We start from the raw sequence: 144,179 nt of genomic DNA, 5'->3' as shown, positions 1-144,179 counted from the left end.
TTCTGACTGTAGAAGAGGTGAGACAGCGAGAGGGTGAAAATGCTACCCTGGAAACAGTTGACGGCAACACAAATTACCAGAATACAAAGACAAAGAGGCAACATAAAGTCTTAACGTGCTCAGCCTTGGGCCAAACTAATAACGCCACAATTGAATCAGCTCTAAATAAATGATGGTGCTGCAGTTTAATAACATATCACATGCTTCTGTGACAGCATTAGATCTGGCATGACATTAAATAATCATCCAGCAAGTTCAAACTAAAGGGCATTTGTGAGAAGTAAAGAGAGATCAAGTCTATCTTTATTTGTTTTGTTTGGGAGCCTCAGTCAAACACCAAGCACGCCCCGTGAATGTCATGAGAAGTGTAGATGTGAAGCTCAATAAATCAACTACAGTTACCATAAAAAAAATAAAAAAAAAAGGATTTCATCAACAGTTTTTATGTTGTACAGTTGTATTGCATTAATAAATCATTGTCACCACTTAGACCCCCAAGAAAGAACCGATTTTATTGGTATAAAGGGAAAAATCTATTAAAGGATATAATTATTCCCATGAATTTCAATAAAAAATACATTACCGCAACACTTTTAGACATTGTTATTATTTCAGGTTTAAAAAATGCTTTGCTCCATGACAGCCTCCCTACTTGAACCATGTCATAAGTAAGATAATAAGGCACAAAAATGCTCATCTCTTACATAAGATTATTTTATTAATTCTATATCATGTTCCAGAAACATTATTTTACAATATCTCCTTTGCCCTGGTGTGTCAGGCTGGGACCCCTGACCTGATCAAAATGTCTCTGACTTCTTACTGGCAGTTGTCAAGCAGGTATGAAGCACCTTCAGGTACGTAATGATAGTACAAAACATCCCATGGTAGACGGCACCATGCTGCATGCTGCAGGATTGATCAAAACCAAATGTCTAGCACCCAAAAAGGCTAATTCAAAGTTGAGACGTGCATCTCAAATCAGTGTATAATGTCTACTGCATGTATTAGATATTACAGCATAGCAGGAGTACTTTGTAGCCTCCAGGCACCAAAGATAATACAGTCCGAGTCCCACAATTCATTTTAAAGCAGCTTTACGTCTCCCTGTTTAGTCACCTAATATAATCCCTTATCCTCCGGTGTGACACTATGAATCCTCAATTCGACTGAATCACTTTATCTGTCAAAGATAACTTGGTCTTCAACAGCTTTTCCCCTTGTTTAATTGCATTTTAAAACGATTGTCAAGACACCACGGTCCATTAATGCTATTTTAAACAATTTATATGGAAAACTTTTTTTTTCTTTTTGAAGTGGAGTTCTGCTGTTATTATGAGCACCAAGTTTTCTAAATATTTTAAAGATCTTTCTGTACAAACTGGGTGACAGGACAAGAAGTAAATATAGGTTGAGGTAACAGCCATTCGATTTATCTCAAAAGTTTTATCCCAGTTAAAATGAAGACATATTGATGAGACATTTTCAGACATGGACTTGTTTAAATGTGACTTTGGACATCTCCTTAGTGTGGATAGCAGCTTACTGGTGAGCTATGCTATTCCTTTTTACACCAAACTCCCTGGTTCATTAAAGGGTTAGCTGAACACGTAATACTTGTTGCATTGACCATTGTTGTTTGATATAAAGCAATATACATGACAAACTCCAGACGTTCCTTAACATACATAGGCCACCCATAACTTTTCATATAACCATCTAATATAAAGCACTTTTCACATTAACTGTAATTACAAATTAGTTGGTGTAGCTGTGAAATGGTAGCCTGGGTGCCATTCCGAACTTAGTCCCGCCCACAAGGTTTGAGGTCGGGAAGTTCGGTCTGGCATTGCTCAAAAGTAGCGCGAGTATGCTAGCACAATATCTGGCGGGCCAATCAAATTGTCAGGGCGGGCTTTATACGATGATGGACAGATGATCAACAGTAACGTAATCAACCACGTGACCAAAGCGCGCTTGGGTGACAACAACAATGGCTGCCGCCGGAGAGTTGGGGTGAGTAGATTCTGCTATTAGGTCTGTTCTAGAAGATATCGACAGCAAATTAATTTTAAAAGAGGAACAAAGAAACGCGATCAAGGCTCATCTTCTTATTATAGGCGTGCAACTGCACGCTTTGATTTTTGTTGACAACAACTATGCGTCGCTTAACATACGTCACGCACTCCGTTGCTCTTATTGGTTGTAGGTCTATCCAATTGAGTGCAGAGGCTTTTTTTTCCTGGTTCGTTCGAAACACGCCCCATAATCACAGCTCTATGGAGCAGTATCAGACTCATATTCTGACTAGAATTGAGTAGGACTACGTCAGGCTAGTGAAATGGCTCAATATCGCGTGAAAATACATTAAGTCTTTTTCTTGAAAGTTTTTTCTCTTTAAATCCTTTTTTTTATATTAAGGAATATATATTTTGTCAAAAAATAGCAAGAATTTCCGCTTTAAAAGAAAATATTCTGGAAAAAAGCACAAAATTCTTTAAATGGCTCTGTACAGTATAAAGCTAAAGCCAGACAGCTTGCCTGATACTACAGACAGAATTTGTTGCCATTTGTTTGAAATTAAATTAAATATCAAATTTACTGCTAGTTTAGTTTATAGTTTGATATGTGCCAAATTATAAACTGCACTCATTAGCATTGGAAAAACAGATGCATTTGTTGGGAGCTGGAGATATTCCACCTTTCTCCAGCAGAGTCCGCCGTGGATCCTCTGAGGGAGCCTCCTGCACAGCTGCAGCTCGTCAAGATCATCAGAGGATCCACTACTTAAGCTGTCTTCAGACCTTGCCTCAACGCCCCAGTGTTGTTCCAGTTGGTCAGCGCTTAAGCCTAGATCCTCAGAGTAATTCGATGACTTTTGAATCCAGCTTGGACTCTAATCCTTGTTTCTGTTTTCCAGGAAACCTGTGCCTCCTCTGTGTAAGCTCAGGAAGAGCTAACCTGCCGAGCCGACCCTCAGAGCCAAACCTGAAGATTCACAGTGAACCTCCAAGCAGCTCTGGACTAGAGCTGGGAAACCCAAAGCCAAGGTCTGTTCAAATAAGACGTGAGACGCTGAAGCAGCAAACGGACTCCACTGATGAATTCATCTCCAGAACCAACAGAGACTCTCCCAAAGCTAACCTCAAGAACCCTCAAGGTACAACCAGTAAACTTCAGGAAATCAAACCTCTGTTGGCAACGCTAACTGAACTGTCTCTCACGCAGACTCCGGTGAACCAGAATCCAGGCCCCGAACCTGAACCAGTGTAGACTGTGTGCTTGTGCATAAATAAACTGTTAAACTTTCATCCTTGTGTCCGTCAGTGGTGTTCTGCATTCTTGGGTCGCTTTTAGTGAACCCATCATGACAGCATTACCAACAGACTACATATTAGGGTTGTTTTATTTTTACATTTTTTTTCTGCAGTGGAGAATTTGTTACCCTAGATTACTTGTATTATGCAGGACTCTACTGTATAATATTTTCTGTATTTTATTTGCATGAAGGGAGACAAAGAGGAGCACATCCAGGGTCACATCAGTCAGAGAGCCAGTATCGACTGCTTGGAACTTTTTAACTGAACCCAACTAAAAAATGTATTTAAATTAATAAAAAATAAATAAATAAAAACTGAAATACCGCCTTCTGTTTGTTTGGTTTTTAATATACAGTATATTCATGAAAAATCCTTTATGTTCATATTAAAACTTTTAAAAAGGCATGAAATAGGCAGACACTGAACATTACGTTAACATTAACATTACAGTTGGTCCAAATAAATAAAACTAACGCTTCAGGAAGCTTTAGAAGTACACTATAATATTGCACATGATATTGTTATCTATAAATGAAGACGCTTGGTTAAGTGCTTGTTTTAAGTATTCCAGACCTGTTTAAAAAAAAAAAAAGCAAACTGCCTCATGGCTTTGTCACTAAAGTTAAAGACGGTATAAAAGTGCAGCTGTGAAGGACCATATGTGACACAAATGAATACAGTACAGAGTAGATTCATTTGCAAGTGAGCCGATTTACTTTGAGAGGGCGAATGAGCAATACTTATCATTCATACAAAACGTGTATTACTTCGGAGGAATGTGCAAACAAAGCTTTAATAGAGGATGCCTTCCCATGCTCTCTGATGCAGGCATTTAAAGAACTCTACAGTAACAAAGAAAACTCACATCCAAGAGTAGCACTTCTACATACTCAGTGAATCTGCTTGCATAGTTGGGTGCATGCATAAGCAATATATCATGCAACAACTGCCGTACACTTCGAGAACTATGAACTCTTCTCAGCGTGTCAACACGTTGGGGGCTGATCTACTCTCAATCTATAAATGTGCACAAGCTGTAATGTCAAATGTGAAGACAGAGGATGTGCTGACTCAAACACACCATAGCGCTGTATCTACAAGTATGGTGTTCAGCAGAGACATCCCAGCTGTCTTTGAAGGTGTTGTTCAGCAGCGGGTGAGTTTTTTTTTTTTTTTTATGTTCTTTTTATTCTTTACATTGACCCTGTGTTGATCTGAGAGGAATGTTCGGAGATGTCTGGCAGTCTGAAGAGGCCGATGCCCATGACATAACATGGACATCTCTAGACAGCTTTCAGCAGCTAGCAGAGGTGGCAACAGGTGGGGAGATGTCTGAACATTTCACAGGTTATTACCAGTAAATGTTGCATTAAGAGCCACTGCGAACCAAAGTTTCTCCTCAGTTAACGCCGGCGACACCTTTTCTCAGCCTCTCAACACATTTGTTTTTGGCTGAACAAGAAAAAAAAAACATATTTTAAAGGATGCTGCAGAGTTTCTACACAACGCAGCATATGTAAACAGTTTCAGGTTAAATAGGCTTAATTGTGTTTTACCTAAAGTTACAGGTTCAATGCTTAGTAAATATTGTATTTCAATTACAAATTTGTCAAGACCTGCAAGTTAAACAATTTCGGTTAAATATTTCTAATGATTATCTGAGGCACTGATTTTTTGTTGTTGACGTATGGCTCTCAATTTTGAAGGAGAGCAGTACAAAGTGATTTCAGAAAATTATTCACTGCATCAGCATGTTGAAAATCTCCATAAACATCCTTAGGTGGCTGAGCTGTCCATATTTGATCTATCTCAGCCATGGGATCTGCTTTCCATCTTGTGCAAAGTCACTTTTTTTTACTTTCAGCACCGACTGAGCCGCTCCTCTCCCAACAGTGCTACAGACAGAGCAAGGCAATACTTTGTGTCCATGCGTAAATATTTACAATACAGTATAATATTCTTTCAACTCAATGCAAACCAATACAAAGTGCTTTGTTTAAAATCCATTCCGTAATTAATGTTTAGGTAAGTGTCCTCTATGGCAGCTGGTGTTCAGAGAGCACTGGAAATTGATGGGTGTTTTAAAAATGTCTGTCAGATGGCAAAAAAAGGAAAACACCTCAGAGCTGCACAAGAAAGACTCTCATTAGACCCTTCGGGTAAAATCACTTGGATCTCTGGCTAGTTTGTGAAGAACCGATAGGGATCTTCCTGGACTGCAGTGTCTTTTTAGCCGGCTCTTTCTTCGAAGGATCCTTTGTGACGGCCGAAGACTGCTTTTGTGCTTCAGGGGGCTTGGATTTAGTGGTGGGCAGCAGCGAATTTTTAGCTGCACCTGATACTTTAGAGGATTCCTTATCTTTGGCTGTACAATGCAGTTCTGAACCCGCATTTTGAACTTTTTTGCTCGCTGCGCGCTTGATTACATCCCCGTTGCTTTCCTCTGGAATAGCTTTCGCCTCTCCTGTCCCTGATTTACCGCTCTCGCCAGGTTTACGGTTCTCCTTAGGCCTCAAAGCGGTTTTGAAGAAGGACAGAGCTTTGTCTTCTGTCTTGCTGGTCCCTCGAGGTCCCCTTGAAGATGGAGCTGAACTAGTAGAGGAAACCCCCACACTTGAGGATCGGAGACTAGTGATAGAAGAGCTACTGCTTGAGCTGCGGCCTGCTGTCCTGTCCTCCGGAGCTCTGCCGGATCGTCCTTCAGCTCTATTCGCAGCACTCAGCCTGCAGGAAGGAGCCCCCTGGCTGACTTTCCTATCTGCCACACCGCTCGCCCTCGAGGATTCTCGACTAGTGCTCCTATCTGCTACTCTAGTCCTTTCTCCAGTGGAGTGTTTCTCACTGCCTTCTTTTTTCGATGTCTTCTTCTGAGTGTGCGAGCTCTGTAACCCCATAGAACCGCTCTTCCGCTGCTGCGTGTCAGGATGCAATGCCTCGGTGTTCTGGGACGATGTTTTTCTGGACGGGGTTGCCGTTCTTGAAGAAACTCCCTTGCTTGTTTTAGGTGGTCCAGTGCTTTTGTCTTTGGGGTTTGATGCGGATGCTCCACTCTTGGACTGTGTTCGAGACGGTGACTTGTCGATGGCTGGAGACGCAGGGGACAGGGAGCTGGAGGATGTTGAGGATGTGGGAGGGCGTTTCCTGGGACTTCTTTCTGCTTCCAACCCAGTCTTGCCTGAGGTCCTTTTGCCACCAATACTTTCTGTGCTCCCATTTCTTTGCTTCATCTCCTTTAAGGCTATTCCATGTCGAGGACTAATGTCCTCAGCATTGTTGTTTTCCCCTGTTGGGTTTGAGCTCCTCTGTTCTGTCTGTACCACCGACTTAAAGCGCCCCTGTTCAATTAGCCTCTTCGTTCCCACATTAGTGTCCAAAGCAGCGAGGGCTGACTTCCCTCCTGACATTTTATCTGGCTTAGGTGAACCAGAAAAACACGGGATTGTTGGCTGAATGTCAACTACCTCTCCTATCCTCTCCAGAGTCGGGGAGGAATGGGACTCTATGGAGAAGCGTGAGGGAGAGTTGGAACGAAGCTGGAGCTTAGCTGAGTGAGACCAGGAAGGTTTTGTGCCATTTTCACTCAGAGCAAGAGGGCTGGCAATGGATGATCTTGAGGAGTATGTTTGCCTCTGCATTCCTCTGACTGCTGGTCGTGTAGAAAGGCCTGCATTTTGGAAAGATACACATTAATGCTCAGCTTACTGAGAAATATGATGTACTTTAGAGGCAACGGAAAATAAAGTCTGTGCTTTTAAGGGATTGCTCTTCACCATCATCTTCACTCCTTTCACCAGCAAACTCAGCAGACTCGGAGAGAGAAGCCAGAGAGGTGCGTCTTGAGGAACCGGACGAGGCCTGGCTGGGAGGACGGCTTCCCATCAGCCGACTTATCCAGTGCTCACACAGAGAGGAACTGGTGGAACCTTATGGGGCCCAAGCAGAGAGCGGTTAAAAAAAACATACAAAAAATACTCTTAAACAAAAACTCCCCTCCTATCAAATGGGATTTTCTTCTATTTATCTGTTGGAGAAGTATCGTTAAAAAGGTAAACTGAATAAAGACAAGCAAGATGCATTTATCAATCAATTTAATGAGAGTTTTGGGGTCAGAAATTTTACATTTTCACCCAAGTTATCGGTAAATGAATTTTAAATCAGTCGTTAAATGAGAAAGTGCACATGTGCAGTTGTATCAAATTTATTAACATTTATCAAAATGAATCAAGTAATATTTGAGATTCAGGTGGTTCTTCTAGGTTTTCATACATTTTTCTCCTTACTTAGGAGATTTTAGGACAAATTTCAACAGGAATTAGAACTTAATTATTCAACTTGAGTTATATATATTTTTTTAGTTAGTTAAGTTTACTCAATCAAGGACTTAAGACAATGTTGTCTTATAAAACAATGCAACAAATGTTTAGTATAAATGCTAACCAGCGGCAAATTTGGAAACCATTTCTGTGCTTGGACTTCTATATCAAGATAAAACTAATGACTTCAACAACACAGACACACATATTTTCATATTTCTAGCCATATTAGGACTTTACATGTACCCTTATCCTATTTAATCCTAAATTTAATTCCCACTGTACCTCTAAACCAACCCCTAACATAAAAAAGGGAGTCCGGTCCACTGGGACCAGACTTTGGTCTCCATTACACCAGCTGAACCTCAGAAATTTAAAGTACAGACACACACACAGCATAAAAAATGTTTCAAAGGTTAAATAAAATATTTCTGATTTATGTCTGTGATGCAATTTTTACTCTTTGCTCACAATAAACAACTTCTTTAGCAGTGAATCCAAATGTTTTTTATCCATCATTTGCATGAAAAAACAAAGTAATAGCTGTGTACCGGGGGAACGTTTCATGAATGTTTACTGTAAACTCACATTTTTCACCAAACTTCTTAGATTTATGTCATTTTATCTCAATACAAATTTCAATTTACTTTTATACATAATGATAACCAAAAACCTATTAAATAAACCTTACAAAAAAAAAAATAGCTTATTCATCAAAGACACTACAATTATTATTGGAATTGCATAATAATCAGGTTACATTTATGTAATTTAAACAATAATGTATTTGAAACAAATACACTCATTAGTAATAATTTTGGGTGAGTATATTTTATTAATACTAATAATTAAGTATGGCGATTCTGTAGTTCAGATAGAGGTTTTATTCTAAAAATAAATTGAATTATATAAGGTTTATAGTAGGTTTGTGTTAAAATTATCTTTAAAAAAAAGTCAGTGGGAATTTAAAATAAAAATGAAAAATATTTATCTGTATCATAAAGATGTTTTAGGGGTGGTAAATCTACTGCTGGAACGATCAAGATCCTGTTAGCAATTACCTCCGACAGAGCTGTTGGCAGACCAGGACGGGATTGTTGCTCGTCTTTGATAAAACAGGATGTAACCAGTCTGCTTGCAGACCTCATCTTCAGATATTGGATGAACGTCACTATCATCGAAGCAATACCACTGTCCATCAATGGAGTTCTTGCAGTAAGCTGTAAAGGAATAAGATCATGTAAATATCATGGAGGGCTCTTATCAAAAAGACCTCAATAAAACCATCACTTTATCAAGTCTACCTGTGTAATGCCCCCCCTGCATGGTCCCATGATGGTTGCAAACTGCGTACAGGTCGTACAGGTAGTCCTCAGGATCTCGGCCCATCCCATAAGGCCTCCTCCACGGCGACCAGTGGGAGGGAAGACTCCAGCTGCTCTGGCTTCTCTTCACCATGTGTGGGGCCATGTCCATGCCTGTGAGTGGAAACCTCACCATGTTCTGCATCTTAACGCGGCGATCTCCATCCTGAGGCGGGGGGTGGATGAACGTTATCCAGATATATTCGGGAACCAGACGATCAAATGACACCAGTCGTTCATCCAGACATGTCTGTACCTGTCGGAAGCGCTTGAGGTGAAGAATGAGGATGTCTGGCAGAGTCCAAAGACTCAGTTTGATGCTGCCCTGCTGAAGCTGCTTACAGTGGGGACATCTCCATGCATCATCGGGAGCCAGCTGGAAATGATGTCAAATCTTAAATAAATGACACACTTTTATAAACAACCTTTCATGTAAACTGCCTCGACAAACCATCCATACCTTTTAAAGTTTTATATATAACCACCACATTCACTGAATTATATTGTGACTTTATGTCCAACAACAGCAATGTATTATGATCTAAAAAAAATATGTATTGATTTCTATACCTTTAAACCTTGATCACCTTTCCAAACTGTGTCAAATAAAATCCTCCCTCAGCATGACACTGCCACTACAACCATCTCCTCTTCCTTTATTATTATGTTTGGTCAATATATTGCCTCATCATTAAGTGACTTAGGAAGGTATTTTTTATAACAGACACTACCGTTCAAAAGTTTGGGGTCACATTGAAATTTCCTTATTTTTGAAGGAAAAGCACTGTACTTTTCAATGAAGATAACTTTAAACTGGTCTTAACTTTAAAGAAATACACTCTATACATTGCTAATGTGATAAATGACTATTCTAGCTGCAAATGTCTGGTTTTTGGTGCACTATCTACATAGGTGTATAGAGGCCCATTTCCAGCAACTATCACTCCAGTGTTCTAATGGTACAATGTGTTTGCTCATTGGCTCAGAAGGCTCATTGATGATTAGAAAACCCTTGTGCAATCCTGTTCACACACCTGAAAACAGTTTAGCCCGTTACAGAAGCTACAAAACTGACTTTCCTTTGAGCAGATTGAGTTTCTGGAGCATCACATCTGTGGGGTCAATTAAACGCTCAAAATGGCCAGAAAAAGAGAATGTTCATCTGAAACTCGACAGTCTATTCTTGTTCTTAGAAATTAAGGCTATTCCATGCGAGAAATTGCTAAGAAATTGAAGATTTCCTACAACGGTGTGTACACCTCCCTTCAGAGGACAGCACAAACAGGCTACTGCGGTTACTATTTAATGAAGATGTCAGGTGGGGACCTTTGAGGCGTCTGTTTCTCAAACTAGAGACTAATGTACCTCTTGCTCAGTTGTGCAACGCGGCCTCCCTCTTCTTTTTCTACTCTGGTTAGAGCCTGTTTGTTCTCTCCTCTGAAGGGAGTAGTACACACTGTTGTAGGAAATCTTCAATTTCTTAGCAATTTCTCGCATGGAATAGCCTAAATTTCTAAGAACAAGAATAGACTGTCGAGTTTCAGATGAAAGTTCTCTTTTGCTGGTCATTCTGAGTGTTTAATTGACCCCACAGATGTGATGCTCCATAAACTCAATCTGCTCAAAGGAAGGTCGGTTTTGTAGCTTCTGTAATGAGCTAAACTGTTTTCAGATGTGTGAACATGATTGCACAAGGGTTTTCTAATCATCAATTAGCCTTCTGAGCCAATGAGCAAACACATTGTACCATTAGAACACTGGAGTGATAGTCGCTGGAAATGGGCCTCTATACACCTGTGTGGATATTGCACCAAAAACCAGACCATTTGCAGCTAGAATAGTCATTTACCACATTAGTAATGTATAGAGTGTATTTCTTTAAAGTTAAGACTAGTTTAAAGTTATCTTCATTGAAAAGTACAGTGCTTTTCCTTCAAAAATAAGGACATTTCAATGTGAGCCCAAACTTTTGAACGGTAGTGAATGCATGCTGCAATTACTTCTACCTGTTTCCTTTCCCTTCAATTACCCAAATATGTCCAACTTTTTTTTCTGTTACGTAAAATCCTAAAAATGCATTGAATACTGCGGCTATAAGGTTGTAAAATGGGAAAAGGTTCCAGAGCTAACAATTCTTTAGCGAGGCACCGTTTGTAGGCAGCGGGATCAACCAAAAGAAGTGGGCCAGCATCAGCCTACCTGCTCCTCTTTGGTGTATAGCTGTAAGCACTGGGCCAGCGTGCAGGTCTGAGGCTGCAGATGCTGCTCCTTAACCTGACGTACGCTCTCTGCATCGGGGATGTACTCATCCTCGGTTCTCTTGAACAGACTGTGGGCGTGGCACAACACACAAGTCACAGAGGGACCACACAGATCAGTCGCTGGAGCTGACAGGAGGCGGTAAGCCACACACACACATCTGCTCGGAGCCTAATGAGGACTGTGTTGATACTTACCAGTCTTTTGTCTCCTTGTCCCATTCAACAACAATTTTGACATGAGGTGGGCCACCCTGTCCGCAGGATTTAAAAGCCCTGGTGGAACAGAATCAAAAATATAGTTTTGTGTTTTAAAACCTCTTAATACCTAAATTTACTTAAAACCATTAATTGTGTTTGTTTTTTTCTAATATGTACTCACATACTTTTAATTTGGCTCTCACCTGACATTTGAACTACTCTACAAATAAAAGGATTAATCTATTAGACAAAACATAAAGTGGATAGAATTTAGGTTCGATGAATGCTGGAAAAACTGGTTGGAGTTGCAGCAAACAAGCCTGAACAAAAACACACAACAACTTATGCAAAGTCAGGACAATCGGAAAGCAGGTTGATAAAAATCTCCCTGTTATATAACAAAAGCAAAGAGCGGCATCTTGGGTTCATTAAGTCTTGTAAACATCCTTTGGATTAGGGCAGAAACAATCGGATTGATCGTGATTAATCGATTATTGAAATAATCGTCAACTAATTTAGTAATTGATTAATCATTTAACTGGAGTATAGAGACTGTAGAATATGCATTTAGCTGACAGAGCAGTAATTATACCATAATTGTGGGAAAAAAATATTTAGCATTTAAAATAAAGAAAATCTTTGCGTCTGTCAATATGCTCTATCCAGAACTCCACAAGTCGAAAAGTTTAACTTTCACCTGGTTTAATTCTGTATAAAAATCTTCTTTAAAGGATATTTTGCTATCTGATTATTTATCGATTATCAAAAATATTATCGACAGATTAATCGATTTGCTAAATAATTGTTAGTTGGAGCCTTACTTTGGACTCTCTACATGTCAAAGAGTTTTCCTACCATTCCAAATGTAAACACAGCTGTTTGCTAAACTGAGCTCTCAGGTAACAAAGAATCAACAGGTAAAAAAACAACAGCAATAATTAAGTGTGGTGAAGACTCTGTAATAAGGAAGGACTTTTCAACATCACTGTAACGCATGACATCACTGATCCCTTAAAAAAAAAAGGGGGATCTAAAACTGAAAAACTGATGTTTTCAGTCAGAAATTTAGAATGGTCATTTTGGTCTTTTACCAGGATAACGATCCAGAATATATGAGTGAATTAACAAGGAAATTGTTCAGCTGGCACAAAATTGGCAGAATTTGTTAAAATTATGTTTCTGACCCCATTTTCCCTGCTGATCATGTTTACTGAAACTATAGGTAGGATCATCTAAAATAAATATTTCTGTTAAACTGCAAATGGGCTTAAAACTTTCCGTTTTGATAAAGCTTAGTAGATAGTTAGAGGTGCTCAGGTTATCCTGAGCTATCTCTGAAGTTATGCTGCTATAAGCTTAGACTTCTGGAGGACATAGGGACCCCTTTTTCATAATTTTGCTTCATTCTATCTCTATTCTTTGACTCTGCAGAATTTGTTAGTTCAATCTCTAACGTTATGCTCTCTCTGCCTTTTCTCACAGTAGCTTCGCCTCGTCTGTTCCTGTTTGGCTGCGACTCCATTCTGGAGAGCAATAGCATCTGTGCTGCTGCCATCAACACCTTTGTTTATAGATGTTGGAGAATAGCCTGTTTTCCAGTGTAGTCCTGTTTCTCTGACTGTGACTGGCTGGATGTGCTCTCTTCATCCTCTGACATGGGAGCTGGCTCAGAGCGCGTCTGCCTGGCTGTGTGTTTCCTGGATGGGGCCGCCTTTTACAGCTGCTTTTTGTATCTCTGCTTCTGTCTCCTGGAACCCCAGCCGCCTCAGCAGATGGCCGCTCACACTGAACCTGGTTCTGCTGGAAGTTTCTTCCTGTTAAAAGGGAGTTTTTCTTCTCCACTGTTGCTACAAGCATGCTTAGTGTGAGGGATTGTATTTAAGTCAATGAGTTGATCCAATCAACTGGTTTTCCTCAGATAGAAAACTTTAAATCAAATTGACTGTATGATCTGGTGAACTGTAAAGTGCCTTAAGATGACGTGTGTTGTGAACAATGTTACATACAGGACAGGTAAATAAAATTGAATGAAATTTGAATTAACAGTGATGTACCAAATATTCAGGTCCTCACCAGTCTGACTCTGTTTTAAGATTTCAGTTCATCTTGATTAAAAGTTGTTTCCAGTCTTGCTGCTCTAACTTTTACTCAGTACAAACCGAAGCTCTATTTGCACTGGACAGTTCCTTCAAACAGAGTTTGACTTTATTTGTGTAACATTTGAACTTCAAATTTCTCTTATTTTTGTATTTTAAAACATATCCATGAAACATGCTCAAAGGTGAACATTATATTAAAGGAAATCCTGTAAAAACCAACATCTCAGGAGACTTAAAGCTCCTTTGTCTTTTCCAAGTAATGCGCCATTTGAGAACAGTAATGCTGCCCCCCTGTGGTGATGTATGGCACTACCGTTCCACAGAGGGATGGCAGAGCGGTTGCTCCTCTTGAGGCAGTAGGTATGTGATTCCCACCACTCCCACCACACGCAAAGTGAAGGGCCCCACCTAGAGGCAATCCAAAATATTGCAACATTAATGCAACAAACACCAAGCAGTGAAATGATTACTGTGCATGTTAAAGAGATGTACCTGCACAATAGCACCAGGACGCAAAAGATGCCTCATCTTCTCCAGTATCTCAGTTTGCAGAGTGTCCCATGTTACTGTACGCTCCAAATAGAGAATAAAGGGATTCCCGAACCTGCAGACACCATAACAATGTCAAGCTTTTAACTGGATGACATGTTTTATGCACAGCTGAGCAGTAAAGTACCTGCGTCCCTGCTGTCCAGCGCAGGCTCTGTTGCAGACTAACAGCACAATCTTCTCAGCCTGCCCACTGTTCTTATTGGGACTCAGAGGCGGTGTTGTGGCCTCTTGTATTTGCGCGTTGATCCTGCTGTTATCTGTACCGTACTTCAGGTTGTTTTGATTGAGGTTTGCATGCGGGCTCCCTGAAAGAAGCACACAAGACTGCAAGGTATGATGGCATGAACAGTACTTCGTGATAACCCAAAACTTTCGTTTCAGAAAAGCTTTAGCTTCCTTCTCAACACCTTTATCTCTAATTTCATCTCAACACTTTGAACTATAATTAAATTTAAAAAGTGCTGCACCTTTCCTAAATGTTCCATATTTTTTTCAATTAACCACAAATGGGATTTTACAAGAGCCAAATGTAATATGTAAAATCTCCAGGCTGTATTTTCTTTAGCAGGTATATGACATTTGGAAATTTAAAGTTAAACACCTGTAGAGGAATAACGTCCTAAATAGATGAAAGCCGGATTTCTTTTAAGTCAAGTTAAAAAAACAATTTGTTTAGAACTGTTTTTGACTGTTAAACTGTTAACTCAGATATCATTAATTTAAGTTTATGCTCCAACTGTTTTATTCGCTTTATTACCCACTAGGGGTGTCCTAATCCGATATTAATATCAGATAACAGTCCGATATTAGCCAAAAAACGAATATCCGATTTTATCGCCCAGCATTTAAAATCTAGGAAATGTTAACGCTAATAGAAACACCGCTTCAGTTAAAAGTTTATGTAACTCAACAGCTAATTTTACATTTACATTTTACACTTTTCTTCCCTAGTTTTTATATAAGATTACTTAATCAAGCCTTTTCTAACATTCTACAATATTAAATAAGTGATGAAAGCTGGTATGATTTGTGCTAATATTGAATTAGATCGATACCAATTCTCAAAGCTGCAATATTGGTATCGTATCGGAAATAAAAACACGCCTACTTATCCTCTTTTTATCTTTACTTGCGTTTATTCTTCTTTAATTTTACTTCTATTTTGCTGGTTAATCCATGTAAATCACTTTAAAATGTCTTTTTACTGAATTGTGTTGTATAAATAAACGTTGCTTGCCTGTTAGAGGCTGTGAAAGACTTAAGACTAGGCTGTGGTTCAACTTCCTGGACAAAAACCCTAAATGTGCAGCCAGAACTACAATGGAATGATTTTGTTTAAAAACTAAATCATTTATTAGAATGGCCCAATCATCCTGAACTAAATTCAATAAATAACCATGGTAAGACTGAAAACCAACATAAACTCTCTATCCAACTTGACTGAATCTAAACTATTTTTCAAAGACAAAAAAGCAGAAATGTTACTGTTATGAAAAAGTTGAGGACATGCTGCTGGAGTTCTACCTATAATTGCAGAGAAATGTGGTTCTATAGTATTGACTTTAAAATGCCACGCTTTTCAGATTTATGCTTGTAGGAAAAAAAAAAAATGATGTATCACTGTTACAAAAAAACACCATAAAAAGATCAAAACTTGTGAAGTGAGAATATTTTTTTTAAAGGAACTATGAAGTAAGCCCAGACAAAGGCCCCATATTTGATGTCGTACCGACTCGTTTGGACCGGATCTGCTCCGGTCTGAATAGCTCAGGCGTCTCGAATGCAAAGATGGAGTCGCTCTCCTGAATGATATCAAGGTCCTCGTCGTCGTCACAGAAGGAGCGATGAAAGCCATCGAAGTACATCTCAGTGAGGACAATCTGCACGGAGACAGGAGACAAAAACAGTGAGTGGGCTGATCAGAAATTAGTCATGCACAAAGTATGAAAGCTGGCAGAAGAGGTGCAGTCACCATAATACATCAGACACCACAGGACGTCTAATAATAATATCTAATCCTCTACATAACACACTTCTCACCACGAAGCGCTCCTTCAGAAGAACATATTTCTGTAATCCTCTTATTTTTGACCGAATAATGTCTCTAAAAGGGGCGGTACCTGTTGGGCGGGGATTTTGGTCTCCTGTGCCACCGCTTGCCTCAATCTGGACATGGTACCAGAGAGAGGCACAGCCACTCCGACTCTCATGCAGTGCGAACACTTCCCTTGGTACACCACCGTCACATACAGAGGTCTGCCAAAAAAAACACACTGATTTGTTTTTGGGGCTGTTTTTTTTTTTTAGGACTCAACTAATGTTTCAAGAACGGGGCTAATTTTGGCCTTTGTCCTGCCACACGTCAGCTTGGTTTGACAAATTCTTTCAAGGTGAAGATCAATGTTATTGTCTTACTCTGACGCTAAATGCAGAGTCACCTTACCGTGTGTGAGGTACTGGGATTGGCAGTGAGATGCAGAGGAAAGGATCAAACGTGTTACTCTGTTTCTGGCAGTGAGGACAAGTCAGGGAGGACCTAAAAAATAAAGAAGAAACAAGAAATATTCAATGGATTGAGTGAAAATGTAAGAGTATTGCTTTAAAAATGGATGACATTCTTGAAAATAATAACTTTTAATATTTAATTTAGTGTATTTTTTAAAAGAAATGATTTAGAACGCTTGCAGGTTATTGGTTAATGTCTTTTTTTTTGTTGGACCAACATGTCTGACTGAAAGCCTGGATAAGGATTCTTCAAAACTGAGACTTGGAGCTCATCACCTAAGACAATCATCCAAACGCCAGGGAAAACATAGAAAACGCTTCCCAGCCTTTATAGGAGGGGTTTTGATTGTTTTCCCTTGATTATAAAAAAAGAGTAAAAAATAAATAAATATGTGGGAGTTCCCCAGGCCCAAGTCTCAGAGATCCTCTAAAATACTTAAAGGTATAGTGGATGATATTCACAAATTTCTGAAAAGACCAGCCCTCTCCACTTAAAAAAAAATGCATATGCACAACCCTGTACCCGCTCCTGAGAGGGAACGCTTATTAAAAGCGTACAACTGTTTAAAAGTTTCTGTTTGCATCGCTCATGCAAGCTTACTTTCCAAAAGAAGATTTGCAAATTTTCCACTATGTCAGACTAACCGCCGGTAAGTGAAATGGGGAAGAGCAAGTATGACGGTCGTTTGTAAACATATCACCAGAATGACTGACAATTAGGAGGACCACTTATTTTGATGATCCACCTGGACAAAGAATATCCTCCCCTATACCATTAATTGTTGACATAAGCAAGTTTTCAAGGCAAGGCAAATATATTTTTTATAGCACAATTCAGTACAAAGACAATGCAAAGTGCTTTACATGATTAAAATATAGGAAAATAAAACAGAATCAAAGCAAGTAGGAAAATAAAATAAAACAGAAAATGCAGAAACAAAAAAGAATATTAAAAACAGTTGGACTAAAGAAAATTAAAAAAGTTGAACAAATGATGTTTCAGTTGAACTGTTTAACTAGAACAGTCGAAGGCAATCCTAAACAAATGTGTTTTTAGTCTTGCTTTAAAGGAACTCAGGCTTTCCACACTGGAAGTTTGTTCCAGTTAAGTGGAGCATAGGAACTAAATGCTGCTTCTCCATGTTTAGTTCTGGTTCTAAGTATGCAGAGCAGGCTGGAGCCAGAAGACCTGAGTGATCTGTTTTTTTTCAACCAAAAATTACATTGTTTTTGCTGAAAAGTTCATATTTAGTCTTACCTGCCTTTAGCTGCATCAGAGGCAATCCTGATATATTCAGCTCATAATTTTTTATGCTCAATTAAAAGATAAAAAATACATCTTAATATTTCATAAAATCTTCAATAATAAAATCGGTGTTAATTTTCAGTGAGTTCAAAATCATGTATTTTATTTATGTTGGTTAAGAATACAAAGAAACATGGTGGGAACCGACATGTGTTACACTTCAAGAGCCACACGAAGCGCTGTACTGTTTTTACTGAGAGACGTTGCAAAGGTGTTTCAAGAAGAAGAAAAGGTTCTCTGCAGGAAGAAGCTGTGGAAGTTGGATTTCCCAATCCCTTTAAATTAATGCAGCCAATGATGTACCATTATTTACTTGTTTCAATGTAGTTAATATATCACAAAAGCCAGTTAAAACTTTACGTTTATATTTATGCAATGTTTTATCATTTTATGTCTCCTGTAAATATCAGTTTTATTTTATTTATGAGTCTGTTTTTACGAGGTTTATCTTGGTTTTGTATTTCTTTTCTAAGTCCGGGCAGCGTATTTAAGACTTGATTGAACTCTGGTGAGTAAAAACTGACAAAAGCAGAGGGATCCTATCAGAGCTGCCCTCCAAGCAGCTTGCTGAATTGTATCTAGTGGTTACCATGGAGATTTGATAACAGCCCCCTCCAAAATTTCATGAGGAGTACATCTTAACCTAAAGTTTCTTCCCTACATCCAAATATCAATGCATGTTCTGCTGTCTCTCTTTTTTGTCACTAATCAAAGATCCATGACATGGTGATCAATTTCCCAAAGCACAGCATGAATCAAACAAATAGTTAGGTTGTTCAATAGAAATTAGTGAGGTTCTGATCATTTTTTTATTGGAGATCTAGTAATTTCTACTTATTCATGGTATTTTTATTTCTCTTTTTCCAAAATTAGGGTTTGGATAGATCAAAAATTTTCTTATTAAGCAATACAATGCGATATTTTTGAGTAATTTATAATATTAGGAATTTCATTGGTGGGGGGAGCCAGAGTGATTTGTAATAAATAATAAGATTTCACCTGTATTGCGCCTGAAACAGCTCCTGTACAAAAGAGCCAGGTGCTGGCAGCGGAGATCCTTCAGGGGCCGGTTCTTCCTCCACTGGGGGCTGAGGAGACAAGGCGGAAAACGTTAGTATAGTTCATTGTAACAGTAAAAATCAATAGTCCAAATTTCTGTTCACCTTCCTGGGAGGTCTGCTGTCAGGGTGGACGATCTGGTTGAGGTCTTCGTGAACTCTGTCTAGCAGCCAGAGGAGGAACTCCTGGGCATCATGTTGGGAGTTTCCTTTGAACTGAAGGGCGCTCTTGGACACCACATTCTGCAGACAGCATTGGAGGAAACAATGTGGCATTTGGAGAAACTGATTTTCCCGCTTGCGATCCTTTGACTGTCATGAAATATTCAGTGTGTGTGAACAGGTCGTCTATCAGCTCCACCTCAAAGGTCAGCAGAGCTACAACCTGGAGCTAAGAAGAAACATTCTAAGTGGAGGATAGTGGATTGAAGCCTTGGGGCCTCTCAGGGGCCGCTCAGGCTTACAGCTGCCCATGAAATGTCAGAAATATGAGAAGCAAGCACATTTCTCCTCTGGGATATTCCTCCTCATTTTTTTAGGCAATAGAAACTAATAAAGCCTCAACAGAAAAGGCTGTGGCTCCTCCACACAGGCTGGCATTAAGGAAAAGGTCTATGGTTGAGGGTGGTTTTATTTTTTGAAATAATGATTCATGAGCAGTTGCATAAAGTGCAAAACAAAAAATCTATTTTAAAAGCAATCATTAATCATAGCAGGCGGTAGGGGTGTAAATAATTTTTTTGTATTGATGCATCAACCCAACAGGAGACGGTCCGATGCATCGACACGTCCGCAAGAGTATCGATTCATGTTTGTTTTTTTCCTCCGGTCTGTTTTTATTCATTTGCTCCTGGATGTAATTCTGACTCCCGGCTGCGGTGGCGCTAAACCTATTTTTCCCTCCTACCTCACTTCCTTTAGCCACTATCCTCTTTCCGCTTGCACGCACACGCTCACCTAAACACAGGGGCATTCTTATTTTTCAGTTAGTGAGGTTTTCATAGGCTTAGGTGGAGTACAACTTTGCTACTTGTGTTATTTGCAGTTGTTTCTCAAATAAAATGCATAATGATATTACAGCTTTTATTTATTGATTTCAAATTTGAAACACTGTCTAGCCTGTAAGGTGAAAAAAAAAAAAATTAACCAATTAATTGCATCGAATAGTATTTTGGAGTAGCGTTGGGTCAGGAAATTGATACTGAATGGAATCACTCTGATGGGTGTGATTTACACCTTTAGCAGCCAGTCCTTAAAAAGTATTCATACCCTAAAATTTTCCCATCTAGTCGCATTACAACCATAAACCCCAAAGTTGTCGTAATTTCGAGGGCGTATCTTATGATACGTATTCATATATCTTATGAACAGAAATTTGAAAAATTGCATTAGTATCCTGACCCCTATACTCTGACACCCCTAAATAAAACTCAGCCCAATCATTTTACTTTTAAAACTTGTTTATTTGCAGCCCCCAGCTTTGTGACTCTTGGTTTAAATGCAGCTGTTCTGTTTCTGTTCTTAGAGAATTTTATTAGAGAACATGAGAGAACAACCACCAACATGTAGACTTAGAGCAAACAGGGCAGGTAGAAAGTTGAAGCGGTGGTGGATATAAATAAATAAAAAAACAGTCATAGAGGTGTTAAAACCTTTTCAAGGCATTGTGTTTAAGGTTGCATCAAGAAGTTTAAATAACTGTATTTTCCAGACTATAAGCCGCTACTTTTTCCTAACCGTCAGAGGGCGGAGTCAAAGTTTGAAAGAATAAGGGGCTAATTTTCATTTTGCACAAAAAAATGCTAGCAGCAGGCACGACAGAGAACAAATTTCCGCATTAACACATTTTGAAATTTATTTGCCGTATTAAAGCTGCCGAACCAATGAAGAGACTGGGCTCGACTCCTGCAGAGCTGAAATAAATAGCCGACGAAGCTCCATCTTTCAGTAGAACTAGCATTCATCTTCATCCCTATTCCAGGGGTAATATGCAGAGCTCCCCCTACAGGTTTGGTGGGAGACATTTCAGTACATATCAGCAGATTATACCCCGTTGCGGCTTATATATGTAAGTTTTTTCAAAATATTTACTGGTCGCAGCTTATAATGAGGTGCACTTTATAGTCTGGAAAATACGGTAATAACAAATCCCACCAAGAGCAGATTCTAACGTTGCTTACATCCTACAGGTTTATAAGCTTAGTTCAAGAAAAAACATGCAGAATATTTGAAAAGCGTCCTCAAACAGTGATTGGGGGATTTTAGGAGATTAAGGTAAAACTCATTGTTTTCTCCCTTGAGAAAAATTGTGTTTTACTAGCATACATGGCAGAGAGGCATTTATTTGCCCTGCGTGCTCTTTAGAGATAATGGGCTCAGTTAACATCTCACCTGGACTGAGCGTGGACTCCACAAGGTCCATTTAGATGTTGATTGCATCTTCATTAAGTGGGGGGGCAAAAAGGCCTGGATTGTTGAATATTGGTGTCCTGAGCTTATCATTAAATGTGCAACAAAAAATGGCTTCCCTCACTGACTACAGCTTTTCAAAGGTTTCTTTTTGCCCAGGACTCAGACTAATGACCTTATAATTTGCTGTTCATATTAGGTTAAACCTTTTTTTAACAGTGTTTGACCGGTTAAAAGGATAATTTACAATATAATCTTAAAACCCCAGTTTGGCGGTGAATGTTTGGACAGATCTCCACTCTCAACAATAAAGATGTCTTTTAAAATAGATTGGATTTACTAAAGATCACCCATTTAAGGTTTTTATAAGCATTTTGGAGAAAAGAATACAATTACTGTGCAACTAATGGGACTATTTTCCGTCATTTCAATCTATGAGAGACATTATTTACTCCTAGTACTTAGAAGGTATTGCTAGCTTAGTTTCAAAGCAGTATTAATCATTTTTCTTTTAACTTCTCCTATTTAGAGCCTCTCGCTTTAACAAAAAAGATCAATAACCAATCAGACTGTTTATGCTCTGGCTGCTAACAGAGGTACAAAAAAGGGCCAAAAATAGTTACGCTGCCAAGAATAAAGCTGATGCTCAATGACCCTTTTCAGTTTAGCTTCACTTCTGGGCTTTTTTTGGGACTTTTGAAAGAAAATAGGCTGAAAGATTGAAAGAAAGTGTTTATGATGTGCAGGCTTTTGTTAATGTGACAGGCAGTTTTCAGTGATTCCAGCTGCAGCTCATAGAAAAAGAACCTTGTCTTCTTAAGGAACATAAGTCAGGCTTTATCTTCATCAGATCCACATTATGCCCCAAACAATTCCCGTCTATCAGGGCTGCTCAGAAAAACAATCAGATAACAATTTTTGCAAGATGAAATCAGTCAAATTGTTGCTTTGTAGACTTCTCATTTAAGCATTTTAACAAGAAGTTCAGAGGAAGGAAAAAACTGTTCAGGTGCAAAAGCAGCTAAAGTAACTGAAGCCACCAGAGAGGATTGGAAAGCAAATTTCTTTCAAGACTTAGGATGAAATTCCCAGGATAGAGACTAGCTGCAGTCAGAGCTTCAGAAGACCCACTGAAGGACAAGACCTCCAACTGTGAAATTCAATACGGTAAGATAGAAACTGGGATGATGTCAGAGGGGTCTTCTATGAGCTGAGGAAAAAAGTAACGGACCGTATTGACCGATGTGTTGGTCTGTTTAATTTGGAAATTAAAGTTCTTAGAGTCTGGAGAAAGAGTAAGGAGGAACAGAACCCAAGTAGTAGTTGATGGATACGTTAGAAAAAGACAATGTCCTTAAACAGGAGCATCATCAGCATCACAAACTGATTAATCCAGGTGTATCAGGCCAATCTCATCATGGTTACTGACATCAGACACACCTGGGTTCATCAAATTGTCCAGTAATCAAAGACAGAAAAAAAAGAAGCTGGTTGCAGTTTAGGAAGTAGAGCAGTTGGGCATATAAGCCAATTTTTACCATCTAGCTTTCTGGTAGTTCTGCAGTAATACCAGCAGATGGCGCCAAGTCTGTTTATGTTTGCTCAGGGTGCCTGGAGCATGAGTTCTATTTAGGATAAAAACTGACCCATCAGGACTGAAACTTGGTGTATATAACCTTATTTTGTCATGAAAAAATGGTTTTTGGTCTTTTATGTAGAGGCATATACAGAGACTATTCCCCTTTAAATTTAGGACTATTATTGGCTTAAACTAGAACCATCACTATTAACAGAAATACAAGCTTGATCTGAATGTAAGTATATATAGAATATATAATTTTTCCTTTTGGACCATATTGTTAGATAGTGAAATCATGCACAGCTCCAAGTGCGTAGAAAATATTTTTCTTGTCTTTGGACTTAATTATATAAATAATTAAATTCTTGCAGAGAGAGACCAAGGTCTTAGCTGAAGTTCCCCAAGCTAATGGGGCTTAAACATATCTGTATGTAATCGCTGTTAGTGGTGGTGAGGTGTTATACAGGAAAAAGGGCCTCAAACCAAATTCTTTTAGGACTCAAACAACCTTGGCTCAGCCCTACAGCAGAGTATTAGGGCCAGCACAGAGATTTTTTTTATTCTGAGAATAAAGTCGTAATGTTATGAGAATAAAGTCATAAAATTACGAGAATAGTCTTAAATTACGAGAATAAAGTAAAATTACGATAATAAAGTCATAAAATTAAGAGAATGAAGTCGTAATATTATGAGAATAAAGTAATAAAATTACGAGAGTAAAGTCGAAATGAGAATAAAGTCGTAACATTTTGAGAATAAAGTCATAAATTATGAAAATAAAAATTATGACAATAGTCGTAATATTATGAGTATAGTCATATAATTATGAGAATAATGTTGCAATGAGAATAAAGTCGTAAAATTATGAGAATAAGGTCATAACATTTTAAATATAAAGTCATAAAACTATGAAAATAAAGTCGCAATGAGAATAAAGTCATAAAATTACGAGAATAAAGTCGTAAAATCACGAGAATAAAGTCGTAACATTTTGAGAATAAAGTCATAAAATTATGAGAATAAAGTCGCAATGAGAATAAAGTCATAAAATTATGAGAATAAAGTCGCAATGAGAATAAAGTCGTAAAATAATGAGAATAAGGTCGTAACATTTTGAGAATAGTCATAAAATTAAGAGAATAAAGTCGCAATGAGAATAAAGTCATAAAATTACGAGAATAAAGTCGTAAAATCACGAGAATAAAGTCGTAACATTTTGAGAATAAAGTCATAAAATTATGAGAATAAAGTCGCAATGAGAATAAAGTCATAAAATTATGAGAATAAAGTCGCAATGAGAATAAAGTCATAAAATTATGAGAATAAAGTCGTAACATTACGAGAATAAAGTCATAAAATTCTGAGAAAAAAGTCGTAAAATCACGAGAATAAAGTTGTAACATTTTGAGAATAAAGTCATAAAATTATGAGAATAAAGTCGCAATGTCACAAGTTGAAACATTATGACAATAGTCGTAATATTATGAGTATAAAGTCATATAATTACGAGAATAAAGTCCAAGGAGAATAAAGTCGTGAAAATATGAGAATAAAGTCGTAAACTTACGAGAATAAAGTCATAAAATTCTGAGAATAAAGACGTAAAATCACGAGAATAAAGTTGTAACATTTTGAGAATAAAGTCATAAAATTATGAGAATAAAGTCGCAATGTCACAAGTTGTAACATCATGACAATAGTCGTAATATTATGAGTATAAAGTCATATAATTACGAGAATAAAGTCGCAATGAGAATAAAGTTGTAAAAATACAGGAATAAAGTCGTAAACTTACGAGAATAAAGTCGTAACATTTTAAAAATAAAGTCATAAAACTACGAGAATGAAGTTGGAAAATAACGAGAATAAGGTCATAAAAGTCAGACAATTAAGTCGCGATGAGAATAAAGTCATAAAATTACGAGAATAAAGTCGTAAAATCACGAGAATAAAGTCATAACATTTTGAGAATAAAGTCATAAAATTACGAGAACAAAGTCATAAAATTACGAGAATAAAGTCGTAACATTTTGAGAGTAAAGTCATAAAAATACGAGAATAAAGTCGTAAAATTACAAGAACAAAAAATCGCAAAATTACGAGAATAAAGTCGTAACATTTTGAGAATAGTCATAAAATTACGAGAACAAAATAAAGTCGTAACGTTACAACAATTAAGCTGTAATATTGAGAATAAAGCTCCACCAATCAGCAACCTGAATCACTTTGACATTCTGCCCAATTTGAAGCTGGTGTTCTAGAAGATTTCCTTATTTGTCAAATCGATGCCAAAGCATAACTTCACATGATGCTCGACATTTTAGAGAAGAAAGTGCTTCTTGTAAGAGTTGTCATAAAATACAGCTTTATTCTCAAAATATTACAACTTTATTCTGGTAATTTTGTGACTTTATTCTCAAAATAAAAAAGTCTCCACACTAACACTCTATCATACAGTTCTGTGTTTTGGTCCATCTAAAGATATTTTTAATGATACCCTTTAGAAATAGTGGCCCCCATCAGATCATCCTATTTTAGAAACGGCCCTGCCCTTTGCCCCTGTGAGCTCCTCCAAAGTTTACCTTGAAGTCTCTGCTGTGCTGAGGAGTGTACTCAAAGGTCCAGAGAGCCCGGACCAGGCCGGACAGCTGCTCCGTCACCTCTCCGGTGTCCTGCTGCTGCTGCTGCTGGCTGACCCCCTTCCTCAGCACCGGACCCCCGTTAGGCTTCGCCTTGTCGCTGTTCCCGCTGCTCGCCTCACCCCCCTTGAACTGCTCCAGAGCCAGGTACTCTGCGAACAGCTCCGTGTTGCTCAGGCACTGCAGGATGGCGTTCATGAAGCAGGTGTTTCCGTGGTTCTTGAGTCCGGCGACCCCCGGCACCTTGTCCCCGAAAGGGAACCCCCCGCAGTCGCTGTCGTCGGACGGGACGGAGCCTCCGGCGATGCTCGGTAACAGAGACGCCTCATCCTTCTCGTCGTCGGCGGCCTGTTCTTCGGTGCCGAAGTGGGAGAGGGTGGACAGGGTCCGGAGGACTCTGTTCATGAAGCTCCCCACGGAGCGGACCGAGCTCCTCCGGAACAGCTTCTTGCTGAAGGATTTCTTCTCCTTGCTGCTGACCACTTTGGACATGATGGCTCTCCTTATGTTACGCCTTATTTCCAGAAAGGGTTCCCCGTGATATGCTCACAACATCTCGCCTCCATCACCGTGACAGCTTCCATCGCTCGGCATATTTCAGGGAAACTTAAAGGCCCCGCAGCTCTGGAGGATCCGACCGCACAGAAACGCAGCAGAACCGGATCAGCCCACCCGCAGCCAACTGTCGCTGTGGTCCACGTTAGGGCTCCTCCCGCACCAGAAAACAGCCATCAGCATCTCCAGCCGATACAGGAGCACATGTGCCATTGTTCAATTCCAGCATCAGGGAGGTGAGGCGGGCTGCTGGAGTTTCCGTCCGACATAAACATCTAAATCAGCCTCAATTAGGGCTGAGAGAGGCGCGCGGAACGCCTCATCATTTATTAAACCGCAGCTCCACCCTCTCAAATGCAAACTATATCATCCGTCTTTAGATCCATCATGATGTTAGGGGGGAAATGTTTACCCTAAATGTCCCGCGCATAGGAGTGGTGCCAAACTAGGGAAGCCCCGGAGCGGAGCGACACAGCCCGCCGCTCCCTGGCGCGCGGCCGCGGAGAGACATTACCGAGTTAGGGTCGGTGTCCTTTTATCCCCATCCGAAAGTTGTTCCCTTTTCGGTCCGTTATTTGTCTTTGATTGAATGCGCCTTATTTCCGCCTCCGGATGGGCTTCACTGCGAGGCCGCTGCTGCTCGTCTCCATCATCGGTTGGAGCCGCGGATACTGCAGGCTGGCAGGGCGGTAACGGCTGACGTCACGCCCAAACACTGGTCCATGTTGGAGGAGAGCGGGTCCAGCAGCATGTGATGCTGATGATGCTCCATCCTCATGGAGCCAAAACCTCAGAACATCCGGATCAGATGCAGTAAAGTCCATCTCTACCCCTCTGATGAAATAAAAACAATAACTGCATTTTAATCTAATTTCTTTTAAATATAAAACAGATAAATTAATAGTTTTTGTATTATTTTTGGTTGGTTGCATGGACCTTTCTATACAGGGGCCAACGGGGCCCCTCTAGATCATGTAAGTCAACGTTATATAATCTCATATTTTTCATCTAAAACTCTTTAATTCAAAGTTAATGAATTGTTTTTTTTTTTCAGATTTTTTCAAAGCAGGAAGAATATCTAATAAAAAAGATTGTGCTGTATTTTTAAGTTAGAACCACAAAGTTCAGTGATGCTCCTGACTGATGAACACAGTGCAGAGCATCATGTGGAAATGGGAGAAAACGATTGCTTTTATTTTTTTAATAAATAATACAAATCTAAAAATAAGCCATATAAAAAAATACTTTTAGTTCTCGCTGCAGTTTTAGAGGTTGTCTTCATATTTAAATGTGTTGAACAGATTCACTGTCTTTGCAAAGGAAAGCATTTATTAGGATGGTGCATTCAGGGGGATGGGAAAACGTACTTTTCCACTACATGTCATGTTTTGCTGATGAACCATTAAAAAACGCAAATAATTTTCTTAACTCATTAGAGCGGCTTTTTTTAAGCATGCTTGCAGTCACCCCCACATGGCTTGGAGCAGAGCTCAAGAAGGTTCTTCTCGTGTTTTTTTTTTTCTTGTCAGCCTAACATGGATGGTTCTAGACAGGGACCAACGGGGGCCAGTGCCCCTGTTATAGATTCAGTGGTATTGAGATAGGATCCCAGTTTTCTTCTGCTAAATGTTTTTTTTTAATGCTCTAATTTTTATGCCTGAATTTATCAGTATTTTCAGATTTTGTAGACAATAGCTACGTTTACATGCGCAAAATTTCCCCGATCCGATCCAAACCTTGGTTGATCGGAAATTCAAAATCTCCGTTTACATGGACACTAAATGAAATGATCCGATCATGACGTGTGTATACATGTACCAAGCGTTGGATCAGATTAAATCTTTTAAGCATGCGCAGAACTTCCTGCCAAATTTGGCAGTTCTGTCTGCGTCTGGTTTTTGGGAGGCCTGACAAACGATGCGCTCGGAGCGAGCGGAAAGAAAAAAGGAGAGAGGAGGAAAAAAGCGCTTGGCAGCGAAATGTACGTGAGAAATAGAGAATGAGCGTTTGAGCCGGCGTGGGAGAGCGAGTGGGCTGTGGAGAGAGAAAAGAGGAAGAGGAGGAGGATAAATTCCTGCTTCCTGCAGCTTTAAATGAACTTGAGTGTATAAGTCGGCGTTCCTAGACTCCCCCCGCCATGTTGTTCACAGCGAGAGCGACCGGTGGTTTCCTGTTGTTGACAAGGCGGAAAAACGTCACGCTGACGTCGCACACATGCGCAGTGAAGATTATTTTACTCTTCAGATCCGAATGGGTGTTTACATGGACGCCAATCGGAATGGCGATCGGCAAAAACCACCTCTCTCATTCGGAATTAAATTTAGATCCGATCGGACCGAATCGGATTAGAATCTTCAGTCTGACATGTTTACATGAAACATTTTTGATCTGATCAGGCCTTCAATCCGATTAGTTGTGTCCATGTAAACGTAGCCACTGGTCTTTCTAACTTAAATCAATCAAAAAACATGTTAAATTCCTAACTTATGAATGTATATTGACCTAATAAGACATATCATTTTAATTAAACCTTATTGAATAGAAATTTCACTTCATGCAGCTCTCTTAATATATTTGAATCCCCTGTCCTGTTTTTTATTTCATGCTTTTCTGGCCCCCTGGTACATTTGGTCTAGAACAAGCACTGGTTGGTTGTGCTGTTGTTTTTACATCTCTTTGCAAGTGATGAAGCAGACTGAAGATGTTTTATCATTATCTCCCTTTTATCAACTCTTTCTTTTATCTTTTCTCCTTTTTTCCCCCTCCCTGTTCTACTTACATTGTAGTGTCCATATAATCTGTATTACTCCCTGCATGAATCATGATAAATCTACAGTATTTATATGCATAAATCAAGTGGAACACTATGGCGATAGTCCTACTGCTCCACTTGAGAAAGTAAAATCTGTTGGGCTCTTTTTGGCATCAAGACAATTATTGTTAATGCCACATCGCCAGATGGGACACTGTTGAAAAAAAAATTAATTAATTAATTAATTAATTAGTAGATTTTATGTTATGATTCAAGTGTCGCATTTTTTATTATCTCATAAAAAAAATGTATTTCACATTAACGAGATAGCTAATTCAATAACAGGCATATTAAGCTGATTAAGTCGTATTGCTATAGGGCAAATCATTATATGATATAGTTTCATAATAGGAAGGTGATAATAATCACATAATTACCTCCTAATTATGTGAACATATCTATTAGTGTGAGGGTGTTTCTTATCAACACAAACTCAAAATCCAAAATATCTTCCATGCATTTTAAAGGAATGTGCACTGCAAAAAATCTGAATCTAGATAAGTCATTTTTTCTTAAAATAAGTGCATTTGTTCTTGGATTGAGGAGGTAAAAGAGACATTTTGCCAATGGAACAAGACAACTTACACTTAAAATAAGAAAACACAATTGCACTGTCTTATTTCAAGTGCATATTATCTAATTATCTTATTTTAAGAGTAAAATTACTCATTCCATTGGCAAACTTTCTCATTTACCTGCTCAAATTAAGGGTGAATACACTCAATTTAAGAAATTTTTTACTTATTTCTAGATCGTTTTTGCAGTGTGGATGTTTATAAAAAAAATGTTTTATTTCACCCTAGACGATTCATTTAAAAATAGTTCTGCTCAAGTATTACACAATCTCCCTTTGAAAATACAATAAGTGGAGAAATATATATATATATATTTTTTTTATTAAATTGTATTGATCTTAAATTGGAGAAATTTACCTCTGCATTTAACCCATCCCCTTGGGTAGCAGTGGGCTCCCATTGTGCGGTGCCCGGGGAGCAATGTGAGATTAAGGGACTTGCTCAGGGACCCAGAGAGGAGGCTGTGGGGATCAAACCGGGTGCTTTATTCCATGTTACTTTTTTCCATATCTTCATTCAATGTTGCTAAAAGAAAGTCCCTGAGATGATAAATTAAGTTGTGGTTTTCAAACATGAAACTGGACCATAGTGAAGTGTTTTTTGGAGGCAATATCCAGATTAATGTTCTAACTAGAGGCCTTAAGCCAGATGCTGGTGATCGACTTTGTACTTGCTTCTTCTGACTTTTAGCCAAATCTCTTGGGACACTCAGGTGAAGAGTGGGATGTAGCTGTCCACTGATCACCTGGTGATGGAAGAGAAGGAAGCTTGACAGATTCGGATTAACTAAGCCAGTATTGAGGGCCTGCTTGGAACATCAAGCAGAGCCCTTATTCAGGGACATATTGAACTCCCACCTCATGGAGAGCTTCTCTCAGATTAAAGGTAAAGCTGGGAACATCTAGTCTGAGTCGACCGTGTTCTTTGCCTCCATTGTTGATACAGCTGCCTGCTGTGGCTAGAAGTTCTGCAGTTCCCGTCCAGGCAGCAACCCCCAAATCCAGTGATGGCCCTGAGGGACACTGTTGATATATATAGGCTTTATATTTTATGTTCTTTGACAATCATACAAGTTTTGTATCACAAATGAAGCACTCTTATTACCTAGGCACTCTCATTATCTAAGTTTCTGTTTCCTTGAGAGCATGATATAATTTGTTTTTGTACTCACAACCTCTCGGTTCCATGCTCTGGGAATGATGTAATGTTTTTGGTTTCGGCTGTCCACGAGCCTTGGGTGGGTTCGGGGGGTGCCCGTTCCATATTCTGGTTTCTGTAATCATGCACTCAAGGCGTGAGAGGGAGCGATCACTTTTCCTGATTGGGTGAAAGATTTTATTTTGAAGGATGGCGGTTGGCACTGGCAGGGTCTGCTAGGGTTGCGTACGGACGCCTAGCTGCGCGGGTCGCTGCCCTGCCAGGATCGACCGGCCTGCCGATCCTTGTGTCACGGTAGGGGGACGATATAAATTGTATTGAGACAATATAATTTGTATTCAGCACCGTGCCTTGATTGATGTGCTTGCTTTGCTGTTTTCTGTGGCGGAATAAAACAACACATTTTAATTCTAGCAGAAACAGTTTGTGTGTTCAGTGTGGGTCATCTTTATTGCAGACTCCTCCCGATCCTGCCTTAATTTCATAATACAACTGTGAAGAAAGAAGGAACCAAATCTAAACAGGTTGGCCTGTTGGGTCCTTAAAGCTACGGAAGAGGATTAGGGCCACTGGGGAAAAAAAAAAAAAAAAAGTTAACTGATTTTTTTTATTTTATTTCAGTATAGTATGGGAAAAAAGTCAGAATTCTGACTTTTTTTTCCCATGTTAAATTGAAGTAAATTTTAAAAATCAGTTAACTTTTTTTTTTTTCTTTTCAGTGGCCCTAATCCTCTTCCATATAAAGCAGCAGCAGGTTCTGTGAGGCCAAACGTACAGCGGTGGACGCAAAAACTCAGGCTTGGGAGGAGTTTGGAGAAATTATGGAGAAATAACATGAGTTTGCCTCAAAGTGATTCTGGCAAATCAGTGGAGGGGGGGAACGGTGCTTTGCTTATACATATTTTAGTGGATGTGGGGAGCTGCTGAAGTTGACTGAGGACACTTATGGGTGAAAGGAATATTTTGAAGATAACCTCCTGCCAGATATCTTTTTTTCCCTTAATAAATTATAAAAAAAAAATAGCAAAACAGAAAAATCTGTAAGCAAATACCTATTTTTAGCTGCACTGTAGTCCCACATCACAGCACTGGTAAACAGTGTGGCTTCTATCAGAATTCACACATCCACCGCTGCATTCCTAAATTGCAAATATTGTTAAATTCATTTGAGTCTGTAATCGGCTAATAAAAACGTATGGAGGTGTCAATATAGTTTAATCAGATTTTTATTTGACAGATTTTCCAACATTACATAAAAAACCCTTGCGATCAAACATGGAGACAATCATATTAAGCCTTTCACGCCCTCCATCCAAAAAATAAAAAAATGACTCCCACAAATATATATATATTTTTAAACATAGTTAAACAAAAGACTTATTTGATAATAAACCCAAAAGGGGAAATTATACAGCAAACCAAAACTGTCCAGTTAAATAGGCCAGATCAATTACAGAAGCATGAAAGCGTTCAATAGGTATAAAGACTTAGTAGAGTTTGTGGTCTCATCAGCCCCCCTCCCCACACACACACACTTTATAAATTTAGTAAATAGGATCAAATCCATTTATATTGAAGATGCAGTTATTTATTTTTTGGCTTAAATTGAAGGCATCCTTACCGCAAACAGAACAGTTAAGTTAAACTTGGCTTAGGTAAGTATTTCAGCTGCTTCTGTGCCCATCTGAATAAAACCTTCCAAAATGCTACAAACTACAGAGAGAATCATCACCAATGAGAACAGTAACATGTAAAGCAACTGCTGTTGACATCTCTTTCTGTATTTTGCTCCCAATACACGTAGTACAGCCTAAATGGTCCTTCTCCGCCTTAACTGTGGTTAGTAGTCGATGGAGCGGAGCGCGGCGATGGTAGAGGCAAGGCGCCGAGGCAGGAGTTTGGCCGTCTGTCTGTACTCTTCAGGTTTAGCTTTCAGCAGAGTGACGATGTGTTGCAGGTTGCGGGATGGCTGCAGGCCCAGAGCATCCATAACGTTGCTCAGATACTCTGTGGGGCACAAAGAGGTCTGAACTCAAATGTTTTCACACGGAGCGGGACAGCGGGTTTTGCTTCCAAACAGAAATTAAACAAGTTTCTTCGTCACTGTACCAATATCTGTGATCAGCTGTTTTGTGGAATGAGGGGAAAGTTGAGGGATGAGCAAAATGGCATCGCAGTACGTCTGCATGGTTGCTCTAGCGATGGAGCCCAGCCAGTAGTCTGCTGTGTTGTCCAACTCAGGAAGGTCATCGCCTGGAATAACAAAGGTACGAGTTTATGCAGCGTTATAGCAGGCGAACACGTTAAGTAAAACCACAATCTACCTTCTTATCGAACAGTGATTATTTTTATTTAACCATCTCCATGTTGACTTGGTCATATTTTAGTTCTAATTCCTCTTTAACAAACTAGTGAGGATCCTAGTCTACCAGATTTATATTCAAAATATCCATCAGCCTTTGGAGAAGAAAGAGACTCATCACCACAGAGCCTCCACCGTACTTAACAATGGGCAGAACGTGCTTTTCTTCATATAGATTGTTTCCCACCAAAGACACCTCGATGGTCTTAATCTGTCTAGTTCAACTAGAGGCATTGAAATTGGACCGCGCTAATTTTAACAAGAGTAAGACAATAACTTTCTCATTTATCCCTTTAGCTGCTGGCAGGGGCGCCGTATTGAGGGGAAAGTTAGGACGATTCTAAGGGCCCTTGACTGGGGGGGGGTAACAAAGAAGATTTGTCCCGCTATATTTTTCAAATATAACAATAAAATCCAGCAGTAAACTAAATAAATAAATAATCTTCATGTCCTCCCTCATTTTTTAGCAGTAAACAGTGAAAAATAAATAAATAAATAGTGAAACCTAATTGGAATATATGTTCTCAATCCTAAACCTATTTTGTATTCATGTGTACATAGATACAGCTGTTTTTTTTGTTTTAAATAAGCTCTTATTATCTTGATAGGATGTAAATGTAAAGTTTAAAGTTAATGTTTATTTAACTTTTTCTCGTTCGGATCATTTTCCAGCAGCCCCCCTGGCTGTTGGTGATATGCTTGAGAAAGGAAGAAAAAGTAAGCAAATCCATGCATGAAAGTAGAATGAAGCACTTTGCAGAATAACATTAATCCTGATACAATGGTCTCTGGACACGGAAGCTTTCAAGGTCATGAAAACAATGAAAACTCAGAGTGAAACACCTACATGATTAAGTTAGTGCAAAGGAAAAGCAAAATAAACTCTCAATGATTCAGCTTAATCAAAATCTAATAGTAGAACAGAAAAGTTTGCAGCATACCTTCCTAATACAGTTGCCAGATAAGGTCTAAAGGTTTTGATTTTTCTTTTTACGTCAGGATGCACCATAATAACAGAAGAGCAGGAATGCATCAAATAAAAATGTGATGCATTCTTTCTCTGTTATTTTGATGCATTCAACTTTCTCTGCAACCTTCAGCATCGTGGGCTCAATCATTTCTGTTAGTTATCAGCATCTCCTGCAGAGAAACTCCATCCAACAGGCTGAATATATTTTTGGAATGTCACTTTTAGTGAAAAGCAGACAATTATTGCATCCCAGTTAGTCCTTTTTTAATATTGCACAAGGAGGAAAATACATTTTCAATATTTGTTTAATCCACACATCATAGGTTCTACCTAAGCAGCTTGTTCTTAGATTAGTCACCCTATTTGGCAAGAAATCAACCCTGTCTGAAACAGATAAATCAAAGCAGCCTCTGTATAATTTAGGAACCAAACTGAAACTGAGAAATTTAAAATCAAGATGAAACAGTGAAGGTAAAACAGGGCAGTAATGAGGTACCTTGCTCTGGAGGGAAAGGGAGCTTCCCAGCATGTAAGGCCATCTCTAGTGCAGGGTCCTCCTGTGTCACAAAAGGCTCCAGGTGAAGTGGCAGAGACATTAGGTACTGTCCAATCTGTTGAAAGAGGAAAAACAAAACAATTCAGATGTAACAAAAAAGTCACTACACCATTCCCCTAAAGGTTTTTCCATGTTTTACTACCGTATTTTCACGACTATAAGGCGCACTTAAACGTCTTTTTTTTTCCTCAAAATGTGCGGTGCGCCCTATGGTGCGGTGCGCCCTATGTGTGTTGTAACTGCGACTTTTGAGACCACCTCATTGAGGAGATGATGAAAGAGTGGCTGAATGTAAGGAGACCAGGTGTTTTTTTTCCACCCCTCACCATCGCTGTTAATATGTAACTTAATGCGTGCCCATCTCACAGCTGATGTGAAAAACATGGGGAAACAAATTAACGCTGTGCTCGCTGTTCAACCGCTCGACATCGGTGTGAACCGGACCCAGCAGGTGCAACAGAAGCAGCGAGTTTACATGCAAAGTCAATGGTTGACGCGCATATAGGTGCAGCAAAAGGTCCTGCAGCGCATTTTGGTGCAGCACGTCGGGAGCGTTTAAGCATCTGACGCACCGCCAACGCGCTGCTGCTGCTCAGATGGAAAAATTGAAGTTTTGCTGCTGGACGCGCCGCATCAACCAATCAGAGAAGCTGATCTGGGAGCTGACAGCGAGACACAGCGCTCTGATGATATTAACGCAAATGAAAAGGCTGGATGAATGAGGAGATGATGAAAGGCAGGTGTATGTGAGGAGACCAGGTGCTTTTTTCCACGCATCACCATCGCTGCGTGCCCATTTCACAGCCGATGTGAAAAAAAGATGAATCAAATGAACGCTGTGCTCGCCGTTATCCCGGGGGGTCTGACAAAGGAACTTCCACCGCTCGACATCGGTGTGGAGCGGCCGTTCACAGTAAGGCTGCGAGCGGCGTGGGAGCGATGGATGACAGACGGAGACCACAGTTTCAGGATAAATGGAAGGCAGCGCCGGGCAAGTTACGCCACAGTTTGCGGATGGATTGTAGATGGACTGTGTCTGCTCGCTCTGTTCTTCAAGCTTTCGCAAAAGCCGGCATTATTTCTGAGGAGCTGCGCTGCACGGAAAGTGACTCTTACAGCGAAGAAGGGGAAACTGGCATGTCTGATTTAGCGCAGCTGTTTTATTCAGAGGAATGCTGAGGATAACAGAGGATGATGACTTTGATGGGTTTGATTAATACTTTGTAATAAATACATGAATAAAGCACAATCATACTCAGGTTTGCTTCCGCTCTATTTTTCTACCTGAAAACTTAATTCAACAGCCGCGGGCACGTCTCCTCCTCCTCTTCAGCGCGGCGGCTGGTAGGTGTTTTTTCATCTAAATAATCTAAATCTTGCAGCTATATTTGCTGTGATCAGTGGGAATAAAGTAGTTTTAATATGTTTTTAAGTGAGAAAGGCCACCTGAAAACTTAATAATTGCAGTCAGTTCATCCAGATTATCTATTTCTGTCGGAGGCGCTCAGACCCCCACATACCAGCGGTGCACCGACAGGAGAAATCCTTTCGTTCACCGCGGCTGCTGGCAGGTGTTTTTCATCTAAATAATTTTAGCTGCAGGCACCAGGATACCGGTAATAAAAGCGAACATATTCCGTCGGCAGGTTTCAGGATTTTAAGTTAATTTAGGAGTGACCACAGCGCTGTGTCATCTGCGATGTGTCTGTCTCACGGCCAGCTGCCAGGTTTGATTAATACTTTGTAATAAATACATGAATAAAGCACAGTCATACTCAGTTTTGCCCCCGCTGTATTTTTAAATACGCAGTAGAGGTATTTAAAGGTAGTAGAGGACATGTACCTGTATATAAAAAACGCGACCTATAGTCCGGTGCGCCTTATGTGTGTGTTAAATACAGAAATGGGACACATAACTGAGAGTGCGCCTTTTAGTCCGGTGCGCCTTATGGTCGTGAAAATACGGTACATGAAAGCCACAAACGCGCCGCATTCTGTTTGGATTTTAAGCATTCATCATAAAGTTGTGCATAAAGCATCCATCATAAAGTTGTGCATAATTATGAAGTGGAATAAAGATGATAAATTATTTCTGTAACTAATACAAATCTGACGTGTGCAGCTCATTTGTACATCAGATCAGCCCTGTGGAGGGATAATAACTGTACACATATTTATACAGCCTAGTTTTTAATCTGAATACACGTCATACATTAGGAGGCAGCGACTCCCTGCTAACAAGGACCAGCAGTCCTTCAATCAGCTGCAGCCATGACACAGGAAGAAAGGACTAAATCAAAGATTTACATCAGTTTATTGCAACAGTAATAAGAAATGTAGCTCCATCTACTTTACTGGGAAAAAAAAAAGCATGAAATAAAAAAAAAACAGGGCAAGGGATTCAAATATATTAATAGAGCTGCATGAAGTGAAATATCCATTCAATTAGGTTTATTTAAAATGATATGTCTTATTAGGTCAATATACATTCATAATTTAGGAATTGAACATATTTTTGATAATTGATTGAAGTGAAAATTTCATTTTCTAGAAAATCTGAATTAGAACTGATAAATTCAGTCATAAAAATTAGAGCAATTTAGAAAACTGGGATCCTATCTCAATACCACTGAAGCTATCACCTTATTGTTTTAAATAATTAGTAAAACGGGATTTGTAAAGAAAAAAAAAGAAATAGACCCAAAGGAGCTATCAGTAACCATGTCTGTTCCAGTGCATCATCATTAGAATTTCTTTGAGTATTATGTCTTCAGTACAGGGGCCATAACAGGGGCCAGGATGTGATCTACAGGGGCACTGGGCACTGTCTAGATCTGTCCATGTTAGGCATGACTGACACAATATATGGTTTGGAAATTAGTGCATTAAAAACCCTCCTAGAAGAGTGGCAAGAAGGAAAAAAAAAAGAAAAAAAGAGAAGAACCTTCTTGAGCTCTGCTACAGGCCATGTAGGGGTGACAGCAAGCATGCTTAAGTTAAGAAAATAATTTGTGTTTTTTTAATGGTTCATAAGCAAAACATGACATGAAGTGGAAAAGTAAGACTTTCCACATCCCCCTGAATGCACCATCCTAATAGATGCTTTCCTTTGCAAAGACAGGGAATCTGTTCAACAGATTTAAATATAAAGACAACCTCTAAAACTGTAGCGATAACTAAAAGTATTTTTTCTATATTATTTATCAAAAAAATAAAAGCAATTGTTTTCTCCCTTTTCCACACAATGCTCTGCACTGTGTTCATCAGTCAGGAGCATCACTGAAGTGTGTGGTTCTAACTTAAAAACACAGCAGAATATTTTTTTATTGGAAATTCTTCCTGCTTTGAAAACATCTGAAAATAAGCAGTTCATCAAATGAACTTTGAATTAAAGATTTTTAGATGAAAAATATGAGAATATATAACCTTGACTTACATTGGCGATATATTCTTGTGGTGACAGGCTGAAAGTAGGCAGGTCTTCGGTGTAACTCTCTCCAATACCAGAAGCTTCCTGACTCGAAACAGGAGAAGTTTGAACAGCATGAGACCAGATTTAAATATTCAGAACAGCCCATCCAAATGCACAAAGTCAAGAGCAAAACCAGGGCATTAAAATTGTGCCTTATAATACTTCAATTTGAATTATCTAGAAACTTGACGCCTAATCACCTCCATCTTGGAAACAAGGCAGAGCTGGTGTTTGATCTGCAGGAAGACTGAGTCGAAGGCCAGCTGGTTGGCCTGCTGATTGAGTCTGGTTAGAGCCGTTCTGGGTTCAGCCAGCAGGCTGGAGTTGCCCGTGCCCTTTTCCTGCAAGACAACGGTTATTTAACAGAAGAACAGATGCAAGAACGTCTGTGATGACAAAATTCTGCGTTGTACCTTTAATGAGTATAGGATCTCCATCAGGTTGTTATATTCAGCTACATTTCCCCTCTGAAGGTAGTTGTACTCCTGCCATGGGTTTTTAATGGTGCTTTTCCTGTCTGCGGAGCTGGCCTCTTGGATGCCAGCCAGGCTGCGTGGGCTATAAGACTCCGATAAGTACTTACCTGCTGTGCCCAGGATCCTGTGGGAAGCATTGCTTATAAGCACACCATTTTTATATGTAAGGACTCAAAAGTTATGGATTTATCTCACTTGTTTGACAGCTGCTGCTCAAAAGCCCCGCACTGTCGCAGCAATTCTCCACACGTGGCAATGATCCTGCAAACATCCCCACAGTAAACACCAGTAAAAACTATTTGAAACTGGGAATATCTGTTTTAGAGCAAACTAACCGGACTGAGTTCTGGAAGGCTGTCCAGTCCTCCTGGAAAACAGAAGAACTCGGCGTCTCCTCAAGTTTGCACTTCTTCCTGATCGACTGGAGCGTCGTAGAGAAGTCGGACACATACCTGAACATTGAAAAGAAATGGGGTCGGCTTATTCTAGAAAGTAATCTGTCGGATATTCCGTTTGGGGATCTGTGAGAGAAGCATCTTTACTTGGTGAAGAGAGCTTTGAGAGCTCTAAGGAGCCCACACACGGCGAGTCCATCAGTCAGTCTGACACAGCGCTCCACGGCTGCACTCGCCAGGCCAAACAACTTGCCTACAGAGTGGCTGAGTTCTTCCACACAATCAATAACCTCCCCGTGTTCCTGAATACGAGAGCAAAAGCACAAAATGTTAGAGAGAAATAATAATTGATTATCTGATTTGTTACCGGTGGCTAAGAGTGTGATGTCTAACCAATGGAATGGCGCTGATCTGAATGAGGAGGTAATCTTCTTCCAGCTCTCCATACTGCAGCTGGTAGGACTTGTAGGGGTCGTAAAGCGCACTGACCAGCTCAGTTACCTTTAGCAGGTTATTGTCACCTGGATCAATAGAAAATAAGGATCTCACCTGATATACATGAAACGTCTCCAGTAAAACACAAAAAAATATATAATGCTGCTACATCCTTCACAAGAACTGAGACATTTGTTCTGAATCATCATCTTGTTCTCCTTCTCACTTGAAGCGTTTCCTGTATAAATGATTCTAGTAGGGCAGTCGCTGCCCCTCCTGCTCTTGATTGATTTTCAGCGACGTGTTTTATAGAGGAGAGAATCTCGGCAGCCAAGCTTCTGGAAAAGCATTAACATTTAAGCTACGTTCACACTGCAGCCTGACGTGACCCAAATCCGATTTATTTGGCCCACATGCGACCCAGGGGTTGACGTTAAAATCAGGCAAGTGGCTTTCACATTTCATTTGCCCAGAAACAATTTTTACTTGCCCAGTATAATGTTTGATAAATATAGTTCCTAATATTCATTTTTGTATATATATATATCAATGAAACATGTTTGTTTTTTAATTATTTTTTTTTTTTTTGTAATTCCGTAAGTTTACAGGTTCCTGGTGTGTATATGCATGCATCAGATAATGAACTCAAGCCTACATTACCATGTTAACATGCTTTTCAATCCTTCCTGCACATTCTTTTCAAACAAAAATTTGCTTTAAACTGTTGTGTGCTTGGAAAAATACAAATTGTAATGTAAAAAATCTAAAAACAAACTTAACAGGTTAAAAACTTACACTACTACTACTCACCAATTTAACATGTTTAGCTCTATAACATTTAAATGCACCACTCCAATGTCTAAGAGAAAAAAATTGAATGAACATTTTTTAATGTATGACCACTGTGCAGAAGACTGCCATATGATAGAAATATTTACATACAATTATTATTGTTATTTTCCTAATCCCTGACTGATCCCTGACTTAAAGTATAGATTAAATTCATCATCCAGCGGCTGCTCTGCAGAATTCTCTCCCCAAGGAGAGAAAAATCACACCATCTAGCGGAAAATCACGTGACTTTTTTAAATCACGAGAGAATGTGTACAAAAAAAAAAAATGGCAACGCTTGTGGGTCGTTTTCAGCAAATGTCAGTTATTTTAAAGTAATTTTGAAAGATAAATATTTTTTTTTTGCGATCGTTGCACTTGCCCGGCGGGCAAATGCAATGAAATTTGTACTCTCGCGACAATAAAAATGACTTGCCCCGGGCGATCGGGCAATGGTCAACATCGAGCCCTGCGACCTGTATCTGATCTTTTCATGACTGTCTGAACAACATAGATACGATTTTTTGCAATGCGACCCAGGCCACTTGGCTATGTGGTCATGAATCTGATATGAATCTGATCTTTTCAAATGCGACGTGTCTGAACGGCCATGTCACTTTCATCCAACCTGAACGCCATTGAACGCCATTGATACCCGACATAGGTCACTATTCTGGGTCTTGCTATGAAGAAGCGCAAGAAAATCAACCATGGCAGACGATGATGCGGAGAACAGTATTTATGTTTCACAATCTTGAAAAGAATGTGTTTTTATGATTGGGAAAGGTTGCTAGATGCGTTCCGGCACTACCATCAATGTTTACTTCCGTCAACATGGAGCATGCTGGCCTGTGACGTCATTGCATTCTCTACTTCGCATCCAGGACACTTAGGTTGTATGAATGCAGCTCACATGGGAGATCACATATAAGTCGCATATATTTGGAAATGTGAACAGCAACGCAAAAAAAAAAAATAAGGGATTTCACAAAAAAATTGGAATTGAGCACCAAGGCCTGCAGTGTGAACGTAGCTTTAGAGGCCAAACAAACTCTTTTCTTGTCCAAGAACAGATTTCTGGGTTCTTGTTGAGCGCGTAGGAAGCGTTGAATCCCCCCACCCCCTTCTGTCACACAAGAAAATCTTTATTTGATTATTAAAAATGCATGAGCCCCATTTGTGAGATTTTAATTCTAAATCAAATACTTAAATCATATACTATGCTTTATAATTATGGGTCTTTTTTTCTGGACACAAACAGCTCAAATTAAAACTTACACAGATTAAGAGGTTGTGTGTATGGCTGGGCTATATGACATAAATATCTAATCTCTGATTTTTTTCCCTACCAAACTCAATTGTTATTTTGTTTTTGTTTTTTATTATGCAAGTTTCACATTAAAAATACCAAATAAAACATTTCTGTTAAAATTCTAGCTTTGATTTCCATCATCCCCTCTGGGAGGTGTCTGTAATTTAAAAGGCAATAAAATCCAAACTGTGAAACCTGCTTGTAAGATAATCATGTTTCCCAACAAACAATGAAAATAGACTAAATGTTTGGAGCTTCTGGTATCACACAGTGAGCTAGTTTATCAGATTTGAGTACAAAATGTTCAGAGTGGTGAACTGATGTCATTCTGAGCTATGGAAGCCCAGAGTTGATTGGTGATAAATAAATAAATAAATCCAGATGTGACAGATTTTGTGAAGTTAATAAGGTGTGACAGCTTTCCCCCTAGCCCCTCTCTTTACAGACCTAGATGTGGAAGCATTGCAGCCTCCAAGCCGTGGCCAAAGGTGGATGTGGTTTGGTGGAGTTCCAGCAGAGTGTCCAGGCGCTGCTCCTGAGCCGCCCTCTCCACGGCTGTGCTCAGGCACACAGGGATGGACGGCACCATAGCCCCCAGCGTCTGGATCAGCAGAACCATCACCACTTCGTATGGATTCTTAAACACCTAGAGCCGTTTGACAGCACAGGTTAGAAACTAATCATGACTCAGGACTGATTGGTCTGGGTACTACAGCAAGTCTTACCTGGCTGCTCCACTGAACCTGTGCATGCCAAGTGGAAAGCAGAGTGTCGTAGAATTCAGACAGCTGCTGATTCAGACTGAGCTCGCTCTGAGAGAGATCCTGCCATATGCTCACTAACTGGCCCTGTAGACACAAAGCCACACATTATCCCACATGGTGTGATTTTTGGAAGCTAACCAGGATGGGGAACATACCTTATGACACTTATAGTAGTACGCCAGCAGCTGGGGCATTCTATCGATCTCTGTGAAGACTTTGACAAACAGCTTAGCCTGGTCTGAAGAAAGAGAAGATGTTATGTGTTGTTCACATTCAGGCAGGGGGGGTGGAATAATATCGATAAGTGTTTTTTTTCTTGGTTTGTTACCTAGAGACATGGAGTTAAAGGTTGCTACTATCTGTGGACTGGCCATGGCCTCCAGTCTGTTTTTCAGAGCCTCCAGGTGGACACACTTCTCAGAATAGTCTGGAGTGTCCACCAGCATAGCCAGGCTGTTCTGCATGCTGGTAAGCTTAGAAGAAATAACTCCCAGGTCCTGAAAATAAGGTGTTAATTGTATTAAAAATGAAATAAAGTGCTACTAGGATTAAATTCACCATTCTCCGTTGTTAATTCAATTCACTCAGGTGCAGCATTTTATTTTTCATTTTGAACCACAAAAGCAAATAAGCAATATGTCAAATATCATAAAATACACAGATTATATATATATTTAACACTATTAACAAACTACAAAGTTTTTTTTTTTTTACCTGAGTTTTAAAGGTCTCCTCTATGTCTGTGCTCAGGGTGCTCCATTTGTCTGCCTCCTGCAGGGCCTCAGCAGCCAGCTGCATTCGAGTCTTCACCTGATCTATTTCTACCAGGACCTATAGGGAGGAAAGATTCCTTTTTGTTTGGCTTTATTTTGGTTTAAAACAAAAAGCTCCTAACATTTAATGCATGAACATATCCTTAAAAAAGGAGCCCTCACACACCTGCATGGATTGGACAGTTTCTTGTTCAAACTTTTTTATATCCTCCTTCACCAGGACCATTTGCTCTTTTAGAAACGACGCCTCCTGCTTCAAGGCTTCGACGTCTCGTAGCACTCTGGGCATATTTTGGAGGGCCTGATTACTGGACTCTGTAGACAGATAGAAAAAATTAAACTCTTGGCTTTTCAGTCATTAACTATTAAAAGACCTTTTATTGTTACGATATTCATCATCCTGAGGTAAACCAACTTATTTCTGTGTATATTGTACTATGGTATTTATCTTACATATGTATAATTATATAATAAGCTATAATAACCTCCGTATATATATATATATACGCACACACATACACTACTCAAAAAATTTAAAGGAGCACTTTGTAATCAGAGTATAGCATCACATTAATTAAACTTTTGGGATATTGATTTGGTCTGGTAAGTAGCAGAGGGGGTTGTTAATCAGTTTCAGCTGCTTTGGTGTTAATGTTGTCAGGCATGCATACACGCACCTGGGGGCCGTACAAATTACTGAATACCATTTCGCAATGAAATTTCAGCAAAATGGACTAGACTGCCGCATCATTTTTCTACTGGAATTTTTGGGGTGTGTTTGAATTCAGCCCTCTGTAGGTTGATAATATTTATTTCCATAAAATGATGTGGCATCCTTTTGTTCCTAACAAATCACCCAGTCTATATCAGTATAAATAAACAGCATGATTTCCCCCCCCAGTTGAGATCTGATGTTTTCAAAGTGTTCCTTTAATTTTTTTGAGCAGTGTATAGACACACACACACACACACACACAACTACACACACACACAGCTTTGTTTTCATAACATATGGGGACATTTCATTGACTTGCAATCATTTTATGTCACCTTAGTCCTAAACCTAAACCCAACTCAAAGAACAGAACTTTACCATATAGGGACCAGTTGAATGTCCCTATATGTACCTCTAAGTCCTCGCATGTAGGATATTTTACAAAATACTTCCCTCATATTGTAGGTAAAACAAGATCACACACACACACGTTCTGCAATCGCAGTGAGGACCATGATTAGATTAGATTAGATTAGATGAGCTTTATTGATCTCACAGCAGAGAAATTCACTGGTCACATATTGGCATAGTACTTCAAGAAGGTGCAAACAAGGAGGAAAAGGTGCATTAGGAATAAAAATAAGTTAAAATAAAATTAAAATAAATAAAAAAAATTTAAATATTAAATAAAAAAAATCATGTGTTGACTCCCATGGATTTTCAGACATGTTCAACGCTTTCTATGCCCTAACCCTAAAACTATCCATTACCAACGCATACCTCATCCTAACCCTGACCAATTGATACCTTAGCCCTAAACCTAACCATGAGCAAAATAGAATGTGAGAAATCCACAAAATTTCCTCACTTTGCAACATCTGGTCTTCAATCTGATGGTGAAATTGGAAAATTAGTTCTCACTCTGAGAGCTAGACAGGTGTACACACACACACAGACAGACCCAGACATTTGCATATATAAACGTCTATCCATCTATCTATCCATTCAACACAAATTTACTGAAGTGTTAAATGGGAAGCAGTAATTCTGGGTGTTGGGTTCAGCATGGAAAATTCCTGCTACTGACCCTCGATGGCATTGTTGACCTCCTGGATGAAGAGCTGCAGCTTCATGACCAGTGTTGCTGCATGAGTGTCCGCTTTCCCTGGAGCCTCCTTCTGTACCACCTTGAAGGCGCCGTTCACCCAGTCCTTCACATCAAAGTCATCATCCAGGAACTTGGAGAAATCCATCTCTCTGGGTTCAGAGCGAGGCTAGCTTCTTGCTGCTTAGCCAAACTCTTCTACTCCCTTCTCTGTCATCGAGCCATCGGCTAACCTCTTGGCTAGCTAAGTCTTGCCAAGCAAAGGCTTCGACACGAAAATAAAATAGATTGCCCAGGAAAACGAAAGTACCATTACAACCAGATACAGCTCTAACAATGCGACGGCCTCCTCCAGAGTTATTTTTCAAAGTTTACTGTCTTTATCACTGAAAAGTAAACACATATTCCTAAATGGCTTATGCTTGCAGAGCTGATAACTGACAACAACTTCCTCCTGTGCTTGCTATTTACCTTCCCCGGAAACAGACGATACAGTATTAGGTCCTACTGAAAACCGTCCAACAGAAGGACATTAAAATCACAATCACCCCCATTTTATTTCCATTTTCTCTTGGATCATAAATCAACATCATACTGAGACCATATTAAAAACAAATCCTTCATGTCATCACACAAACACAATTTAGTTATTTTATTAAGACTATTTTATCAGGACTTCCTTCCTTCCTTCCTTCCTTCCTTCCTTCCTTCCTTCCTTCCTTCCTTCCTTCCTTCCTTCCTTCCTTCCTTCCTTCCTTCCTTCCTTCCTTCTTGTAAAAAGAATCCTAGAAGGCCTCTTTGATGTTATTTTATACTATATAAAAAAGGCCAAAAAAGATTAGTTACAATGGCAGTCTGTCAATAAGCATCAAGTATTGTTTGTGTTTTTGTTTGTCTGTGTAAATTAAACATTAATCTTAAGTAAATGACATCATGATTCATGAATGAAGACAAATCCTACTATTAACCTCCCTACACATCTGTTTGTACTAGGGCCGCTCTAAGCCTCCAATGGGCTCTAAACAAATTTTTATTACTTTGGGTCCCACTTTTTTTTCCAATACTATGGATTCCTACAATAAACACTCAGATGAGCAGATCTCTGACACACCTACTGCAAATCTGGTTTGTATGCATTGTACTTTCTTACTAAAAGTTATCCATTTAAGTTGTACAGGGTTTATTTAATGTCAAACTAACCTGAAATGCAAGAAAAACAAATAAATGGCTTTGATATATTATAGTTAGATCATACAGATCATACAGTTAGATTGGTTCAAAGTTTTCTTTGTAATGAAAACCAGGTGATTGCATTAACTCATTGACTCAACAGCAAACCCTAACACCAAGCTTAAAAAATAGATTAAAAATTCTGTATGTAATTATATTTAAAAAAATGTCTCTCTTCAATATCTTTGATATGGAAGATTTTTTGATGATCTGAAAGATTTAAGTGTGACAAAAAAAAATAAACAACCGAAAAAAATAAATACTTTTGCACAGCAAATCATAATTTATTATTCTGTTATTTTCTTTGTACTTCACTCTGTTGGATCCAGGTAGTCGATATACTAAAATCTAACCTGGGACTTTAAGATGGATGCTGCATATGGAACAACTGAGACAGGTTTCCACTGCACATTAGGATACCTTATTTAATTTTTTTTTTTATAGCAAGCAGATAACAGCCTCAAGCATTGATCAGGTAAAGTGCATTGTATTTAAAAAAAAATGAAAATAAAATGTTAGAGCCAAACAAAGGCAAAGACATCAGTCTGATACTACAGCACCTGTATATCAAGCTCCTTTTTGTGATGAGAGTTTCATTCTTATCAGCTGCAGCAGATATGCCTCATTATTCATAGTCGTCACCATGCATGCCATGCAAAGCAAAGCGACTATATGGAGAGTAGAGTTGGAACGGAAAGCCTGCAGGGAACACCTTTTAGACATATCTGTTCTAGTCGTCAGGACAAAGTCTTTGCAGCCGCTCTTTGAAGATGGGGATTATTGAAGATGTTAAGGACACACTGTCAAAGGCAGTGTTTAATCCATCAAGCTTGATGACCGGGCGCGGTGGGCTCCATATGGCTCAGATCATCCTGTGTCTGGTCACCTTTGTCCTGGGAATGTTCAGAGGAGGGAGCACTCATACCTACTGGAACTACGCCATGTTCACCTGGGCCTTCTGCCCCATCATGACTCTCGTCATCACTGTCATTGAGATGTTTGGACTCGATAAGATCCTTGATTTGTTCTGCATGGACTGGGGGGATTTCACCACAGGTATGGCCATGTCTTCCTCCCTCATGACCATCTCTGTTGCCATAACATATGCCAACTTCTATGCCTGCCTGAAATGCCTGTATGGCTGGATTGTGAGTGTGTTTGCCTTCCTGTGCGGCGTTCTCTACATACTTGAGGTGGTAAAGGACAAGTTTATGGATAAGAAAAAAGGAAGCTACCTGGCTGCATTACCTGGGTTCTGGAAAGTTCTGGAGGCCTTTGTGAGCTGCATGATTTTTGTATCACTCACAGGTTACAGAGACAAAACAGCTCTGATACTTTGTGTCATTGCGTACATCATTCCTTTTCCCATCCTCCCTCTGATCATAGCCACCAACATCTTAAAAAAACTCAAGAAATGTTTACCCTTTAACCTGGACAGGTTTGTCTTTATATTCCTTGTGATCTCAGTTGTGCTGTACATATTTACTGCTATCATGTGGCCCATTTTTACATTCAGAAACAATCCACGTCCCAATGATTGTCCCCCTAGCTTTTGTATTTGGGCTATTCAGTTCATGGTTACATTTTTTACCTATGTCAATCTCATCCTTTTTACAGTGGACCTAATTTTTACACTGCTTGGCATCTGTGGCTTTAAGAGAACATAAATGTTCCAAAGGCTTTTGTCTGCTTGCCTTAAATTGTATTACATTTTTTGTTCAAGATACAATATATTTAAACATGTAAACTTCACATTTGATTTTTTTTTTTTAAATGTTCTTCTGTTTATTTTGCTAAATTAAATCTAACCTGAGTAATATACGGATAGGCTCTATTTTTTTTTTTTTTTTTTTTTATTTTCTTTTTAGAATAGTGCAAATCCAGATGGGGAAAATGCAAATCAAGGCAAACTAAAATGTGAATGAAATCCCCAACTCCTTCCTCAAAGGAAAAAAAAAAAAAAGTACAAATAATATAAAAGTCTACAGAACATAAATTCAAAAATCAAAAATAAAGAAAGAAGTGAAAAATAAATAAGTGTGAAGTCTGCTCAAAAGTAATACAAGGCTTTGTAATTAATAGACAATGTGAAATACATGTACTTTGTATTTAATATTAATTACACACATCCAAATACTCAAGGGTTACAGTTTCGACAAGTATAATATAAAAGGCTGCCACGTTTTATAAAAGCAGGTTGCTATGTTCAACTCTCTCTAGATGCAATAAATTAGTCATTTCCATCAGCAATGTCTTAAAGGTTGGGACATTTTCATTTTTATCCAAAGCTAAGATGTTCATATTTGCAATGACCATGCTATATTGTATTGTTTTTGCTGATGGGGGGTTAGAGTAGTGCTGTATTGGAACTCGTCCAGTATATCATTGTATTTATACTGCCTGTTGTATTATCTTTAATAGCATCTTTCTTTAACTCTTTGTACTCTATATAAGCTACTGGAACCAGAATTTCCCTGAAGGAGGAATCCCAAGGGATAAATAAAGTTGAGTCTAAGTCTTAAACTGTCATTGTATGATTCTAGTGATAGCACAGCCATAGCAAGGCATATGAAAATATTTGACCAACATTTGTTTAATTTGGGGCAGGACCAGAAGAGATGAGTTCCCTCTGCTGCTTTACATTTGGACAAATTGGGAAGACAGAGGGATTGAAGGAGTGTAGATTACTGCTTGAACAGTGAAGCCTATGGATCAATTTTAACTGGATAAGTTAGCTGTTGATGGCAGGAATGAAGGTATTCCAGACATCATCACTGATACCAAGATCTTTCTCCCAGGCCTCCTTTGTCCAACGACAGCCTAACTTATGAATAACATATGGCAGCTTAATCCCCACAAAATGTCACAAGCCAGTGTCCCACTACACATTCGGACACTCATATAAAATTGCATAACCACTGTATAGTGCTCTATATAGGGGTTCGGAGACAGCCAAAAGGAAAAATGTCAGGCTTGGTTAGGGACAGATTCTCAGGTCAAACAATATGACTTTTGATGATTTTGATCATTTCATGTGTTTACCTATGAGTAAAGACAAAGCTAAAAAAAAATGGACGGCCGATTACAAGTCTGAGCTGTTGTTTATAAAGCTAAACAAGCTTCATTTCATTAAGATTTTAAACACTAATGTGTTCTAATGTTTTATATACCGGTATATATATATATATATATATATATATTTATATATATATATATATATATATATATTTATATATATATATATATATATATATATATATATATATATATATATATATATATATATATATATATATATATATATATATATATATATATATATATATATATATATATATATATATATATATATATCAATTAACTAAAGCTTATTGGTTCCTGATTAAGCAAATAATTTAATAAAATCTTATTTGGCTAAATAATGTTTTATCACCTCTTAGAGTTTATTTGGGAATTGATTTGAACACATTCAAATTACTCTAAATTAGTTCAAACCTGATTTGATCACATCCCTACTTCTTCAAAATATACTTTGGTTCTAAAACACTATCATCCTATCATCTCATTGACTATGGTTTTTAATCATGTTTTTCTTTCCTCTTTGTACATAGTAGCTTAATTGAGATGAGTTTCACTACTTTTTAGTCAAGAGTGTTTAACTGAAATATGTTTTACTTGGAGCTGAACGATTTTTGTTAATAAACTCTTATATTTTGAACTGAAGTGGAGAATTTATTCCATGTACAGGCAGAATTATCTGTTCGACCATGAACTGAGCTTGTTTCATACTTTTATTTGTCGTTTTAAAAGACAGCCAGTAGGGCGTGTTCATAAACAATATATGACAGTCTGAATAATATCTGATTAAATAAGATACTTACTGGGGTGAACAATAAATATATTAAAGTTGCACAACAAGTGCTTGTAAGACAAAATTGAAACAACTTTTTAAATCCACTTTAAATCCTCTAAAAGCATTCCCACTTCATCCTTTGGCAACATTATTTTCTCTATCCTCCCTTTTTAGTTATAAAAAAGCTTTTCTCCGCTGCGTTCCTTCCCTGTAGCTCACAGCCACATTTAGTCCCTGAGTGGATTTTGCAAAGCAAATTTTTCAACTTTATTTGCAGGCGAGGAGGCGATCAAATGTTACCAACTTCACCAAACTTGTGCCATTCGCCTCCTTAAATTTGCCACCGCTGATCTTGATTGCTTGATCAGCTTCTCTCTCCTTTGCTTCACTCCAGATCCGCGAGCTTGCTTTGCTGGTGCTGGTGGTAGCATCTATGAAAAGCTCAGCTTGGTTACCAGCACCGTCCTCTTCCTCAACAAGTGAAGTTGTTGTATCGATTTCTTCAGCAAGATAATCTGGGTTCAGTTTTCCCTCTAGCTTTAGGGTTGCCCATGGTTGTATTTTAGAGAAGCAAGTGTCATGATTACTGGCACTAGAGCTGGTTTGATCATCATTCAACACACCTACATCAGATTCACCTGATCCTAAACCAGCTCTTGGACTAGTCACTAGTGCCAGATTATTACGAGCCATCTGTGAGTTTAGTCTGGCATTCCTGTTGCCTTTCTTTCTGCCTGCCTGATTTTGACCTGATTCCGCCTCCTGATTCTTTGAGTCTGTCATATACCCTTTTCCCAAAGGCTGAAAAACCTGTTTGAACCTGGTAACATTCAGTCCGGGGGTGCCCAACCTGTTTGGGCCAGGAATTTTCAGCGGCGTTTATTCTGTGCACAGCTCGAGGAGGAAGGTGCAGACCACGCTGCTGCACACCGACGTCAGGTGGCTGATTCGTGGCAGATTCTTCAAAAGATTTTTGGAACTTTTGCCTGAAATTAAAGAGTTTCTGAAACAGTCAGCAACCTATTCTGCTGTATGTTACATCTTCACATCCACATAGTTTGTACTTAGTATTTTCCTATTTTTATCTGTTTTCCTGTTGAATTTTAATCTATCTGCCAGTATCTCTGCCAATGCCAATGCCCAGTGAAGTTTATCATTCTGAAATAGTGGACTTCTCTTCTCCTTCTTCCTACTGTGACGTGATCTGGAAGTGACAGATTTTATTTCTCATTTTGTTTACACAAGTTTAAAACAAAAAGAAATGTAGTTTGGAACAGCTCTCTGGACAATTTCATCTTTTTTTAAAAGAATAGCCTTGAAAAGTACTAAATATATATATATATATATATATATATATATATATATATATATATATATATATATATATATATATATATATATATATATATATATATATATATATATATATATATATATATATATATACACTATATTGCCAAAAGTATTTGCTCACCTGCCTTGACTCACATATGAGCTTAAGTGACATCCCGTTCCTAATCCATAGGGTTCAATATGACATCGGTCCACCCTTTGCAGCTAGAACAGCTTCAACTCTTCTGGGAAGGCTGTCCACAAGGTTTAGGAGTGTGTTTATGGGAATTTTTGACCATTCTTCCAGAAGCGCATTTGTGAGGTTGCACACTGATGTTGGACGAGAAGGCCTGGCTCTCAGTCTCCGCTCTAATTCATCCCAAAGGTGTTCTATCGGGTTGAGGTCAGGACTCTGTGCAGGCCAGTCAAGTTCATCCACACCAGACTCTGTCATCCATGTCTTTATGGACCTTGCTTTGTGCACTGGTGCACAGTCATGTTGGAAGAGGAAGGGGCCAGCTCCAAACTGTTCCCACAAAGTTGGGAGCATGGAATTGTCCAAAATGTCTTGGTATGCTGAAGCATTCAGAGTTCCTTTCACTGGAACTAAGGGGCCAAGCCCAGCTCCTGAAAAACAACCCCACACCATAATCCCCCCTCCACCAAACTTTACACTTGGCACAATGCAGTCAGACAAGTACCGTTCTCCTGGCAACCGCCAAACCCAGACCCGTCCATCAGATTGCCAGATGGAGAAGCGCGATTCGTCACTCCAGAGAACGCGTCTCCACTGCTCTAGAGTCCAGTGGCGGCGTGCTTTACACCACCGCATCCGACGCTTTGCATTGCACTTGGTGATGTATGGCTTGGATGCAGCTGCTCGACCATGGAAACCCATTCCATGAAGCTCTCTGCGCACTGTTCTTGAGCTAATCTGAAGGCCACATTAAGTTTGGAGGTCTGTAGTGATTGACTCTGCAGAAAGTTGGCGACCTCTTCGCACTATGCGCGTCAGCATCCGCTGACCCCGCTCCGTCAGTTTACGTGGCCTACCACTTCGTGGCTGAGTTGCTGTCGTTCCCAAACACTTCCATTTTCTTATAATACAGCTGACAGTTGACTGTGGAATATTTAGGAGCGAGGAAATTTCACGACTGGATTTGTTGCACAGGTGGCATCCTATCACAGTTCCACGCTGGAATTCACTGAGCTCCTGAGAGCGACCCATTCTTTCACAAATGTTTGTAAAAACAGTCTGCATGCCTAGGTGCTTGAATTTATACACCTGTGGCCATGGAAGTGATTGGAACACCTGATTCCAATAATTTGGATGGGTGAGCAAATACTTTTGGCAATATAGTGTATATATATATATATATATATATATATATATATATATATATATATATATATATATATATATAAACAGTGATTTAAATATATGACTGTAAATTTACAGTTCTAACGTTTTTTTGGTTTTTATTTGTCATCTCCACTGGACTGTGTGTGTATCAATTGGTTTATTTAGATTTTTTTGACTGCACAGTCTTTGTCTGGAGATCTTGACTGCTCTTTTCTGTAGTTTTGGTGTGTCTGATGAGTGAGTGAGTGAGTGAGTGAGTGAGTGAGTGAGTGAGTGAGTGAGTGAGTGAGTGAGTGAGTGAGTGAGTGAGTGAGTGAGTGAGTGAGTGAGTGAGTGAGTGAGTGAGTGAGTGAGTGAGTGAGTGAGTGAGTGAAGTTCTTATGAGATTGTTAAGTTCTGTTTTTGCAACCTATTTTTTTTACACAATTGATAATTTCCCCATTTGTTGGACTTACTGTTTATTCTCCACCTGTGCAAATAAAAAACAAATACTGCCCATCCCTTGTGTTTGGCTTGGTAGATCTCGGCATGCCATCAACTTCAAAAGTAGATCTTGGTTTAAAAAAGGTTGGGCACCCCTGGACTAATCCATGTAATGCTCACTAGTGCCCCCCATTGTTTATTGTCAATGAATATTTCTAAAGATTTTTTGTTATTGTAACTTCAGGATGAAGTAAATCCAAGTTAATTCAACATGGTTTGAATACTAGATTGCATGTAAATGAGCCCGGGACTGCTCCCATAGCACTACTGTATATAAAAAAAAACAGTTACAAGAGATAACCTAATGTAAGATACCTTTGTCTTTGTTTCTTACAGTGATGATTAAAATGTGGGATTGTTGATAAGATTGTTGCAGAACTAGGCCAGGGATTCTTTTATGTGAAGCAAGAGTAAATTGTAAAAGTGCTAAACGGGAGAAGTCAGGATTATTTTCTTTAAGAGAGAAAGTTAATTAAAGAAAGTAAAAGAAAATTGTTAATTTAGTAGAATTGTTTCCTTTTTCCATAAAAAACAAAGGGAAGGTGAGGTAATCCACTGTGTGGAATGGAAACCCGCTGCATCATAAATATGAAGAAAGTAGGAAATTAAAACACAAATGGAGGAAAGGAGTTATACTGAGTAAAGTTTGATGCAGATTGATTAAAGGTGAAAATCGAATGAAAAAATGTCAAACGAGGTCAAATGCTATCTGGTCTGCAGGTGCTTTGCGTCCATTAAAAATGAGGGTCATATCTCAGTTTCCAGACATCTATGGACTCTTTTTACAACAATGGTCAGGGCCTGTTTGGTCATTTTCATAAATACACACTGGGAACTAACTTTGAAAATTTGAATACTAAGCAGATGAAGCTGGGGTGTTGGAGTGTGGTGACTTTTATTGTATATGGTGAACTTAGTTGTCCAGCTGCAGTCCGAGCAGAAACAGAATAACTGCAGCATCCCCAAGCTTTCCGGATCTGAGAACCCTAATCCAAGCAGCATGTGGGGCCCATTCTCAGGCTCTCAGGGAATTTTACGCCTCCTGGAAATAATTTTCAGCGCTGTGGCTTTCATCATTGTCATCTGCAAAGGGAGGATGGTCGTCCCATGGGGCGTTTGGTGCGAGTTTGTCTGGGTGTTCTGCATTATTGTGCCCCTGGTCCTGGCCGTGGTGGAGAGCAAAAAGTTGCACATCCTTCTGGCTGCCTTCCTTCCGAACTGGGCTGATCTTACCTTTGGGCTGACCGGGGTGTGTAGCATCATGATCGTCTCCGCCACGGTGGCCTTTCTCTGTGTTTTCGTCTGCCTCACCTGTATCGCAGACATTCTGTGCCTCATCTTCTCATTCGCTGCTACTGTGTGCTTTCTGATTGACGCTATCATGCAGAAGATGAAGCTCCCCAGCGGTTACATGACCAGCCTGAGAGGAACTCTACGCATATCGGAGGCTTTTGTCGCGTGCATAATTCTCACTGCTGCCACGGACCACTTTGTGAGAGGAGAGTGGTTCTATAAGCCATTTGGGATGACTTTATGCACCATTATTTTTGGAGTTTGCCTTCTGGTCACTGTAGTCATCTTAGTTCTCAATCTGCTCAAGCTTTTGCAGTGTCTGCTCACATTCAAGCTGAGCTTGGTTGAATTTGTGTTTAACATTGTGGCAGTGGTGTTGTATCTGCTTGCTGTTATTCTTTGGACAGTTTTTGGGTACAAACGCTCCAAGCACAACCCTTACACCTGTATCAAATGTGCATATGCAGATATGAATACTGTTACGGTTGGAAGCATTTTGAATCTCATTCTTTACATTATAGATGTGTTTTTTTCCTTAAAATCCCTGTAGAAATGTAAAACCGTAAATGTACCAATGCTACATGTCTTTATTATACTAGATTCACTCATTTGCAGCACCTTCTAGCAGAAATTTCTCTGATATTTTCATATCATTAGATGATGAATAAAAGCAAAAACCACTGTGGAGTTCTAATTTGACTGATTTTACTGGTGCCTTAAATATCAGTTAACATTTGACAACAGCATAATTTCATGTGTCTCTCCCAACTAGGCTGTGGTTTAGACACGTTATATTCAAATTTGACAAAGCCTCTCTTACATGATATAAAGGAGATTATAAATGCAAATTTCTTTCACTTTACTCCAGGAACTACAGGTTTAAACAGGTATAAACTCTCCAAAAACAAACGACATAAAAGTGTTTTAGTTATAGAAAACTTTAATAGGAAATCCATTTGAAAAATGACCAATGTTACTCAGGAAGGCCTCCTTTAGGTCTACTCTGGCTCCTCAAAGTCTGCAGTCTCTAGCAAACCCTGAAAGCTGAAATAGTGTGAGTTGCAGTAGATAGGAGGCTTGTTGGGAGTTGAACCCACTACTTCTGGCTTCAAAGAGGAAAACGGGTTGGCTCCACTTCCTTCATGTCCATCTCCAGCTCTAACAGGATTTGCAGAGAGTATGTCATCTCTGTCTCACTGCAGAAAGATTATATTTATTAGCAGCTGTGACACAAAAGCTATTTAAAAAAACATTGCAAAAAAATAATTCTCTTTAAACCTTGTTACATGTCACATTACAACAGACAAAACAACAGGAAATAGAGCATAACTGTCGACTAGAAAGAAGAGGAAGCATGGATTTCTAGATCTTTTCTTTGGCCTTCATTTATATTAGTAGACCTGGATCAATTATTTTGTTGCAATTACAGCTGCAAGTCTTTTTTGTGTTCTTCTCTACTAACTTATACTGTGATGTCTTCAGAACAGCTCTCAATCTACAGGTTTATCAATGGTTCTAAAATTTCAAAAAGTAGAATGGGAAGCAGACCTTTCAGTTATAAGGCTCTTCCACTGTGGAATGAGTGAGCCGTTTTAGTCTGAGAGGCAGACTCCTCTTTATCTTTAAGAACAGGCAGTTCAGGTCAGAGGTGGGAGATTTGGAGTTAACAAGTTTCCATGTATTTGTTCTGCCCAGCCACAGTGAATAAAATTGTGCAGATTGGATTTACAGAAGTAGCCATTCAAAATTGCCCCACTTTCCTTGATGGGCCCTTGGCTGGCCCCTACAGTTTCTTTTAAACATCAATATTTGTGATGTAATATTCTTTCTATCATGATTTGTGAACATTAAGATATAAAGAGAATCATTATCTCCTGGCTAGACCCTGCAATCCACTGAAAGGGTAGAGTCAGGGGGAAATAAATATGCAAGATGGGGATTTCAGTGGCTGAAAGTTGGAGGAGATTTCTCTGGGAGTTGGGGGGAAGAGGGCTTCAATTGGGCTGCCGTTTGACTTGGAGGGGCTATTTTAAATGGCTGCTTATCTACGTACCTTTTTCAGGGGCTGGGCAGAACAAATAAATGACATAGATGACTTGATGGCACCGCATCTCCACCCTGTGGTTTAGGTTAAAAAGAGCTATATCTGTAGTTAAGCTTCTACAGGCTTAGGCTGCTGGAGGACATAGGGATAACGATACTTCATTCTACTTCACTCTCTGTTCTGTAATTCTCAGTTTTATTAGTTCAACCTCTAACTTTATGTCCTCTCTGCTTTTTTCTCATCAAAGTAGCTTCATCTGGCCTGGTTCTGTTTGACTGTGGGTCAATACTGGACGAACATCACTGGGCTGCTGCTATCAACCTCTCTAAGTATAGATTATACTGTAAGATTTGGCCTGTTTTTCAGTGCTCAGTCTTATTTCTCTCCTGAACATAGCTATGGACTCATGCTTTACTGTGACTAACTGTATGCACACTTTAATATATTTTGGCATGTAAACTTCTTCCCAAGACAAAGCCAGCTATAAAGTTAGTTTACAGTGACCTTTACTGACATAGAAGGTATTTATGGATAAGTGCAGACACACAAAATGTTCCTTTTTTATATCTACTTCTGTCTCATTGAACAACCAGTCGGCCTTGGCAGAAGGCCGCTCACACTGAGCCTGGTTCTGCTGGAGGTTTCTCACTGTTATAACGGAGTGTTTCTGTTAGGGCTTGCTATAGATTCAATGAGGCAAGTGAATGTCTGTCAACATGTGCTCATCTAGGTGGAGCAAATCCTGCAAATCCAATGACTCGATGCAATCAGATGTGTTTCTATACGGGGGGAAAGATTTAACCCTTTGTGACTGTATGATCTGATTGAGTTGTCTCTGTAAAGAGCCTTGAGAATAATACGAAGTGACTAAAACTATTTTCAAATAATTTGTTTGAATTTATATTTTCTTTTGTAATTGCTAATATTTATCTACAATGTTCAAAGTAATGACATGTGGCAAATTTCAATAGAATTCAATATAATTTCCTTTAGATAGGGATAACAATTTGAAAAAAGTTGCATGGTGACTGAATTAGATATTGATTGATTTAATTGCATTTGATTTTAAATTCATGGAAGAAATTTCCATTTGGATTTCTCCAAACTGGTTATACCTACTTTAGAGTTGTGAACATCGAGGGAATGTCATAATCTCTGAGGAGCAGAAGTGTTGGAAGCCAACCCTGGTCAAGGCCTTGACTTGCATCGAAACCTTGGGAAAAATCAAGGAAATAACAATTAAGTACAAATTTCCCCTATTCCACTTTGGAAAGGTCTTTAATCCCTTTAAACTCTCTCACAGCTCTCGGTATAACAAAGAACGATAGACTAATACAACATAGTGCATAGTTGCAAAGTGTAAGGAAAGGGTTAGATGTAGGGCTGCCATTGACGATTATTTTACAAATCAATTAAATTGTCAATAATTTTTTTGATTACTAGATCAGTAATCAGATAGCCAAAGATTCATTAAAGAAGACTTTTTACTAAATGAAACTCAAAATGGATAGAGCATATGAACAGACGCACATTTTTTCTTTATCTTAAATGCAAAATGTTTATTTATTTTTTACAATCTTGGTACAATTACTGCTCTAATTGGGTCACTCTGTCAGCTAAACCATGTTTTACTTTCTCTATACTCCACTCAAAGATTAATCTAATGCTAAATTAGTTGACGATTATCTGAATAATCAATTAATCATGATTAATCAGATTAATTGTTTCAGCCCTAGTTAGATGGTTCTCAAAGTATTTAGAAAATAAAAATATAAAATATTAGGTTGCACTTGTATCAAGCTCTGTTGCTCTGCTGTGACTGATTTAAATTCTTCAAGAGCAAAAATATCCCAAGCTTAACATGGTGCTGGCAATGACACGATGTAGGTATTTATTTTCTCTATGTTGACAGCAAAGCAGGTTGAGTTGAAGCAAAGATGAATGGAGCTAAAAACAGGACAGCCTTGGAAGGCAACCTGTTGGAGCTTTCTGAAGTCTAGGGACTGTGTGGAAGTCACCTTCTACCAGCCCAACCATCCCAAACAAACAAGCATAGCTACAGTTACATGGTTTAAATCAAATATATGGATATGTTAGAAAGGCCTAGTCAAAGTCCACAATGAAATCCCATTTTATCTGAAACTTTTCTTTTTTCATAGGAAAACTTTTACGTGTGTAAATATGCAGAGTGGGTCTAAAAGTGTGCAAAGTTGAAGTTATTATTAGTGCTTACCACACTTTTCAGACTGTTATCCACAAAAAAGATCACGTAGAAAAAACCTCAACATTTTACTTCAACTTGGGAGTAACTGATGCTGAATAACTTTTGAAATAACAAGTGCTTCTGTTTAAGGTTTAATAATTTCAAACATACCTTTCAGTAACCCAGAGGTACAGTATGTGGTACTACACTTCAACCTATCACTGTACAAGGAAAATCATTTACTCACCTGGATTAAATCCAACAACCAGGTCCGGTTTGGCTGCCTCCTCTTTTTCCACCAGCTCCTCCCAGAATTCATGGTAGAGGCTTTTGTAGCTGCTGATGTAGACCCTCTGCTTGGGACCAAAGGCTCTGAGAGGAGGCCTCACGATGGGGCCGTCAACCAATTCTGGCCCTACCATGACTATCTCAATGCCCTGGTGTCCAGGGAACATGTTATTTAACTCATCGTAGTCTGTCAGCCTGGCTGCCAGTGTCTCATTTTGCCCCGCACCCACTAGGTGGATGGTGAGAGGTTTGGAGCAGGGGTTTAGACCAAACAGCCTCATCCCCCAGGCTATTGTGAGAGGCCTGGAGAAGAACTCGCTGCAGACCCTCCAAAGAGACTGCCTCAGATCATCATCACTGGGCCGAGGCCTGCCGGCGATGGTCCATAAATCCTTCATGTTTGCTCCACTGATAAAGGGCTCTAGACGGGGAGTGAGATCTCCTTGCATGGCAAGCCAGTCGTCCCATGTTTTAATCTCTGACTGGGGCTTTGACCACTTTTCTGTTGGGAATGGAAGGTCGCCTGGAGATAAAGGGACACTATTGCACATTATCGGGCATCAAATGCTGCTGAACTTTTAACTTTTAGCCCTTTAAATTGTTCATCTCATTGTATTTTTCAATAACGCATTTTTTGCACAAATGCCATTTTGCACTGAACCACTGCAACTTGCACACTGTCTCTTATCCTCTGCACTGTTCACACTTTGACCACTGCTGCACTTTTTGTATTTTTCTATAACTCGTGCCATTGTGAAATATCAATGCAACGTTCATAAGCTGTATGTAACGCAATTTCGTTCTGTATGCACCCTGTGCATACAAAATGACAAATAAAGAAGTCTAAGTCTAAGTCTAAGTCTAAGTCTAAAAACAATGAGGTGATGCTGTTTTCACACTTTCACACCTGGAACAACCGCGTCAGACTTAATTTTTTTCTTTTACCTTTGAACAGAAGCCATTCCACAACTCTGTCAATAGCAGCTAAACGCAGTTGGGAGCAGAACTTCTTGTGTTTGGACCAGTCCTCCTTCTGGCAGTCTTTACAGCAGTAGTAAACATTTAGACATCTGGCCAAAGAATGGATAAATATGGATAAATAAATATATGGATAAATATGGAGAAATCTAGCTGCATCTTAGTAAATAGCATCAAAAAGAGAAATTCAGAGTTTTAAATGAAAGGGGAATATCATGCATTATGTAGCATTCATGCACATTAATACTCTCAACAAGGAGGCTAAGCTTCAAAATCTTTACTAAGGAAGCTGGCTGATCACAGAGGGAACTCTTTACAGAAATGCTGCATGGAAGGTAAAGCTTTGGTTTAAAAACATTTGTGATGTAAATTTTGTGCATTTTTAAGAATTTTTGTGCATTATTAAGAATTTTTAAGAATTTGAGGGAATTTCACAACAGGTGGAGACAGATATCAACCACACAGAGATGAAATGAGGACACAGGGTGTCAAATGAGTTTTAGGCTGCTGTTAAAGCTAGGGTTGGTAATATTGGAGAGATAAAAAGCTTTGAAAGTGGCCCTCCACCTCCCCCCTTCTATTCAAAGCTACGGCCTTCTTGCAAACTTGTACAGTTATCTCACAGCAGAACTCTGCAAAGCAGAGGGAAGTCGACTCAGCCATTTCTTTCAATACATTTTGGACTCCAACCAAACTACCTCGTCTCATTCACCTGTAGCGTAAGTAAACTATAATATTATTGAGCATTCAGCGTGTTATTTTTAGCAAAATTAACCTTACAAGTTTTGCGAAGGAGTGTTGTAAATATTTCCAGGACTGGCCTAACCTGTTGAGCGTGCAAGCAGAGGAGGGATACAGACAGTTAATTTACTGTCTGGAAAGTGGTACTAAATTAAATTTTATTTTGTCTAAACTTTGTGTATACAAAATGACAATAAAAGTTGTCTAAGAGATGAAGCCTCTGATTGCTTTTTTTCCCCATTTTGGACAGACAGGTAGGGATTGGAGTTTTTAGAGGCTTGCAGCACTTAAATGTTTCTAAATACATAGGATATTGACTACTCTCAGGACGGAAGGAACATTTCACTCAGTATAACACAAAGTGTTTCTGAAAAGGATTACCGACCCTAACTTTAAAAAGAGACAACACCACAAGCTTCTTCACGACTGGATAAAACAAATACCCAACAGGACTGTCGCTAAATGGTCCGCAGTTACTTTACCATTAAAGTCTACATTTTTATTTAGAAATCAAGGCCCGTGATAGAAAAGCTCATAATCTCCATTAAGTTTCTTCAGGTTCAGTATGAAGTTTCCTCCATCAGTGATGATGTGCAGGTGTTGGTCCCCTGTGTTTCATTAAGTCTGAAGTCATAGAAACTGTCTGCCAGGAAGATTTCACAGCAGTTTATGCTTCTTTCTATTGGCAAGCTTAATGGGGATGCTGATTTAAACCCCAGCAGGACTTGGCACCGGCCCACAAAGATAAAAGTGACGATACAAGCTTAATCTTTTTGATTCGCTCTGCTTTGATGGCCAGCAACCTGTCCAGACTTAAACCCAGCAGAAGATCGACGGAGTATTATCAAAAAGAAGATGATGAGACACCAGACTTAACAATGCATATAAAGCAACTATAGGCTCTCTTAACACCTGAGCAGAACCATAGGCTTACTGTCTAAAAGCGACACTGCAGAGATTCTGGATTTGATGCTAAATGTATCCTGACCAACCAGCTTTCTGTTGTTTTGGTTTACTTTTGGCATATTAGTCATTTTGAATCTAGCAGAATGAATCTTATTATCTTACCTTGCACAGCGCTTCAAGCTCTGTGACTTTGAAAGTTGCTCAGGTCTCTTCTCACAGAAGGCGCAGATTTTAAAAGATTCCTCTAACTTCTCAAACATCTCTTTCTGAGAGCGAAAGCCCGTGGATTTACCTGTGGTCTGTTGGACAGTTCTGAAAGAAGAAAAGCACAACACATGTAAGAAATATAAAGCCTACGCACACGCTCACACACACCTGTTGGGTCTCACTACTACGGTGGGGATTTTCTATTGACTTCAACTCATTTGAAGGCAATGTCGACAGCCTAACCCTAAGCCTTTCCCTAAACCTAACCATTACAGGTACCTAACCCTAACCAAAACTCAATTCTCACCTTAGTCTAAAACCTGACTCATCAGCCTAAAAGTAACTTCTCCTAAGGAGACTTGGCGATGGTCTTCATGATGTAGCCTTTTTAACAGAAAATTCTCCCCATCATGTAGGAATAAAAACAAGTACATACTGTGACACATTATTCTTTCGGGGTGTTTCTATTATTCCTATTCATTTCTATTGCCTATCACAGACCCTTGCCCTAACCCTATCCATTGCCAACACATACCTAACCCTAAAATTAACCTAAACTCAACTCACACTACTTGACGAGGATTGTTCACACCTTATAGGGAAAAGTCTTCTTCCTTGGTTTGGGTTTAGGTTTAAGTCTAAGGACTGAATTCTCACAGGCCCTGAAGGGTCACCTTAATGCAAAAACCACAACAGCCACAGCACAACGTTAGGCATATGTTGGTTATGGTTAGAAGTAATGTGATTGTCTGGGTTAGGCCATATGGATGAATGGGAATCAATGAGAGTCCCAATAAAACAGGGAAAAAAAGATGAAGGGTGTGTATGTTTTAATAATGTTTATAAGCTGTTTAAATGCTGATGATATTTGGTCAATAAGACTTTTAGGGGAAACTCTGAACAATAGATAAATACAGACAGAATGAGTATGATGGTCTACCACGACCTGAAAAGGATATTTAAATGCAGTGTTGTCACACATACTCATAAGCAGTCCATCATTTTTTCATTTCTAATGGGCAATAAAGCAAACATGTAGCAGGCAGATTAACTGGGTGAAACATGCTCTCTTACCTCTTAGTCTCAGTCATTCTTAAGCTGTGTTAATGGTGTAAAACTGGTGTTGTTCAGCTGCTTCTCCTGCAGGTTTGACATATGAGTGGCCCTCAAGGGCAGCTGCTACGCCAGATATAGCACCAGCTCCCTGGCTTCTGGAAAAGTCTAACAAACCCAGACCTTTCTCGTCTGCAAGAGAACAAGAAACTTCTCTGTCTGATGGAAAAAACAGCAACAAACCTTTGTGACACAAAAAGTTAACTTATTTTTATCACGGTTAATTTGAAATTGTTATAATCTTTTCATTTTATATCTTTATTTTCTATAATACTAAAAAACTATCTGTTCTTTTGATTCAATGGGATCCATTTAGCCATTGTGATCAAACTTAAGTTGGATACTTTGCCTTTACTCTCTCTGTCCACCAGATGTCAGTATTGCTCTGTGAAAACTGGAAACACAATTAAGCAATAATAATAGTTATAGCAAAAAAAAAGTTCCAATCCAAATCTGCACATTTTTCCCTGAATATAAAATGTATTAAACAGCTCAGTGATGTTCCCTGGATTTTCACTGCATGAATACAAATAAACATTAAGTTTTAAATTGAGCATTAAAGAAATAGACATGAATGCATTTGTACATCTGAAATGTACAAGAATGTAGCTGATCAGTTCTTAGACTTCCCACAAATAAGCTGGCAAGACAGATACAAAAAATAGACATTAAGGGGGATGACATTTTTTATCTGGGATATTAAGAATTAAAAGTGCAACTGAAGCATGAATTAAAAACAAATAAGTGTTAAGAGTTAGGAAGGGAACAGGAAATACAACCAGCAAAACTCAAAATAATAATTTCAGTCAATCAATCAACTTTATTGTCAACCACAATTTGCATTGTTATTAAGATTTCTTTATATATATATATATATATATATATATATATATATATATATATATATATATATATATATATATATATATATATATATATATATATATATATATATATATATATATATATATATAAGTTTCCTAAAGCCTTGTTTAATGTCACAAGTTTCATTAGGAAAGTTTTCTCTTGGACATTTAAATGTTGTTACATGCTGGTTTATCATTAATAAGCTATTTTTAAGTCAGCTTTAATAATGTTAAAGAAGGGATAGTGAAATAGCTTTTAATATGATTTAGTAAATCCACATTTAGTCCAAAAAAACTTTTACATTTGGTTTTCTTCACTTTAAATGGTCTCAAATTTATGTCAGAAGAAAAGGCGATGATGAGACAACGCCGATGACTCATGGAATTTTGAAGTGGCTTCATGTTCCTGGGCAGACTCCTCTAAATAAGTCGCTTTTCTGCCTCTCTCATTGCTTTTTAATGAGCTATGCTAGGAGGGTTGGGTCATTTAAAGACTAGTAGCATGCAGCTACCTTTAAATCATTTGCAGTTGTGTTTAGCAATACTTGGAATCCACGCTGTGCTGCTGTTGGAGATGCAAAGCATAATAACTACCATGTTATATAAGAAACTGACTATCAAAGTGGTTTCCATAAAATAATTGTGCCACTTTCTGGTGTATAAGTTTCATTGTAGAATGAAAAGTTTTAAGTATTAACATATATGGTCAATTATAACATTTAATGACCAAATCTGTTTTTAATAATGGTAAGTAAATCCAAGATCAAAATTTTATTTTTCCCTGCTTAATTAATAAAAATTTTGTCCAGACGTAATCTGTAATCTTAGTGTACATACTAACTTAGTTTAGTTGAGTTTCACTAGTTTTGTCAAAGGTTTGTTTGACTTGGCGCTGAATTTTTTTTGTTAATAAACTTTATTATCTGAAACGGAAGTTGTGGTGAATTAATTCCATATCTGTATATATTTATCTGTTTGATCTTGATTCACTCTTTCTTTTGTTGTTCTGACACACAACCAGATGGGTTTATGTTCACAGAACAATATATGACATTCAGAATATTATTTGATTAAAGGCACACTATGCAACATTTTTCAGTTAATTAATGTGTTCCATAACGTTATGGATGATTAAATGATTCATTTCAGGTTGAACAAAGGTATTCTCGGCCGCCCTGGTGGTCTGTGGGGGAAATACTGCACTTGCAATTGCAGGAGCACCGACCCGCACCCACAGGCTCAGAAGTCTCGCGAGAGTCAGTCTTGCTTTACGGCGAGAACTGCTACACCCCCCAGTTAAAAGCATTCTCGTTGCTAGCACAGTGGCGATCTTTGTGCAGTTATGCTACGTTCACATAGGACGCAGCAAAATCGCGTCTGCTGCTTCATTTTTGATGCTTGTACCAGTTAGTTCTGACGCACGGCTGAAGCAGCTTTGCTGCTCTGGCTGCGCGGTGCAAAAGTGTGTCTGACGCGCGTTGGGCGGAGCTTCACTATCCTTTCTCTGCCTTGCAGCTATATTTGCTGTGATCAGTGGGAAGAAAGTAGTTTTAATATGTGTTTAAGTGAGAAAATACACCTGAAAACGTAATCAGTGCAGTCAGTTCATTCAGATTATTATCCTGCCTTCAATATTTTTTCTGTCGGAGCCGCTCAGACCCCCACATACCAGCGGTGCGCCGACAATAGGAATCCCTTCATCAGCAGCCTCTGGCCAGGTCGCCTCCTCGCGGTTCACCGCGGCAGCTGGTAGGTGTTTTTCATCTAAATAATCCAAACTGCATATTCTGCCGGCAGATTTCTGCATTTTAAGTTAATTTAGGCGTCAATAAACTGTTTAAGAGGAGAGATCATAGCCTCTGATCATCAGCGCTGTGTCTCTCTCCCTGCGTCGGATGATTAAACGCGCCCGACGCGCTGCTTCAGCTGCTCAGACGTGCTGCGCCTGCTGCTCAAAACGCGCCGCGGGACCTTTTGCTGCGCCTTGACGCGCGTCAACCATTGACTTTGCATGTAAACTCGCTGCTTCTGTCGCGCCAGCTGCGTCCAGTGTGAACGCAGCATTAGTCATTCTTTGCGTTCGCCTGTCTGCTAAGCTCAAAACAACCGCGCCTGGCTTGACGGAGAAACCAGGAGAACAGCTGTGCATATTTAAGACAGTGCACTTTTACTTTCGCCCTCTGGGGGGAGCCTTGCTGGAAAATCAACACCGGTTGCATAGTGTACCTTTAAATAACATATTTGCCACCCCTAGTGGGTGTGAGCGCTGCACAACATTGCAGTCGTTCACAGAACCAAACAATAGTAACACACTTATCACATGGTTTAAATCACACAATACAGCATCCAACAGAAAGCTCTAGCAGACTCCTGGAGCAGGCAAAAAGAATAAAACCTATTTCCAACTAAGCCACTACCAGGCAGAAATCTGGTAGCAAATAAAGAAAACATGTTTTACTTTTCTTGCTTCTTGCTGGAAGGCATTTGCAGGTGTGGGAACAACAGGGCCAGCGGTTCTTCAAGGCTTGAAGCTTGGATGAACATACACTTAAACTGTTCTTCATAAGGTAGGAGAGAAGTTGGCTGCTGGTGGTGCAGCTTTGGCAATGCGAGAGGCAGTTACGGTTGAATCACCTGGCCAAAGTGATCAGGTATAGCTAATCAAGTGAACTCTCGGAAAACAGATTTTTTTAGCATCTCCAATAATTCCAGAACCTTGACCATGGGGACAATAAGAAGATGCTGCAGACCAGGCACGTGCAGAGGGGGGGGCTAAGGGGGCTTGAGCACCTGCCCCTTTTGCTCCATGATCCCTATGTGCCCTTTTGGTCCCTTTTTTTTTTTTTGACACATGTACTGAAATTATTATTATTATCTTTTTTTTTGGCAAGAAAAACAATACAATAAGCCCTCCGGTCACATTGTTACCTTTGACCTTTTGCCGGTGACGACGCACTTGCCTCTCGCACAGTCAGATAAGGCGGCTAACTGCGGAGCTAAAGGTAGCGAATATTCCACATTACACTGTGGCCGCTGCTCATTTGGCCCTAAGCAAGATCAACCATGATCGGACGGATGGCTATGTCTTCAGTCTGCACCGCCTCTCCAATGTCAACCTGAATAGACATGTAAGTGAAACCAAATGAGCCCCATGGATGATGCAGTATTGTTTGATCTAAAACACTGTTTACTCTGGGCTTTTAGTCTTTTACATTGAAAATTATGTTTTTTAATTCACAAAAAACTGTTCTGTCATGATTACAGAACAGTTTTTTTTTTAATTAAAAAACATAATTTTTGGTGAAAATACTGGAGTAGGCTTCCTACTTGTCAGACAACGGAAAACTTTGAACGTTGTATAATTTCTCTACTTTAGCAAAGAGTAGTGGTTTAAACGGAGGAAAGTAGTTCTTTCTCTGAAGGACTACTGAGCGGGAGGAGACAGCCAGGTGAGGAAAAGCTGTTCTTATCTATCGATTCAGTATTTTTATCATACAGACATTAGGCTGTTGTTCTTGTGCTATGAGCTAGCTGCTAGCTAATGACTTTCATCTCCATAATGGATATATGTCTGATTTTCTAATTTCCTTTGCTGCATGATGTACATTTCATTTATTCTAGCGTTAGGTAAATGTATCTTGAAGGAGAACTCATCCAGAACTACCATGATAGATATATGATAGATATAATGTATGAAGCTGGTGAAAACAAGACTGCGCAGCTTATGCAAGGAGGATCGGTTGTCAGACCTTCTTTTGTTGGCAATCGAGAAGGATGTGCCAATCATTCACAGTGAGGTTATTAACATTTTTAAAGACATGGCTAACAGAAAACTGCTGCTGTGAACAAAAGAGAACAAAAATAGCAAAAATGCTTAAAAGTTGGAAATTTGTTTTTAAACAGTTAAATCACCATGACGGAAAATAAGTTTTTGGATCATAATCTTGGATTTAGTTTGGGGGAAAAAGAAAGGCAAGAGACTGAAATAAATAAGACATTGACCTTCACTCAACACAGAAAAGATGAGACAATGAGGAAAAAAAGAAAAGAGAAACTGACAAGAAAAAACGAAGAGGAAAGATTGAAGAAAATGTATATAGGTACTTACATAATACACTAAGACACAAACAGAGTAGGCTTTTCTCATGGTGACATGCATTAATAAAATGTTTGTTTTGTTCTTTTTTTTTTCTGCAGTTCCACGTTAAAGTTTGATGCAGCAGCTCTGCTTTTCTGAATGGACCGTCTCCATCTCCACTGTCAGTACAGCAAACCAGGCAGACATTCTTTTTTATAGATTACAGTACACTAAAAGGTTGCTTTGTGCCCTTGTATGCATTTTTAACAGTTTAATTCTGTAAAGACAAAATATGTCTGGTGGTCCAGCTCTAATTTACATCTTTGGCTAAATTGCAGGTTTGAATATTGTAATACTTTCCTATAACAAAATAGACCTGCAGAAAGAAATTACTAATAAAATATTTTACATATGCATAGTTCTATGTTCTATGTAGAGATTTCCCTTAGCTTTGATTGTATGTCTCACAATTTTGTAATTTATCATTGTTCATTAAACTCTGAAAGCTATGTGGCTTTGTTAATATTCTGTCCTAAAATGCGATAAGATGTGCCCTTTTTTTTTTTGAGCACCTGCCCCTTTAGTGGTCTCTGCACGGCCCTGCTGCAGACAATCCTTTCTACTGGTTTCTGAGCTTAAGAACTTCTTGAAAAGAATGAAAGGGAACTGGCCTACAGCTTCAACCAGCAAAGCATAGCACCACAAGGCTACAACGGGGTTACCAATACGGCAGAGCTCAGCTGAGTTCCAACTTCTCTACAATATGTCATGGATACGCCGGCAAACGTGTGTGAATCACATGACAGCAGCTCTCCCCTTTAACAAAACAGAAAGAAAACAAATGATTAGCCCAGAACAGCAACAGCAACCAATGTACCTCTATCTACACTTAGCACTCCTCTACTGTAATTCTCTTTCTAAAGTAAAACAGGCATTAAAGATTGGACTGAACATAACAGCCTCCATTGTTCAGGCCCTGCTCCTTCAACATCTTCCTAAAACCACAGAACCTAACCCTATCCCCTCCAAAGCGAGCCTTCAGATCATCAGTTTGAATCTTTTCGGCGATACAGATTGGGCCCCAGTAGTTCCTCTATCAGAACAGATAATTCTGGGCGTGCTTTCATAGCGCAGTGGTTTATGCACATCACCCACGTATGGAGCACCTTAGGCCTTGATGCAGCCAACCCGGGTTCTAATCTGACCTCTGGTAATTTGCCGCATGTCTCTAACCCTCCCTCATACCCCGTTTTTTGTCAGCCTACTGTCCAAAAAACGAGCCACTAGTGCCGCAAAAAAAGAAAGATAATTCTGCTTTATCAAAAGCATGGCCCCCTGATGGAAGATAGTCGTAATTTTTAAAATGTCACAGAACAAAACAGGGATAAAAGGTCAAGACACAGTAGGGACAGGTGACACAGTCAGCTTCCTTGGGCGCCATCTGCAGGATAAAAAAATAAAATCTATGCATCATGAAACAATCTCTATACATGGCTAATATTTTCCTCTGAAAGACACAGAAATAAAACCTTAATATTTAAACTCTTTGCAGTGATCTGGGCGTATGACCTACTTCTCTGACGCTTGTTTTGGCTGTGATGTAGATGATGCAAGCGTCTTTGGAGTTCTGTCTAGGGCTGAAACAATTACTCAGATTAATCGTGGTTACTCAGTTATTTAAATAATTGTCTACTAATCTAATAAACGATTAATGATTAATTGTTAACTGGAGTATAGACTCTAAAACACGCCTTTAGGTGACAGAAGGACCCACTTAGAGCAGTAATTATATGAAGATCGTAAAAAAAATATATCAGAATCAAGTTTATTGCCAAGTAGGTTTGCACTTACAAGGAATTTGACTTGGTGTTGTTGGTGCAGACAAAAAACAAAATAAGATAGAATATATATATATATATATATATATATATATATATATATATATATATATATATATATATATATATATATACACATATATATACAGAAGCTATATACACACAGTAGACTGTGCGTTAATGTAACACAGAAATCCTGAAGGGGGAGAGAAACATTGTCCAGTGTCACGGGCAGCTCTTGGCCTTGTTGATATTTGATATTTTGCATTCAAGATTTGCATTCAAGATAAAAAAAAAATAAAAAATCTGTCAATAGCTCAATCCAGAACTCCTCAAGTGATATTGTTTGCGTTGCACCTGGTTTAATTTAATTAAAAGTCTTCTTTAAAGAATCTTTGGCTATCCCATTATTAATCCATTAATCGAAAAAATAATGGACAGATGAATCGATTTGCAAATTAATGTTTAGTTACAGCCCTAGATCTGTTACACTTTTCATTGATGGAATGTGAGAGTTTAAAAGAAAAAATGAAAGCCATCAGGAGCAGCTTTCCAAAAGCAAAACAAGGAGGAAAACAGAAAAATAGCCCAGAGCAGAGGTATGTAGACTCTATGGATTTAAAGATGGGGTTCTAATGAGCTAACAGCAACAACAATGTTGTTAGAACATACTGTGTTGCAGCTACTTTATTTTGCCACGTTTGCCAATTTACTTTTGAATCGTGTCCAGACGCAAAGAGACAATATCTGCTGCAGCCATGACAGGCATCTGTTGATGCCGCAGCACTGGCACTGTATCTTTGTATCTTTGCTGGGGCATATCTTTAATTAACTTTGTGTAAATTATAAGTAGCCATAAAAATGTAATATTTCTGTTATATCAGAACAGAAAAAATATGCTTCATCTGACATGTTGGGAAGTGAGAAATGCCTTTACACCATACGCAGCCTGACGTTTATACCAGTCTGTTTATGTTAACGCTGCAGCATCCATCAAGCCATCAAGCAGCAGTAGCAACACATTTACCAAGCAACCATCTCAGCATCTAGATCCTGGTGAGAATACTTGTTAGGTTATTTGTATCCCACAATTGAAAGTTTCTATTGTGGGATACAAATAGCCTAAAGCGTTTCTATTAGAAACAATCTTTTTTAATTTCAGATTATCATATATATACATTATTATCTCTGGGAATTCACACATACACTAATTTTTGGCACTATCGATGTGAAATACCCTGAAAATATCTTGACTTAGAGATCGAAAATGTTTGTCTTCGGACTTGAAGCTGTTTTATTTCTTATAAAAAAAAAAAGATAGAAATGAGTTTGTGTGCTCAGACTAAATCATTGCTATTGATGGAATCTTCATCCTTAGTTTGGCATAGTAACTGTGCCTCTATTACTTGAATAAGACATCATGTGTTAAATATAAATGCCATCTATGTATTCAATATTTATGTGCTTCCTCCAGGTCAGATTTTTACCATGATGAACACGTTAGCATGACTATGCAGAAAACACACAGTGGTACATTACCAGGTGACTATGAACCCATTTAAGTGCTGGGTAAATGAATGGGTATGCCAAATCTTTCTTCAGTTGATTAATAACAAAGCCGAAGAGACTATATTTTTGGAACAAAGGCAGTGTTTAAAAGTTAGCACACAGCTTCAGTTAAAGCAATAAACTACCAATCAGGCTCCAAATCCTGGTATAGTGATAAACTCAGACCTGAACCTTCAGAGGCACATAAAGTTGGTAACAAATCAACCTTCTGCCTGCTAAAAAAAAACCATCTACTGGACTAAAGTCTGAGCAGGATTTTGGAAAAACAAATGCATGCATGCATCTTTAGAATCGATCTCTGCAGCGCTATCTTTACATGTCCTCCTAAAAAAAGAATGGATCAGGCAGCTATAATGGATCCAGAATGCTGCTATCAGTGTCCTTATTAAAACAAAGAAAGTGGAGCAGATCAATTGTGTTTACATTGGCTTTCCGTATCTCCGAGAATAGATGTTGACATACTTCTGTTAGTCTATAATTCACACGATGTCGTAGCATCAAAGTGCATTGCAGACTTGTGGTCAGTGTGTCTTCCACCCAGACCTCTCAGGTCAAATCAACTCAGTATACCTTATAGTTCTGATGCTCCACTAACATGAAATAAAAGTGCTAAAACCTTAATTTGGCTTAAACTAAGATTAAAAACGTATTTGTTTAGGTTTATCTTTGTCCTATCAAAAAAATAATTTGAAGTACAAATTTTTTTCATGTTATTTTCAAACATTTTCTTTCTTTTTTTCTTTTTTTACACTTGAATTCTAGGACTAGTGACCTGTCCAGCGTGTATTCTGTTTTCGCGCATAGAATCCTGAGGAAAGCCAAGCCTCACGGTGACCCTGGCAGATAAGCAGAAGAAAAAGGCAGCTGTGGATGGTTACAGTGCCTCCATAGATATTCTGACCTTGAGTTATCTATTGTGGATACATTCTTTAAAAAAAAAAAAGAAAAATGTAAACTTTTGCCTGCCTAGTCCTTCATAAAAAATACTGTAATATCGATTCAGGCCAGTCACCCGCAAACATCAATAACCTAAAGCAATGTTCAGCTCAAGACTCGGGATACTTTAAAAAATATCAAGCTAATGTTTTGTGACAATAATTCCTCTCAACCATTAAATTCTTACGCTTATTATTGACATTTAATGGCAGCAAGGTGAAGACAAAGGAAGTTACGCCCATATAAATAGGAGTAGTATTTAATGTTGTGTTACACACAAAAAGCAATAATGGACTGAATGAAGTGGATCAATATTTCCTATAAGTATTAAAATACAATTAGATTTAGTCTAATAAAAAAAAAAAAGTATAATAATGAAAAATAATAAAACAGTTCTCCCTTTTGCAAATGATTCCTTCAAGAAGAGTCAGAAAAATAAATAAGTTTCACTCACATGCAACCCACACAAATATTCATTATTTGATTGTATTTGCAAACAGCAGCAGAATAAAATAAAATTTAACCCCAGCATTATTTTTACAGCTCCTCTTTAGTCATACAAGCTGCAGAGGAGTGAAAACTTCATGCCCTTCTTCAGTAAATAGTGAAGAAGGGGATCATTACAAAACACAATGGCTAAAACCGGACAAAGCTAGTGGTAGGTCTAAAGCTTCAATTTAAAGGTATAGTGGAGGATGTTTTTTTTTTTTTTTTCCGGGTGGATCATCAAAATAAGTGGTCCTCCTAAGGGTCAATCATTCTGGTGTTATGTTTACGTAAGGCTGTCCTACATGCTCGTCCCCATTTTCACTTACCGGTGACGAATCTGACATAGTGGAAAAATGGAATTGAATTGAAAAATGGAAAAAAATCTTCTTTTGGAAAATAAGCTTGTACGAGTGATGCAAACAGCAACTTTTAAACAGAGCGTGCATGAGGAGAAATGGGCTCATGCACGCTCTTGCACATGTTTAATAGACGTTCCCGTTTTTTTTTAAAGCAAAGAGGGCAGGTCTTTTCAATAAAGCGTGAAAATCCTTCAATATACCTTTAAATTGTAACTTTTTTTATTGATAAGGTGAAAAAAAAAAAGATGTCTAGGCTTGGAAACTTAAGAGCGTGTTAAAAGCTTATCGTTTCTGTTATTTAGTCTGCCTTTAATTTAGCAGATTCACTGGGACCAAAACTCTTGAGTTGGAAACACTATCATTTTGCCAGCTTTTAGTTTGACAAGAAATTTTTTTTTTTTTATCATCTCTAGTGAGGGTTTTTACCTAAAATGAACAAATAAACCCTCAACAAGGATGTTTTGGGAGACCAACGACTGGTTTTAACCAATCTGCAGATGCTTTGTACCAACAGAGGCCACATAAAAAAATAACAACACAAAAGCCTACTTTTAGCCAGTATGGTATATTTTTTATTTAGTTATTCAGCCCTAAAAATGTAAAGTAAACTAAGTTTGTCTTTTGATTTGTTTTACATTCCTGGCTTAATAATATAATGCCTGTAATACAATACAATCCCATCAATTTGATTCCCCGCAGCACCAGGTCATTAGCTAGCAGCAGCTCAGTGCCTCCAGCTGGCTCTGGCAGTTGATAACGAACATCCCCCCGGACCAAACAATAGAGCATATGATACATTAGCGAAGATCTACAGCCCTGTGAAATGACTGTAATCTGATTCCTTGATCACATCAGGGGTTTCATTAGTATATGATCCACTTTCACGCAGCTGTTGTGAGATTTGTTGATTGGTCTAAGGCACAGAATGAATCAAAGGAAACCATCAAACAATGACAGAACTAATTATGGACTCATTATGAATGTATAACAATGACCCTTTTTATCCGACAGCGTTACCATGGCACGCCCGCAGCGGAGAAACCTCCGTGGCCCTGCTGCTAACATCATCAAAGAAAATGAGCTTCAGGATATTTCTATTGTCTGTCTGATGAAATAGTCTATTCCATCACTATTCAGGGTTTTGTTTATTTCACTTATAATGCAGTGGTAGGGATCCTGTGTGGTATGACCAGGTTCAGTGTCCCTCAGTGAGTGAGACTCTACAACATCTACAGTGTAATAAACTGATTTTCTTCTATGGGTTCCATGGTTAGTAGCTCCTGGCCCCTCCTAGTCCTGTTGAGGCAGAAGCCCCTGGAATTGGACGTAGTGAGAGTTGCAGTAGACGGGGGGCTTGTTTGGACAGGCTTGGACCTGCTCTGGCTTCTGGGAGGTGAACGGATTGGGTCCACTTTCTATGATGTGCACCTCCAGCTCAAAAAGGATCTCTAGGGAATACTTGAGCTCCATTTCACTGTAGAGGAAGGAAAGAATAAAAAAGTAACACATAAATAAATGTGAACAAATACTTTCTGCAGCTTGGCATATCCCTAAATAGAAAGGCACGTTTTTCCCCCTAGCTAATAGTCAACTAAATGTGGGAGAAAGGGCTTTCTCTTTAGAAGAGGTGCAGCATGTAATCATATTTTCATAACTCCAAACTCACATAAATAATTTAGATTGTGTCAGAAAAAAACATTTATTTTCAATGAAAGAGATGTTCAAAAGTACAGGTCTAAAATGTACCTGTACATGGTGAAGAAAGAAGGGATGTTGTAGTCTCTGAGCAGAAGTAAGGTGGGCAGCCATCCTTCAACCAAACCCTGATTGGCATGGAACCCTGGATTAAGAGAAAAAGAAATATTAATCAGGGTTCCTACAGCATAAGGCAAGTTAAATTCAAGACTTTTTAAGACTTTTTAGTTCCACTTGAAATAAAAATTTAAGACCAAATTCACAAGAAACACAAGAAAAATCTGCTTGCGACAACTTAACCCAAAGGTTTATTTTAACATAAACCATTGCACTAATGTTTCAAATATTGAAAAGCTTCCCCTACAGGAAGAAAGCTAAAACACACAAATGACAGATATATTTAAACAATTATTTAACTGAATTCACAAACTTTGTTTTAGAAGGGAACAAAACAAATCAGTTTTAAAGCTACAACATAACCAGTGCTAAGTCCTTAGTATGTTTGATTTGGTGATAAGTGGAGGCGTTGCAGAGACAAGAGTGGAACAAAACTGAGAAATACCGTCTGTTTCTCTGTAACTCGATTTTGACGCTGTGTTTCGTGCTTCGCATGTGCGACTCTCCACTGCCTTAATTCCCATCGTTCCCAGCTTGAATTGCTTTTTGCACAAAATACACTGAGCCTCATGTATGTTCCCTGGCACTGGTTTTAGCCATGGAGAAAACTCTTGGCTGGAGCCAATTTTCATTACATTTACACTTGCTCATATTTTCCAGACAAAAAGTTAATGGTGCATATCCCGAATGTTCCGGCCGCAACAACGCTTTTATTGGTTCCGCTATCAGGACGGAACCAATTAAGGCAAGCCATAATTTTTTTTTAATAAAAAGACAAAAAAAATGGTCAATTTTAACGTTTTATTTAGATTACAAAAATAAATCGTAATAAAATTAATCCTAATTATAATGTTTAAAAAATTAGGACCTACGAAAGACTGATTTAAGACATGTTAATACCAATTAAGGCCTTCATTTTATTTTGAAGAATTCAATGACTTTTAAGACTTTTTAAGGACCCGTGGGAACCCTGATTAATGTATAGGACACCTAGACATTATCTGGTATTATATTTCTTTACATATTGATCCTAATTTCATGACCCCTGTTCTCTCTCTTACTATAAAGATAAAAGACATCTGCAAAACATCATCATCTTTCTTAAGAAAACAAGATTTAACCAAATTTAGATGTTATTTTAAGAGTCATTTTGAGTCCTAGTTATGATGCTTGCAGTTGTAACATCAGAAATTAGGATTAAGAAGAACCTTTTGAAATTGCAGGAAGAGCAGTGAGAGATTTCCTGTAGTGAGTCACACTTTTGCTTTGCACACATGCAGCAAATTACTCTTAAACTAAAAAATTACTTTTGTAACCTTCTTTAAACCTTTCTGTGTATCTCCTCTCTTCTTATAAGTAGATGTGGCCAAATTAGTTTTTCTCATAACAAGCAGACATAATCTAACTTCACGCAGACATGGAAAAAAGCTCCACTAAAGTATGAACTCTGGCAGGAATGCTAAATTCATATAATCTGGTATATAATCCTGTGGCATAATAATTGACAGCTGTCAAGTGGCCTGAAATCTGCTTTAGACTTGTGGCGTGTTTTCCAAGCCGCAGGATGCGCAGCGATAAAAAGTTTGCCCTTCAATCAGATTACTGTGCTCCACAGCCACCATGGCTACAAATCCATCCGGCTTAAATGTCCTTCTTAAATACAATCAACAAATGAACAGGGAAGACAAAACAGTTAGAAATTAGCTCTCACATAACTACGTCGTCAAGGAGAAAAGAGCATGTGGTATCTAAAGCCGCGGGGATTTGGATGTGAATAATGCACACCGTGGTATTATGATGCCAAGGGCTTCACTTCTAGTCATTATAAAAAATTTAACAGCGATTAAGTGTTTAGAGGTTTAGATATCTAGGAGATAAGGTGACAAAGAGAGACTTTGGATCATTGGAAACATTTCTAGGCTCCTCTACTGACTTTAGACATATGGTTAACGGTAATGCTGGATGCAACAGTGTTTTTCTTTTGCTTCATGGCGACAAAGTAGATTCTGTCACCGAGGTGGCATAGCAAAGTCATTAAAATCTGTTAACAAGCCACATCTCTATTTTTCTGGTAAATATCCATTTTCTTTCACAGAACAGTTTATTGTTTTCTTACGGTTTGCATACATACTCTCCTTTTCATTTCTTCTGTCCCACTGCTTGCACCTCTATCATTTAAACAGTATTTTAATGCAGTGCTCTACCAGCTTTGCAGCATGAAATGCGTCCACGTGGCTAGGCTGTTTACATATTGGGTGAGGGACAGCTTTCTTTATATTTAGCTCCAGGAGAGCTTGCAGAGTTAACTCATCTAATGGGGTGAAGTAATGCATTCGGGTCAAGGATTTATCTCTCATTTACAGGTTAAAGTATCAAAGAAAGATTCAGTTTAAAAGATTGAAAGAAAGATTAGTTTTTTGTCATTTGCTGAAAAGAGCACAAAAAAACAGGGAGTAATATTGGTTAGGAGCTGGAAAGACCTAACTTTATGTTTAATTTTTATACTTTTTTTTTAAATAAAAAAAAAAAAAATTGCTGGAAGCACTACATCAAAATGAGGATCTGCATGGATTTTGGACATGCCCTGAATAACCCGAGAGTCAAAGGTTTCCTGTATCCTAAGGCCATTAAGTGATATGCTGAGTATAGTGACTGCAAGCCAAACTCTTTCCCAGTTGCTGCAATAAATCATCCAAATCCCCACTAAAAGCCTGCCACTAATGAATAGGCCAGATCTACTTAGCTAAACATCTTTCACTGTTTCCATTTTCTTCAGGGAAAGCATTTAACAATTTTGGGCCACATTCAAACCAAGATGGCTGTGACAATGAGCCTTTGTCAATCAGAATAAAAGCCATCATTTTATCTTCTCGGACTGTTTTGAAAGCCTTTGAGTTAAATGCGTCCATCAGTCTCGGACGTTGTGGATAAAGATCCAGATGTGTTTGTGGATGTGGGGGTAGCTAATAACAATGTAGGATGCTTTGCAATGCCAATCTGCTGCTAGGAAATCTAGAGCAAGAGCTGTTTATTCAAACTCAAGGTAATGCCCAGTTTATGCTGGATTCTTCAAAGGAATCTAAGGTGTGGTTATAGAGAGGAAGTTGTCTGGTAGTTATAGTCTCAGGCTTGGATGTCTACTTTTTCCAAAAGACGAAATGGAAAAAAAAATCTACAGAACTGTTGTCACTGATCCAGTCTTTGCTGTAAAAATGAGCTTAATCAAAAAGCACAGCTCTTAATTTACCATCTATACCCAGACCCTCAAAGATTACAACTCAAAGAACCAAACCCCCAATGTAAGAGGCAGAAATAAGCCGCATACTTTCCCTACTCTTCTTTTTGAAAGGGGAAATTGATGTTGCTGTTGATGTTGATGTTGCTAATGGTATAATTTTTTTTGTTAAGCAAAGAAAATGGCAGATGTAGAACTTGCTGGTGGTAGAAGTAGAACATCATTCTTTCTAGCATAGAAGCACTTTTAGAATTCCCCAGAATAAAAGCATCTGAAGGAAAGAATGGTTGGACTTCTTTATTGTCAAACCAAAAAACAAAAATGAAGATGTAAAGAACGACTCCGACAAGCTATTTGTTTCTATTCTACGGATTAATTTAAAAACATACCTGGATGAAATCCGACAACAATGTCTGGCTTGGCAGCATCCCCTCTCTCGATCACATCCTCCCAGAACTGATGGTAGAGACTCTTATAGGCACTGATGTACACCTTGTGTTTGGGGCCAAATGCTCTAAGCGGAGGTCTCACAATGGGACCATCCACCACCTCTGGTCCCACCATAACTATCTCAATGCCCTGATGTCCAGGAAACATGTGGCTCAGCTCATCGTAGTCAGTCACTCTGGCTCCCATCGTCTCATTGTGGGACACCCCTACTAGGTGAACTGTGAGAGGCTTACTATATGGGTCCAGGGCAAAATGTCGGATTGCCATACCAACTGTGAGAACCCTAGAAAGGAACTCGCTCTGAATTCTCCATAAGGACTGTCTCAGGTCGTCAACGTCGGGTCGTGTCCTGCTGACATTCTTCCAAAGAGTTGCCATATTGGCACTGGATATGATCTTTTCCAGACTTTGGGGGAGGTCTTCCTGCATGGGAAGCCAGTCGTCCCAGCTCTTCACGTCTGCAGCTGACCTAGACCATTTTTGAGTTGGGATTGGAAGATCTCCTGGAACGGTTGGATAAGAAGGTTATGAGAGATCATGTACAACAAATCGAAGTGGCAGAAAGAAGAGAATACAAAAATATTTACAGATGTACAATTCATTTATTACCAGTGAAAATCAGCCACTCCACCAACCGGTCAATTGCCACCAACCGCAGGATTTTGCACACTTTCTTATGATGAGGCCAGTCCTTTTTCTGACAGTCCTTCGCACAGTAGTACACATTCAAACACCTGAGCGACGACAACAATGGAAAATCTCACTGCAAAAATTAAAACTATTCAACAGTTTCTTCCTTTCCTAGGAATTTGACCAATTATAGATCATCATGATATTAGAATTCTAAGCTAGCTTTGATTTTCCCTGTTAGCATTGTGCTAATAGAATTGCTTAATTATGACTATATGCAAATTACAAGTCATGGAAGAAAACTAAAGCAAAGTAAAATCTGCCCTGAACATGCCATTCCTTTCAAGAAATGTGGTGATTTCAACATTTTACTTTGGAAATGCTTTCTTGGAAGTGGGACTTAGAAGCTGGTCAGAGTTGAAAAAAAAAACATATTTTGCAGAATGCAAAATGTAGGAAAATGTAAGAAAATGCAATACTTTTCTGCAAGACTGCAGAATGCAAATGTAGGAAAATGCAATACTTTTCATGTTTTTCTAAGAAGAAATATTGCAAATCGTGTACTCTTCTCTCCTTCGTCACCATTCTGCTCAACGTTGCGTTGTTTCGTCACAAAAAATCTTACTACAACACATTAAATTTTATGGTTTATAACCCGACAAGAAATATAAAAAAGTTCCAGCTATATAAATATTTATTGAGGTACAACTTATATTTGTTAATATTTACACAAAAAAGAAGGTGTGGCTTCTTTTTAATTAATCTCCAGACCATTTTTACACATTGGATATTAAAGTAAGGAATAATTGTAGAAAAAAATGTTAATGAAGAAGAAAGGAAATGCCTTTCCTGACTAAAACCTCTTTAAGTCGATTTATCTCTTCTAAATATAGCAATAGAAAACAGAGATAATCAGACATGAATTGTTAGATTGTGGGTCACAGAGACCTCAGAGCTATTAAGGGGGCCACATAGCAGCATTAATGGTTTTTCCATACTTCTCTAAATAGTTGCAGCAAACATTAAGCTTAATGCCAAAGGCAGCTGAGGAAATCTAAACGTAAACTTTAAGAAAAGAGACAAAAATAAGGTACAATCTCCCTGAGGTGCTGACAGACAGCATGCCATCATATTTACTTGTTATTCTTACCATCTTCACCCGGATGATGTGATATTTCAATATGCATTTAGCTCCTCTGAAATCAGAGTTGCAGAGAGATGAGTCATAGCATCAGTTTTTGCTATATTTGCTCCGTGGCTACTGTCCACCTCTGCAACTGCTGTCCACACATTTGTTGGCTTATCATTGTGTGGCTGATGCAACAGCAGCTGCTAATGCTTCACACATGACTGCTGTTGGACAGCATCAAAACAATATCCTGCCCGGTGATGACACACAAGCTTTGCACTTACTTCACACAGCGCTTTAGGGTCTGTCCCTCTGTGAGGTGTTCTGGGAGTTTGTTGCAGCCAGTGCAGAACTTGAACGTTTCTTCCATCTTCTGAAACATCTCCTTGTAGTTTCGGAACAGGACTCCTTTAGACTTTCCCTCCACAGCAGCCCTAATGAGAATCAGAGCATAGTCACTTCCAAAACAAGACTTGCATCGGTGGCAAGGAGAGAAAATTTCACAGGAAAAGAACGGGCAATATTTCACTCAGTAATGGTTGCTTTAAGGTTTCACCTGTATTCTCCGTAGTCCTTCATGTTGAGCTGATTGAGAATAACCTTAGAGAGGCCAGGCACATTGGAGTCGAGTGAAAAGAAGCCTGACTGGTCAGAAAAGATGCTGTTTGCTCCGGGAGCATAGGACTGTGGGAGTGCTGGGGTCTGGGATGCCATGTTAGGTCCACTAGGAAAACTAAATAAAAAAATAAATGTCATTTATTTAATAGCAATTTATAAGATCCTAAAATTAAGACATCATCACTTTCTGCTCGTCATAAACCCTCCATTGCAAGTGAATCAATCTGGCGCTGTTCTATAAATACTTTGAAGTTGAGACTGATCATCTGTTGTCTTGAGAAAAAAAATCAAAACAACAGATATTTAACAGATTAACAGGATTAAATCTAAACCAATGTCTGTAAATTTTAGTCCCAAGAGCCATTTTGTTGTTTTTTGATGTTTGATGTTTTGATTAATATCTATAATAGGAAATTTGTTGGCATTTATAAACAACCCCTGAGCAGAGAGACGGGCAGTGCAGAGGCACCAGATGATCCTCCACTGTCATTCTGACCTGATAAATGCATTGCTAATATGAATCCCAGCAAATTCTAACATACTGAGGATAGCAGAGAATGAATGCCTGTCTTTAATGGACTGAATGCATTCTGACAGTGAAACAGAGCCCAGGCAGAGTCAGGCAAAATCCCCTGCATATATCTCAGGCATCATTCTGTCATCCCAGCTGCATGCTCTGGAACCCCCCATACGGTCTGTGATCTCTGTAGGTTGACTTGTCTGATCCGAGAGGACGATATAATCCATAAAGCCCTGCTCCTGGTTCTCTGTTTATTTTGGAACTATGATCTAAAATCACCAAATGACTTTGTTCTCATCTGTCTTTAAACGTCTTTAGATCGATGCACAATTTCTTGCTTTTTGAGATCTTTTAACCTACTTCATGTTGTCAGACTGGTTCCATTTAAGTGAGTTCTTTTTATCGCTAGTTGCATTAAAAAAAAAAAAAAAGTCTGATTTATGCAGTTTAGATCCTCTTTGCTAAAGATTTTGTGAACTACAATTGATTCAAGTTTAACCACAGAAGGAAATGACAGTGTCGTAATTAAACAGATACACTAAATTGCACATTTCTAGCAAATGTTTCTTATTTCAACGAGTATAAGATTTCCCCCAAGCAGTAAAACTGGCTATTAATAAACTCGGCCGGTTGAGATTTCCAAGGCAGACATATTTAATCTCTGCATGTCTGAAAGCCATGCTCATATTTTCTAAAGCAGCCTCTTCTCTGCCATCTCCTCTCAGGTTTCATGATCCAGAGGATAGAAAACTATTGTCACCAAAGCATTATACAAATCTCAAACAAGCTGAACCACTTCCAGTTAAATTCTTTGACTTTTGGCCTTTATGCCCCCTACCATCCCACCCCATGCTATTACCTTTATGTCATGATTTACTTACTTCTTCTAAAAGCAGGAGGGGGTAGAGAGGAGGGAAATATGACCATCTACTCGTGGTACAAAACACTCATCGGTCTACATTTAGATTTTATTGGAAACAACAACAAGGTTCGTTAAAATCTTAAAAGCAATATGAGCAAGATTTAAAACTACATCGTTAGTGAAATAGAATTGCTTGTTTTATCCAAAATCAGCATCAATTTTAAAGTATTAACCCTTATTAATAATTTAAACCTTAAGAGCATCTGAGGAAAAAAACAAATTGTTTCATTTTTCCTATTATTAAAGAGATGAAGATGTCCAATATTTGGACATCAGAACCCTTCTTCTACAAGCAGCTTGCAGCATTATCACATTTTCACCCTGACTTGTGAAGAGTAGCAAGTTGACTTGAGGGATGACAACAGAAAGGCAGAGAGGGAGATCTTTAAATCGTCATACCTTCTCCTCAAAACGAGCTGAGCTCCTTCCAGGTAACTACAGGTTTTTCTCAGATCTCAGTGCAAACTGGATAAAAAACAAACAGAGATAGACAGCTGCTTGTGTTGCGTGTCACCACCTCAGGGAGCCTTGTTGGTGCAGTCTGGAAGACTTCACACACCAGGAGTGGGAGAAGGGAGGGTTAGAGCGCTGCTGTCATCTGAGGTTAAGGGGTGTCTGGTATGTTGAGGGGTGGGGGGGTTGCTTTGGGATGAAGCTGGTAGGCAAACAAGAGGGGAGAGGGAGGAAGAGATAAGGTGAAGAGAGGTGGAGCAGACCAAACAAAAACACCCAAAAAAAAATAACACTCAGGATTAACAAGAGGAGGAAACAGATGTCAAGAAAATGATCAGTATATAGAACAGAGGGATCTCAGGGTAAGTAATTCTGACATCACGTTAGTCCAGATAATTTTAAATGTAACCAGGTAAGCAGCAGAACCAAACAGGCAAATTAAGAAACATAAATGTGCTGGATAAATATGCAACAGCCCAGAAACCTGACTGATCTAGATAAGATCTGTGTGGAGGAGTGGGCCAAAATCCCTCCTGTAGTGTGTGCAAACCTGGTGAAAAGCTACAGGAAACGTTTGAAATCTGTTATTGCAAACAAAAGCTAATTTACCAAATATTAACATTGTTTTTCTCAGGTGTTCAAATACTTATTTAAATAAACAGTTTTAGATAGTCATAGTAGACATGCACCTATATGACAATTTCAGACCCCTCCATGATTTCTAAGTGGGAGAAACAATAATTTAAACAAAACCACCAACACTTCTTTTTAATAAAAAAATTTTTATTTGGTCCATTGGAACCTGAGATTGAAAATTAAACATACAGATTTGTACAGATATTAATAACCCAACCCGCTCCCCCCAAAAGAGATCACTAAAATATATATATCACATTTGTCAGCAATTATGTTATCATTTTTTTTCATCTCTACTGTCATATTGTAATATTTTTACAGAATCAGCTTAACTTTTTTTCCTCTTATTTTAAATGTCTATTTCTTTTTTTATTCTGCAGTTTGTACAATTTACAAGGAGGAAGAGAGCTTGGAGGAGAAAAGAGAAAAGGCATTGTGTTGGCTGGACTGACCACTTCTTCTCTGGCTGCAGCCCTATCACCAGCAGGGGGCGCATCCAACACAATTCAACACAAGAAGAGCTAAACATGACAGCAGAAGAAAATGTACAGAAAAAAAACAAAGCTGAATCTCATTACATTAAAGGTTTGAGGTGCCTTGTCTTTGCAGGTGTCTCAGTGCACGTTCATTTCTTTTCAAGCTTAAACTTTATCACAATCCTTTATCGCGGATGAGCTAATCATCAGTATTTAAATCAATAAATTAGACAGAGCAGCAGGACTGTGACACTCAGTCCCACTCCACAGATGGAGACATGAAAGAGACGCTTCTTTGGAAATCCTCAGCATCGGATTTCAGAGAGAAAACTGAAAGTAAGAAAATGATCAATGTTCCTGCTCCTTTATCTCAGAGTCAATGCAGGAAATATTTAAAGGATTTAAAGTTTGAGTGTACAATAATATGACTACTAATCAATAATTATGAACGCATCAGGAACTTTTCTCATCAGCTTTCAAGTGTTTTCCCCATTACAGAAAGTAATTCCGAGACAAAACTGTAATTAAAAGACAGCCAGTTTTCCCCTTCGACTTTAGTACCGCATTCATCTTCCCATTTCGCTCTGATAAAGCTGCTACGTTGCCACGATGAGGACAAAATCAAGAATGATGGCTTTGACTGCAGAAGCAAGAGGAAAGTAGAGTCCCAAACAACAGCACACATAAAAACAGCTCTCGTTCCTCCATTTGTTCTCCTGGCATAAAACATGCTGCGGCTCAGTTCCTGGAGGCCAAGAAGACGCCTGGGCTTTCCCTGGGCGAACAGAAGAAATCCCTGATCTCCTGAAATATACTCAGCAGCTCCTTTTTAAACAGGCCTCTGGGACAGTTTGAGCTCCTCTAGTGATCTCCAGCTACACTAAAACTTTAAGTGACTCACAGCAAAGCGTGAACAATGGATGCATAACCAGCTAATGCTAAACCTAGAGGTCACCTCCTAAACACTAAGTTTGTAAACATGACCTGAAGTCATCATTTGCATTGCTTCTTTATTTAGCATTATTATCAGACACTAACAGCTACTTAGAGCAGCAGAGACCAAAAGAGACTTCCAACACATTAAAATAACTTCCAACCTACAACATCATAGCAGTTCATGTAAACACGGTATTATTAGGTGCCTTTAATCTTTCTCAATCTGCATTAGGTGGTTAATTATTCAGCTGGTGAAGATTTACTCAACCACTGACAGAAATGTAAATCGATGTAAAAAGCAAAACTATTACAGTCACTTTAGAGGAGATCGAATGACTGATGACCAAACCTGGATGATCTTCGGTTTGATTGGCTCAGGACTGAATGTTGGAACGCTAGTTTTTCAGTATTCAGTATTATAATAAAATCAGAGAAAGCAGAGTTAAGCAGCTATTAAAAAAGGAAAATCGTTTTTGGGTCCATTTGTAAAGCAGTGAGCGAGAGCCAGACTTTGAAGAGATAACGGAAAGGCTAAAACTAATCTCTCTCTCTTATGGAACATATTGGATTTGTTAACACCAGCAGACATGTAGCAGAGTTGAGGCTGGATCTACATTTGGTGTGTAATACAAATAGACTAATGTTTAGATACTAATGCTAACTGGGCTAATTGCTAATGCAAGGATACAGTTTAAAACATCTCGGCAATCATTTTCCTTTTTAAAATCGAAAATCAAAACTAAAAATGTCTAATTCTCATTTTAGACTTCCTACGTTTAAGTTAAATCCATTTCATCGATTAGCATCAGATTCTACTTTCATTTTGGAGTTACTCTGATTAGGCATGCTTTACGTTTACATTTACAGTACTCGTTTCACACCAGAGGGGGCGCACTGCCTCCTTTTATATATATAATCCATATGATTACTAGGTTCTCTGTAAATAGTGTTATGTTGAAAAGCCAATGATGATCTTAAAGCATGTAGCACAGATTTAGTATGAACATCTGTTATGTTTTTAAACCAAAGTGGTTAATTTTAGCAGTCTGCTTTAGTCTCAGCTCCTTTTGGACTAGCAGTTTTACTCCAAACATCCAGGAAAAAACACCAAGAGATATCTTGTAAAGGTGACAAACTAAACTATCCTTTAAATGCCAGAAAATCATTTGCATCTGGAATACTGCTGCTAAAAATGAACCCCAAACAAGTTTTAGAGAGGAGTTCGGTGTCATCTAATGAAAGCAGAGGATTTCTGTACTGTTTCAGCAGTTTTAAATCAAACAGCTCCTGTTTAGTTTGATGGCGTGAGGCGATGCTGAGCACCACCAGCAGCAGAGACATCAGGGAAAACAGAAACAGACACTAAATACATTTTTTTTGAGTGCCTACTACAAAACATTTGCATGACATAGGAAACAAAGTTTGGTCCTGTGCTACATTGCACTATAATGAGGAGAAACATCAGGACAGATTAAACTGTATGGATAATGGCTTTGTCTACAACCTCAGGTTCTCCATAATGGAGAGGCTAGCGAGGGTCAGGCTTTAAAAAAGTTGAAAGAAACGACTTAAACCCAGTGGGTTTGGCTCATAAGGTACCATACTGAGGACTAGTGAACGACATGTGGAGAAAGTGGCTGAATGAGGGACTGGCTTGCAGCCGATGGCTCAGTAGTTTTACGTGATCAAACAAGTCACAGCAATCCTGATGGCTGTTCCTCACAGCGCAAACAGACAGCCTCCTGAAATAGCTTGAATCCTCTCAGGGTTACTGGTCATTTCTTGTGGCCCTTTTCCCCTTATCACATCCTGACATGGCACATCTACTTGGCAGGCGTGCATGATGGAGAAAAAAAACCGACTGCAGTTATGGAGCATCAGATGGAGATCAAACAAATGCCTGTGCAGGCTTCACATTCATGCACACATCCAAAAAACACTAAACAAATCTTCCTTTTAGTTTTAGGGCTCCACACATCACCTCTCTACCCTTGCTTCAGTTTTCAGTGGTCAGACAGGTCATTTGATTAAAGTCTAGGGGTAAGGGGTAAAGTGGGCAGGGGTCATAGAGGCCTGGGTCTGTGCAGGCCATCAATGTCAGGTGTGAGGTGGGGACTGTGGGTGGCCTTAGTGGGAGTCCAGTCACCCAGGGACGCCTGGGCTGCCTTACGGTGGGCGAGGCGGTGGGTGATGGAGAAGCCTGCGTTACCCTCAAGCTGGGAGAGCACCACCAGCACCTGCCTGCAGGAGGAGACAGAGAGCCAAAGATAAACAGCAGGAATTAGAATCATGTCTGAATTAGAGCCTTGAAGGACCAGACTCATGTCTATCAATTGAAACAGTTTTATCATATACACTATATTGCCAAAAGTATTTGCTCACCCATCCAAATTATTGGAATCAGGTGTTCCAATCACTTCCATGGCCACAGGTGTATAAATTCAAGCACCTAGGCATGCAGACTGTTTTTACAAACATTTGTGAAAGAATGGGTCGCTCTCAGGAGCTCAGTGAATTCCAGCGTGGAACTGTGATAGGATGCCACCTGTGCAACAAATCCAGTCGTGAAATTTCCTCGCTCCTAAATATTCCACAGTCAACTGTCAGCTGTATTATAAGAAAATGGAAGTGTTTGGGAACGACAGCAACTCAGCCACGAAGTGGTAGGCCACGTAAACTGACGGAGCGGGGTCAGCGGATGCTGACGCGCATAGTGCGAAGAGGTCGCCAACTTTCTGCAGAGTCAATCACTACAGACCTCCAAACTTCATGTGGCCTTCAGATTAGCTCAAGAACAGTGCGCAGAGAGCTTCATGGAATGGGTTTCCATGGTCGAGCAGCTGCATCCAAGCCATACATCACCAAGTGCAATGCAAAGCGTCGGATGCAGTGGTGTAAAGCACGCCGCCACTGGACTCTAGAGCAGTGGAGACGCGTTCTCTGGAGTGACGAATCGCGCTTCTCCATCTGGCAATCTGATGGACGGGTCTGGGTTTGGCGGTTGCCAGGAGAACGGTACTTGTCTGACTGCATTGTGCCAAGTGTAAAGTTTGGTGGAGGGGGGATTATGGTGTGGGGTTGTTTTTCAGGAGCTGGGCTTGGCCCCTTAGTTCCAGTGAAAGGAACTCTGAATGCTTCAGCATACCAAGACATTTTGGACAATTCCATGCTCCCAACTTTGTGGGAACAGTTTGGAGCTGGCCCCTTCCTCTTCCAACATGACTGTGCACCAGTGCACAAAGCAAGGTCCATAAAGACATGGATGACAGAGTCTGGTGTGGATGAATTTGACTGGCCTGCACAGAGTCCTGACCTCAACCCGATAGAACACCTTTGGGATGAATTAGAGCGGAGACTGAGAGCCAGGCCTTCTCGTCCAACATCAGTGTGCGACCTCACAAATGCGCTTCTGGAAGAATGGTCAAAAATTCCCATAAACACACTCCTAAACCTTGTGGACAGCCTTCCCAGAAGAGTTGAAGCTGTTCTAGCTGCAAAGGGTGGACCGACGTCATATTGAACCCTATGGATTAGGAACGGGATGTCACTTAAGCTCATATGTGAGTCAAGGCAGGTGAGCAAATACTTTTGGCAATATAGTGTATCTTTATGGATTTATGTTTTTTACTACATAATTTAATTTCAACTTTAATAAAACATCAGATAAATTAACAGCCAGCAAATAAAGAAGATAGAATCTTTTCCATCAAAACTTGACATAAATAAGTCATTTTTACTATACGTGCAATAATAAACAAAGCTATTTTCGTTTCTTTTATACTGTTTTAGTCATTTTATTTTTTTGTTTGTTTAAATCCACAGCAGTGGATTAGATACTTAAGACGACGAATGTTTAAATAAAAGATTTGGTCCTCATCAAAGGTTAACGGTTTTCAACTATTCATAACTTATAAGTGGAGCAGTAAAGTGCTAAATTTGCATTAATGTGGACTTTGAAGGTTTGCCTACAAGGGTGAGAACAGCACAAAGGGAAAAAAGAAAACTAAATCTATTAACTGCTGAATTTAGCCAGAGGATTAATCTTATTGAAGAATAATATAGAGAACAAAGCCATGGGGGCAAACATGTTTATACAATAGCAATTCTATACCTTATTTTATACACAACCAGCACTAATGGTTAAAAAATGCTGCTCTAAAGTCTCTAAAAGCTTTGGGAAGAACTGTTAGGATCTAATGAAACCAACTAGAACCTTCTACCCCCAATTAAAGTTTGGCCTAAAACCAGAAACAGCTAAAAAGCCTAGGAAAAACACAGTGGTGGCAGCATGATGCTCTGGTGTGACTTGTATCTCCAGAACAAGACTTTCTGTGGCGGTGTGTCTGAGAACATGCACTGTTTTTAACGTTACACAGTTTTGAGACGGAAATGTGCTTCCCAGAAAGTTACGAGCAGACTATTTTTTACAATTATGGAGAGAACAGCTATTTATCAAAATGAGCAAAAGAATGACTTCACAGATGTTAGAGACAATCTGTAACTGACAATCTATGTGGTCACCCGTCACTGTTCTCAGCGTCTCATAGATCTGAAGACCAGTTGTAAGGCTGAGTAAAGCAAAGTAGGACTCAAAGTTTAACTCTGATTTACTCTGACCACCAAAGACTGAATTCTAACATCTAGAAGGTATTTCAAAGGTATTCTACTTATACAACTAGGATGCTAAAGTTTTTATTTGTGACATGTTAAAACAAAGATAGGAAAGGTTTTCAGGGTAAAGATGGGAAATGTTATCAGTGATCATGTTTTTAACATGGATTAACAACCTTTGGGTATCCTCTGTAGATACTCAATGAGTGTGTGTACCTGTGTAAAGGTGGTACGCTGTCGATGGTCTTGAGGCTGCCGCGGGTGGACACCACATTGAAGCTGTCAGTGCAGTCACAGGAGACATGGAGGTAGTACTTGGGGTGGCGGTTCTCCACCACCACGATCAGCCCCGCCCAGCCGTGGGTCAGGTAGTAGCAGGTCATGCCCTCCCGGCCCTGAGGGGACAGTACACACAGGCTGAGCTCAGAGCTACTCACTGATGCATCATGTGCTTTAAAGCTTTCTTTTTTTTTGATTCAACAGGAATTTTTCATCAAAGACCAGAAAACATCTGTACGGGGAAAGCCTTAATGCGTTTGTTTTGTTTTTAAAATCTGAACCGTTTTTCTTCTGGACTAATCAAAGATCTGCACATAATAAACTTTGTGCTCAAATATGAACAATAAATCACAACTAAAAGCCTTGATGTTTAAAGACAACAGTCCACAGCTGCCAATTCTAGTCAGATTGCTCATTAACATCATTCCTTACCCACAGAAAACATCTCTACATCAAAAGAACCGTCTTTCCTATAAAGGACATCTTCAATTATTTACAGCTCAGCAAGGACTTTTATTTAAATATGTTGTTCAAACTGCAGCTTATGCTGTGGCTACTGAGTGCTGCTGAGCTCTGAGCGGGAGATTTCCTGAAGGTCTGAATCATTTAACAAAGCTGTTCTGAAGTGTTGCAAAGCCTCTGCTGTCCTTTAAAATACACGCCACTCAGTCTACACTTGGAAAAAAGGCTTATTCACAAGAGACACAGTAAGTTAGCTACTTTGTTTGAGCAGTCGGGCCTACATGAAATTTAATATGAATAAACATTAAAGTCAGAATGATACCGAGAGCTTTGCTCCAAGGGAAATGTAAGATCCTGTTTTAAGGTGGCCTCAGAAATAACTGGGATTACCGTGATTTATAGGAGGAGGGGATGAAGTCAGAGGAGATGTTAGAGGAAGGAAGGAAGGAAGGAAGGAAGGAAGGAAGGAAGGAAGGAAGGAAGGAAGGAAGGAAGGAAGGAAGGAAGGAAGGAAGGAAGGAAGGAAGGAAGGAAGGAAGGAAGGAAGGAAGGAAGGAAGGAGTTTTAAAAAAGAAGGAATGAAAGATGAACAGATCATGGAAAAGGAAACGAATGAGAGGTTGAATAGTTGGAAGAGGCAAGATGAGAAGAAAAGGATGAAGCAAAAAGTAAAGAAATAAAGGGAGGATGGAAAGGAAAAATTAAGGAAGACGGGGAAGAAGTTTATGGAGAAAGAAAAAAAGGTTTGAAAAATGGAAAGAATACATTAAAAAGAAGATATAGAGCGAATATAGTGAGGCAGATTGAGTTAAAGGGAGAAAGAAAGAAAATTATATGAAATTTGGTTCTATAAAGGATGTAACTTAACTGACGCTGGAGTTCATTTTTTTAAATATATTTTCTTTTCCATTCTTATCCAGGCTTGAAAAACAACATTCTCAGTAAAATAACTGGACAGTAGATGTCAGATAAACAGGATCCAGAAACAAGTAAATCTGATCTTTCTGAGGTGAAAATAAAATAACTATTTCTACGAATCAGGGGAACACATCTTGAGGGAAGATATTAAATATTGATGCTTCATTTCATGTTTAAACTAATCCTGATGGGTTTAAAGAGATTCAGGCAAACTTAAAAATGTCTTAAAATACTTTGAATATAAAAAAACGAATAAATAAGCACTTTATTATGAAATATATATAAGACTTGCAGTTCTGGCAACAACCGTCTGCAGGTTGGAGTGTGTGCTGATGACACCCATCTAACACATGCTTTACATAACCATTAACTGACTTTAAAACACAAAATAACTGAGGCAACAACCTGGAGGAAGTGAACTGATAAATTATGTTCAGTGAAGGTGAACATAATAATAAGCTGAAGGTCAAAGAAGGTCAACGGATAAAGAGACAGAACCGTTTTCCTTCTTTAGTTCAATAAGAAGGTCTCACCTCGTGTCTTTCGCCTTTGTTTTCAGTGAGCAGAATGATGGCATCAGCCAGGGTGGTGGCGGTCGCTTCCACCTGCTCCACCATCACCTGTCGGGAGCTGTAGATGGCCAGGATGTGACCGGGGAAGTCCTGGCTGGGCCGCCGGGCTGCTCCACTGGTGGGGCTAGAGACTGAAAAAGAATAGAACATTTTATAAAGCCTCAACAGGCTACGAAACATGTTCTGCAAAAACAGAGACTTAAATTAATGGGAGATATTTGTCTGATATGAATTCTGGAAAAACAGGAAGGAGGGAAGGAAGGAGGGAAGGAAGGAATGTTGAATTTAAGCACGGGGGGAAGGTAGTCCTCAAGAAAAGAAAGAAAAAGGGGATGTAAGGAGAAAGAAATGAAACGGAATCAAAGTAAGACAGAAAGGACTCAAGGAAGGAGTTTGGAAGGAAGAGTAGAAAAGACAATAAGAATGAATGAAAGAAAAGAAGAGCCAAGATGGGAAACAAGGAAAGATGATTAAGGAAAGGGAATGAAGGAGGGAGACAAAGAAGGTAAGGACACAGAAAAATCAAAAGCGCTTCCAGAGTTCATATGAACGCTAAAGTCTACGTACTAATAAACAGTTTACATCAAGTTAACGAACTCCTTCCAGCTGCCTCTGTATACTCACTGGGTGTGGGTGGACCTCCCGTCCCGCTCACATTCATCTGCCAGTGGTTAAAGGCGCAGCAGACAACAGCATACTCCCCCGGCTCCAGCATGACGTCACAGCCGACAAACTTCTTCACAGCTCGCTTGCTGTGGGCCAGCAGGCGGCCCAAAGTCAGCTTGTTACCACTGCCAAACGACGCGCGGAACACCATGATGCACAGGTCCAGCAGGTGGCTGTCAGCTGTGTCCGAGCGCCTGCAGAGGAGTCGGGAGATTCCATTTAAATGGGGAGAGAAGACGACGCCAAGAGGAGGAGAAGATGGGCTGTGTAAGGTTACCTGCTTCCTTCCTGGAACAGAGCAAACTCCAGGGCCGTCCTCTCCAGCACAGTGAGGGCTGTGACGGTGACCGGCCCGCTGGCTTTGCTGGGGAAGTAGCCTTGTAGACGGACCTCCTGCCAGTCTGAGTGGATCTTACAGATGTCAACTGAGTCAAAGTATCTGTGGATGGGAAAAAAAAGTGGGATTGCTTCTTTAGGATTAAAGAGGAGAGGAGAAAAGATGCTTGCAAAAGTAATCATGCACATTTTTCTAAACTTGCACAAGATAATCTGCTCTTTTGTGACCCTTGTCTTCACTCCATTTCCAAAGCATCAACAGGAGCTTTTTATTTGGATATAAAATAAATTCATCCCTGCAAACAAATAAATACTTTAATCCTAAGCATTTATTGCTTTGCTTTAAGTCTTTTTCATTTTTCTGCCCTGCTTCCTAACCTTACTGATAACTTGCTTTTGTTTTCTTACAGTGAAGGGGAACAAAAGCAGTAATGCCAGAGTTCAACTGCTTGATTCTGACTGATCTGAAGATGAACATGATTCCTGATTCTTTGTATTAAAGTTTTATCCACTCCTTTGGGATTTGAGGAGCCACTGCTTTCCAGTTGAACATGTTCAAACAGATTCAGGCTGCAGGTTTGTCAGGAACATTGTGGTTAAAAAAAAAATTAAAAAAGGTTGAGGTAAGTCTTGTCTAGACTTAAAAGATTTTTATGTTCCAGAGAAGAACCGCATTGATCTTAATGCGTTAAAAAGACACAAGTTCTCACACAGATAATCATATGTAAACACTTTGACTAAGATTAATTCAGGAGGGAATATAATGACCTAATCTGCAGTCAAAGACTCATTTTGTGGGTGTCATGATTTGGCCTAGTAAGGAGGGGAAACTGGAAAGCCTAGCTAACTTAATCCCATCACTAAAATAATTAATTATTGTTTGCGAAAGCCTAAGAAAGAGAACTATGAAGTCCCTTGAATTGTTTTTTTCCATCACAAAAAAAACTTACAACATGATTCCTATAAATTAAATCCAGTTAAGAACCCATCTGCCCTTAAAATCAACTGTTTATTTAACCTAACAGACTATTTAACGCTCAGTTTATGGAATCTAAAGTGCATTATGAGAACCAGCGATCGCAGCAGGCAGGCAGCGAAGGATCCAGAAAATGTAAATCAAAATAACAAAACACTTAAAGTATTGCATAATTTTCTCTTCAAAGAAACCTAGGCAACTTCTAGATAGAGGAAACTAAGAAAAATATACAAGTCAACTAAAACAATACATATAGAGGTCAAATTTAGGGGATGAAAATTGACTTTCTTTCTTAAGGCGACGGTTGTTTTGCTGTGCAGCAAAATGTCTCACAAAGATAGTCTCTCTATTTTCTTTCCTCCTCTAATCTCACAATCTTTGCCTGCTTCTCATTCCTCGTTTCTATGCTAAATCACACAGATATGTCTCCACTTTTAAATGTCCTTTTCTGTGTGATCTGTGATGTGTAAGAACCCAGATTTGGAAAAACTAGCCCAATTATTACAGCAAGACGTCTATAGTACTATCAAATATTTGTCATATTCACAGTGGTCCAACAAGCAGCACTATTAAGTAATCCTGTTCTCATGGTATCCAGTTTATTTTATGCTTGTAGTTGATTTAATGTATGTAGCTTATATTTTGGTGCATTTTGGGGGGAATTGGACAAACATGCATTTAGTAATCATTTTTAATTATTTGTTATTTTACTTTAATGACATAAAAGTAGGTCTTCATGGACAGATCTCCCCTCTGTAGATCCATCTCTGCAGACAGGTTAAGGAGAGAGATGTGGAGGAGGGTTAGAGTCTAAAAATCATCTAAAATCATTTGGATTTCTGCTAAATCATCAAAGGGAAATAGAAAGCTTTTCATACAACTGCCAACCTGCCACCCATTTCCATTCTTTAATTTGACAGGACAGGCCTGGTGGGAGAATTTGTTAAGATCAATACTATATTTTGTGCAAACCAAAATAATTTATTTTACGAAAATGCAGCAAAAGGAAAGCAAAGTTTAAGGCAACCGTTAGTGTTTCTTTTTCCCAAAATGCTGCAAGCCGTGTTAGGAACCTAGGAAACAATTGAAGAAATATGATCTGGTCAGATACCCCTATATAAAAAATACACTCAAGCAACCCCCAACATCACTAAAACCTACTAGTAACCCCTTTAAAAGATTACCATATGTTGGAAAGGCGTAGTCAAAGTCCAGGGCTAAATTTGTGTGAGAATCTGTTACAAAACTCAACATATCTTGTTCCAAGAAGATCTCAATTTGATCTGACTGAGCTGTTTTGAAAAGAAGAGTCATCAAATGACTTCGTCTCTCCATCTGCAAAGCTTGTGAAGCCAAACGCTTGTGGCTGTTATTTACGCAGACAGGGACTATGGGCTGCAGAAACAATTGCACCCCGCCTTTGAGTTATTCTTTTCTTTCAGACTCAAAATTATGTATCATTCTATCACAAAACCTCCATAATACATTAAATGCAATAAAGTGCCTGCCTGGAATGTGAAAATGCATGGGGAGCAAATGATTTTGCAATACACTGCACTATGAGTTTAATAATCTAGTAACAAGGTTATAAACTTTATGGGGTAAAGGATACAGACTCACACAGAGATAAACATAAAAAAAAGAGACCATCTGACACTGAATATGTCATCTGACTAAGAGACAGGATTAAATTGCACAATCACTAAGAGGCATGACAAATCTAAGCCTTAGGCTGCCTAACTCTTGGCAACCAAGGCAACCATCAAAATCTTACAATAACACCCTAGTGTTTTTTTTATGTATGATAGAGTAAAATTATTTTTAAGTGAACACAATGTTCTAAAAACCACAAAAGCACTTCAAGTCTGGTGTGAAAACCAGATGAGGAATTCATTCTGTAGAAACATATTGTCATTAAATCTGTCATCATGTCATAATAAAACAACAGCCATATATTTCTCCTGTACTCTGATATAAATCTGTTTGACATCAGCTTTTATAAGGCTTGGAAGTGAAAGAAAAGCTGTAATAGGAGGCTTTGGAGGAATCGCTACATTCATGACAGCAGTGGGTTGGTTATAAACAGCAGAAGTGGGTTGGAAAAGCATTCGCAGTCACAGCTACTCTAGATGACATTTCACAAAGAGAAAAAATATTAATACTTAGTCAGACTCACTGTACAGTAATGACAGGAAAATTCCAATGCGATGACAACTTACAGCATAAACTGAAGTCACATCCTGATGGATTTTAGGTTAGAGAGGATGCCGTGACTTATATTAACCACCAGAGGGCGGTAGTGTAAGTCACTGTATGAGGTATGTAGCTAGAACACATTCTATAGATGGTTTGATGTCCTTGTCTCTGGATCTGTCCCAATGAGAACAGGTTTGCTGGTCTTTCAACTGAAAGGAAGGTTAATGAGAGTTTTAGGAGAGCCTTTTTAAACTCTCCTACAAAGCCAAACATTTTTCAATAAACATATTTTTCCTTTAAATCAGTTTTATTAAACTGATTAAAAGGACATTAGTAATAAAACATAAACCTTTCTAAAACAGGCTTCCTTACACCTACTTTTAACTACTGTCATGAAAGGCAGAAGCGTAAAAATCTGTATTGTTGTTCTTTGGTTTCTATTTGCATAAAATTTTCCCCTTGAGAATTTTATTTTATTTAGTTTATTAACAGAAAATTATCAGCTGGATTCAGTGTCTATGCTGACATCCTCAAACCAAATGCATGCAAAGAAGAATGACAGTTTTTCAGCAAGTATTTTTACATTTTGACTAAATTATTTTTTACTGTACATCCATACTTTCTTTCCCTGCTGTGTTTCTTCAGATAACAATAAACCACAGCAAAGGATCTTTAAAGTTAAAGATGCATACTTAATAAAATCGCTGTACTCCATCCAGAAGACCCCCTCGCTGCTGCCGTGAGCCATCAGCTCGTGCCGTAGGTGCTGAGGCCAGTCCGCCCACTCGTCCGACCAGCTGCCGTTCCAGGAGAAGCGACCCCATGGATTACGCAGCCTCAGCAACCTGCAAATGTCACACATTAAAAACCAGTTAGAAATGTAACACAGCATCTTCGACTGAGCTGACACACGTTTTCATTTAGAGATTACTGCCTCCGTTTTAACAACTCATTTAGTTTTACTGCCTCACCAACAGACATTATGAGATCCTAAATGGGAAAATCAGCAGCTGGACGATCCCTTTTTAAAAAGCGCCTGTCATCTTGTCGATGCCCTGGTACCAAGACGATGAGCTGTTCAGCCTTCCGCTTTTATTATTCTCCGACAGTAAATTGAAGTGACCACATGCGGCACTTCAGCAGATTAAAGCTGATAATTTGCAGCACTTTAAATTTCTTTCAAGAGAGAAGAGGCTTTTATTTTGTGATGAACAATGCCCCAATGATCACAGTGATGATGAAGCTGATGTTCAGCTGTTTTCAAGGGTGATCGAGTATTCCCTCTGTTTATACATGAGTCACTGATGAAACATTTTCACATAGAGAGCATCATTTTTATTCTAAACACATATTGGAGCATTCATATACTGGGGTGTTCAAAAAAACACGCAACGGGACAAGACGGGGAAAAAAACACAAACAATACTTTTCACTGCTGTCTCAGAGTCATTCCTACCTGTAACCTTGCACATCTCGAACGTCAAGAATCGAATAGGCGTGCCTGGGCCTCAGACCCAAGGACTCATACACAGCGTCGTCCACCTTCATGTTCCCTCCTCCACATGAAGCTCCCATTAGAAACCTGACACAAATTCAATTAGGAAAGATCAGAGAGTTAATGAAAAATATTTTATTCCAATTAACATTTATATAAATGTTAATTATTTGAGGTAATTATTTGAGGTTTTTTATTTGAGGCAAAAAAAAAAAAAAAAACTTAAACTAAACGTCTTATTCTAAAGGCCAATTTATGCTTCTGCAACTGTCTAATCTGTCTCTGTGCACCTAAAAAAAATCCTGACTACACGTCGGACGGTCGCAAACCCGCGCAGACCTCAAGCGGAAGTGCACAGACAAAAAGCAGCTGTGATTGGTCCTTGGTATGCCTTTACGGCTGTCTGTGTGGTCGTCCTTCTCGATTCAGTGCTGGGACGCGCCAGTTTCAAAAACCATGGAACAACTACAATGGAAAACTACAAGGAAAGGTTAATCGGTCTTTTTGCCAACTCCATTAACAGAACCTGTTCCTCTTCAATGTCGAGAAACTCTAGATCGATCTCTGTGACGTGATATCTTGCAGACGCGCCGTTGTTGTTTTGGAAGATAAAGACTCCCGCCGGTGCCGCCAAAGTTCCCGTGAGTTCTAGAATAGGCTCCCCCTTGCGCTTTGGTGGGAAACTGCTGTGCGTCCCTAGAAATTCCAGGCCGATGTTGCAGAAGCATACCAGCAAAACTGGTTTGCGACAAGACACAAGCGGCATTTGATGTGTGCGGTTGCAGAAGTATAATCTGCTCTTTACACAACCAAGAAACATTCCCCCACTGGGGGAGGGGAGGACCTCGTCTATTCAGTCAGTCACACAATCGCCTTTAACGACCGACCTTTCAAACTCTTAGATAGGTATGGTGTATTGCAGTCTAACAAAAGAAGCCAAATGACCCCCCACTCCAAATTGGTGGACCCCTTCGTCTGTTCCAATTTGCATATTTCCAAAACAAAAACAAAGCTTGTTGGGCTACTGTATAAAACCTCAAACTCAACGCTATTCCTGACATTTTGAATTGAAAAAGCTTCAAACTTGGAAACCAAGTTCAGTTAATTGTTTTTATTTTATTTTTTTACTTTCTCAGGGCTGGTTAATTTTTATTGGCTTGTATATTTCTGAATATTATGGATCAAATAATTGTTTCATTACTCCAGGAGTTTAGCACAGATCTAGAGAAACACATGTGGAGCTATTTTTCACTGCAAAACAGAACATATAACATTAATTTAAATTAGGATCAACTAGGAACATCACTTTTGAAGTCTTGCCGAAGATTTTCATTTAGGTTTAAGGTCTGGACTATGAACAGATCATTTTTAACTTTATTTAATTTTGAAATTCAACCTCTCCTTTTAATTTAGGCTCATTAAAAGATGAATACTTGATCAAGTGGTAAATATTTAGCCTGGTTTCTTACATCTTATCAGCTCTTTCTCGTTTCCCAACCATTAAAGCCAGAATAATCCAACGAGTTTACTAGAATACAGACATGTCTTGGACATATAAAAGCCTGTATAAGATTTACTTTTCTGATTCGAACTTCAGAAGAGAAAAAAAACATTTACAAATTTGGACCATAAAATCTTAGATGAGAATTGCTAAGTTTTCACTTACTGCAAAACCAAAATGGTGAAAGTTTTAGTGAATTAAATTTCAGATTCCTTTTATTGCCTCCCGGTTAAATCTAGAACATAATTAAAAATTAAATTTCTTCCATATAAAAGTGACAATAATCAGCCTCCCACACATCTGTCTGGACCACATCTTCACCACAGCGCTCCGATTTGTAACATTAGGTTTATCAGTTGTTCTGGAGGCAGATTCCTGGCCTATGTCTGTAGTTGTGCTGCTATAGTCTTTAGCTGCTGGAGGACATACTGATCTTTTCATGCTCTACTAATTGCCCTTAGTCTTCTTTATCTATGCATTGATGCATTATTTGCAGCTATTGTTGACAGTAAATCAAGTTCTATCAGTTTTCTTCTCACCCGCTCTGGTGCTCCTATTTTTGCTGTGTCACCTTCCTGTAAGGGCCATCAGCTGAGTTGTTGGTGCCAGAAGTTTCAGGTTCTCTCCGTTCTTTTTCCACAGAGGATCCAATTGCCCCAATAATTATGTATTTAACCTTGTCTCCTTCCCGGACCTATCCTTTGAAGGAGCCACTGATGCGAATAACTGTGTGTACACTCTCCTATTACTACCCCAAATCTACTGGCCAGGTCATTCTCTAGTTAACTCTGATTCTTTTATAGACAGAGACACAAAAAGAGTAACTGCTGCAGTAAATACAATGCACTGATGTTGCCCTTCCCATAGAAATAGTCCCTAGATGACGGTTTATTTTGTATTTGTCTTCAGTCTCAAATCACCTGTGCTTAAAGCTTGTTTAATGGGAGTTGTTCCTTCCAGTGTTGCTATATGTTTGCTAAGGAGGAGGGATTTAAAGTTAAGTCAGTTTATCAAAGCTAATATTTCCGTCTGAAATTGATCACTTTTAATCAACTTGCATTTTAACCCAGATCAGTTTCTGACATTACAGTAAGAATGAGAATGAACAGTGGATCAGTAATTCTAATCTGCTTATAAAATGTTGTATTTTTTGACTCATTATACATAATTTAAAAAACCTTGGACCTGTTCTGAATAAATATGACTCTGAGATGACATTTGATGTGAATTAGTACTTTGAATTTGAATTCATTTTAATTTACCGGTTTACTTGAAATGAATTGTTTCTGATATAATATTTAAGTGGGTTCAATATAAATGCAATCTAAAGTTTTCAAGTTACAACTGTTCTTAATGTGAATAATCTTTCTTATTCATATGGTTTATTGAGCCCATATTGGAGTTAGGTGTCTTGAAGCAGAGACACATCTAAAAGTTGCAGGAAACTGTCCATAAAGACCAGAGTTTGAGACCACTGATGTAACTCTTACCCGGCCTCCTTGGAGCTCAGCATCTTGGCCCAAATGAGGTCTGTGTCGATGGGTTCCTCTCTGGGGTTTGTGGAGCTGACCTGGAGCATGAGGGAGTCACAGGGGGCCCCAGTCAAAGTGGCCAGGCCCTCTATGGCGCGCCCTGCCTGCAGGGCAAAGTAGGACCCATGGAGTTTGGCTAGGGCTTTCTCTATCAATGCCACCCAAAGCTGCTTCCTCTGAGCCTGTAAATGAAATGAGAAACAGACCAGAATGACTCACTGAATGACGTCTGTAGTTAGTATTTTAATGATAGTTAGGCAGTTTCCAATGAACAGATATTAGATTCTGACAGTACACTGAGAAAGGGTAGCGCTCCAATGGTATTCAGTCATGCTGAGGGAATTTCCTTGTTGGATCTGAGGTTTTAACATGGCATGTAGAGACAATGTTCTTCAGCAGGTGTGTCTCTTTGTTTTGTTTTATACTATTTATTTGTTGCAGATTTAATGTTTTTATCTGCAAAGCAATAGCTTATTATTTAACAATTTCTACTCGGGGGTTATTTGAGATGTGCCTGCAATAAGGTGAAATAGTGAGTTATTTTGATCTGAAGCAAAATAAAAAAATCTAGGTTTCTGTACAACTCTGAATAAATAAATGTGCCTTTAAAACAACTTATCTTTACAATTCTATAAATAGTGCAGAAGTATTCAAAGCTTTTGCAATTATTTAAAATAAACTCTGTACTTTGCTTGGATTGTCATATGCCATCACTAGCTTTGCAAATATAGAAAAGGAAAATTTTGCCTATTCTTCTTGCAAAGTACCTCAAATTCAGTCTTCAGAGCGTTTGAGAGGAAATCATACAAACAGGATTTCATTTGGACATTTGTTTTTATTCTAACCCAAACATGCTCTGATTTAAACCGATCTGAACTTTAATGTCAACCTCATGCTTGTCTGCATTAAGCTAATTCATTTTACAGCTCCTTAAAGGTTCTATTTCAGGATTGTCAAGTGTTTAGCTTCTTTAATTTTCTGATCATTTCTGACCAGCTTCCATGTCCTGGCTGAGCAAAAGCTTCACCACAGCATGATGCTGCCACCACCAAGCTTTACTTTACAGATGGTGTAGTCTGGATGAGGGCACAGTGAAACAAAATGCTTTACATTACAGAAGTTTTTTTTTTTTTTTTTTTTTAAAGAAAAGGTTACAAAAACTGTCCTTTTCCTCCCACTTTACAATTATGGGATACTTCCTTGCTGATTGTTCACAGATTAAAACTTTCAATTTTTGGTCTTCATATGAGAAAATGAAACAAAGTTCAGAATCAGATCGTAAACAAAAAACTGGTGCATACAAAAAATTAATTTGACTGTAGTTTCACTTTCAATGAAGACATCTGAAGTAAAATGTTGAAGAAATTGTGAATATACACAATTTGCTACTAGAAAAATACATGGTTTGATTGGTGCAAATAAGCATAATTTCAATCAAAGTTTTCTTACTCTGAGGTTTTTTCAAAAATAACAAAAGCACTTTTAAAATGCGCTGTGAACTTGGGCTCATTTCTGACTATGACTTGTAATGATCTGTCCCTCAATGATGGTTCTGACCTGGGAAAAGAGGAGGTAGCCATAGTCGTCGCAGGGCAACATGTCGTCCACCAGCACCGTCGTCCATGTCCCGTCTTTGCACAGCCGTACCTGGTAGGCACCCTCTGGGCAAATGGTCCTGGTTATCATAACTCGCTCCACCAGCTCTGGACGCTCTGCTAACACTGCCAGTGCGCTCAAAAACCTAAAAAAGTAGATAAAGTCAATGAACTGGAAAATTAAACATCAGATCAAGGGGAACAGAATTCTGCTTCAAATAAGAGATAAAACAAAACAAACAACAACAAAAAAATCAACCAGGAACATAGAGGAAGAGAATAACAAGGTGAAACTGATCCGCAGGTTATGAGTAGCAGGTGGATGCATGGTGGGAAAAACGGACATGAACAAGAAGGAGAAGACTGTTCAGCAGTCATTAAACCATAATCATCATCACATTTAAATATCATCCACAATTGTAACTTTAGCAGTTCTGTAACTTTTTGCTTCATTTCTCCTCCTTCAAATATCAATCGCATTTTGTCATGCCTCCGCACCCTCTGGTTAACTCCCCATTACTGCTAATTCACCCTGCAGCAGACACTGAACTCCTCATTAGCATGTATGAGAAATTAGTTAATCAAAATCCCAGATAAATCTAAAAATGCTCATTCTTTTACATGAGGGAAATCAAGTCAGAGGCAAAACCGTCCGACTTAAAAGGAATATACTTCAAAGTGAAAATGGAGAAGAAATGGAAACAATGAGAAAATCTAGTTTGTCTTGTATGATTGTGATTTACTGCCAACTCTTCTACAAACAGTGTTTTGATTTCCTAATAAGGCCAGAATAGATGCAGTGTGATCTTCTTAAGCAGCCTTTGGTTGAAGCAAAGCTACAGATCCAGGGACATAGTGAACAGATCTCGAGTAAAAATCTCATTAGCTGTATCATAATGTGACTGTGATGGACTGTCCAGGCTGTACCCCTCCTCTCATCCTACAAATGCTTGCACCAGCCCTGCATGGACAAGCAGAAGGATGGCTGGATAATATGATGGTATCATCACGTTTAGTTGTGATCATATTCAAGGACAAAGGTTGAGCAGCATGTTTTTTTTTTTTTTCCCATTTATATTCCCTTTCAGTCACTCCTACTTTCAGTTTTTTAGAGAAGATTTTTGTGTGCCATTACGATTGCTCACCAGCAGTTTCCAAGGAGTCCTTGAAGGATGTCGGAGGGACGTGGTGTGCGAAAGACGGACCATTTGACACCTCGGTCCTTGAAATTGCTGCAATTGATCTCTTGGGGACGGAGCCACTTTTTGATTCGCTGCTGAACGCTGTCACCCTCGGGAAAGCCAACAGAGCGCGGTCCCGGGGGGAAACTGTCGTCCACAAAGTTCACAGAGTTCTAGATAAAAATAAGGGAAAGAGAGAAACAGCAGAGGTTGGAAAACATCTAATGAATGTCTAAAAAGCTCTTAGAACATGAGCAAAAAACAGTGCTGTAAATACTTTAACAATAGCAGCTTTAGCCTTAATAGAGGATAATGCATTTAGTGCAGCTTGATGAGGGAAGGTAGTTTGTGACCACAAGGATTTTTAGCTCAAAATGACAATTTCCTTATGAGTCACTTAAGGTTTTTGAGGGCAAATCATTCTCAAAAAGCTGCTGACCATCCCGGGGTTTCTAGAAATGGGTCTATTTGAGATGGATGTGACAGACCCATTTGGACTGAGGCATTAAACCCAGAGCTGAGCTGTGTCCCTCTGTGGGATCCAATGTCCTCATTTTCACCAAGAACAGGTTTTACTGATATGTTTAAGGAATTAGCAGCAAACTTATTGCTATAAAAGCCCCTTTAGAGGATAAACAGGTTGATGTAAACAGGAAGCTTTTTAACACAAAGACATCAATCAATATTCTGGTGAAATGACCTGCTTTAACCCATGATTCATTTATTCTAGGTGAACGTCTGACTGGGTACCAACAGTCTGGCACTCTGCAGCATTAGAGGGGACTCTGTGACTATTTTTAATACCACTGTCCTAATTGTAAACCCCTGAAGCATACCTAGCCTTAAAATTTATATCATTAAAGGTTAACTGACCAGGTGAGTAACGTTCTATCATCTAGTTAAACTACAGTTTCAGAGCATTTTACCAAGCCTATCAAAGTCTGTTTACGGTGATTTAGTGAATAATTACATGCTAAAAGTTTCAATTATCTCAGCAAGTAAGAATAATCACTGCCACGGCATACAGAGGGAAACACTGGAGCAGTCCAACAGTAGCAACTGCCTCTCAGCTCAGGCTCAGATTCTAAGTTTAGGTTTGCAAAATAAGGAGTCCAAGGGATAAGCATTATGTGCTCTACACTTCATTTCTCTTCAGTTTATGGGAGAATTACAAATGAAAGGCATCTTGAAATCCATATGTAAATTTAGGTTGGGGCGTGTCATGGGATGACAAACATTTCCTCCTTTTCATTATAACCACTGTAGTTGGAAATTCAGAAGAAATGTGCTTAAGGTTGAGCGTATTCCTCATTTCATGCATTTCGGTTTGTTTGTGCTGAATTCTTGATTTAATCGAAAGCAGTGCTTCAGTGGAAAATCCATGCTGGTCTTTCTACTTGATGCTTCCACAGAGCACCTGATCTGTGGTTAAGATAAATAAAGGAGAAATACAGAAACTGCTTCATCTTTAAAACCTTTGATACTCCTATTCAATGCCTGCTGCCTCTTTAATGCTCAAAGAAACTACAAGGATGAGCTAACATATAAAGACATCCAATGCGACACACTATCTGCTCATCTGAATAGACCGCAGAGAGCCCAGAACAAACCACTTTCAATTTCCCATCTTTGTGTAAGGAGTGAGCTTGGTCTGTTGTGTTGCAAGGCACAACTGAAGGCTCACAGTGAAGCAAATTGATTGGTAACCATCCCCCACAATCCTATTCTGCAGCCTCGATGCAGCATCAGTTTCCAGACGGAGTCACTTTAATGCATCCGCTCCACCTCAAACGTCCCAGGCTCTGTCCACTTGGCTTACATTCTGGGGACTTTACAGGCGTCAATTTGTCCTCTTGTGCAGGACTTAACTTATATGGATTGATAAGAATAGCGTGGATTGCTCCTAGCAGTGGAGAGCAAAGATCAGGTGTCAGGTGGGTTGTCTGAAATTTTAACTAGAGCAACTATAAAAAAAAAAAAAAACACTAAATGGAAAGAAATCAGATTTTTGTTTTATAAGCACATGTCAGGATGCGACAACTATTAGCATGGATGAGTGTCTTTGCTGAGTAAACCTGGCTGTGCCATCTCTGATTCAATCCCTGGGCACGCGCCAACATGTAAAACCCACGACTGGTATCAGCAAATTAAAAGCTGTGCTGGGAAAACCTGCTGCTTTCCCTTCATCTCTCAGACAACACAGAGCTGGCAGGCAGGCAGGCATTCCGGTAGGGAGGTAAGCTTACAACCAAATAACTACACGCTACTTGCTGATATCTTAAATGTTCAGACAAAATAATATCTGAATGAAAGGACTGGATTTCACGGTGCGGTTCTTATTAGAGACACAGACAAAACTGTCCAGGAACAGGCTGGCACAAACAGAGCAGTGGAGATCTGTCATTGCAGTTAGTTTGAGTATGGACTGGTAAAAAAGAAAACAAATCTGGAGTACATTTCTGTTGATCTCTAAGAAAATAACAAAGAGTAAGCCTTGACATATTTTACACAAGTGGAGCTGCAAGAAGCCGTCTTAGCACAGCAAGTGGGCCGACACTCTGCAGCGCTGGCATCAAGCACAAACCCGCTCTTAAGAAGAAAAAATAAAATCAATCTAAGAAAGTCCAAATCCAAAAACCAGGAGGGGAGAGACTAATGGCACTCAGGTGAAAAGAGAACATTTTTAAAACATGATTGTAGCTCCACTGTTGGGTTTTGCAGTTTGATGTAATATGCCCAAACCTCACAATAGCCTGTACTTATATTTCAACAACAACAACACCATCTGCTTGATCCAATAAGGCAAGAAAAACAATGATGCAGGCTCAAACATCCGCTGTAGATCCATGCATGCACTGCTAATGTGTCTTGTAGAAAACAATCAGAGCTTTTATCAGTATTAAACTTCCTCTACTGAGGTTTTTCTGTGCTTGTTTCAGTGTTATTGCCATCAATTAGATGGATTAGGAAGAGCAATGCAACCCATTTATAGCTGCATCACTAGTCAGTGCAGTGCAAAAGTATTTACAGTTTGTCCCTCTAACTTTACAACCTCACATTTCTATAGATTTATAAAAGATTTTATGTGAAAGGCAAAAACAGAGTAGCACATATTTGTGAGACTAACCTCCCGAGTTAATCGCAGAACCTCCTTCCCGTTTTTTTGGTAGCTCTCTCTTTCTTTCATTGTAAAAGGCTAACAATGGTTGCAGAAGAGCTTAAAAGGTCCACATTATTGAACGTTTGAAAATAAAAATACTTTTTTTGTCATTCGTGCAGGAAAATTCCTCCAAGATCAGACAGACAGCCTTTACCAAAAACCTCCTTATTCAGGCCTCCTCTGAACGAGATGTTTGGCCTTGCAACGCTGCGTCCTCCCCAATGCCACCCCCCCAATAATCTGCAACCATGACAACCAGTCCGAGTTCTTATAGAGTTGCTGGAAGAGTGGAATACTACATTAAATGAAGATTGACGAATGGGCTGCTTCAGACCGCTCTGGAGAGCTTATTATCCCTTATGACATCATAACAGGAATGATTTTGAAAATAGAGCATTTTTAGCTAAGAGGTGGAGAAAGGCAACGATGGGGGTGAAAGAGTTAAATAGGCCATTTAACACAAATGAATATCTTGTTCTGATTAGTTTTAGCTTTATCCTGAGTATCGTCCTGCAGAAGGTGAACTCTTTTTGACCTTATTTCTGATAGTTGTATATTCGCTCCTGTCTGTTTTTACAGTGTTTGCACTGACTGACATTCTGACACGCCATTGGAACCAAACAGAAAGAGTCGCAGCACTTTGATTATGTGAGCGATAATATTTACCAGAGACTGGGAGCCGGTGCTCTGCAGCTGTAAAACTGTGCCGCTCAGCTTCGACAGGAGTAATACTTAGCAACATTATAATGGGGCCAAACTAGGGCTGGAACTCACGATTATTTTGCTAATTGATTAAGTTGATTATTTTTTCGATTAATAATTAGGTAGTCAAAGGTTCCTCTAAGGTAAAATGGAAGATGTTCTTTTTCCAGGTGGATCATCAAAATAAGTGGGTAATCATTCTGGTTATATGTCTATTTAAGGCCGTCCTATGTGCTCGTCGCCATTTTTACCTTTGGTCAGTCTGACATAGTGGGAAAATTGAAAATCTTCTTTTGGAAAGTAAGCCTGTCTGAGGGATGCAAACAGCAACTTTTAAACAGAGCGAACACGAGGAGAAGTGGGCTTGTGCATTTTTTAAAATGCGTTTAATAAGCGTTCCCTCTAGGGTGCGTGCATGTGCATTTTTTTTTCTTAATGAAGAAGCTGGTCTTTTTAAAAATTAGCAAAAATCCTCATTATACCTTTACAGAAGACTTTATATGTAATTTTTCCACCAGACGAATTGTGGATAGAGCATATTGATAGACGAAAACGCTTTGTTTTTTTTCAATGTTAAATGATAAATGTTTAGATGTATTTTTTTTTAACAATTTAGGTATAATTGCTGCTCCAAGGTGAGTTGCTCTGTTAGCTAAAGGCATGTTTTAGAATCTCTATACTCCAGTTAACGATTAATTGATTACTAAATTAGTTTATGATCATTTCAATAATCAATTCATCATGATTGGTTCAGCCCAAGGCCAAACATCCTGTTTAGGAAGATCTTTATTCTTTATTCAGCAAATGCAAATGTCTCCAACTTGAAACCTCATAAAAAGAGGGTTGCGTTCTAACCTTGTAGAAAGCATGTTGGTCACAAAGCTACAGCTGGTCATGTAGAAAAATAAGACAAGAGGAGAACACAAAGTTGTTACTACAGAAAAAGAGCCTTGCTGTGACATTATGGGATGTGCAAACTGATTGATTTGTTTTGCCTGAGACAATTCATGCCAAGATAAAGACTTGGTTCAAGCTAGTAAAATGTACCAAGAACAGGTCATGGTGCTTAAACCCATTTTAGATGCAAAAATAAACAAAGCTTTACAATAAAAGAAGAAAAAAACAGACAAAGAGAGAGAGGGAGAGAAGCCATTGACTGAGAAATATGAGTAGTGAGAGATAAACACTTTGTTAAATGGGCATGTCATCTGTTGAGCTTGCAGCTTAAAAAAAACAATATTGGAGAAGTTTCATGTATTTGCCAAAATAATATTAAAACGCTTGTACAGGATTCTGTTGTGGGCTTTCTTGGCAGTTTTCTAAGTCTTTTACACTGTTTATATCCATATCAAAATGATATAGTGTTGACTGAAATATGCCATGATATAAGTTTTGGCCACATCGTTCAGCCTTACATTAAACGGGGAAAGAAAGATTTTGTACAAACCGTTTTGGGCTAGGGTTAGCGTTATTTGAATCAAATTATACCGTTAGTGATTAAAATCACAACTGGGAAGAATGCCTCTTCCTCTCTTGTCTTGTTCCGCTGCTAAATATAGGCTTTTGGCCCATGTTTACCTTAGTGCACACACCACATAGAAGACACACTCTGTTGCCAACTCTGGGGAATTATAGGAAGTTGTTGGGAAAGGTTATACAGGAGTTGGAGGGAGGAAGTAAGCAGCAAGGGAGGGGGGGAGATCTAAAGATATTAGCGGAATTATGAGGATAAAAAAAAAAACCCACATGAGAATATGGGGACAGAAATGATAAAAAAAATGAAGGAATAAAGATGAAAAATCACTTTGAAGAGCTCAGAGAAGCAGAGCTTAAGAGAGTCAAAATATAAGTTCAGAGGAGAAAATACTCAAATTAGGGGAAGAGAGGAGAATATGTGATATCCTTCCTTCCTACTGAGTCAACCTCCCTCCCACGCTTACAGAGCCTTGCCCTGTGACTTTCAAAGAAGCCATTAATAATGCATTCTAATGCTCACTTCATGCATCATTGTAAACATGAGATGATTGGTGCAATGCCGGTGTATTAACAGGCCCCACATACTCAGTCATGCACATAAATCCTGCAAATCTGCACCTGCTACCTAAATCCAAACTGTTCCGAGCCCTGCAGTGTCTGCACCTTCCTCATGTTTAATCAGATTTGTCTCATTAGCTTCAGACTGAGCGATCCTAACAATCAGGTTTTTAAAAAGCCACCTCCGACAGGCTGGAGTACATATCCATGACAACCTAATAAAAGGTTCGGCTCAGGCAGACCTGAGCTTGAAGCTGGGTCACACAAAGCAGGAAGATAACGCGTGTCACATCCTACCCCGTAGTTGCTAGGGAGGGCATCTCTGTCTCCAAACAGCTGTTGGGAGTGTATCCCACCAATCAGATGCTGAAAGGCTAAACAAAGGACCTCAATCTGCTTTTTGATCTACGAACATTAAAGTTTCCAAAAGCAAAACGAACACGAAAACCCAAATATCATAATTCATGTTTTTCCTCCCACACTAAATTAACTTAATGATGCACTTTTGATAGTTATATACTATATCCAAACCTGTTGTTTTACTATGAATGTCATCTATTTAAAAAAAAAAATTATGAAATTAATTTGATTATACAGTGGGCTGCCTGCTGGTGGAGTTGAGATCAACGTAGTTTCCCAGCCAGAATGTTTGAATGTAATTTTGGCCCAGCGTTTTCAGCATTGCCTCTCCTCTGCTACACTTGCTGCGGGATTATTTGGCTGCTACTTCCTAGATCAACCTTACCTTGGCCGTTTCTCAATATGTGTACTTGTTTTATTATTTCTTTTATTTATTGTTTATTTGAAAGAGGACAGTGTACAATAATCAACATTAAAACAATGTAAATATACCCGAGTTAGCTAAGGAGTGCTAATTTTCATCGGTAGTCCCCCAGCCAGGTATAAAAAAGGCAACCTTAAAAAATAAACACAAGTATAAAATCACAAGATAAAATTACAATACCAATTACATAAAAAATGTTATGGTTAAGAAATACAATTCATGTAAAATAATTATAAATTATTTAAATACACAGAAAACCTTAGTGCCCACAAATTTGGCTCTCCACAAGCCGTCTTTTTTGCGTTCTTTTTGAATGAAAAGAATGACAAAGAGTCTCTGATGGTTTCAGAATCAGAATCAGAAATACTTTAATAATCCCAGAGGGAAATTACTTTTGTTACACGCTCTAGTTACAGTTTTACATGATATATACACACATCCAACTATACAATATAATAAAGATAAAAAAAACTAAAAACAAATAAAGTGAAGAGTCCAATTAAAGTGAATAAATCCAAGTAAAGTGATACGTGGCGTGCAAAAATAGTGCATAAATGTCAATTGCAGGGGGGGGGGGGGGGACTGAATCACTTGAGTGAGGCGTTATATAGGTTGATGACCACAGGTAGGAATGATTTCCTGTGGCGCTCTGTGATGCATCTGGGTAGGAGGAGTCTTTCTGGCACTGTGTTCCATTGCTGAGATGCTCTTACGGAGAAGACAGCCTGACCAAAGGCTGTTTTTCTCCGGGGAATGATGCAGTCTTCCCTCACTGACCCTCTGGTTACCCTGACCTCACTGGATCTGAACTGTACAAAGTCACATAGTGGAGGTGGTGCTAAACCATGTCTGATTTTATAAATTAAACAGATGTTTTTGAACTTGATAAGATTGTTCCAGGTAAGTAACTGATATTTCCTCAGAATACTACAGTGGTGGTAATGGTATGTTTTTTTTTTTTTTATCCAGTATTTTTAATGCCTGTTTATTCATGTTTCTAATGGTTTTATTGTAGTAGAGTGAGTATTGGACCAACTTATTAGACAATATGTTATGTGGGATAAAATCATGGAAAAAAAAATATGATTTAGCAGCTTGTGTGCTCACGAAATGTCATCAGCCTCAGCCCTAGTACTGTTCCAATTCACAAGAACAGCAGACCGAATGGATAAAGTCCCCAGATGTTGCTCTCGCCCCTCGCTATTTATCGAGAATGCATCAGTGCAGACTTGTCCGTTACTGAGATTAACAGCTGTCCCAACATGCACTGCGGGAGCAGCAGCTTTCAATGGAGCGGTCACAGAGCTCAGAGTATAAAGTTAAAAGCTCTCTTTTCTGTTGTTCAATAAAAGTACATTTTAGGATAATTTAAGGTGAGAATATTAAACTTTAAAGTGTCACTATATGGTCTATTTACCGATTTAATGCGTAATAAAAAAATAAAAAAATTCCAAAGTTGAGAGGACCGCGGCAATCGGCGGAACTCTGAGGCTAATGGCAGCCAGGACCAACTGCAGCCCGAGTTCACCGGCCCTCTCTCGCCATAGCCGTGTGTGAAGGACCGCTGGCTCTGATGGCGATTTTTTTTTTGTTTTATTTGGCAAAATGTTCATTTGATTTGTGTTTATCTCACTGTGTTAAATATTGTCCCCCCACTAAATGAAAAAAAGTAAGAATTTATTATTATCTAGAGACTATTAATTAACAGGAGAAATATAGCTCTAGAAGACCCGAGCGTGTGGGTGATATATGAACAACAGAAGGATGCACAGTACATCGCAATTTATGTTCATATTAGACAAAGTTGGTCATTTTTAAGAATATCAGCATTGGTCTAATAAGTATCACTCGCCTGATATTAACAACCAATGTTTATCTTAATGTTGCTGATATTTTGTTTTATATGTTTCAGGAAGGGGGTTGGGGGTGGGATTGGTCCCTGTTATTTGTTTGGCCACGTGACAGTGCTTGTGATGTAGCTCAGGATTGGGGGGGTGTAACTCCAGTAGTGAAGCAATGTGAGCACTGATGTCAAAAGTATTTAAAGGATAGGGAAATTTATAATGTATAATATCGGTAAACATCAGTTTTTGACTGTATCTTTCAGATACCTATACAGGACTAGATCTGTCATATCGGTGCATCTCTAAACTCAGTATATGCTCCAAATGACCCCTTTGCTGGCCAACCAGTTGCCTCAGTGTAAAAAGACTGACTTCAGCAAATAAAGGTTTCATATTAGGAAATATACAATAGCGTGTTTTTGAAATGGCCCCAGCCTCGAATCTACGGAATTTTATAGACTATACTTCAATATTTTGTCTATAGAAGGAAGACAGAGACTATTTGTATTAAATCTCATACACATGCATTTTGATTTCATAAAAACTTCTCATTAAACTGGGAAAAATGCATCTTTAAAAGCCTTATAAAAATATTTACTTTCGAGCTGAAAATAACAGTATATATAAAACAGTATATATAAGCATCTGACTGGTACTGAACATTTCCATCCCATATGCTTACTTTTCTCCTTTATTAAGAGGTCTGTTGTTACACAGTTAGAGGAATAAAAGTAGGATTCCTCAAAGGCAGGAGAGATTTGACACAGATTCTTCAGTACTGAAGGAACCTCTAGAAATTAAAAACAGATACTCAGAATGTGCTGTACATTTAGCTTTTGGTTGCTGAATGTATAAATTTGGCTAATAAATTTTATTATCGTTTCCTTGAAATTAGAAAGATTGAGACAGTGGGATTAGTACCAGAACTAGAACAAAATGGAGGACTAAATGAAGGGAAAATGTGCCTCCAGAGCTAAAATACAAGTGAGATATGCACTGCATGATGCCTGCAACAACTTGGGAGTAATTCTTAGTTTCTGTCCTTCAAAGATCAGTAAAAAGTAGACAATCACATCAGGAATAATTTGTTTCAGGAAGCTTCCCAGAGCCTAAGATCTTTGGAGTTGGATGTTCAACATTTCTGACAGGTCAATTATTCTTGGGTTTTTTTCTGTGCCACAAAACCCCAGCTCATCTATCCTGTTTTGTATTTATAAAGAGGCATCACATATGATTACAGCTTGTCTTCATGGTGAGAAATGGCAGGTGAGAAGGTAAATAATGGATAAGAATGAAGAGCTGCAAATAATTAAAAGTGGAGCAATAAGTAAAAAAGACAACTAGTGTTTCAGATCAGAACAACATCTCGAATAGATAAGGCCGTCCACTCCCCCTCCTCTCCTTCCTCTTGGAAGAGTGTCATGCCTGTGGCTAAATCAAGAGAGATGAGGCCGTAACACAGCTATGTTCAAAATGAAGAGTTAAGATCATTCAGCCACTGTAAGTTATTGTGCAGATATATTTGAAGGGTTCAGAGGTTTTTTTAGGTACATCTAAGATGTTTCTGGTCTGTTTTTCTTTCTAGCTTCCATATTTGCAGGCTGCTGCTCTTTTGCTGCCAAATTTGTAATGTCTGCTGTCCTGTTTGGTACTCTGGGAATTTTTATATACAGGTGCTGGTCATAAAATTAGAATATCATGAAAAAGTAGATTGATTTCAGTAATTCCATTTAAAAAGTGAAACTTGTATATTATATTCATACATTACATACAAACTCATATATTTCAGATGTTTATTTTGTTTAATTTTGATGATTACAAATGACAACAAATGAAAATCTCAAATTCATCATATCAGAAAATTAGAATATTGTGAAAAGGTTCAAAATTGATGGCCCCTGGTGCCACACTCTAATCAGCTAATTAACTCAAACCACCTGCAAAAGCCTTTAAATGGTCTTTCAGTCTAGTTCTATAGGCTACACAATCATGGGGAAGACTGCTGACTTGACAGTTGTCCAAAAGACGACCATCGACACCTTGCACAAGGAGGGCAAGACACAAAAGGTCATCGCTAAAGAGGCTGGCTGTTCACAGAGCTCAGTGTCCAAGCACATTAATAGAGAGGCGAAGGGAAGGAAAAGATGTGGTCGAAAAAAGTGTACAAGCAAGAGAGATAACCGCACCCTGGAGAGGATTGTGAAACAAAACCCATTCAAAAATGTGGGGGAGATTCACAAAGAGTGGACTGCAGCTGGAGTGAGTGCTTCAAGAACCACCACACACAGACGTATGAAAGACATGGGTTTCTGCTGTCGCATTCCTTGTGTCATGCCACTTTTGAACCACAGACAGCGTCAGAAGCGTCTTGCCTGGGCTAAAGAGAAACAGGACTGGACTGCTGGTGAGTGGTCCAAAGTCATGTTCTCTGATGAAAGTAAATTTTGCATTTCCTTTGGAAATCAAGGTCCCAGAGTCTGGAGGAAAAGAAGAGAGGCACTTCATCCACGTTGCTTGAAGTCCAGTGTAAAGTTTCCACAGTCAGTGATGGTTTGGGGTGCCATGTCATCTGCTGGTGTTGGTCCATTGTGTTTTCTGAGGTCCAGGGTCAACGCAGCCACATACCAGGAAGTTTTAGAGCATTTCATGCTTCCTGCAGCTGACCAACTTTTTGGAGATGCAGATTTCATTTTCCAACAGGACTTGGCACCTGCACACAGTGCCAAAGCTACCAGTACCTGGTTGAAGGACCATGGTATCCCTGTTCTTAATTGGCCAGCAAACTCTCCTGACCTTAACCCCATAGAAAATCTATGGGGTATTGTGAAGAAGAAGATGCAATACACCAGACCCAACAATTCAGAAGAGCTAAAAGCCACTATTAGAGCAACCTGGGCTATCATAACACCTGAGCAGTGCCACAGACTGATCGACTCCATGCCACGCCGCATTGCTGCAGTAATACAGGCCAAAGGAGGCCCAACTAAATACTGAGTGCTGTACATGCTCATACTTTTCATGTTCATACTTTTCAGTTGGCCAACATTTCTATAAATCCTTTGTTTTTATTGGTCTTCAGTAATATTCTAATTTTCTGATATGATGAATTTGAGATTTTCATTTGTTGTCATTTGTAATCATCAAAATTAAACAAAATAAACATCTGAAATATATGAGTTTGTATGTAATGTATGAATATAATATACAAGTTTCACTTTTTAAATGGAATTACTGAAATCAATCTACTTTTTCATGATATTCTAATTTTATGACCAGCACCTGTAATTGGATCGGGAACCAGGAAGTAAACACAGGCTACACACTGCACCAAAGTAGGTCAAGACAAATGAAAATGAATGTGCTTATTTTTACAGAACATTTCTGACTTGTTACTCCTTTAAAATTAATGTGAATATTCTTTGATTCTGTCAGTTATATAAACTGTGAGAACTCATTAGAACTTATATTCACATACATTATCATTTATTTTAGTCGACAATTACTATGAAGAAATTCTTTGATTATTTAAACTTTTCATGAAACAAAAAAGCTGTTTTTGATGTCAGAAGTATGTATATCTCCCATCTGTTTTTTCTTTTGCACCCTTGTCCCTTTTTTTTTAGTTTTGGCGATTGTATCTGGGCGACTCAATTAATCCTCTTTAAAATAATCACAGTGGATGAAGTGTCTTCTTCAGCGATTAATTAGCTGGTTTAGAAACAGTTTTGAAATGTAAACCCAAGAGGGTCTAAACATTCAGAAGAGGGTTGAAATGTTGTCTTTACTTCTCTTTTCAGTTCGACACGTCATAACGTACTGAGTATACAGACTTTCTTATTTTTTAAAGTTCTCACAGGACTTCGTTTTTTCTTAGAATGTAGGATAAAACATTTTATATGTAGGATTTAGCACTAAACAAGCTTAAATTGGATGCACCCTTTCTTGGGAAATGCTATAAATAGTAAAATCAGTAAAACATAAACCAGCAATTCGGATTAATCCTTAAAAAAAAACGACTGCGTTGAGGGATTGATGGTTAAAGCACCTGATTTGAACTTGCTGGTTTTAGTTCCTCTGAGCTGTTATTTGATCCAGGACAGCCTTGACACCCCAACACGCCGGTGTAAGAAGTAGAGAAAAGCTTTGAACTCGTCTCATCTACCCTGTATCTGGGACCAAAGTGAAAATGCAACAGATCCAAGGGCCGGGCTGTTTATGTTTCTGGGTGCGCTACGTTAAAACAGAGGCACCAAAGACAGCCGCGGGACTTTACAATTTATCAAGAGGGTTTTGTTGTTTTTTTCCCATCAGCAGAGCTTTACACACCTGTGCTTTCGTTTAAGAGTCCTGACACATTTTCGTAATCACAGTTTATTCCCTACTAGACAGAAAAAATATATTTTATTTTAGATTTAAAATATGTTTTTTTGTTTAATCTTTGGGAAGGATAGATAGATGATGGTTATATTGAACAGATTAATGAATAGAGGGTTATACAAACAATCTTCATGCAAAGATAAATGAATGAATGACAGGATGCTGAACAAACAGATCAGAGTTGGGACGGACAAATGGAAATACTGAAAAATAGCTGGACTGACAAATAAATGGAAGAACAGACGGATGGATGGAGTAACAGGAGGGAAAAAAGGATAGATGGACAAACAGAGGGATTGATGGGTGGACCAGAGATATATATTTGGATCAATGGAAAAACTGATTGATGGACAAACTGATGGATGAAACAAATGAAAAGGTGAACAGATGGATGAATGGAGGGACGAACTGACCGACCAGCAGTGATGGCTGAGCAATGATGTACAGATGGACCAGCTGAATGATGGAATGAATGCATTCATTTATAGTCAACAGGATATGAAGAATCTGAAACCATTTTCATACTTTTATACAACTCAGTTAATAGTACTAAGAACCTGAACTCCAATTATGATCACCTTTAGTTAAACTCTTAAATACGTTGTATTATCACAACAAGAATAAAACCACAAAGCCTTTAAGCAAGAAATGTATAAAAAATTATTTAATGCCTGAGCTGGACTGGCCATCACACGTACAGCCCAATGCCCTGTGGGCCGACACACATTTTAGGCCCAGCCCAGTGCTGTCAAAATGCCATTGATAAAGTATTAATATTTATTTATTCAATCAACCTAACTAATGTATAAGCAAACTTATTCTAAAACCAACATGATATAAGAATGCAGCTCTTTTTATTTTGATCTCTTAATTTTCCCCGGCCCGCCCAGACATCAACCAATGTGATCAGCCATGAGGGGACTGGGGTGGGAGGGTTCACTGTGTTTTCGCCTGTGGAAATTAATAAAAAAAAATACACAAAACCAAAAATGCTCCAAAGATTTTACGCAAAGTGCATCCAGCTAAATGCACCAAAACAACATCTTTGTTTTGCTCCACAAGTGTGACTGGAGTAGCGGGAAGAAGCAGAGAGGCAGGTGGATTTAATGAGGAAGAGGAGAGAGATTTGATCTAGCAGGGACAGACTGTGGGCAAGGTCAACAAAGCTACAAACAGCCAGAAATAGTTAGCACTGCCAGCACTAATTAAGAATATTTATTGTTTCTAAAGGAGAAATTTCCCTGTTATAGCATAATGGTAGGGATAGGCATAAAGTACTGGCATGCAGTAATAGAAAATAGATTTCCTTTAAACATACAATCTTCATGCTTTAAGTGTGTTCAGCATTATGTGCTATTTGGTATAAAAGACAGATGCTCCCTGTTGGTGGGAAGCTGTTTGAGTGTGTGAGTGGGTGGGGGGGCTTTATATGCCTTTATTTTCAAGTAATGCTTTACATCCAATATGTTTACATTATGGCATATCATTAGTGAAACGCTGCTTTGACAAAATGGAGAATTTATGGTTGGCAGAGGTAAATAGTCACATATGAGTAAAGCATGTTGCATTTTCATAAATATGATGTTACTAGAAATTTTTTTAAATAAATAAAATAATAATAATGATCATATATATATATATATATATATATATTTTTTTTTTATTTATTTATTTATTTTTACTTTAGTTTGCTTATTTTGTAGTACTAGTGTTACTCTACCCACCAAGGGTATCCTCAGTGAAAAATCGCCTTGACAGGAATTTCTGATAAGGTGCAGCCCTTATAAATGCTGTTAAAGGCATTTATAGGCATTAAAGGTAGCATTATGCGCTGGTTCTATTGGGTCAAGCTTGAAGCTGCTCTGATGGCAATGCAAGCAATGTCCAAGACTGACAATGTGAGAACTACAGATATGTCATTATAAATCAATATTATGAGCCAAGTATAATGAGATGAATTATAAGATTAAAATTATCTGAATTTCAGATAAACTTTCTCTACTGCATTTTTCTACAGTAAATCAAAAAGAAATGGAGGAGGATACAATTCTATTATTTCTAAGTAAAGTTTCTATTGACAGGAAGATGACATGGGCCTAATAATATCAGATGTTGGACTGATATTAGAAAGCCACCTTTACAAATATTCTTGTTAAAGAGGAGGTTATAAAACGATCAGCAATAACTCAAGCTCTTCTTACCTCTCTGCAGAAGCTGACTATGTTTTCCCAAAGCTCCTTGGCCTCGCCCTCATCGTTCCGTCTCCGAGCTTCCACGTGCATGCTCTCCCTCCTCTTCAGGGGCTTCACCACCTTGCGAAGGGTGAGGTACTGCTGCGCTGTGTGGCATGCCGCACAGTTCTTGGCCTTGACGTCGTTGAGAAGCGTGCATGCAGGGCAGCTCCACTGTCCTGCTTTCTCCTGAAGGCTAGATGAAGTGGAGGAACCCGAGGATGAAACGGCAGAGGAAGGGAACAACCGGGCCTGTTTTCGCGTCTTATGCCCCGATGAGGTGGAGGATGGTGGACAAGAGCATGAAGCAGAGCCGGACCCTGTAGGGAGGCCACAGTGTGAACAAGAGCAGGGCAGAGGGTTCTGTTGCTCTTGAAAGCCATGCAGTTTGGAAGAACCACAAGCTGAGCACTTGGCCGCCCCTGTGGGGTTCCGCAGGGTGCATCTGGAGCAGGACCAGGTGCTAAAGTCCGGACTAGATGGGCTAGCTGGAGTAAACCGTACTGTTTCACAGCCTACCAGGTCGATGAGGTCAGCACCGGTCCTTGATGATCTGCAGGTCTCACACTTTGCTGAGCTAACAGCATTGGGCAAAGAACAGCTAGGGCACTTCCAGGTGGGGTTAGCTGGTGGGGTAAGGTGGGGTGTCAATGGGTGGTCTTCTTCTTCAAGGATGCTGAGGCGCTTGCTAGGGTACGAAGGTTCCTGGGGTTGTGCGTGTTTGGGTTTGGACAGCCGCTGTGGGCCTGGCTGGGGGGGCACACTGGCCGTTGACGGGGAGGTTGGGCTCGGGCTGTTGGTTCCTTGGGTTTGCGGGCGACCCGGCGGGGGAACTTCCCTCCGGCTGCGGGGTACAGGGTTGTTCTGGAGGGAGGGGAATGTTGGATAAGGCGAAGAGAGGCCCTGTGAAGAAACTTGGGGAGATTCTGGAGGATCACAGGGAGTGTTGGACTCATCAGTGAGGTCAATGAGTAGGGGTGCTGATCCAGCTGTGTGAACAGGAAACCCACTGACAGGGGTACGCACTTCAGGCACAACAAGTGCCTCTGGGGGGATTTTAGGCAAAGACAGTTTCCTGGGTCCACCACAGGCTGAACAGGACAGTGCCACAGGGGTGTTGTGGAGTGTGCACCGTGCACAGGCCCAGCCGGGGCTCTGCCCTTCATAGCCAATCACTTCTCCGTTGCTCTCAGATCGACGCAACACTTCCTCTTTAACTGGATGCTGTCCATTGGGCTCAAGCAGTACTGTGGGGGTGACTGTTGGAGTTGGGGGCTCATGTGGAGCAGATGGGAGGCCATTGGCAGTGACAGCTAAGGTTGTCGCAGGGGGGGTGTTGGTGGCGGAAGACGGACCGAAGCCACAGACTGAGCAGGCTCCAGATCCCTGTGGATTATTAAGAGTACAGCGTGGACAGGCCCAGCGGTGCTCCTCAGTGCTGCTCAGCCGCAGGATCTTGTTGAGATCGGGCTTCTGGCGCGGCGCCTCACAGATGGAGCAGCGGGGCGCCGCGCCTGCATTCAAGAACGTGCAGCGTCCACATGACCACTCGTTGCTTCGCACCGCTGCAGCCATGGAGCCGGGAGAGTGGGAATGGCTGCAAAACAGAAAACACAGAGTTCCATTTTCACAAAAAGGGCGTTTTAAATGAAGAAAACACATCAGACGTTGTTTGGACGTTGTTTCACAATACGGATAAAGTATCTTAGAGCCATATTTTTCAGGTGAAAATTTTTGCGCAATCCTTTACATACAGCTTTGCGCTTCTATCATAATTCATATTATTTTGTAGCATAAGAGTTAAGGGGATGAATAGTGAAAGTATTTTGGTAATAAAAAGTCAGCAAAATGTATTGTTTTCTCTCTAACTCGTTAATCCTAATAATTTAATTCTAAAACGAATAATTTATTTTTTTTTGGCAGATATTGGTGACAAACTAAGATCTATTCTGGTGTTAGACAAATGCACTCTGAGTCCCAAATTTGTCCTGTATTTATCAAGGACATCCATCTTCTTCCATTTTATCCGGGGCCAGGTTGTGGAGGCAGCAGACTTCCAGACCCACACACACCTCCTCCAGCTGCTCTGGGGGACCTAGAGGCGACACCAGCTCAGAGACATAGTCCCTCCAGCGTGTCCTGGGCCTTCCATGAGGCCTCCTCCCAATAAGACATGCCTGGAACACCTCCGGATGGAGGAGACCAGGAGGCATCCTGAACAGTTGATCAAGTAACCTCAGCTGGCTCCTTTCGACGTGGAGGAGCAACGACTCTACTCTGAGCTGCTCCCGGGTAACTGAGCTCCTCACCCAATCTCGAAGGGTGTGCCACCCTGCAAAAGAAACTCATTTCGGCTGGTTGTATTTGCAATGTTATCCTTTTGGCCATTACTCAGATCTTATGACCATAGGTAAGGGTGAGAATTTAGATTGGTCCGTAAGTCCGTAAATCTAGAGCTTTGCCCCCCGACTCAGCTCCCTCTTCACCATGATGGTCCAATACAGAGACCGTATCACTGCCGAAGCCGCACAGATCTGTCTATCGATCTCACGGTCCATCCGTCCCTCACTCATGAACAAGACCCCTTGTCCATGTATTTAACAAGGACAAATTTGTTAAATACAGAAAAGGGAAGAATAGAGAACGCACAAATAAAATTGAGCATCATTAAATTCAAACAAATATTAACTGGTGTTCGCAATATTATAAAACGTGGCAAGGACGAGTAAAGAGGAACATCTTTGTAGGAAAATGTTGGATACCCAATGATTATGTGTGCTTCCAGAAACTAAAGTTAAACACAGAGCTACATGTCACTGAGACTAGAGTAGAAGTAAAGACAGGATTAGAAAAGCAAAACAGGCTAGGAGAGGCAAAGATTAGCCAGTGCAGGAGAGAAAAAAAAAAAAAAAATCTAATCTGCCTTCTGGGGGCATACAGGGCAGTAAATCCATATACAATGGCCACCTGATTAGAGTCAGGGAGACAGCACATGGAGAGGAGGAGCCAGAGGGTAGGAGAGGAACGAAGGCTGCCTGCCTCTGAATGCAAGAGTAGAAATGCCTGAGTCTCACTGACTGACTCTTATTAGACTGGGAAAAACACACAGGATCTCTTGTACTTAATATTAACACCTTTCTCTTCGCTTGGTGAATTTTAACACAGGGCAGAAAGGATCAGCTTAAGGTCATGTCAGTTGCAGGCCTCAGTGGATTTTGAATGGAAGAGTATGTTAATTCTGAGAGCATGTTTTTATAACTATCCATCTGGGGAATAAATCGCTAAAGCCAGAAGCTATTAATAAATTTAACAATACAAAACAGACAGGGATGCATCCATCCTGTAGACTGACTTGTACGTGTGATTCATTCTGCGGGCCTGCAGCTCAGTCAATCTGAGGTATCGACAGTGGGTGTAGCTGGGCTCTTTAGAGGCAGAGCGGCACAGCTGGATACTTTTAACTCTGCAGGAGTGAAGTTGGAAAAAAAAAGCCCAGCCTCAAGGGAAGGGACAGGGTTAGAAAAAAAAAAGCCCATAAATGTCACTGTCACTCAGGCTGCTCATGTGTGAACACCAACTCAGAGAAGGTACTGCGGGAATATAACCAAAGTGGAGCATGAGGTGCTAAGAGTGAGAATGCTGCATTGCTCTTCAAGTTGATCCCAGAGGGAAACATGTTGGGGCAAAATTAACAGAAGATTCTAAACTGGTTCAGTCTTATCAAACTTTTATGTTTTGGTAGGAAAACCACAATAAGATCAAGGCACCATCCAACATGCAGGCAACAGGGTCAACTACCCAGGTTAACATCAAAAGCATTCAAACTGCACATTAATCCAAAGCTAACGTTTTACTGGTCGCTAGCAGCCGTATTGTTACCGACAGTATATAACTAAACAAAAGCTGTTAAGAGTTTTTTTTTGCTATCACTATTATTGTTATCACAACAAATACCAGTTTATAACACTTCATTTCATCCCACCTGCCATGTTTTTCCATGGGATCCTAGAGAAATGAGTTTCTCCATCTGTATGGAATTCAAGTTATGCGATACTGAAACATAAGTCCCATTTACACTATCCTCTGGAAACTGATCCGTGCCGAGCACGGTTCCTCACCTCCTAGTGACGATCTACAGTACTACTGCTCTCAAAAATATGTATTATCCCTTAGTTATGAAAGTACACTAACCTAATATTTCAATGAATAACATTATTCTATCCTTCAATAGATATTTATTTAACATCTAATTATTTCCGTTGCTTTGTCTCATGTTTATGGATTTTCTTATTTTAGGTAAAACATTATCATTCTTTACCTAAAATAAAATATATTAATATTATTAAAATTATAAATATATATATATATATATATATATATATATATATATATATATATATATATATATATATATATATATATATATATTTTTTTTTTTTTTACTTCTTTCTTTTTTTCAAAAAATAAAAATGTTTCAGTTGAAACAAAATCATTTTCTTTGAGACCAGATGTCGTGGAATTTTCCATTCATTTAGTAAGCCCCAATGAAGCCAGGCTGGCCCCACCGTTTCCCCCTTAGTAAATTAGTTGGATTTTCTTAAAGATATATCTACATTAATAAATACATGCATGTATTAAAGAGCGACCAGTATGACATTTTCAAGCCCAAAGCTGATACAGACTTGTTGACACCAATCAAATTGATCCCAGATATGTTCGGCCCATTTTTTTTCCCCATCTTCTTCATCCATTTAAACAATAGCAATCTCACAGTGAGAACAAAATGTAAAAAAAAAAAAGTCTAAATTCAAAAAGAAATTTTTTTTTCTTATCTAACGAAATATCAATAATGAATAGCAGATGGAGGGACTTACATGGCTGATGACTAGGCTAATGATTCTGCAAATTTATGCACATGTTGGTCGATAACAATACAAGAAAACAACTCTAACATCGGCCAAAAGTATTGATCAACCAATGTATCCATCTATTCCCTAATATTTATGGGCACTGTCTAATTAAATACCTAATGTTTATGCATCATATATACATTAAAGTTTCTATATCATTCTGTTTTAAACCTTCCAAAATTAACTACAGGCGCATTATGAAATATTAACTTCAACGAATACGTTGTAAAATATTAGATTTCGTTAAGTATTTTATAACAAAGAAAAAAAACCTAGTAATTATCTGTCAAATAAATGTGTATATCCTTCCGACTTGGGTTACTGTAATAAATCTTTTAATGATACTTTAATCTACTGAGATGAAGTATTGCATTGGACCACCTTAGCTAGAGATCCCTGGACCCCACTTACTGTTAAGGAATGTTTTTGTTGTTCACACTCCACTAACTTCCTTATAGCAGTGTGCACAAACACACAGACACACACACCTTTTGTCCTTGGCTCTATGCTAAGTGGAGAGGCCTGAACTAAAAGTGCTCACTTCAGCTCATCGGCTCCTCTGTGTTGCAGACCTGGGCTGGTAGCCAGGTGGCTTAGCGAAGAGGGAGACAGCAAAGGCAAACCTCACCTCCAGACACCTAATCGCTCTTCGCTGAAGTACTCTGTGCAGACCACTGCCCATTCAGCTTCTGCTGCTGCTTTATATTCACTTAAGGAGCAGGTTTTATGCCTGGAGAATTTTATTTTCAAAGCTTCACCATATGAAGATGTTCTGAAATTCAGCAGATCATTTTAAAGGGTATGAGCTTAAAGTTTTACTGAAATTAGAAAACTTCTAAAAGTTTGGAGAAACCTAAATGGGTGAGATGTCTCTGGGAAAGCTGTTAGGTTCCAGATAAAGGTGCCCTATGAGAGGGCAGAGGACAGCTGAATGCTGCAGTGTGAACAGCAAAACCCCCGATAATGATCACTGGGCCGAGACATATGACAGGCGGCTTGGATTCCGTCTACGATTTAAACTCTGCTGAGAGATCAAGTGAGCCGAGCCTTGCCAGTTTCTTCCAGCCTCACTGTGAGACATTTGGCCTTTGTGCGACAGTCATTAGCAGAGCCATTCTAAGGTTGGCTCTCAGCCCGGCGCCTCTGGGAAAAGTGTCATACCTTTCCTGGGCAGCGGGGGCAGACTCTCCTTAAGCACATGAAAAGAATGAAAATGAAAATGAAAACATTTAATATTCCGTTTTTAGTTACATGTGTAATGTTTTAAAAAATACAATGGAATGACAGTGGAACTAATATTTCCACCTGCATCTAAACAACTAAAATATATTTTCAGTGCTTTTTATTTTTTTCTTAGTTGTTTAGGGTATGAACATTGACAGAGGACCGGGTAAAAACACAGCAACTCTGCTGCTCAGAGAGATTATGATGGGATTATACACTGGGTGCTGAGCCATTTTCTACAAATCCACCTCCTTTCTGCATTTTAAAACAGACCATCTCATACCCGTATAAATAACCAGTGTGTATATATGTATCCTGCTTGGCAGTTAGCGATTTTGATTAATTATGGAAGCAAATCCTAATTAATCCGCCTAGTGGTAAGGGCATAGAGCTTGGAATCCTGGGGTTGTGAGTTCAAAACCCACTTCTACAGACTGCTACTTTGGCTCTCTGAGCAAGACGCTTAATCCCCAATTGCTCCCTGGGCAGCCCACTGCTCCCCAAGAGGATGAATTAAATGCAGAGGTCAATTTCTATAATGTGAGATCAATAAAGTTAAAGTTTTTTTAATTTTAATAAATATTTTTATCACATTAATCAGGACTTGGGGATATGGTTTCCCAACAACAATGACAAATGAAATTAATTACTTTTAACTTGCTTTAATTTGAACCATCCCCTGTGGGAGGGAACGTCTGTTAACACACAAAATTCAAGCCGTTAAAATACATGTACAACAATGTTTAGAACCAACAATGATAATATATTAAATTAATATCTGCAGTGACTGGTGTTGCACAGTGAACTAGTTTTTCTAGAAGTGTAATCTTACTAAATAGAAACAATTGATTGATGTAATTGACTAAAAATCCAATAATTGTTTAGCCATTCCTTCAATATATATTTATCAACTTGCTCATTCATTTTAGGAGTATTCACATTTCTCTTTATTTCTATAGACTTTGAGAGTTCTGCTGAATTCTTATGAAAACCAAGAGCAGGGATCGTAATCAGACGAAAATAACTATGAGCATTCTTAAACTGCTAAAAACAAAACCACTTTACCTCTCAATTAACTATAAATATTTTTTAAAAACACTTTAAACCAGATATCAAAGCAGGGACATAAAGTCCTCAAGATGGATACAAACATCAGTGGTCACTACTCTGGTTTATTATCTATAAAGTGACCAGACCTGTAAAACAATGAAATAAAAGGACACGATTCTTTGTACAACCCATCAATCAATGGATTTTCTGGGTTTCACAAAGTCTGCTGTGGTATATGCCAATCAGGTGCTGACAACACCAGAAACATTACGACATAAATAAGCTTAGAGACGGGAAATGCTGGAGGAGAGGAGGCCTCTATTACAAAACCTGACATCAAATTTGATCCCTTTCATGCTCTAATCAAGAGTAGAATGGTAAATAAATATTCAATTAAATTTATAGAGCACTATTCCACATATGCTAAACAATCAAGGGACTTTAAAGTATAGCTACATTCATCAAATTACACCCTAAAATGTACACACATTCATAAACAGATAAGCACATTGGCCATAAACTTGGGGTCAAGTTCCTCCCTCAGTCAAACGTCGACATGTGACGGCAGGAGGTTGGAATCAAACCTAAATATTTCAGACTGAAAGAAAAGTGCTCCTCCCACAGACACAGCCGTCCTTCAATTAAAAAAGGTGATTAGTTAAAAGGCTTTATGTTTGAGACAAACAAACCAACACTAGACCTAATTTTGATTTTTTTTTTCTCTGGCCAGTAGATATAGGAAAAAAACGATATATTACTGGAATATGAGCAAATTTAGTCAGAACATATTTCCTTGTTTCGAAATGTGAATGATGTCTCAAAGGAACTTTCACGCTTTTTTATCTTCATTATCTTTTCATGGCATCAAAACTTCCCTTTATTAACAGCTCAAAGTGCTGGCTGTTTTAACAGGTCGCTGATTAAATATGAACATTCACAGCTTAGTGGGAATAGACTCATTTCAATTTTTTATAATGAGAAAAACAAGAAAAAACTATTTTCAACTAGTTTACCTGAATCCCTATCAAGAGTCCCTGATCATCCCACTAGAACCAAGCCAAACTTCTTCTATGTTTGTTATACTTGACCCTGTGTCAGCTGACATTTAACATATCAAATCGTCTTCACTAATGTATGTTCTACTACAATAAACGTATATAGTCATTTAGGTATATACACTGAATGAATTATTCAAATGCTAATGTGACATTAGAAATTCTCTGACAGGACTGACCTCCAGAATGAAACATAAGAGGGCTGCATTACAATCTTTATTTAGGAAAGTCTTAACATGCAAACACTTTCAAAACATCGGTTAATAAGGATTACTAAGCTCATACATAAATGTGTTGGAGGCCAAACTGTTGAGTCACATCTGGAGACCTTGAGAAAGTCTCCAGATGTGACCTTGATCACCTGTTTTATAGGTGCATATCTGTAGGTGTCAGGAATGCAGGGAGGGGTTTTTAATTAGCAGCAGGTGGTTTCAACCTTTGCTCTCTGATGGCCTCATTATGTTAGCTTTTAGTGTTTCCCGTTTCTTCCATTTAACTGAGAGCTGATGCCAGCTGTGAAGTGAAGGACTTGAAGTGAAGAATGAAACACTCAGAGGTTCATGTTTCTTTAGGGCAGACCAGCTGCAGATTATCAAAGCAACTTCCTGGCAAAAATAATGTATACCCATTAAAATATTCCACTTTGTGTCATATTAACCACAAACCCTCAATGTATTTTGTCATGGTTTTAATGGGTAATTGATACGTGGGAGTTTGAAAACTACTTTTTTAGGTTTCAGTTCATTTTATTGTATTCATATAGTGCCAGTTCACTACACGTCATCTAAAGGATCCTTACAGAGAGAATTGAATCTGATCATCCAGTCAGATTGGCTGAAAGGTTTCTTTACCAGAAAACCAGCTATCGACTGTACAGGAATCTCCCCCTATATAAGCATGTGGTTACAGCATTAGTTTGCACTGTGTAGTTGACTCTACAGCAATCCCTGGTACTGAGCATGCATGCTGGGACAGTGGACAGGAAAAACTCCCTTTTAACAGGAAGAAACCCCCAGCAGAACCAGGCTTAGTGTGAGTGGGCATCTGCCAAAATTAATTGGGACTTAAAGGAGACAGGAGCAGGCATACAAAAGGAACACGAAGCACTGATCCATAAATACTTTGTTTTAGGAGATGGGAACTTTATACTAGCTCCTTAGATCGCAGTCTAGGAAAGAAACCATTTCCACCACGATGACCTAAGCAGTTTGTTAGAGAACTTTAGAGAGCAAACAACATCATAAAGACCAAGGAATACAGCTAGTTAGAGAAAACACTGTTGGGAACATCCAAAACTCTGGACACCTCGCTGAAACTACAGACAATAGAAAGATCATGGACAACCATTTAAACTGACAGGACAGACAAGGATACATCTTAATAGATTGATGGGTAAAAGTTTTTTAGGCCAGTGCTAATATCCACTATTCTGAAATCATTCTAACCGATTCCCAATATGTGCTGCCGATTCTAGGAGCCAATATTGCTTTTCCTTTTCTCTACTTATTAAAAGTGAAGCAATAACAACTCTTGCATATCTCTAAAATTAAAAAAATAGTAACTAATCAAACTAAACTTTAAGTACAGCTTATGTGGAAAAAAATATCTGTTGAAAGAGAAACTGTTTGCTGTGCCTTTGATACATTTAAAAAACATCAAAGAGTAGCAAAAGGACAGCCGTTATTGTCCAGTAATACAAGGATTTTGGGACAATTTTAAAAACAAAATAGAGGGAATATTGAAAGTAAATGTGACTCCAGAATCTGTGGTATTTTTATTGGGAGCCATACCTAAAAGCAGATATAATGCAGATCAGAGATATATACTGAGGGTTCTTTTACTGGTAGCACAGAAAATGATTACTTTGCACTGGAGCGATGCAAAACCACCAACTTTAAGTCAACGGTTGAAGAGATTGAAACATGTTTATACAATGGAGAGAATGACTGCAAGCCTGCAGCTTACTATGGACATTTTTGTACAAAGATGGACTTGTATTTCAGAATATCAGGGTAACTGATGGAGAGGAACATGGGATAAGATGCTAGAGCAATGAGAGGTCTAATGGAATTCCACTATGGGAAGAGATCCTGCTTGGTCACAGATTACAGATTCTGGATGATGTCTGCTGTGCCTGCTGTCATAATTGTGAAGATTTGTTGGTATTTTGTATTTGTCGTGATGTTTACTACTTGAGTTTAATGTCAGGAGATATTATGTAAAATTACTAAAAGCTGTTGAATAAAAAAGAAAAAGATCGAGTACTGTCTGCAATTTTTCACAAGCCGAGTATTGGTCACAGAATGAAGAATAAAGTACTCTGGTCAAAACTTTTTTTTGTCTTGTTTTTTAACCTATTTGCTAGGTTTTATGGAAATGCAGCATTAACTCCCAAAAGAGAGCGTCCTTACAGAGAAACACAGGAGCAGCCTTATGCTGTCAGAAGCCCTTTATTAAGCAGGGACCAAACAGTTGGTGGGAGCAAGATAATGGGATACTCTACGCCTATTGGGGCAAAGGTTCACCTTTCAGCATCACAAAATATATCAAACTCTTTTTTTTTAAAGAAACACCAAGTATCAACAGAAATATTTTCCTTCTACTTCCTACTGTAGAGCTAATTGGTGTTGGTGTTTCATGCAAATAAAAATCCCAATAAAAATGCATCACAGGTTGTAATTTAATATAAGAAAAAGGGACAAAAATTAACCACATTGAAAATCCACTATAGCACTTTATTATTGAATAAAGCCTGTCCACAGAGGTCTGATGGATGAAAACCTTTGAAGATTCATTGGGGGCAACCTTTTCATTTAATAATTTACTCCCTCCAAAGATTTATCCATCTCTTTGAGGGACCTGCAAGGTTTGGGTCACAGAAATGAGTTCTACCTTCCAAGGCCTCTTTCTAATCTTCCAGGTAATAAGTTCCAGCATGGTACAAGTCATTAATCAGCCGCCACGGGTCCAAAATGATATGCAAAAATGAAAAAGTTGGGAACCGAGCCACTAACTGCTACTTATCTGCAGGGAGTATCTAGAGCCAAGACTTCAGCAGCAGACAAAGAGCCTCTATAATGACAGAGTGAAACTTGGTGATGTGATACAAAAGGATTGATGACAGAGACGCTGTAGTCACAAGGGACAGCCCAAAGATAACTGGGGAAGCTTTAATAATGTGATGAGAAGACAAACCTCGGAGAAAGAATTTAATGGCGTCAGGGACGGAGACATAAAAAGTCCACTGCAAAAACAGCTCTTTTGAAGGAGTAGCTTTAGGCAAAGACATCAGTTCTTTATAACAGTGGTTGATGCTATACGCCAAAACTGGTTTAGAAAACTGAACAAGCATGCCTCTGTTACAAAAATAGAACATGATAAAGGAGGTCGGAATAATGCAGAAACAAGCTATTCAAAGGAAATATTAGATAGTAGTATTAGATTATTTGCTGGTCATTATGAAAAGGCTGGCAAGAGATTCATAAGGCAGGCTTCCACAGAACCAGAACATTTAGACATAACATATTCCTAATGCTTTGCAACTAACATGAAAAACCTTAACTACAATAATGTTGACATCATTAGTTCACTGTTAAAGGATACATACGTTTTAGCCAATTTAAGATAAGCTTTCTACATAGTTATTAGGCAACAGCAGGGGATAATATTTTCCAAGATCTGGACCATCGTTCATGAATCGTAGTGTTTATGTTTCTTTCCAAAAGTTGATGACAAGGTGGCCTGTTATGTCTCACATTATGATGAAAAATATTCAAAGACAGGAAAAAACTAAATTGCAGGTGAGGAAAAAGAGCAGCAGTTCTCTTTAGCGAGCTGACTTTTAAGGCTGTCCTACATATCACAAATGCATCATCACTGAAAAAGTAATGTAGGCCCAAAGGCTGGTGGAAATACAGAATCCATTGACTAAATGGCATTGAGCCCAAAAGCGGCATTATGATGTAATATTTAGCTTAGCAAATATCCACACTTAACACACAACAGACCACAAAGCTAAAGCTCCATTAGACTTGGAGCTAAAAATCTCGTCGAATTACACTTCTCCAAATATCAACATTTGCAGTACAGCAATGGAGAGCTTAGGGGGAAATTTAGTGAGATTTTATACTTCACATGCCTTGAAATAACCTTCTTCGTGCCAATAAAATATGTACATGACCAACTGGCTTAGTTTTATCTATCCTGAATGCCCACAGCCAATGTTGTGCCAGTTCATAATTAAAAAGAACGAGCTCAAAGCTCAGTTCACACAGATGAAAATGTACTAGCTCATGTTACTAGTTCACTTTTTAAAAGAATTACCAAGTTAACAAATTAATTCCGAAATTAAGCTACATTTCTACACAATAGAACCTCATTTCACCATTTAGATGTGTGATCATAATCAGAAATGGAAAATAGTCAATGCAGTCAAGGTATTCTGTATGTGCAGTGAAGCCTTTATTTAGCTAAATTACGCAAACATACAGGTACATTTAGGATCTGCTGAAAAGATCTGTATCAACAACGATTTCTTATGTTCCTCATTCAGTAGGATATTTCCCAAGATAGCTCGATGCGTCGCTTTAAATTTTCAGCGAACGTGGCTGACATACGGACTTGTTTGTTAAGTCCTGGTTTGCACAGAAACATGTTTTTTCTGCCCGAGTCTTTCTTTGTTAGTTCTTAAAACAAAAAAACTGGCATCAGAAATACCAGCAGATGAGTCTGAACCGCACAGACTTTCACCAGCAGTACACATACGTGCTGTAAAACCTGACGTTACCAATGAAAAGTGTCGTTATTAATTGAATGCAATTGTGAGCTGAGTGTCGTTCATTCTGCTCAGAGTGAACGTCGCTCTTGTTTAAGTTCATTACTTCAAAACTGATGTGTTCAGTTCACCGTTCACTAAAAATATTAATAGGTTCATTAATGCCGTCCTGCTAGGGCTGGAACTAATGATCATTTTGCTAATTGCTTAATCTGTCAATTTTGTTTTGATTAATTGATTAAAAATCAGATGTCAAAAGGTTCCTTAAAGAAGACTTTTTACAAAATTACACAATATGAAACTAAAACTTTTTCACTTGAGAAGTTCTAAATAGAGCTTATTGACAGATGAAAAGGTAAATACAAAATATTAATATATATTTTTTATAATTTTTGTACAATTTCTCCTCTATGTGGGTCGCTCTTTCAGCTAAAGGCATGTTTTAGAGTCTCTATACTCCCATTAAGTTAATCAATTACTAAATTAGATGACAATTTTTTCACAATCAGTTTGACTAATTGTTTTAGCCCAAGGTCATGCACAACACTGCCCACAGCAGACGTATATTTTTTGCGGCTAAAACGACAAATCTTACAGAAAATGTGGATCAACTGTAATTGATATCATCCTTACAATATTAAGTTGAAATGTTTATCAATAACATTACAATTACATGATGTTTTTATACCATGTAGCTTTACTGGGCGTGTACAGCAACAGGTTTGGGCAGGGCAGTGTCTCCTTTTTCTATGCGACTTAAAAACTAGTTAAACTCCAGTTAGCATTGCTCTTTTTGTGGTGCCTCATTAAAAGGACGTCATACCATAGGAATCGTATTTCTTTAACAAATGAGACTGGAGTGCTGATAGGAAAGTGTTGGGAAGGCTAAAAAGCAGCAGAGTCTGACCCCTGGCTTTGCCCTCTGTGAATATTTCAGGAGCAGAGCTCATTTTTGATATGTGAATCTGTCAGCTGAGGAGACAGCTTTAGACATTTGAATCTTTAAACAGAGGAAGCTGTCTGACTGCGTTTCAGCTGGCGTTAGCAAAGAGCAAAGCACTAGGAAGCTGGGATCTCCACAGCCAAAAAGATGAGGAAGACAAAGGAGATGGCAGCCTTGTTGCTCCGCTGTGGCTCTAATAATATAAAGTTCCTGGAGGGTTTTTAATCTGAGGAGTCTGAGCACTGCTGACAGAGTGCTGCCATCAGCCAAACTGACGCCTCTCGAACTGACAGAACAAAGTCAAGATTTACTCCTTGTTATTATAAGCATGTAATCCTTGAAAACAAGGAAGTTTTTTTCCACAATGAAGCTCTAGCTAACTGGGTTATACCAAACATCTTTGATAAAGTTCAGAGGAATTTTCGGAAAACCTATGCGGCATGTCTACAGATGTTCGACTTCGCCTGCAGTTTTGTCTCTTTGCCTCAGATTGCCAGGAATACCATGTGTGGTCTTATCTGGGGCCTGATGGAATTAGGTTACTGAGCATATGCTACAGATTTCCATGGCAACAAGAATAGGGAAATCTGGAATCAAGTCAGATAAAGTGCCAACAGGCAGTTTTTGTTGTTTTTTTTTTCCCAAGCATAGAGCATAACTGCTCTGTTTTTCAAAGGAAACCACAGCGGGTAAACTGCTGGTTGCCAAATTTATTCTGGAGACGATGCAGGGGGGGAGCTTTCCTGACGCAGACCTGTCTTCATCAGACATACCGAAATTATTTAGACATAAACACTGCTGGTGAACACACTTTTGACCCAAAGTGGACTGGTTTTAATCCAATTAAAGAAAGGACAGCCGGTGGATGGGTTGGTAATAAAAGCCATAATTCGTCACAATGGGACAGTGAAGACACCAGGAGCGACTCCTTAGAGCCTCAAGCGCCTCAGATACACAAGCAACGGAAGACGCTAGCCGGGAGTTGCTGAAATAAAGTCAATCACGGCAGCATTGTTCACCGTGCAATACACACAGCTACACTGAGGAGCCTTTAATTAAAAGACAGCCAAGACTGAAAAAGCCAAAGCAAAGAAATACTGCAGCTCTCGCCACAACAGGTCTGTGCTATAAACACAACTTTCCCCTGGAGTAAACACACAAATACTTCCCAAAAAAAATGAAAACACCCCAGGGATGAGAGTGCTGAAGCAGTCTCCAGAGTTTAAAAAAAAACAAAACAAAAAAACAAAACAGAAGGGGAAAAAAAAAAACCTAAAGAAAAATGTTTTATGGGGCAATTTATTAGACAAGATAGTGGATGGGAACAGCTGAAAATAAACCGGGCCGTAGTGTTCTGTTGTTTCTACATTTCATGCTCTGTCACAGCTCAGCAAAGCTTGCCTAACGTCGTTAGGCTCATGCAGCAGTGTGTATACGTCCATAAGAACCTTATCAAACCTGTGTGTGAGAGAGGCTGAGTAGAGCCAGAGGAGAAAGCATGTCCCGAGTGCGACTACATGGTCTTACAACATCTAATACAGTAAACCATGGATTTGTTGGTGTCCCTCTGAGCCCTGCTTGCTGAGGTCATCAGGTCATGTGACAGTGGTTATGTGGTCGTTTCTTTAGGGTTAAGGGTCGTTATAGGGTCGTTTCTTTAGGGCTACTAGCTGCCTTTTTCCAGGCAGCTAGTAGCAACAAGCGGGGGGAGGGCAGAGCTACACTACTCCATTATTCTCCCAAGGATTCTTAATGGATATGTATATGTTGAGATGCTCGGCCGATTCAGAGATGATGATTGGTGAAAATAGAATCTGGCAAACACAAAAAATGTGATTAAATTTAGTAAAACTTGTCAGACAACAGGAGCCGCAGAAAGATTTCATATAGAAATTGAGCTGTGGTTAATGGATCAGTGTTTAAAAATTGAGCCAAATAAAACAAAGCCTGTCTCTACTTTTAAAGATCTTCCAGGCCAGGAAAGCCTTTACTGTTAAATGTAGAGCAACAGCGAGGCAAGCATTGACAGCAGGCATCAGGAAAGATGAAAGCCCAACTGGAGACGGATGCTGAATAAATAATGGCATCCATTGTGGGGAAATGTGATCGGGCTTTCTGAAAATCAATAACTAACAACCAGACCATGATGCCCTGAGTGACTCAGCAACAACTTCAATATACTTCAAGCAGTCGATACCAACTGCCTGTTTTAATTCTGGGAGACATGACCAAAAAAAAAAAAAAAAACAGCTCCAAAAACATAAAAATGAAAAAAAATAAGACATGTTAAAGGAAACCTCTGTAGGGTGGTTGAGAAGATAACATATTGGTAAAACAATCTGTGTGACCTGCTGGTGGTAAGCAGCATATTCCCAGTTTTCACGGTTGACTGGTATTCAACGAGTGAATGGAGCAAAAGATTACTTCGGAGCGGTATTTATTGCTAAGAAAAAAAAAATCTTCTAATGGGGTGAAACAATTGTATTGGTCCAGATTTCCAATAAATAGCTTGGTCACTTAAGAGAATGTTACTCATTTGCGCTTCAAAAATGTCTGCAAGTCAAAAACAAAATATATATCTCAAACCACTGCTTACACTATATTCAATGTTTAAGTGAGTAGGATTCTGAATAAACGTGCATTTCACCTCTTGATTGTGATGTAAGATGTTAAGAGATCAATTTACTATTACTTAGCAGTAGTAGTTGTTAAAATGGGCAACATTGCTCACCTCCCAGGGTAGTATTGTGTTAGGGGGCCTGGAGAAAATGTTTTTGACCTCATGAATAAAAGAAAATACTGCAATGCACATTGGCTGGCCAATGACCTTAAATTTTAATGTCAGGATTTATAAACATTGCTGAATTAAGTGCAGTATTTGTAAAACTAACCACCTGAGGCAATCACTGCAGAAACTCCTTCCCAGTCCATATTTGGTAGCTCTCTATCAGCTGCGCTTATTAAAAGGCTAACCATGGTTGCAGAAGAACTTAAAGGTCCCGTTATATTGTATGTTTGAAAATAAAAAAAAGGTTTTTTCATTCATGCAGGATAATTCTTATCAGACTAAGCAGACAGACTTAACCAAACCCCTTCTTATTCAGGCCTCCTATAGACGACCTTGCAATGCAATAAAAGGGTTAAATAGGCCATTTATAACAAATGAATAATCTCTATTCTGATCAATTCCTTCTTAATGCTGAGTATTGTAGTCCTGCAGAAGGTGAAGTCTACCTCAGTCTTTGTCAGACTAAAATGTTTTATTTTATTTGAGCTTTCTAAAGGAATCTGATTTACATTCAAGCCCTTTTAAAATTTTCAGCTTAAGATGTTCTCTATTACATGGTTTCAGATTTATGAACCCTTTATCATTGTTGTCAAAAGATAAAAAAAAACACATCTCAATGTTTCTCACTATCAAGACAACCTTAGATTAAGATCAGTAAGGAAACCTACAACCGGACATAATTATTTTACATCGCCTACAGATTATTTAAACTATAGACGCTGCCTATGAACCCAGCGTAAAAAGGATGAGCTTTAAAGAAACCTTCATGAATAAACCACCATGATTATATTTAAACGATAAACTCAAAGCAGAGTAGAATGTTAGATGATAGGTCTTAAAGTAAACTCATATTCAAATTATTCCTGGTTTCCTGCTGGTTTTATTTTGTTTATTTTGAGCAAACAGGGGTTAGATCAATCTATCTGTATAGGCAATCTACTAAAAACCTCCAAAATTGTAGCAAATATTATCCAGCTGAGCTAAAGAACGAAGTGGAATTTTGCTTCCGTTAATCCGGCTTAGCCAGATTTTGGATGCATGATGGCCAAACATCAAAACGAAGGCTTTGATTAGATAAGCACCGATGAACCTGTGGGTGGGATCCACAGCAAGCGGAATCATTGAAGCATGTCTATAAAAAAAGAAAGAAAACTATAACATTTATTTATTTATTTATTTCTTTAAAAGGGCGATGAAGACCAAGTTTCACTTTGCACCACGATGTGTGGTAGAAATCCACTGAACGTAGCTCAAGAAAGACTTTAAAAGGTCTTTGTAATTTTATGTTCTCACCTTTAAATCTGAGCAAACTTTTTACTTCAACCAGACCTGGTTGGTGCCAAATGCACTCATAGTACTGGTTGAGCGCTGGTTCTTACCTGCGCGCTCTGTGCGGCAGAGGGTGTTGGTGCTGCCTGGTGATGAAGCTGGTGCCCCACAATGGACTGCTGTGGCTGTTTCGTAGCCAGCCCACAGGGGGAGTTGATGGGTAGGAGGTAGTCCCAAATCCATGGTCCGACTCAGTCTCCGCAGCCAGAGATGAGGCTGAGCTCCCCATTGCCACAAATATAGACGAAATAGAGTCTGCTTTCTTTCCGAAACGTGAATCTGTCTGCTTATATTTTCCCCGCAACGCAGAAGCTGGCAACGGATCCAGTGCTGAAGCAGGCGAAGCACTGAGTTTCTCAAAAATAATACAGAAATCCTCTGCAGCTCAGGTAGAAACAAGTCTGCTTAAAAGGTGTAGGGGATTCGGTAAGCTCCAACACTGACTACATTTCTCAGAATTTATGCAAAAAAAAAAAGCAATTCTACTGATTCAGGAGGTTTAAGTGTAGTTTTTCTGATGCAAAGTCCTGCAATCCTCCCCTTGCATCCGTTCTGCTTGGGACAATCGGCAGCAAGTGTTGGATGTAGCATATGATAAGTCCTTGTAGGCTCTCCCTGTCTTCTCTATCATGCATGTTTAGGGGATCAGCTTTAAAAGCCATAAAGATTTAGAAACATAAATCTGCTTGCAAAGATTTAACAACACAGCAGCACAAACATTCATCCTGCAGATCAATTAAAAATGGCTGAAAGTAAGATATGGAAGTAGCAGTCCTTTACCAGAGGGAAACTAAACGCATTGGATTTTAAGGGAGAGGTTTTGGCAAAACTACAAGTATGTAAATACTGGAGTCTCCCCTTTCACTCATCCAGGCTGAGGAACAGCTGCTGTTGAGATTTAACAGCAACACATCAGCTGCATTTCTCTGAAGGATAAAAACTCCATGCATTAAATCTTATTTTAAAATGTTCTTGTATTTACAGGATTGCAGCTTTATGAAGGGAGTTTTAAAAAAAGTTATTTTAACTGCAAGAGCAGCTCTACAATGAGTCCTCCAATAAATGAGAGCGGGTGCTGGGTGTCACGCTGCGGTCCTCTGGCAGCTCAAACAGCGGGGAGATGATTCTGCTTTCCCGCTGAGAGCCGCAGCTCAGTATCGCTCTGATCCCACAGACACCGGCGGCCCGGCCGGTCCGCTTCCTGACGGCTCTCTGATGTCAACCTGCTCGCCGGTCATTGTGTCTCAACGCCTAAACAGCTAAAACCCAAACAGCCAAACTTCAAAGGTTAAGCAGGGAAAGGACAATGGCTTCATCATTAATTAGGTGATCCTGACAGCTGCGCACCGGTAACACAGGCTTTCCCTGCCTGATAAATAATCCCAGATAAAGCAGCTCTTATAGCCAGTGCTAATGTTGCTCTTCTCCACCTACCAGCGTTGTAGAAATCCCCCCCAAAGCAACCCCAACTCTTATATTTTACCGGCTTCACCCGCGTCTGCGTTCATGTCTTATTACCGAGCCGTGCCCTGCTTCATGTTCGGCTGCATCCTCGCGCTCCTGACCCGCTGTTGCTTTGCTCAAAACATCCCATAATACCGTCCGAACATCCAGCAGCTTAGCATCCCGTGGTCCGACCATACATTTCCCCCCATCGTTTTAATTCTCCCTCACTGGTAGCAGTCTGAGCGCAGTGGACCAGGATGCGATCTCCTCCAGCGGATTAGCGGAGTGTCAGCACGGCGCATGCGCACTGGCCTTTACCAGCAGAGAAAAGCTGCGGGGCTGCGTTCAAGAGATTTAAATAAAAGCTCAACGCCGAGGGCTGCAGAAGGATGACTCTCCTCTCCTTAAGGTGAATGGGACCCCAGTTTATAGACAAATTGTGCTCAATGGAGAATGCCACTTCCCAGGCGGTCCAGGACTGGATAGAGATCTGAGCTGAAACTAATGAGGGGAACCCATTTAGCTGGAGCCCATTAGCACCAATAACCCCTTCAATTATAGTTGTTTATCCATTTATCTATCTAATGTCATGCTGTAGAAACGAGGCAGCAAATTAGACTATGTTTTTTTTAATTTACACTAAAAAATTGTCATAAGAAAAACACCATTGTTTATTGTCAAAGGTGTCAAGTAACGTCTCTTTGCAGATGTAATGGTGTGAAAAATTCCTATTTTACACACCTGATGCTAGTGAGTCTGACCGAACTATATTTATACTGCAACACATGCAAGATTTCAGCATGATGGTGAGCCATTTAAACGCGACACCAATAGCAAAGCAGACAGTGGTACTTTTAATTACTATGTTAATAACTGTGTATAGGTCATTGGACTCATAATGTTTCAAACCGCAATAAAGATCTTAAAGGAATAGTACACCCAAAACATGATTAGCCTTCATTTCTACTCACCCCCATGCTGAACAACACTCTGGAGTACTTTTTTGATATCTCAAATGCATCTGGAGATCTGGGAGGCTTCTTGCTGTCTGCTGACATTCAAATAATGGAGGTGCCCAGCGCCCGAGGCAGAAAGGTCCATAAAAGTCCACAAAAAACGTTTCAATATTCCTCCATACTGCTCGTCCAATGTATTCCAAGTTTCCTGAGTGGGTAGCATCCAGAATTTACTCGAAACGAAGTCATTTAGAATGTTTTGAAAGCATAAACAGTAGTGTATAGGATTTCCTGAAAGCGCGCACATGCGCGATCACGGCGCTACGGAAGCCGGCAAACCAAACCAGCGCATTCAGCTCGGCAAAGAACTCATGCTCTTCCTCAACACTGAAGTCCTCAGACATTTTTCTTTCGTTGTTTCTTTCTTTGCACAGGTAAACGGCACATTTCTTCTTCTACGCTTGCATTATTGGAAGAGCAGACGCTGAATGCGCACTTTCATCTGGTTTGGTCTGCCGGCTTCCGTAGCGTCGTGAGCGCGCATGTGCACGCTTTCAGGAAATCCTATACACTACTGTTTATGCTCTAAAAAACATTCTAAATGACTTCGTTTCGAGTAAATTCTGGATTCTACCCACTCAGGACACTTGGAATACATTGGACGACCAGTATGGAGGAATATTGACACGTTTTTTGTGGACTTTTATGGACCTTTCTGCCTCGGGCGCTGGGCACCTCCATTATTTGAATGTCAGCAGACAGCAAGAAGCCTCCCAGATCTCCAGATGCATTTGAGATATCAAAAAAGTACTCCAGGGTGTTGTTCAGCATGGGGGTGAGTAGAAAATGAAGGCTAATCATGTTTTGGGTGTACTATTCCTTTAAAAGAACGATGTATTTGAGTATTTTATTTTTTCCCCTACCATTTGGGCATATGGGTAACCCAGAGCAGAGATAAAAACCATAAACGCCATGTACAATGTGTTAGCGACGATGGATGTTTTTCAGCCAAAGTTTCCTCCTTTTTCTGGTTTTTGATTTCGGGCCAAGATTTAATTCATTTCTGTGCATTCCTAAAAAAAAAAAAAAACAATCACTTCAACGCTTTTAACAAGTTCAACTGAAAATAAGTTTGAACTTTAAATATGACAGGGGGGATCATTTTGTAAACTTGAAACTAAGTTTTCAAAACCTCAGTCGATAACCTCAGTCTAAACTTTTAACATGGACTTAATAACATCTGGGTTTGTTGTACTGGAAAATGGCCTGACACAATAGGTTACACAAACTACAACACTGTGTCCAGCCTAAACTGATACTGGGGGGGGCTGTACAGAGAAGGGTTAAACGAAGGACAGTGGAGACACTCATCATTGCTCAACTGTCACTGCGCATTACTTAGGGAAGCCATCAAACTTTTCCTATCCTCTGCTCTCTTCCACTCCAAGTATCTTCCTTGGCCTCATTTTTCAACAGGGTTCAGCAGCAAATTAAGCACATAATGCAAAGCCATATTCATATCACAAGAGCTCATTAAATCACATGCTTGTCTATATATCTTTCTTAGCCTGTAAGGCAGTGAGTAACCAACGCTGCTCATGCCTTCTTATTTGCCAAGACTATTGTGTAAACAGGTATACCCGTACCATTTAAACCAAGAGCCAGTCCGCTGTACAAAGACCCAAACTGGTTTGTCTGGTATAAACTTCTGTTGAAAATTCTGCAGAGCAAGCATGCTAATGGGTATCTCTAACAAGATCAAATACAAAAGCTGCAACGCTACGCATAACTCTTCTTTTAATAAATGCAAGTTACACAACAGTATCTGGGTGTGTCTGTTTAGGGGAAATTCTCAAACACATTCACAATCAGCAAAAGTAAGGAGGAAAAAAAAAAAAAAAGTATTTCACTACTGGGTGAACTCCTACGGTTTATGGGCCATAAATATGGAGAGAGGCTTAAGGAAAGTAAGGAGACTGCAGCTCTTTGTTACTGGGATGCACCTGTCTGAAGACCACCTGTCCCCCTGCAAGTGTCAGAGATGCAGAAGCTGACACGGTCGGTGCCACGGGGAGCGGTTGGATTTCATTTTAATTCTCAAGAGGACACACTGGGGAAAAGAACGGGGACGTGAGGATGTGAGCTAGTTTCATGGTACATTGCAGATTTTTTTTTTCACCCCAATATCCTGAATGACCTCAGCCTTTTTTTCCCCACCCATCTGTCCCAGCAGGCATCCACGCTAGAAACACACAAAACAATGTATCCGCTCCATATTTGATCCTCTTGGAAGTAATAAAGTTTAATTATTCGTATTTCCTGTAATAATACTTCAACTGGATCATGTGCTTTTAGTTTTCCATTGAAAAAGTTAGTTATTGTACCAAGCTGAGTTAAAACAAACCAACTAACAAACGAACCAGCACACACATGCTTTCACAGATTTTACACACAATAAAAATGCTAAGCAAATATCAAATTTAAGGACCAAAACGTGCCAGGGAGCCACTCCAACTTTACTATGCAGACCACAGAAAAGAAGATCAGGTTTTTCTCAGTTGATCACTTTCTTCCCCTATATTTCCCCACTATAACAGAGAAAAAAAAGTCTCAGATCCAACAGAAAATTAAGAAACTATTGGATAATATCTGTTGCGCAAAATCAGAATAGTGATTTGATTAGGGCTGAAACAATAATCAGATTAATCGTGATGAATTGATTATTGAAATAATCGTCAACTAATTTAGTTATTGATTATTAGTCAACTGGAGTGTAGAGACTTTAAAACACGCCTTTAGCTGACAGAACCACCCACCTTGAGCAGCAATTATACCAAAAATATATATATAAACATTTTGTATTAAGGGTAAAAAAAAACAAAAATTTTCACCAGTCTATATGCTCCATCCAAAACTCCTCAAGTGGTAAAGTTTTAGTTTCATCTGCTTTAATTTTGTAAAAAAAAAAAATATTTTAGCAGCCTTTTCCTATCCCATTATTAATCGATTAATCGAAAAAATAATCGACAGATTAATCGATTTTCAACATAATCGTTAGTTGCAGCCCTAGATGCGATTGTGATCCCGGTTTCAATCAACCCACATTTTCCACGAAACAACGAGCTAAGCCTAAAAAGTTTAAAGACTATCTAACTGCCCAAAGTACGCATATTGTGATTGTGGAACACAATAAAATATCCAACAAATCACTGTTGAAACAGATGTACTGTTATTCAATACATTATGTGGCAAACATTTAAAATATGCAAAAAGTCTGAAAACGTCATGTAAAAAAGAAAGAGCATACATGTTATAGAAAGGAAAAATATAATGTGATCGCAAACACAAGGAAACCAATACGAATTCTATATTAAAAAGTATTACTAAACCATCTTAAACATCAGTTCAAAAGGTAAAATAAAAGTAGGCGTTAATAGATTTTAATGTAGACACCCCGCCCAGATAGAAAGTAAAAATCCTAATTAATAAATGTGCTACTCTTACTGAAATAACAGGCATAAAATGGTTGAAAACACAAGTATATGCAAAGGTTAAACAGCACTAAACGATAAAAAAAAACTTGAAGACGAGAACATGTATAAATGTCAACTCCTTTATCATTTATATTCATAGTAATATAGTTATATTCAATAGATTGGAATAAGCTTTCCGATTGGGATTAGTTTTTGGTTTCAAATTAAAACTACACATTGAAACCAAACTTTATTAACTTTATTAATATGAATTAAGCTCATTTGCACAGTTTCTATCTTAGTCAGTTAAACAACATGCTGTTGTCATTTTATATTTTGAACATCCCTGATGTTGCTGCTATTTTTCAAATATCCATTACTGTAAACTGTCCATAAGTGTATATCGGTTATTTATTCTCCAGGTGCAGTTTAATATTGTTAAAACACTTTACAGCACAATATTTTAGTGTTTATCTTTTAACTCTTCACTAGTATGTTATTGTTATACATTTTTAAAAATATATATTATATATAAAATATATTTTCCTAGAATATTTTTGCTGCTGTAACACCAGAATTTCCCCATTGAGGGACAATAAAGGGATTTTCTATTATATTCTATTCAACATACTTTTCATTTTTGCCCTGATGTTATATTTTAACCTTTAATGTGATGATTCTAACATAATTCTATAATCTACAAGAGAAAAATGACCATATTTAACAGAAATAAAAACTGAACATATAATTTATAATTATTTTATATAATGTAATTCTATATAATGTCGTTTACATTGTGTATTGAGCTAGTTAAACAAATGACAATAATAATTTAAGCTATTTGATATGACAAAGGGGGACAGTGCTGAAACATTGATGTAGATAAATTAACTACTATAATTAAAAGAGATTATCTTTAGCCTGAAAAACCTACATAAATGCTGAAGTCAAAAGGCTTTAATCAGGGTTGAACATCCTAAACATACAGGACTTTTTATATCAATTCTTTCTACGGCTGTAGAATATGATGTTGGTTTAAATGTTAGTAAATATTTATATTTGTGGACTAACCGTTGACCTGAGAGACCAACCTAAGCTACAGAGAATCCAAGTGAAACGCAGACGCCGGGGAAACACTGTAAACAAAGACTCTTTCAGACATTTGGCCGACATTTTTGACCCTGCTCTATAGCCGTTTAATAACTAATTACACTCGGTTAACGTTTATTCTCACCTGGAGTCGGACAGGAAGCAATTATTCCCTCTTTCTCAGTCGTTTCTTCGTTAACTTTTCCCAGCCATAGACATGTTAAGTTCCTCTCCTGCTCTCTGTTATTCGGTCACTTTAACCCTTCCGGGTTTCAGCTCCGCGCTTCCCGCTGCAGCTTCATACTCCACAGGTTTCGGTGAGACACGTAGAAATATGTGGGTTATTTCCACTCCGTCAGGTAACAGCGATAATGATGTGACCGCGTAGATTTACCTCAATTAGCCCAGAAAGGAAGGGAGAGATCTACGGAGCAAATACGGACTTCGACCTACGTAAGTCACGTAACTTGGCCATTACGTGACGTAACCGTTGACAAAAAACGGAACGTATTGTATGTCCCTACGTAAGGTATATTCAAGAATTCCAAAATGGGGATACTACATTTCCCAGGTTGAACATCGACATTTCAACAAGGATATCCGGGTTTGACCTCCGTCCCCTTTAACACATATTAATAGTATTAGTTATTTTAATTTAGACCATGTGAATTATAATATTTTCTGTTTCGTGGCGATCTCATACTGCATATGGTTTCCGTTTAATAAATTTTATTTATTTGCGAATGACTACAAAAGCGACCCCACATTGCAATATGACGGATCTCTGGCTCCACCTACTGGTAACAAATATGTTTGCAGTGTGTGGTGGGGTCTA

At 39.0% G+C, this 144,179-nt stretch overlaps 6 protein-coding genes and 1 pseudogene across 9 annotated transcripts; 2 read left to right on the top strand and 5 right to left on the bottom strand.

Moving 5' to 3' along the window:
• Positions 1–4,011: 4,011 nt before the first annotated feature.
• Positions 4,012–26,856, bottom strand: LOC119793706 (ubiquitin carboxyl-terminal hydrolase 31-like). The gene is made up of 16 exons (XM_038300936.1): positions 25,547–26,856; positions 19,082–19,219; positions 18,918–19,006; positions 16,551–16,643; positions 16,228–16,363; positions 15,837–15,987; positions 14,232–14,412; positions 14,048–14,159; positions 13,869–13,963; positions 11,454–11,531; positions 11,197–11,326; positions 9,254–9,373; positions 8,938–9,163; positions 8,695–8,853; positions 7,091–7,243; positions 4,012–6,984 (listed from the first exon to the last, which is right to left on the bottom strand). The coding sequence occupies exons 1-16, from the start codon at positions 26,093–26,095 to the stop codon at positions 5,486–5,488; spliced, it is 3,909 nt and encodes a 1,302-aa protein (XP_038156864.1). The 5' UTR covers positions 26,096–26,856; the 3' UTR covers positions 4,012–5,485.
• A 5,060-nt stretch (positions 26,857–31,916) lies between these two features.
• On the bottom strand, positions 31,917–45,347 carry cog7 (component of oligomeric golgi complex 7). Its single transcript, XM_038300937.1, has 17 exons — positions 44,852–45,347; positions 43,216–43,364; positions 42,991–43,107; positions 42,605–42,773; positions 42,432–42,514; positions 42,238–42,360; positions 41,960–42,158; positions 39,328–39,455; positions 39,082–39,236; positions 38,875–38,991; positions 38,735–38,800; positions 38,477–38,663; positions 38,264–38,404; positions 38,028–38,105; positions 34,532–34,646; positions 32,813–32,956; positions 31,917–32,710 (listed from the first exon to the last, which is right to left on the bottom strand). The coding sequence occupies exons 1-17, from the start codon at positions 45,015–45,017 to the stop codon at positions 32,544–32,546; spliced, it is 2,304 nt and encodes a 767-aa protein (XP_038156865.1). The 5' UTR covers positions 45,018–45,347; the 3' UTR covers positions 31,917–32,543.
• Positions 45,348–46,834: 1,487 nt separating this feature from the next.
• LOC119793778 (myeloid-associated differentiation marker) lies at positions 46,835–84,002 on the top strand. Its single transcript, XM_038301039.1, has 2 exons — positions 46,835–47,155; positions 83,824–84,002. The coding sequence occupies exons 1-2, from the start codon at positions 46,870–46,872 to the stop codon at positions 83,892–83,894; spliced, it is 357 nt and encodes a 118-aa protein (XP_038156967.1). The 5' UTR covers positions 46,835–46,869; the 3' UTR covers positions 83,895–84,002.
• Positions 54,062–54,973, top strand: LOC119793777 (myeloid-associated differentiation marker-like protein 2). The gene has a single exon (XM_038301038.1). It carries the CDS (start codon positions 54,131–54,133, stop codon positions 54,971–54,973), a length of 843 nt encoding a protein of 280 aa, XP_038156966.1. The 5' UTR covers positions 54,062–54,130.
• On the bottom strand, positions 55,346–63,023 carry LOC119793776 (annotated as a pseudogene).
• LOC119793775 (putative protein MSS51 homolog, mitochondrial) lies at positions 73,441–82,967 on the bottom strand. Of its 3 annotated transcripts, XM_038301037.1 has the most exons (8): positions 82,754–82,967; positions 82,311–82,387; positions 80,851–81,023; positions 80,579–80,728; positions 79,145–79,269; positions 78,475–79,038; positions 74,785–74,878; positions 73,441–74,512 (listed from the first exon to the last, which is right to left on the bottom strand). In XM_038301037.1, the coding sequence occupies exons 3-8, from the start codon at positions 81,006–81,008 to the stop codon at positions 74,329–74,331; spliced, it is 1,275 nt and encodes a 424-aa protein (XP_038156965.1). In that variant the 5' UTR covers positions 81,009–81,023; positions 82,311–82,387; positions 82,754–82,967; the 3' UTR covers positions 73,441–74,328. The 3 variants fall into 3 exon arrangements, with proteins under 3 accessions (XP_038156965.1, XP_038156963.1, XP_038156964.1); XM_038301035.1 differs by lacking the exon at positions 82,311–82,387 and having other exon boundaries at positions 80,851–81,027; XM_038301036.1 differs by lacking the exon at positions 82,311–82,387 and having other exon boundaries at positions 80,851–81,018.
• capn15 (calpain 15) lies at positions 83,792–143,812 on the bottom strand. Of its 2 annotated transcripts, none has more exons than XM_038301032.1 (12): positions 136,431–136,609; positions 118,278–119,904; positions 103,140–103,348; positions 101,957–102,140; positions 100,358–100,581; positions 97,328–97,453; positions 96,564–96,716; positions 92,641–92,802; positions 92,322–92,557; positions 91,659–91,828; positions 89,683–89,861; positions 83,792–87,096 (listed from the first exon to the last, which is right to left on the bottom strand). In XM_038301032.1, exons 1-12 carry the CDS (start codon positions 136,607–136,609, stop codon positions 86,919–86,921), a joined length of 3,627 nt encoding a protein of 1,208 aa, XP_038156960.1. In that variant the 3' UTR covers positions 83,792–86,918. The 2 variants fall into 2 exon arrangements, with proteins under 2 accessions (XP_038156960.1, XP_038156961.1); XM_038301033.1 differs by lacking the exon at positions 136,431–136,609 and adding an exon at positions 143,490–143,812 and having other exon boundaries at positions 86,919–87,096.
• Between the last annotated feature and the right edge of the window lie 367 nt (positions 143,813–144,179).

Source organism: Cyprinodon tularosa, unplaced genomic scaffold (assembly GCF_016077235.1).
Source record: "Cyprinodon tularosa strain WSP-4 unplaced genomic scaffold, ASM1607723v1 ctg46, whole genome shotgun sequence".
NCBI classification, from domain to species: Eukaryota; Metazoa; Chordata; class Actinopteri; order Cyprinodontiformes; family Cyprinodontidae; genus Cyprinodon; species Cyprinodon tularosa.
The sequence above is the reverse complement of the archived record's forward strand: the minus strand, read 5'-3'. Positions and strand labels throughout refer to the sequence as shown.

Coding starts and splice junctions, on each gene's coding strand:
- LOC119793706 (XM_038300936.1), bottom strand. CDS start 26,095: ATGTCCAAAGTGGTCAGCAGCAAGGAGAAGAAATCCTTCAGCAAGAAG. Junction 15,988..16,227: donor CCAAAATCCCCGCCCAACAG/GTACCGCCCCTT, acceptor GTCTCCGTGCAG/ATTGTCCTCACTGAGATGTA. Junction 9,164..9,253: donor ACCTCAAGCGCTTCCGACAG/GTACAGACATGT, acceptor CCCCCGCCTCAG/GATGGAGATCGCCGCGTTAA.
- cog7 (XM_038300937.1), bottom strand. CDS start 45,017: ATGGATTTCTCCAAGTTCCTGGATGATGACTTTGATGTGAAGGACTGG. Junction 43,365..44,851: donor GGTCAACAATGCCATCGAGG/GTCAGTAGCAGG, acceptor ATCTGTCTACAG/AGTCCAGTAATCAGGCCCTC. Junction 32,711..32,812: donor ACAGCTGATCACAGATATTG/GTACAGTGACGA, acceptor TGTGCCCCACAG/AGTATCTGAGCAACGTTATG.
- LOC119793778 (XM_038301039.1), top strand. CDS start 46,870: ATGGGGATTATTGAAGATGTTAAGGACACACTGTCAAAGGCAGTGTTT. Junction 47,156..83,823: donor CTGGGGGGATTTCACCACAG/GTATGGCCATGT, acceptor TTTATTCTGCAG/TTTGTACAATTTACAAGGAG.
- LOC119793777 (XM_038301038.1), top strand. CDS start 54,131: ATGTGGGGCCCATTCTCAGGCTCTCAGGGAATTTTACGCCTCCTGGAA.
- LOC119793775 (XM_038301037.1), bottom strand. CDS start 81,008: ATGGCATCCCAGACCCCAGCACTCCCACAGTCCTATGCTCCCGGAGCA. Junction 80,729..80,850: donor AAGGACTACGGAGAATACAG/GTGAAACCTTAA, acceptor GATTCTCATTAG/GGCTGCTGTGGAGGGAAAGT. Junction 74,513..74,784: donor TCTTTCTTCACCATGTACAG/GTACATTTTAGA, acceptor CTTCCTCTACAG/TGAAATGGAGCTCAAGTATT.
- capn15 (XM_038301032.1), bottom strand. CDS start 136,609: ATGGGGAGCTCAGCCTCATCTCTGGCTGCGGAGACTGAGTCGGACCAT. Junction 102,141..103,139: donor GGACTCCTTGGAAACTGCTG/GTGAGCAATCGT, acceptor CTACTTTTTTAG/GTTTTTGAGCGCACTGGCAG. Junction 96,717..97,327: donor CGAGATGTGCAAGGTTACAG/GTAGGAATGACT, acceptor TGACATTTGCAG/GTTGCTGAGGCTGCGTAATC.